We start from the raw sequence: 141,393 nt of genomic DNA on the forward strand, positions 1-141,393 counted from the left end.
CACCGTAACAGGGATGTTCATTTCTGATGCCATCTGCCCACTAATCCCACTATAATTCTGGTATTTTAAATTTCTCAAAGAAAATTTCTGGGAGAAGACTCAGAGCACTTGTTCATTGTTGGATCCATCCCAGAGGTTTAGAAATTACCCTCATAAAAGTGTCAGATTTCTTAAAATTTAAATAGATTGCTAATCCCTGGAAGTGCCTTCAGAAGCAGCATTTTATTCCCCTCCCAGCACTTCTTGTTCATGCTGGCCACTATTCAGAATCACCCTGGCACCAGAGTCCTGGCCATGCTGCAGTTTCAAATCACCTGGCACCAGCAGCCTGGAAAGTGTCCTTTGAGATAAATGACCACTGTGCAAAATAGCAGCATAAAACTGGACAATAAAATAGTTTCCTTTAGAGAAATAACTCTGATGCCATGAACTGTCACTGTTTCGCCCTGTCCCCTGCTGCAGGTTTCCTGCAACCTGTCCAAGCCCTTTTTCTCCTGGTGGGACTGACCCCTTCCAGTGCATGATGTCTCCATGACCTCAGGGCGAAAGATGCTTGAGCATCTCTGCTGATGTTCCTCTCCTGCAGGCTCCTGTACAATGGGGAAGACCTGTGGCTTGGTTTCAGAAGACCACAGAAGGACTGCACAGCCACCAGGCTCCCTGACATCCCTGAAAAATGCACCCAGCCGTTAGCTCCATCCCCCTGCCAGCCCCTGCAGCAAGGCACAACGCTCTCCTCATTTCAAGTTTTCAGTTGTTAGATTGTGGGCAAAATGTCATCCGCTAATGTTCACTAAGCCATCTTGCCTGTAGTTTCAAATTCTTTGGCTGCAATGAAAAGAAATATCACAGTTTTGTAATCCAACAGAATGAGCAGATGCCACAAAGATTAAGTGCATTAAGAAGCTGTTATGCAGGGGCCTGTTGCATTGGCTCATTTTCACTCTTTTTAAGATTGCAAGAAGACTGAACTTGCACTCAGTAGCTCTTTGGAAATCCACAAAAACCAGCCAGGAATTGAACAAAGACAACAAAGACACGTGTAGCAGGTTTGTCTGTTCTGAAGCACCACTACCGCCACTACTGACTGCTGATGCATTAACCAACTTTGGGCACTTGCAAGCTCTCTGTATAGCAGCCAGCACATTTTACACACAGGTCTCAAAGAAATTTTTTACAATAGGAGACAATGAATAACATCCTCATTCGGCAGGAACAGCCAACAAAAGCCAGATCTTCCATGTTTAACTCTTAGTGCAGGTATGGGTGCAGACCAGTAACCATTCCTGGCAGCTGTGAGCGCTCTGGGCTTCTGGACATGCAGCCCCTCAGGTACCTCCATGGCTATTTCATGATCTCCAGGCTGCAGCCCCACTCCACGGGCACAGCCATTACCAACCGAGTGCTGGCACAGTACTCAGGGCTCCCAGCTCAAGGTGGGATATGCGGGGCTTACTGCACTGCAGTGAGCTGCAGGGTCTGTCTGTCAGCCCACCCATGTGGCCAGAGTTAGCATGGTGGTGTTTATACAAAACACCTTTTGATTAACGGTTAGAGAAATGGAAACTTTAACATACATTGTTCTCCATAGAAAATCATTAGTCTGTCAGACCTACACTACATCTGGCTGGGAAGGAGGGGACAAGAATTCATTCCTCCTGCTACACTCCATCCTCTCCACATTTCACAGTCTGATCCATCTCTCATTTCACCTATAACACTCTCTGCCAGCTCCAAGAAGACACCAAAATGCAGTTGCCACATCCAACCCTGTCAGGACATCTGGGGAGCACTGGGACAGGGATGGGATGTCTATCTGTGGGCAGATGGAGCCTCCTGCATGCAAGGGACCAGAGGGAGCATCCCCAGGTCTCACACTGATCCACAGGAGAAGATCAGCTCCCGAGAGATTGTTATATCCAGAAGAAGATGACTAGAGACCTTCTCAACAATGAAGGTGGTTAAAACAGAAGGGCCCAGCACAGCAAAAATTGTGAGGAGCAGGAAAGAAAGCTCAGCATCTCCATGTTCATACTTGTTTCATGCACATCTTTTGCAGAAGCATTTTCACTGTGATACCAGCTCCTGTGGCATTCTCATAAGGGTATCTTTCCCTATAAAAGGTCTTGCACATTCAAAAGCCTATTTTTTTTTTTTTTTTCTTTTTACCCTCAAATAAATTAAGATGTCTAATAAGATATTGCCTCTCTCTGGAAACTTTATCTCAGTTATAAATAAGATCTTGGGCAGGATTCTCAGCTGGTATAAATTCTGGGCTGAATCAAAGCTCAGTGGAGTTGCAACGATCTGGCCTATTGTCTGTAATGCAGATTAATAGAGGGACAGGACTCTGAACCACCTATCTGCAGCCAAACTGCAATTTCAGGCACTTCCCTGCCAGCTCCTTGTGCCTGGAACCATAGATCACAGAAAGTCACAATACAGAACAGGACAAACTGTGAGTCTATGGACAGCCCAAGCATTTTAAATTTTGAACAAATCTTTATAAAAATGAACAGAAGCAGCAGCCTGAGGAGGAACAATGAAACTGTGAAATCCACCAGTACTAAAAAACTCAAATACGTAACAAAGTTAGGAGCAGAATGATCCCACGCGTTCCCCAGGGAAACATAATGTTTATCAGCAAACTACCAGACATGCTGCTTCAGAGATCTATGTGACCATTTTTCAGCAAGGGAGAAATCCCCTTAGATTTCATGGCCAAGCAGTATAGAAACAAAAGCTAGTGAAAATGATGGAACAGAAGTCAAATAGCAAACACACACATATTCAAGTTGTGGTCCAGAGAGAATCAAAAAAAGATCTATGCATTCTGCCAGGGCCCACTAGCACCTCATAACTGCAATGCAGCACCCACAGATAGAATTAAATTTTCATATAAAACTACACAAAAACCAACCTAAGCTTAACAAACCACCAAAAAGCAAATTAGAGTAGCTAGTAGAAATCAAACTCAATTTTTTTTTTTTTAAAAAAGAAAAAAGTAAAAAAAGAAAGGAGGTCAATCCAGAAAAACTGCTTGGTAGTCCGTGTTTCAGAGCTAAATATTAGTCTGGCTACTCAACTTAGATCTCTGCTGTTGTACAGGAAGGGCAACTTCCCATAGGAGGAAATCTGCCTGGGCCTGTATGCCATGTTGATTGTGGGACTGCACTAAGGGGAGAGACAAGGGGAGCAGACCTGGAACTACAGTGAAGCTCAAGGGCTCATAAGAAGTGTCACATCTTCCTCAGCTGGGACAGGGAAACAACGTAACATGCTGATCGATCTTCTGAAGAAAAGCTTTTTCCCTGAATGTTTTCTATGAGAATGATCTTTTCTGATGTTGCAGTTTTACATCTCATTATTGCAGCTCTAACTTTTACCCAGAGCAGAGCAAGTCCTGAACTGCACTATCTGTGCAGAGGTTTAAATGTCTCACAGCCTGGAATCCTTGGAGCAGATACCCTGACTCAATCCACGAGAGAGAAAGATAACTGTCAAAAAGGAAGCCAGTGAATTCAGGTTTATAGCAAACTGCCCTGTGCAGGCTGAATTCACATGAGTTGGTCGCAGACAGTTCATTACTCGTGGCTGGGCTAGGGGCCCACAAAACATTTGAGGAGTTGCTGGCCTTTAGTAAGGCCATTAAAAATGAACAGCATCAATAAATATTCTTCTTGTTATGCTTCCAGAGAGCCCACAGGTTAAATGAACTGGGAATCTTCCTTCTCTGATCAAGGATCCTCCAGATCACAACTGATACTATAAAAGAATCAACAGAAGGAGCTTGCCAAACCAGCCACTGCCTTTCTAGAAGGCACTGACAGCAGTAGCAACCAGTTTGCTCAGCTTTTCCTGTGAAATCTTAAGACTGTCAAAAAGTACACAAGCAAATGGGCTGTAACTTTGAAAGGCATTTACTCTAAAAATAAATTTTAAGAATCTTGTTAACTCTGAAAAACAAAGGTTTTAATCACACCATCTAAACTCAGAAATGAGGTAATACCAGACTGTTCCCGGCTGCATGGTGGCAATAGGAAACACATTTGAAGAACAGAGAAGTCCAGAAACTCTGAGGAAATACTCTATCATCCTGGATACTTTTTCTTTTTTTTTTTTTTCTCCCCTCGATATCATCTTAGCATTCAAACTTTCACTGTCTAGCTTTGAAGTGAGAGTTAACATTCAAGGTCTTCCAGCCAGAGTTAAATGAAGATTTACTGTATCCTCAGACCACTTTTGGCCAGTGCTACAGAGCACAGGAGACAGAGACCTCTTTATCTTGTACCTCAGTCCAGCGTGGCTGAGGGGAGACAGCTGTATTTGTCAGTGAGGGCTCAGACCAAATGCTAGGAAATGGGGTTGCTCTGCCAGTGAGCATATAGATAGCTCCCACTGTAGCTCCAAATTATAAAAAGGTATTTCTGAAAAGGGCTCAGGATGGACGCAGGCCAACCTGCAGACACATGAAGCACTTAGAGTAACAGACACGCCTGGAAAAGGGGCCAGAAACATCCACTTCAGACCACTGTGGCCAATTAGAAAATAATGATACAGGCACACGAAGCAGAGGGGACCAAGATGTTCATATGCTACTCTGAACGCCAATTCATTGATTTATAAGCTGACCTCTGGTGCAGCCACTGCTTACTGTCTTGATTCAACATAGGCCCACGTCTTGTTGCATCTCTTTTCTTTTTTCCTGTCTGTTCTTTCCCCTTTCTTTGTTTTAAGGGAAGGAAAGAGGTAAAAAATAAAATAGAGATAAGACTATAAGCACCGCTAGTCATTTCACAACAGAGTTGTATCACCTAACACAGTTCGCATCATTTTTCTTTCTGAGCTTTGATCTGCCCTCCTCAAGGAAAGCAGTCATTTGCAAAGCAGTTAATCTTTATCACACTCATTGCTGTGCATACATTTTAATATCTGATTTTAAAAAAGTCAATTACAGATATCCCATGGGCAGGAATATGTTAGGCAATTTGTGCACATCGCTTTACAAGCTTATTTGCAGGTCTAAATTAAAATAAACAAGGTGGGGGGAAGGGGAAGGTTGTTATTCTTAGAATTGTGTTGGTTTATGAAAAAGTCATCCCAGATATAAATCAGATATGGGGGTATCAGAACTAAAATGCAAAGAAGATCTGGGGAGCTGAGATACACCTCCTCAGGAGTGCACTGCTAAGAGGAGCAAAGCTCATTTCACATACAAGTTCAGCTCTGGATCAGCACATCTTATGTTTCCCAGTGCTACGATGACTGCTTTCTTACCATGAATCCCAGCCAGTACTCCTGCAGCTTTTCCAGGCTTATTCAGGATGAAGCATTCTCTCTTATTTTAGACATTTACACATCACTGATTCGCTGGGGTGGGAGACCAAGTTCATGGAAAAAAGAGAGTGTATTTAAACTGCATATTAAAGTACCATCAATTTGTCATCTAGAGGAACAAAAAATAGAAAAACCAGTGCTGTCCAACTTCAGTACTTCACCAGTCATTGTAGCAATGGGGCAGAGCGCCAGGGGCCCTTTCTCAGAGCCACTGAGATCTGTTACCATATGGAAACTCATCGGCTATTTAGCATAGTCTATGAGAAAAAGGCAGTCATGCATTGCAAGGCAAGATACATGCCTGTATGGCAATTAGTACCACAAATACACCCTAGTGTAAAATTTGCCAATTCTACACAACTTTTTCTTATGAACTACAACCTTGACACAAAGCTGCTCTTCCTTGATAGCACTCACCAAGTGCTTCGCTTTACGAATATGCGTATGTGTAGGTGAGTGTGTTAGTGCAACATCCCCGAATCCTGCCCTGCTTTGCCACCTCAAACCCTCACCAGCCTTGTCACTGTGTTCACTGGGCCAGGCTCAGCATCAGGTGGCCAAAGAGGCACTGCTGGGTCAGCAGGTGCTGTAGGGATGAGGCTTGGGTGTTCGCCAAGGGTGGTAAATCTCAGTGCCAAATTTCTGCAGTACTAGAGCTACCAGCCTGGATCGTGTTAGCAGAAAACAAAAATCATGACAGAGCTCTGATCCAAAACTAATCTGTGCCTAAGAAATATATATGCATGCAACTAAAACTGGTTGTTTCTGGCAAACAGCATGGACTCTGCAAATACTGTATTAGGCAGAGAATTTGCCCTACACACATTTCTAGGCATTTACACATCCTGGATATAGCCATTTTAAATGCTCAAACACCTAACTGTACCTACACTCGCATCCACCTGGGTTTACATGCTTGGTTTGCAAGTGCCCCTGTTGTTTTGGCAAACAAAACCTTGTTCTGACAGCTGCTACTGTATCAGGTACATCAGAGCCATCTTTAGGAACATAACTGCACAGACAGAAATAGCCCAATTTCAAGCTTAGTTGCATTCCTAAACTGCATATTCTGATCCAAATTCCTATCTAATATACATTTGCACCATTTTTCCTTCAGCTATTGCTAGGGTTTGCCAAGTCTGTAGCAAACCCTTCCTGGTCTTCAAAGAGAAATAAGTACATATTGCAACAGACACTGATGAGCTTAAATTGGATTCGGCAAGTTTAAATTTGGGATAATTGTGTTTCCTTTGTTGTTTTGTTTTGCTGGTTTGTTTTTTTTTTCCTATGCAAAGTGATTAGTATGGATGTTGGCATCTGTCGCTACTTTTAATCTGTTTAAAACTTTATTGGCACATTCATATAAGGTAAGTAAATACTTTTTTCATGAGCCTATAAAACATCATTAGTTTATTTTTTCATCGTGTCAGCTTGGATAAGTATCGCTTGGTGCCTGTACATCTTCATGAGGATTTTATTATTTATTTTGATTTAAACTAAACTAAAACCAAGACCTGTCCCAAAGCCCCGAGCTTCTCTGACAGTCTTTAAAATATACAGCAATAAAAGTGAATTAAACAGGCTCTTGGTGACTTCCAGATGGCAATACACTGGTAACAAATCCACCAGTTTCACCCACTCCATTCAGCACTGCAGTGGATACGTTGCCTGCATCTCTTCCCCCCTCAAAGCTGAATGGCACGGGGCAGGCAGGAATGGCCTCCCCCCTCTTGTCAGAACAGCAATCCCATCCGTGCCCAAATGCCAGAAGGAAACACCAGCTTTGCAGACTACTACTCAAGTGTGCAGTTTTTGAGAAACAATAGCTCCAGGACATTTAATTTAGCATTTTAACCACACAGAGGCATGTTAAAATGGAGAATGAGTCAGGAAAAACGATTGCATTTCTCTAGCTGAAGTCCATTAATTCTCGCTGTGGACTACACTGATATGGATTAAAACCACCAAGTTTGCAGCTCATCATGAATTTAAGGAGAGAACATTCTACCCCAGAAAAATCAGGAAACACAAGCACAGATCTGCCACAGGTTTGTTTTCTGGCTGATGAACTGTGAGTGCTCTACAGTGGACAGACTTGACTCAGAGCATTTGATTAGAAATCATCTTCCATTCAGCTGAAATAATCATAACCATTCCCCTTGAGCTTTGAAAACTAGGCAAAGTGGATGAATTATTTTCTTTAAATTAATCAGATCCCAAGAGGAGCAGTGATAGAGGAAAATGTCCTGCGTGAGGAATTCTGCACACCTTTGCCAGCACAAACTAATTAACGTCCCCATCGTTCAAAAAGAAAGCTGACAACAGAAGCACTTTTTTAAAAAAAATTTTTTTTTACTACTTGCAGAACCTGCATACGTAACTCAAAAGAATGCACTATCGTATCCACATGGTGCAAAGCCTACCCTGATGCCTATGGTGTGCTGCATCTGCAGTCCAAGACCAACGCAAACACGTGAACATTTTACGTCTGTGCTTGAAAGCAACTGCAGCACGAGTAAAAGAAGTGACTAATTCTTTCATCCACCTGTAGGTGGCACTACTATGGAGGCAGGGCAGCATTTTGGACTGACAGTGAGACCTTGCTTGATTTATAACAATTGGCACATCTTGAAAGACAATGGCAACTGAAATTAGGATCTGCAGGACTGAAATCACAGGTCTGCAAACAAATGGGATGGAAAGATCGAGCAAACAATGGGATTAGAGCAAAGTACATTTTCTAAAGTCAGGTTTCTGCTCCACCCACACAATTCTTCCTTTTGCATCCATGGCAAACACAACAACCCTTTTGGATACAAGATGCAAATCACTTGTTTAAACACCTGTTCCTCCACTGCCTCCCACACTCCTTCCTCAAACAGCACACAGGAAAATGTGCTTTCAGCATGTTCTGCTTTTTCAATGCAAGGAAAAATCATTCAGAAGTTTGAAAGAAATACAGTTCTCCCTCATCACCCCCTTAAGCCCCGAAGCCAGATGGAAGACCTTTTATTCTACTTTCAGTGGAGTCAAACAATACACATCAAGGATATAAGCAGCACACTGATGTCAAAATGATCCATAAGTTTCACTCTTACTACCATTGTTACTGAAGTACAGAGAAACTAAGCATTAGACATTGAACCTGCCTAGCTTTTCATGTTCTTCTTCAGAAAATTGAGATTCTTTAGGGAGGAAAATCTTCCTAAATTACCCCTTCTTCACCTTCCCTGTCTGCAAGCGTGACTGGCCAATGCCCCAAATCCAAAGCTACGGATTAAGCCCATTCCCCCCAGCAGCTACAGACAGCAACTTCATCCAGGTTCCTCCCTTATTCCTCCTGCACCCCAGCTGCCTGGTGCTGATTAGAACACACCACAGGTGTGAGAACCCATATGGCCACAGAGCAGGGGTGGGGGATTTGCTGTGGGGGTGGCGTCCATTTTGGTGCATTGAGGGCTAAAGCTTTCTCTCCTGCGGTAGGACAAGAAAACCTCTGAGCAGCCCCACATGGTGCTGATGCCAGATACTGGTGAACCTTGGAGCTGTATCCAGCTCTGCAGCTTGCTTTTGCCACTCTATTCCCCCTAGTTTCTCAGCATCCCAAAAACTAAGAGCTTCAAATGCACAAGCCACTCTTGCAGTTGGAAAAAGCACAAGTATGCAACTTAAGTAAATACAATTCAGTTGTTCCAATAAAACCGAAAACAGAAAAATGACTTAAAAGAACGTACATTATTTTAAATTGCAATTTCTTTTTATACATTCACTTTTATTGCCTTACTCTGTAAAATAAATCCAGGACCTGATTTACTTTAATAAAAGTTTAATTTCCCATCTTGGTTTCAGTTCTGTACTCTTAATCTATCCTACAACCAGCCTTCCGACAGGAAAGGAACGTGTGCAGCTGGGAATTTTTACAGGCATGTTCTACCCAGGTCACAGCAATACAGTGGTTAAGAAAAAATTCAATTGCAATATTTGAAAATATGAAAAAATTCCACCATATAGAATTTTTGTTTAGTGCATGTTGTTTTTTCTCTTCCACACATATCATTTCCACAAAGCAGCAAAGACTGAAATGGAGCAGATCATCAGATCCAAAAGCTGAGCACATGCATCAATATTTCACCACCACCTATTTCCAAATTGAGAAAAATGAGACACAAAAGAGAAAAATATTGAAACCAAACCAGAAGTATGTCACACACAGACAACACAGCATTGCAGGCAGGAGCCTCCTGCTCTCTGAGGTCTCAGCAGGTCAGGCAAAACTTAGACCCTACTTCCAAAAATCATGAAACAACTCAGAGCACAAACAGCAATTTCTGCTGGGCAAGCACAACCCATGTACCTAAATACATGTTTTTTCTCACACGTTTTTTCCCTGCCTTGAGAGGAAAGCTGCTTCCACCTGCCCAGAACAGGTGCTGCTTGGCCCCCTGCAAGCCCGCTCCCCTCAGGACGCCATGGCAGCCATTACACACGTCCTTCCCTGTGCCTCCTTCTCTCCGCTAGGCACTCACTCCAAACCCTCGGCTTAACAGCAGCACGTTTTCAGAAAGATAAAATAACTTGTGTCTCTTACCTTGAGGAGCTCACCTCTCCAGCCTCTGCCCACCTCCCTGGGCTGCACGGTTCTGGAGGGCAGCTGCTCGGGCCCAGCCCACCCACAGCCCTGGCACCTGGCGCTGATGAGGCCCTGTGGCACAGGTGTGCAGGGCCAGGCCTGCGGCTTCCCCCCACCCTGTGGGGACGGCAGGGCGGGAAGCCTTGTGAGGGGTGAAGAGCCAAAACCCACCTTTTGAGCAAAGAGCACACTTGGAATGAAGTGACAGTCATTTGCAACTATGGGGAGAGATAAAAGTAGCCGTGAGAGGTCTCACTAAGTTCTCCACTGCTCAGAACTGTCTCACATTTGCTGTGTGCTGCCCAGCCTGCAAATGTAGCCTATCAGCATGTAGCCTTAAAAGAAACAGAAGAACGTAGAACAACATAAAGCAAAGCTTTTGCTCTTCTATCTTTTGAAGGAGCAGATAAAAATTAGCTTACCCTTTCTGCAACAGCTGCAAGGATAGTTTTGGCCATAGCAAAGGAAAACAATGGGTTAGAAGGACCCAAAGCAGCATAGTATGGCTGAGCTGGGAGATCTACAAACCCAGACACATAAGAGAGACTTACAAGAGCTACCAGAAAGAATAGGAAATAATGTCACATTTTTATGCATGTCTGCAGAGCTGCACACAGCCATATGAATGAAGAGACAGTGATTTCCACTCATCAGCCTCAAAAATGTACTATGTTGTAACTAAATCAGCAGATTTGTTACCATCCTAAATTTATTGTTGCTCCACAGCAGCATAGTCCCTTCTGCTTGGCTGCTGCTGCCAGATGTTCATTTCAGGGTAATTTAGACACAGACACAAGACACTGGCTTGCACTGCCCTTGCTCTGTTTTCCGTTAGTAATTCTCTTTGCTTCCTGGTCGCTATTTCATTAGCAATAAGTCATGCAACAGATAGGTAAAGCAATACAAAGAAATTTTTATTACACGTGCTGATGGATTGTGCTGTCTGCTGAAATTTTGCAGATTGAAAGCCCCAATGCTCCAGGTTGCAATGCTAACCTTCATACCACACAAGAGCTCTAAAAAGCCTTTCTTTCTCTACCTCCTCTGGTGCAGCAGTCACTCAACCCCTCAATCTAAAACCATAATTCCTGCTTCCTTAACTACATGCCAGCAATAACATGGAAGGACTCCACACCTCTGAAGTTAGACCAACTCGTCATTGGGAGAACAGCTAACATGCATACTCTTACTAACATGCATACAGATCCAGCTCACTGCTCTCTTCTCCAGTGTCTTTTCTCTCTCTGCAACTTTTTTTCACAGCTTGTTCTTGTTCCCTGCAGTCTGCTTTAAAAGGATCTGTCCTCTCAAGGAAGCCAGCAGCTTCTTTTATTTATTTGTGTTTCTGTGATAAAATATGCTAAACAGAAAATGAGGTCTTGGTCATAGCAAAGTCAAAAACATTAACAAAGAATGGCAAAACCAATGGCAACTTATTATCTTGTTACAGAAAAAAACAAACAAACCAAACAACCTAACTAGTAGAACAGTGCTGTCTTGTATTTCCAGAAGCAGCAGTACTGAATAGATCAGTTTGATTTGTGGCTGACCCACTCATTGAAGTTTTTAAAGGTTCAAGAAGAACTGCAAGGCAGAACACACCAACCATCTGGCATCTCAGTTCTCTCTTTCTTGCTATCAAAAAGGTAGGGTATTTCTCTCTCACTCACACACACACACAAAGCCCAAACAACTAACCAAAAACTGTAGAAACTTGATTTGTTGAGACTTCTACCTTGTTCAAGCTTTGCTGAAGAATTCCATGAAGCTCAAAAGCTTTGGTGATAACAACAGGAGGACAAATGAGCAAAATGAGCAGTGAAGAGATCTGTTTCCTTTTTCTTTTCTTTTCTTTTTAAAGGAATCTTGACCAAGTACAAAATTCTGTCACAAGAAAGTCAAGGAAAAATTTTGTACATATCTAGGGCTATGCACTAAGCCTAACGTGGTCAGTATCATATCCAAGTCTTGTGAACAAATATCATTCTAAATCCAAATTTTATTTTCCAGTGTTCAGCTCACCCATGTCTTCCTCACATTTGCTTTCTAACGTTAGCCAGATTTACTTCCTGTAATGGCTGGGTTTTATTGCCTCATCTCCACATGTATTTACCCAGCTGCTATGTATTTGCTAGGTGAACATGTTTCAAAAGGGCTTTTAACCCTTGCCTCTGGGCAGTCAGGATTTCCTGTTCAGCAGCAGTAATAGAGTGAAACAGGAAACAGTGATGGCTGCTACCACTGGGTGGAAGGAAAAAAGGTCAACTGCTGCATTTGTACCTTCTCATTACTCCCATACCCTCAGACTTGTGGCTATCAGGATTGCTGTACAACCATTTATCATTGCCACAATTAATAATCAATCTATGAGTAATTAAATTAGTCAAATTGTCCTGCCTGCACATAGATCTATCCAAATCAACCTTTTATGTTTTCAGTATTTGCCGACCTTCACTTGAGCACATAACATCAATACCATTCAATCAAACTCAGCTTTGAACACTTACTTTACTGAACTAGCACTGATTGGTGCAATAGCAATGCCAGATGTCCATATGCTTAGCATTAGTGTTATGCATGGGAACAGAGCCCAGCCCTTCTAGTAGCCTGAAACAGAAATACTTTTAATAAGGCCTTGTTGTGAGACTGTCAATTTTATATTTTATTCTGTAGTGTTGAGATGTGATATTGAACCAAACTGCAAAGTTTTGGAAGTCATTTGGCATTCTGTATCATTAGGAAAAATGTTAACTTTAAACTAATTTTAAGAAAAAAGTCTAATTTGATGTGAAGCTCAAAAAACAGCAGCACATTGTACTTTACATTACTAGGTGCACAGTGTTTTGCCTGTCATCTCCTTGGCTATACATGCCCTCATTGCTGTGACCAGCTCTTCCATTTTATGCTTTAGAAGGCTATAGCACTACACTAAGTGCATTCATTTGAAGCTGTTATGTCTCCCATTTTCACCATGAAAGCAGAGATGGACTGAATGCTCCTCAAACAGGAATATCATACTGGAGTTTCTGAACTGTCAATTGAAACAAATTTAGTTTTATTCTGAATCCAAATGAAACGTACATAAAGTATCCCATATAAAAGTTCCATGCTTTGTTTTTCCCAAAGTCCCCAACCCCCAAATTCATAAGAGAAACATTTCACAGCATTTCAGTAGATGTATGTATTATTGCAACTAACACTGGTGATTACCACAAGATTTTAAAAAACTGTATCTCAAATATTTTTGAAACCAAGTCGTTAACTTCACATTGACAGCACTGGTGTTTTTCAGATACACTATGTCAAACATTTGAAAATTATCTTCAACTATCTCTATATTTGAGCACCACGTCAGACCTTAAAGCCGAATACGAACAAGGCAATCTTCTGCCAATCCCTTTCTGCAGGAAGCAGCTATCAGAAACCAATGGTTTTTCCTAAAGGTAATACAAACTGAGAATCAGCAGAGGGACTGCAAAACCATAAACAGTGAGCCTTTAATATCCACACAGCTAGCAAGTCAGGTCCCATTTATTTATTTTAAAGAACAGCAATAGGATCTGGCTATCATTCTGAGACAAGTATATCATTATCTAAGACCTCCTTCATATTAAGTCTATCTAGATCTAAGTAGAAATTACTGTGTTTTTATGCCTTTAATAGTAGAGAAACATTCAAATAAAATGTTTCCTGTGAGCAAAGACACATGAAATTTTGTATAATATTGAGAAACATGCAATTAAAACTCTTGTTCCCTGCATACTTTGGCTCTTGCAGGCTTTTTTTAATAATATGCATTGAAGAATTTACATTAGTACAAGACAACTCAACAAATTACAGAATTGTTTGAGTTGCTAGGGACTCTTAAAGGCCATCTAGTCTAATTCCCCTTCAATGAACAGGAACACCTACAGCTCCATCAGGTTGCTCGGAGGCCCCATCCAGCCTGTCCTTGAATGTCTCCAGGACAGGACATTACCACCTCTCTGGGCAACCTGTTCCAATGCCTCACCACCCTTACTGAAAAATCTCCCTTCCTTTAGTTTGAAACCATTTCCCCTTGTGCTATCACAGCAGGCCCTGCTAAAGAGTCTGTCCCATTCCTTCTTATAGTCCCTCTTTAGATACTGAAAGGTCGCTCTCAGGTCACCCTGGAGCCTTCTCCGGGCTGAAGAGCCCCAGCTCTCACAGTCTGACTTCTTAGGAGAGGAGTTCCATCCCTGAGATCATTTCTGTGGTACTCCCCTGGATGTGCTCCAACAGGTCCCTGCCTCTCCTGCACAGAGGGCACCACATCTGGACAAGCAAGATGTAATTCCAGTCATTCTAGTTTAAAGGGCATAAAAGCATTAGAGCGACTATGCAGCTAACATATCTTCTGCTCACATATGCTTCATAAATACAGTTCTTTCAATCATATTCTAAGACTGCTACCAAGTAGGTTTTAAATCAGATGCGCACATATTAGCAGAAAGGTATCTACTACAATAGTTTAAGCACAAAAGATAGGGTAAGACATGATATGCTCCTGCATTACATTGACAGAGCAGCAGAAGGTGGCTTTGTTGTTCAAATCAGAAAAATGAGGAAGAGAAATTTCTGAGCTATGTAGCCTTAATGTTTTCAAGTGCTTTGCATTGCATGGGAGAAAAAAGCAGAACTTCTATTAGCATACATTCACAAATTCAACTTATTTCTCTTCACTAGTGCTCAAACCTTCCTATGACCATACCTTGGGTCAGTTTGCCATCAAACTAAAATCAATCAAAAATGACAAGTTTAGAGAATGTATTTTCTTAGCTTCAGCACAGAAACACATACTGGTTTAGGCCCATTTTGCTTTTATTAATAATATAAGGTTCTATTATCTCTTAACATTACAACTGAAAGTTTTACAGTTAATCTCACACTAAAATGACAAACACTGTTTGGCTTTATTTGCAAAAGTTGAATTACAACTTTGATGAACACACATTTCCAAGATTTGAGAAATGACTTGTGTTTTCTGGATTTCAGTGCTAATGTATCCCTGCCTTTGAAATTGGTTTAAGTTAATTAACATTGCTATGGAAGAACTATTTCGCCTGATCTTTGTTCATAGCTGTAAGGCAAAGATGACATCTTAATGTAACTACTGTATTGTGAGTGAAGTCAAGAAGAGACATTTTTTTCTTCAAATAAGATGTAGAGCCTGTGGCAATTTTCATTTTTTCTTTTATAACATTCTCTTCCAAATTTTCATAAAGCTCTAACCCAATGTAAATAGATCTCGTAGTCATGCCATACTCACTCAGCACCTTTCTTCCTTCCAAGAGAACCAAAGCTGTGTAACAATATGTCACGACAATCTTAAGTAAAACTGTTTGTAACCTACATATAGCCAAAATAGTTAACCAAATGAAAAAAGTTATGTGGTATACCAAGATACACTTTTGATCTACATGGATTGTAGGAGGCAATGCAACAATGGATCAAGCTTCCTCTCCAAATAGGCTGCAGCTAGTGGAAAGTCTTTCTCAAGAAAGTAAGAGAATAAAGAAGGAAAAGAGTGGTGGAAGACGTAATACTAAAAGGGAAAATTTCTTTTAAATGGGCTCCTGAACTTGTACAATGCTTCACTATCTTCATTAGGAATTTAGATGTGAAATAATTAAAGACATCGGTACTATATTGTTTCAACTATAATTTCACTGAGTTCAAGTCAGTTTTTAAGATAGAAAAAATATTTAGGAAGACAGCAATCAGGTGGTCATTAGCAAAAACATCCATTATAGTTGTAGTTCATCTTCTCCTCGGTGTTATGCAACAATATAACTTTGGGACTCCTATAACATGTTATTTCACCTTCCCATAGGACAACTGATACGCAGTAAAAATCTTTACTGCATTTTAAATAAGTTCAACAGCCATTGGCTACTTGAAGATTAGAAATAGAAAGCATACATAAGTTTTACCTGTGAAACTTCAATAAAGCAAGGATTGGGAAAGCCATAGCCAGAAAGTTAAGAGTCAGGGCTGAGTAGTACTTCAAGCCAAAATCTTAAGACAGGTGTTACTGAATCATGAAACTTGTTCTATGTTTGTGCCATCATTTTACAAAAAGCCTTCACACACTTTCCTCCAAAACTGATTATTCATAGCTAGACAAATAATTTTACTGAGGGACAGATGAAAACACCCTTCATATTTACCAACTCCTAGAAAGGTGCCTATGTTAGTGATAGTAGTCACCGGCAAGATTCCAGCGGTGGTCAAGCAGCCACTATTGTGCAGTATGTGAGATGAGGAATTCCCCTGCATAAACATGGACAGATTCACTTTGCTGAGACATCACTGAGTACATATAAATGAAGGAATACTTAATCACACTGTGAAAAGTCAGTTTCCTAAAACAAACTCTACCTGTTATTTTGTTTGCTGAAATACAAACTCTGGGCCAAGAACAAAAAAAAGAGAAGAGTAGACCATATCAAACTGTCATGAAATAGACCACCAGAAATAAGCCTAGCTGCATTACAAATATTGTGTTAACCACCTATTTCATGTCCTGCAGATTACGAAAAGTTTTCCTTTAGTATTTCGACAGCATGCATTTTGCAGTGATTTTTAACTATTCTTTGGGTTTTCATCATTTCAACTACAGAATTGAAATTAATTTTTACACAAGTTCAAGGTTTTGTCTGATATGCAGTTTCTTGAGCATTTTCTATTCTTTTCATTGTACTACCAAAACTAAGAGCTAATTAAACAGTACTCTAAAATAGTTTAAAAACAATACTTTTTTTTTCATCTCATTAAGGGCAATACTAATAAAAAAAGGTGTCCAAACTGACACTACAGCGTTGTGAAGCAGTTGGCTAGAGAGACTGTGTCCTCAAAGGCCAGTTCATGGGTTTTTTTTTCTTCTTATGCAATCATATACATTAATTATCAAAAAGGTTAATAACATGCTTTAAGAAAATAACCACCCTACAATTGTGTCATGAGTACTGACAAATACTTTTAGTTTGTTTTACTGATCAAGATTCAAGTTTCAATGTAAAAATGCTTACTCACATACCATACTGATCAAGAAAATATTTCATTTTCTTAAAGTTAAATGGATAATTAAAGTTGCGGCTACTAGTGAAGTAGATAAATGATTCATCAAGGCCATAGGAAACTGTACAAAACTAAAAAGGGAAACCTCACTTTCAGAATGATAGTATGTCCACTTCAGTTTTATTAAACCATTGAGACTGTTTCAAAAGACAGCGCTGGGCAGTTTCACTTGAATAGCCAAAATTTGTTTTTCTTTTACTGAAAAAGATATTTTGCATTTCTGCAAAATAAACAAAAACAGGAGCAAAACCATACACACTAGGACTGCAGTACAGATGAAGGCAAAGTTTTGTTACAAACCTGTTATTAACATACAGTGAGAAATGTCGATTGTACAAAACTTACAGTGACTGACCTATGATTAATTTAAGATAATCCCAGCAATGCAAATACAACTCAGAACAGCTCAATTGTTTACAATTTTACAATTGTTATTAAGGTGGGAGACTGAGTTTTTTAGAAACAGTTTAGCTTGCATCGTCTTTTTTGATTAAAGCCTATATTTGTGCTTTAAGTATTCGCTGGTTACAAATCTGTTACATACCCAATTCTTCAGCACAGAGAAGTACTCCTTGGTGTAATCTCATCTGTCTCCTAGCAGCTTTCCTTTAGCAAGAGGCTGGGTTGAGCAGCTGCTTCTGCAGAAAACACTGTTGTCAGTCTTTGTTCTCCTTGCAGGGGGATGCTTTAGTAAGAAACAGCTGGCTGTATCCAGCATTGAAAATATTGTCAGCTGTGTTGCCTAGCCAAACTTGGGAAATCAAATTAGCATTTCCTGGCTGGTAATGTACTTTATGCCCAGTGGGTTGTTTAAGAGCATTATAAGTAAAAATCCATAATCGTTAACAGCAATGTTTAAACTTTATTGGGGAGCAGGGGATGGCAAAAATCAATGTAAGATGCTAGTTTTAAAGTTTCGGCTATGTTATATTTGATTACTGGGATATCAGTACAATGAACATGGAAGAATTTCAACAGTAATTTTGAAGAAGTTTCAGTACACCACGTTGTGAAGGGCTTTATAAAAGATTTTTGTTTCCAAAGATGTTATTGGGGTCCACATATTCCTTAACAGATCTCAGCATTCCCAGGCCAACATCAGAGATACTCTCCTTCATCCAGCGCTTCCGCAATTTGCCTACTGCAAAAACAAAAACAAAGAGTTTCAATATACGGCAGGATTCTAGGAGCCAATCAATCTTGTGACCATGAATGAATAAACACTGTGTGATAAATGCTTTTATTCAAAAATGAGAAATGTTTTGCTTTATTTGATTTATTGAGCCCACCAGACTATCAAGCTCATTAAGCTCTGCATACTCCCAGAGGAAGACTGTGTTCCACACTGTCTACTTTCTTTAGAAACTATGAAATTTAGATGAAGCTTAGGCTGAAATCACCCATTCTACTGAAATAGTGCTTGGTAGTAAGTTTTCAAAAGATGAATTTGGTAGTTTTTTTAAGTAGAAAACCAAATAAGACATCACTAAAAAGTAGAACTCCACACCTCTTGATTGATTTAAAGAATGTGCTCAAGAATCAGAAGCAAACTTAAAACAGTATTGGTTTAAATAACAAAAAAATATTTTCTAAAGAGAAAGCTTGAAGACTAGTTATCAGACACCAGCACATCTCGTTTTATTTAAAAAGCTCTGCACAGGCTGGCACTTGCAGACACTATTACACAAAAGCTTATTTTCCATGTTAAAATGGATAGTCACAACGAACACCAAACACAAAGCAAAGCTGAAACACTAGCCATTTAAGAACTCCTTTCACTACATTCTCACAATGGTTCTGTTAAATGGCCAAGTATTCATACACTAATTAACCAAGTCATCAACTCTGATTTAACAGATCGTGCAAAATATTGGCCATTCTTTCATTAAACATAGCATAGCATTTACCTTGTCAGCCTTACCTTGTCACAACTCATCTGTTAGTATGAAGTGATATAGTAAAGATTTGAGAGGCAGATACTTTAAGAGTATCTGAACCTAAATTCAAGCCACCTTTTGTGCCCTGTTCTCAGGGTAACCATCAAACTGTCATCAGAATAATAAATTACAGAGACACCTCTGGAGAACAGAGTATATTTGTTTATACCTTAAGGAATGAGCTAGTTAGAAAGCCAACTGAAAAAGCAAACGTGAGAAAGAAGGAAATCTGCAGAAATAGAAAGCAACTATTACCAGTATTCATGTAAAGAGCAAAGATTGTAACTGAAGGACAAAAACATTTTTCATGCAGTAGGACTGTGGTAGCCGAGCTCAAAAAAAACCAAAACAAAAAAACACAACCAACCACTCAGGTGCAAACATACCACTGTTACAATTTGACTGAGCAAGTTGATGTAGCTGCCTTTTATCTGGGGGAACTTTAATACTACCACACACAAAAAAATAGGAAAGAGGCATGGATGTGGTTTGTCCATCACCTCAAGCCTCTCTCACTGGCTCATATACAAGCAGCTGAAGAACAGTCATTACCATTCTCAACTGTTATCTGTAATATAGTTTCAGTGAATGTGTCCTGTGGTTATGGATGTAATTGTCCTGAAAAGACTGCAAACAACTGCTCCAACAAGATGGAGCACATTAGAGTCACAGCAGGATGCCCAACAGCTAGCATGCCTGCCTCTTTTACACCTCCAGTAATAATGCAATTCCACAAGGAACTGAACTGCTGTCTGAGCAGCACCAAACAGTCATTGCATATTTAATGAAGTCGCTCACCAAGTGCTGGAAAACAGAAGGTGCGTGGAGTGCATCATTAGCTCTGTCAAAGTGATAATTTACACATCTATCTTGTCAAATTTTCTATGGTTTATACTTTTGCAATAATAAATCTAACATACATTTGATCAGTGAACTGTGAAGGAAAAAAAAGTCTGTACTAGTTACAGTGGTCCTTCACAAACATTCAATGAAAATGTTCATGAAAATAAGATATACATGGATTTTTCAGCTATAGACCATGAAAAGCTTTGTGCAGATGAGATCACTACACAGAAAAGCAATATAATTTGTTTCACTTCAGGTTAGTTCTGCCCTTTGAGTATTCTTTCTTCCTCTTCTTGTAGGGCAATACAATCAATATCAAGAACGAGAAAAGGAAGAAGAAAATACAGTACCATTAAAACATGTTCCCATGGATGTAAAATGACAACAAGTAGCAAAGTTACTTAATTCTGTTAAGCCTGGCCAGAGAGCAGCTTTGGGCTCAAGGAAGTCCTAACCACTAAAAGGTCTCAGTTGAGCCTGATCCTACCATGGAATAGAGAAAACAACCCTTCAGTTTCTAGCCTATGGAAGGTAGGCCATTTACCTTTAAAGCCAAGAGGATGTAATTTATTTAAAACTGACAAGAGATCAAATTAATCTCATTTTATATCCTACATAAAACTTCATTAATAAAGATTAATTATTTACTCAGCACAACACTGTCGACCACTACAAATTGGTCATATAAGTACTATCCACACCATTATAACCCCAGTCCCTGTGGAATCAGCTAGTAACAAATGCAACTTCTCATTCTCTCATCTTTTTCCTCTAAAGACACCTAATCTTGCATCTTTAATTCTTGAAAACGAATGATGAGTGTAAGTATTCAATTTATAAAAGTAGCAATTGCTCTACTCCTGACACGTGCTAGGACCATAAACATTCACTGCTAGGAAGCTGGAATGTTTGCCAAGCATGACCCAGCACTCAAGACCAGTCAAATTCAATTTGAAGCCCCGCTTACTACACACAGTACAAACACCCCAGCATGGCAAAGAGTCTGCTTCAAACAAATCACATACCTCAAACCAGAAAGCCAACAAGGTTGTGCAGTAGCAACTCAAAAAGACAGTCAAAAAGCTGATTTCATTATCATTTTTTGGTTTTATTACCATTATAGACCATGTGTTAAGGAAACACATAAGCTGGAAAAAATGCTTTTTTGCATTTCTGATACATTCTAGTCCATAGTCACAAAGGCTATGTTTGCTCATCTTTGAGGATGCAGATGGATGGCTGCTAAGAATCTAGCTATGAATGGAGCTAGCAAACAGCAGGCAGCAATCAGTTTTCTCACTTAGGAAAATCAAGTAGTTGAGCATACATGAACAGGCTTGTAAGGGAAGTTAGTGTAGCTGATGGATCCAGGAATAGCTCTACCCCCAGCGCAGAATAGATTTACAGCCGTGTGTGGTCCCAAGGGAAATAGGCTCCAGTGGCACTACACATGGCCCTAGACTTCCTCTGCTCCAGTCCTTTCAACGAGAAGAGGCAATTACTGCAGAGCAATAGCTCTAGTAATTTCTGGGAAGCAATAGCTCTGCAGAAGGAGAAACAGTAACATGGGTCATAAGAAGGATGAGGCTCTTCCAGCTGCAGAATGCTCTTCTTGTAGCTGATAGTCTCCTAAAGGAAGTGATGTTGCTCTCTTAGAAATTGCTTTCCAGAAATTACTCTTCCAGAGAGAGTTCTGAAATACACTGAGAAAAGTCAGTGCATTAATCTAATACTTCAATAGAAGTTGAGGACTCAGAAAGTCTTTCGTATTTATTTGGAGAAAAAAGACACCAAACATGGTGCTTCTGTTTTCATCATCAATAGACTAAGGAAGAAAAATACGACTAAGTGATTATTTCACATAATTACGGTTTCCTCATGTCTGAAAACTGTCAGAGTTTAAACTTCTCATTCTAATTAACAAGTAAGCTCTTAACTTATAAAATTAAGCATGGTCAGTCTCCAGTCCTTAACTTGAAGATAAGAGGATACTTTTCTTGTATAATGAAAAGTCCATGTGCAATTCTAACTCTACCACTCCCCTAAGGAAATAATTCTAGATATTGTAGTCTGCTTGGATTACTGCAAAGTGCATCTTAAGACATGGCTTCCTAATGATACCACAGAATTGCAGTGTCGAACATGAAACTGACTGCACATCAGTTTTGCTCATCCCTTTCTCTTTCTACTGAGCTTTTCTACATAGATTGCCAGGAAACTGATACAATAACTCACATTTTTATAGAGCCTGGGTTATACTAATCTTTATTTAGTCAATTTGTCTAGAACTAATTTTCTTCTGCTTTCTATGATGTTATGTGCCTAAATGAATGTATTCTGCTAAAACTCACATGCTGATAATTACTTTCTTAAGTAACAATTTGTTAGTTAGAATATCACCTGCAATGGAAAGAATCTATTTTTAGTTCTGCATGGGTGCATAATTTGACAATACAGAAGGGATCAAGGCCAAATCCAGCCTGCTCCCTTCTCATGCTGTACTCTAAAGCAAAAATACTGAGGAGTTTTAACACTGAAGAGCTTTAATCAGTGATATTTCCTAAGCGAATGTTATTTTATGTATACATAAAAGCATACATTTTATCAAATAGCAATTCAAGAAAAACAAGTCCAGATATTCCACTCCAAAATACAAGTCACTGTTATACTGAAAGTTCATTACACTGATGTATATGTCTGGCATTCCTACAGCTTCTTGTGTCCATGAGATGCTTGCTCTAAGAGCATGGATACACTTCCGCAATTCCTTTACTGGAAAGTTCCTGTACTTGTATAGCAAAGCTGTGAGCTGTAACCCATCAACAAAAAAACGTTATGCTTCTTTTAAGGTTTAAACCTCAAAAACTGCCATAGGATCAGGAAATACTCTCGCAACACTGCTAACTGACTGAAAGTTAGAATATTTTCATTAGTTTGAGAAAAGAGAGAATAGACATTGGGATTAAAAAGAACCTGAACTTAAGTCTTTCTGAAATTAGTCTTAATATAAAATAAGGAGTGTTACGATTTTAGTTCTCCTTGTGCGTGGTAGCTATGGGCAGACCTGCAGTTAGTATTTTTCCAGCTGTAAAGTAATTTAGAGCTTTGCACATCTCAAACTGTCATATATGACCACTTCTCCACTCAGAGTGGATGAAGATTGACTTAAGCAAGCTTTGTATTTCCTATAGCCTCAAGTCCCAGACTACATCTGTTTTCTTTGATACACAAAACCAGAGTTAAAATAGCTCCATTTATCACAGCATGATTGTAGGCAGACAAACCAGCCTGTCTGCTCCCAGATAGTGAAAACAACTGTTATTAATCACAATTACAAGACAAATACTAAAATAAACTGCACCAGTATTTTCTTTTACCACCCCCACCCCCACCAGACTGATTTTAGCAGAGCTAGGAATGACAGGGCCTGAAGGTCAGTAAATAAAATTGATATTATTACGCTAATTTTCAGCAGCACACCTACTATGAACAGAAAAAAAAAAAAATCTTGTCTTGCCAGACACAAAAAGACTTAAAGCAGAAAAGATTTAGGAACAAGAGAAGTGTAACAGAGATCCAGTTTTCTAAATCTATTAAGTCAGAAAGCTCAAGTATGCAAGGGTATCAAAATGGTATACAAGTAATTTTTTCTTTTCCTTGAAAGCAAAATTTCAGATGGTGAGGGCAAATGCACTCAATCATGACAAGCTACAGCTGCATTCCAGTTAATGGATGAAATGCTAGTCACAGTAAAATACAGTTGCCACAGCAGGAGAGAGCACAGTAGCAGATCAAGAGGGTAATTTCACATCCATGTTTTGAGAACTGACTGGCCCACTATAACACTATAGCAAAAATTAATCAGAAAACAATACATGCATATTAAAAATACTGAAACTGTTTTCACTTATGTTTTCAATATTTACACACCTTCCAATATTCTGATATTGCAATTTCCATCACAAAGATGCATGCCTGAAACAGCCCTAGATATAAGTTTCAAGCCCTGGAATTCACCAATGTGTTTTAAAACACTGTTTCTACACTTCAGTTTTTCCCCCCAGGGCGCTTTCTTAGAATTATATAATTTTTATTTCATTTTAAACCATTAGATTTCTTACTCTTTGCTCTTATTCCTGTTGCTGGGCAATGCTCCAAAAGAGTAGAGAAGAAATTTATTTTAAATCAGTTTAGAGAAGTTAGCTACACAAATCAAAAGGAATTCAGAACAAATCTTCCTGACATTTGAGTTTACAGCATTACGTAGTAGGAACAGCAAATTAATCAGGCTACCTGAATACGTGGGAAAAACATACGTAAGTTATCAGAGTAATATTCTACATTTAACTGATTCTAAACCGTACCATTAAAGCAGCTTGCAAAGAAACTAGTAACACATTAAAAATTATTTTCAAACCACAAGAGAGGAGACCGAATAATCAGATGTTAGCAGACAGAAATACAGTTAATATGCATAGTTCAGCTAAAGTGTCAAGCAATTTTATGCAGATATTATCACTAGGTGGTTTGGAATTAAGGGTAAACAGTATTCGCCTAACTGCAAGGGGCATTAAGTTGCTCTTCTTAGAGCTGTGAAACTTGTCTATGTAAATGAATATGCTCCTACACAAGGTTCAGTAGAAGCTGCTTATAACAAACTTACAAACTACCTTTTCAGCTTTTCAGATAGCCTACAGATCTACCAAAGGAATGTTTTGAGACTGCTATTCATAAATACATCATGCTGTGCAAGCAGACCAGGACTAGTGATGCTTCTGCTGAACATTTGGTAAAAGGGTGTTAAAGGTGGTAAAAAGGTAAAAGTTTCTTGAGAGACTGACAAAATATATTTGGAGTAATTTAAAAATATTTTGAATGCATTAAATGAAATGCTCTGTTTAAAACTATTTGATGTATTCATGTATACTTACTAGTTTAAAAAAGATTAACATATATGAGAATAATACCTCCATGGTGATGTGACAGACTTCCTCCATTGGCAAGTATTTCTTCTCGAGCAGCCCTCTAGATGGGAAAGATAAGACGTTTGACATTAAATGCACAAGATGTTTGGTTTTAGTCAAATGCTTGCTATAGTAAGCATTTTAACAGGTGTATGAAAAAAGTCAGAAACATGTAGGGTACACAATAAAAGTGAACATTTCATCTCAAGTCTGCAGATGAATTTAAGTAGAAATTTTCCAAATGAACCCTATAAAAGCCAAGATATTTCAAAGCACATCTGTTACAACAAAACTATTGTTCCAGAACAGAATATTCTGGATCACTTTCCACTTGCCAAAACTAAATTAGTCTATCGGCCTGGGGAGCTCATCTAGAGGATGGATAAATGCCTACTGAAAAGGAAACAAATTCCCCAGAGTGGCTGAAGTTACTCATTCAGAAAGGAATTTAGATTCAGATTTTTCAAGATTCTGGATGACAAAGTAAGATACTTTAGAAATGACTACTCTTTTGTGCATGAAGCTTGTGGCAAAAAAAAAAAAATATATATATATATATATATATATATATATGTATCATTTTTTTTTCCTATGTTGATGAAGAAATGTTTGAACACTTTCATGCTAAAATACTAACTTTGCACTGCTTGGTACCCTGTTTAAGGTCTACTTCTCCTAGCTGCTGATACCAAAGTTTTATAAGTAGATTATTACGATTTTTCCTACAAAACTCAGTTAGCTTGGCCAACAAGTTTGGCATACATTACAGAATATTAACTTCCTTAACTGGCACACTTATATACTTTACCTCAATTTCTTCATAGACATGAATAGGATCACTAATCCCTCTATAGTTAAAGGCAAAGTAGAAATAGACACATGCACCTGCATCGTAAGTTTGTGTCACCCTGCAGAAGAAAACTGCATTACAAACACAGCTTTATGGTGTGGTAAAATCAGCCATTATATCATGCTACACAACTCAAAGTTACTCACTTCATTTTTAAAGGGTAACTTAAAACAAAAAAAAGGTTTGGTTTTGCACGTACTTCATAAGAGTGAATCAGTGTAAATGATTTCCAGAGAGTTAAGGTTCTGAAATTAGCCTTATTTTGCTAGTATACACCAGAGAGTCAAAGACAAGCATCAAGACTAGTGATGTGCCACTAATCCCTTGAAATAATTACTATTACATGTAACCTACTTGGTCAAGATGAGTAGTGTTCGTTCTATCATTAATAGATGACTATCTACTAGGTAGCAAGTGTAGGGACCTCTTAATTGGGTTACTAATAACAGATTCTAGAAATGGAAATATTTGAGTCATTCCATGGCTTACCTGCAGGTGGAAAAGGGAGCAAATTGAACACCCTTTTCTTTGCATTCTCTCACTATCCTTTCCTTCACATTCCTACACAGGTCTAAAACCCTGTAACAGAAAACGTATTGAAATATCAAGTCTTAATAAGATTTTACACCATTTTATAGAAAAAAACAACCACAAACATGTAAGTGAATCTTCAGAACCTTTTTTTTTGGTAACATATATAATCCAAGATGACTGCCCTCTAAAACCAATTTCAACCACTTTAGATTTTATTCTGAGAATAAAACAGCCCTCCATTAAGACACAACAAGCATTGCTCTTTTCGTACATCTCCTGAATAGTAAATTTACCCTGAATTAGAGCACAGAATGAAAGCTCTTTTCCATACGGAATAGAAGTCAAAAGAATTCAACAGGAAACAGAGCTTACCACTTCTCTGTCTAAACCTAGTATCCTCAGCAAAAGAGCCTTAACTGTAGCTCACAAACACAACTCACAGAAAGCTAGAGAAGTGCAAGGCCTTGTACATTCTGGCATACCTTTGATAAGTTGCAAGGCAAGAACTAGAGACTGCACCTCTGTACTACTCCGCCAGCTTGAAATGTTATCAGTTTAATATGGCAGTGAGTTATTAAATCTTGCCATAAGCCGCATTTAATTCACTTTTAGAAATTCATCTTCCCTTCACACCCACCTCAGCAGACTCAGGCACATTCGAAGCATTAAAAAAAAAATTCAAGAACATATTTTTCAAATTATCATTTCTTTAATTATATATTCTCCCTCTAAGGTGTGCAGCACCATCCATGCTGTGTAACTTGATTTTTTAAAGCATTTTATACAGACATAAAGCTACTCTGCTTTCTGACATAAGTTATATACGAGAGAAAATAATCCACTCAATGGATTAGCAATAAAGTATCCTTTTCAAATATATTCAGTCAGGTACAGGTACCTGATTTGTGAAAAAACTGCATAGCTCTTATTATTCAAAGTATAAAAAGGTCTTGGAAGCATTCACCTTGGTAAGCACAACTTAAGAAAAATATTTGAAATTCTTACACAACAACTCATTCTTTCAGGTAGAACAAAAACAAACTCACGGCTAACAAGTGAGTGTACTTCAAGACCTATAAAGTTGAAGTAAAATAAACAACAGTTTTGCTTTAAAAATCACCCTTCTCAAGTTTCTCCCAGTCATTCCGACTCTCCCAGTCTTCAAAGCAGAGGCCAGATTTTACCACTACCACTAAATTTAGTAGCAAAGATACAAGGTTACCAGCTCACATCACAGTTTCCATAGTCTCCTCTTTGCATTAATGACAAGGTTGCATTAAAATCAGTTTAGATTCTGCTTTAAGAGGTTTCTGGCTTACCAAATGGCATGTTAACCTGAACAGAAATATTACTGAATACTTGCCTACACTGCATTTAGAAAATCCTGATACATAATTTACCAGCAACTTTAGCAAGAACACAGCTGTAAGATTTGAGGCACATCAGGGAGCCTCCAATACACATAAGGCTTAAATTAAATTAAGTTTCCTCTTGAGCAAGCACAAGTTAGGAATAATTTCAATGAAATCAGGTACAAGGTTTTAAGCAATACTGAAGAATAATCAGTTTACCTATCCCAAGGAACAGATGTCTCAAACGACTCTCCTATTACATAGTAATCCAGGCCCAGATCCTAATAAACAGAGAAAGGAAATTATCAGTAACATTGAGCACCAACATCTGGGATTCCAGTGTAGGATACACAGCTAGCAGCTGAGCAACTTTGGATTGCTTAAGAAAGAAAGTCTATTTTGCAAAAACAGCCATCTGTCCCAGTGACACTAGTTACTAGTTATAGAAGTGGTATAGCTCTCTTGAAACAGTTGACATTTTCATGTCACGGCTAAAAAACAGCTTGCCAGTGTCTGTATGCCACCACTAACAAATATTTGTACTGCTAGCACCAATCCAAAAGCTCCACTGTTCTAATCAGCACCATGTCTAATAGAATTAGTTATTTGAAACTGAAGTTCTATCCAGGATTTAAGTTCTACTTAGGAAGCGTAAAGACAAGAAACATTCAGCCCATTTTACCTACAGCCTGCTGAAATAAAATGAAATTCAGTCCCAAACTAGAGGGGCCAAACAAAATGCAGTGCTAAGGACACCCATAATATTCTTTAAAAAAAAATAAAAAATAAAAAAAAAATCATTTCAACCCATAAGATTCAGAAAAGCAGCTGCACCAAGTCAGACTGAAATTTGTTCACCCTGAAATTCTGGAATTCTCATTCAAACTATGGCTATAAGTGGATGTTCAGAGTAAGAGCTGAGCGATCACATATAAATTTTGAGTATTCTCCCAGCTCAGACTGATTTCAACCTGTGGATTGATAAGTCTGATCTGGTTTATTTAGCAACTGTCAGTGAATCCTCCAAGTTACTCCTTATAGGTAACTTTTTTTGTTGTTTAAACGTACAAATTTATGTTTATAAGGTATTTTGCAGAAAAGTTCCATGAGTAAACACTACAGAATTAGAGCTGGAATAGATACAATCCTCTAAGGAGAAGTTTAATTAAGACAACATCCAAGGCAACCTGCATTTTGAATTCAGGAAGCATCTTCAAAGATATCTTTCGGTTTTGTTTTATTAATTAACACAAGTTTCAGTTGGAGACAAGAGGTAACCTACCCGAAGGTAAGCAATGACAAATGTCAGCATATATCCTCTCTGTCCATTATCTTCTCCAGCTGCCAAGCCACTGCAATTAAGGAATTTAATTAACTTTCCAGCATAGTATTCAGAAGTTTCAAAAAATAACCAGAAAACCAACATTTTGATTCTGAAACATTTGTGCAAGTTTATCTGTCTCTAAGCTGTATCACATTAGCTGCAAACAGACTCTTTGTAAACACAGGTACATTTTCTGTCCTTTGAAATGCTCAGAGAGAAGGAAGTTGGGTACAAGAAAGAAAAAAAAATAATCAGGAAAAGCAGTCAATTTTTGTAAGACTAACTTTGTAGTGTAGTTATCATAATCAACATGCTTCACACTATTCCTTCATGAGATATCTGAAAGCAAGACTTTTCCTGTTTTGTTTGTAACTGCACTAAGCACTAGCTTAGCAACAGAGAAAAGAGCACTGTTTCCAAACAAATGGAAAAGCACTGTTGTTTGACCTTTGCTTTTATTAATTTCATGACCTAAAAAACATTAACAGCTCACAGTTCAGTACATTTACTGCAGATACAGTAAGATCACATACATAAGAACAAAACTTTCTCAAGGAGTGCTAAACGGCAGTCAGATGAAAATTGCATTAACAATCTGAGAACAAGGGCAGTATATCTTTAGCTTGTCTTCCTAGATGGTACTCTAAATCTGAGCAGGTTATGTGAGTGGAAAAAAAAAGATAACCTGGTTACCTTCCAGACATGAAACCAGAAAGTTAAAACATTAAACAGATAGCTAATATAGCCTGAACTGAGTAGCACAGACAGCGCTTCCTAACAGGCTACTAACACAGACCACTTCCCTCCCTCCATCCCCCATATTCACACCGTCCAGAAATAGAGAGGACCTGCAGATGAGACCTTTTGCTGCATACAACATTAAGCTGTAACACTCATAAAGATAAACGTAATTCTTATCACTGAAAGGTAGCAAGCTGCTCATGTGAAATCCCATTTTTGTAAATCATTTGAAGTGGTAGAATGAAAGAACAAGTTTCAGAAACGATGACCTTGAAATATAAGACATCTTGTATATGTTAATAGTTGAAACTAATACTGGCAAAAAATTTTCTTCAAAAAGTACATTCTTACAAATGAGACTTCTAGTTTTCAACACCATTATAATCAAAATAGAACTACATGATCATTACTCAGCCTACCACTGTAGTGAAGTATTTCCCGTTTCATTGGAAAGATAAAAATAAAAAGTCTGTAGGACAGAGAGATTCAGCACATTCTTCAAACTACACAAACTCCTCTTTTAAATAAGCTTTCTATATTTATTTGCTTATATCAATTCTGCAAAGAATATTAACCTTTGCAATTTTGTTTCTCTTCTTTATTCAGAATCTATAATTCAGTACTGCAAAGCAAGCAGCTTCCAGGCCTGTAAATAATTACAAGGGCTAGTTTCCATTCTAACAACACCAGTTCTAAGTCAAATACTTGTCTTGGTGCAGTGTACAGACAGCTGAAGTTTTTTCATAAAGCTACCTTTTAAGAATTAGCACAAGTCATGTTTTTCAAAGGGAACACTCAGTAGCTGATTGTTCCCACTTCAAACTTAAATTGAGAAGAGATTTACACGAAAATTGCAACGTAAATACAGTAATCTTGTTGCTTCTTGGATAGTTCCATTTGAAAAGTTTTTTGAAATCACATACCCAAACTTGGTGGCAATGTCATAGACTTGTTTTTCATGCTGAAGAACCTTCTCTCTGTCACCCTCAAAGAGCAAGGTAGCTACACATAGGATGTTGGGATCAAATCCTTTGAACTGCAGAGAGAAAATCCTTGCATTATGTCATCGCCTGTGTGGCAGAACACAAGCAACAAGTTTTTGCTTTTCATGTACACAGAATTCCCTCTGGTCTGTAAGCACTGTTTACTGTTGTTGCAAGTAAGAGAAAATATCAGGAAGATACACTTTTCAAAAAATTTATCCCAAAAAGAAAGTAAGATTTTTTCTTGACAGGACAAACAGTTACAGCTACTGAAATGATAGAGTTGGTGTGTCACCTCTTTTTCTCCTGTCCTAAATAAATAAATAAATATTTTCTATACACATGTTGATTATTAATTAGCTCCAGTAAACTACCACTACTGAGCAGGTTTCAGAAGGAAAGGAAATGAACAGGGACATTCAGGGTCAGGCTGGACAGAGCTCTGAGCAACCTTATGTAGCTCTAGATGTCCCTGCTCATTGCAGGGGAGCTGGACTAGATGAACTTCACAGGTTCATTCCAACTCAAACAAGTCTATGATTCTATAAATATAAAGCTGCAATAAAATTTTATTACCTTTTCACACTTACAGAGGGTTTAAAAAAAATCAGGAACAAAGTACTCTTAGTATATATACTAAGAAATGATTTTTTCAACTATTATTTTGTAAAAGCCCCTTCCCCTTTCCAGTGGTGTTCATTGCTCCCAGTCTCCATTCTGTTTGTGGTAATTTGTTATTTAAGCACCAAACCAGATCGTAAGAAGAAACATTAACAGCCAAGAGAGTTAAATTCATCCTTTGTGTCCAACAGTCAAGTCAACATCAGTTACTTGCTATTCCACTTAGCATTTCCTTAACTGAATACATTATCCATGCTGCAACTTAACCAGAGGTAACAGGAGGGCCCAATAAAGCAGCAAGGAGGCAGAGCGTCTTAAGGTGGCTCATTCCTTCAGTGAATGACCTCAGATCCATATGGTGATGTCAGCCTGAAATTTCCAAATCAGAATTTCTGAAGAGGATATTGCATCCTACCACCCCAAAAGAGCACCATGAGAACTGTAATTTGAAAGGCTATACCCTCATAGGCAACGAATCTCTCACTCATTAAAACAGCAAAAGCAGCAGAGACAACTTAAATAAATAGAATTACTACAGTGATAAATTCTAACCATGGGAATAAAGGTCTATTAGAATGCCATTTTATAATCCCTTCTCATTCTAGAGCTATTTGCATTTCGTCTAGTATGAATCCTTTCTTCTGTTCTGCTGTCTTGACTGTCATGCTCAGGAAGCACTTTACAATCTTCTGGAAGACTCATGGGAGGAACTAGCTACAGTGTGACCTGGTAGACACAAACGATACCTAGAGCACTTCTTATTAGTAAACAGTCCCAAACCATAGGAAGTATAAACCAGAAAGATTTTGTGCCTATTCTTTTAAGCAATAACTTTCACAGGACTGCCTCATTCGGTAAAAAGAACAGAAGTGAGCCTGACGTGTTCTGATGTTTGCTTTTTTAAAAGAGCTTAAAGTAAAATATTATAGCCAGTGTATTACAGCCAATCAATGGCATACTTAAGAAAGAAACTAAGTCACACAATGGAAGTCTTCATACAGCAAGAGACCACAAAGTTTATCACTAACTGTAAAGAGCACAACATGATTTACAGGGCCAATCTGTAGATAAAGTAAATATGATATGAACTCAAGATCATTAAAACTGTTTTCTCTACTCCAGATGTGTTAACAACAGAGCTTGAGTTTGTTTCTTTTCTCAAAGCGTTCCTTCCCTCTTGCAGAGCTGGAAGGATTGGAATTGACACAGAAATCCCTTGGTAAGCAGTGGTGCTTGTTGCCAACAAAGAAGTAGGTTTGACTATGACTGTTTCAAACTGACAGCAATTCTATTGCCAAAACCTTTATACCTGCACTACAGAAGCTTAGGGAGGAGATGCAAAATAATTTTGGGGTTGTTTCTGAAAACAATAGATAATCCTTTGCAAAAGGAAGTCACCAAAAGATTCGTGGCATTCTTTACTTCAGCAGTACAAGAAAAAGGAGCAGAAACTGCTCAAGATCATCAACACAAGCCACTGGCTTTCAAGAAAGGCCACTGCTTGAAAACATTCAATATTATCAGGTCAGAATTCAATGTACACCTCTTCTCTCTACCTGAAAGTTATTTAAATCCAAGACAACACCATTTGAATATGCATATTTGCAGGAACTCCCTAGTTGATCTTGAAAAAAATAACATGAAATTTTAGGTAAAATCATCCTGGACTAAAAAGTGGTATTCATCGGGATGAATTTCAGGAAGATGGGAACCATATTTGTATGGCAGTTCAAATACTGTGGGGCTCTTCCAAAATTCTAGTCTAGCATGATAATTAAGCAGATCACACCTTCAAAAAAATCTGAGAAGAAATTGAAATACTAGCCTCAATCCATCAGGACTAACTGATGATCATTTAGTCCTTGCTCTGTCACCTGTTCACTGTTAGAGAAGATACTTTAATTTAGGGATACAATTGGTGAAAACATCTGTGAGAACATCTCTCATGGAGTAACTCCTCAAGCAGATCATCTCATTTTGGATTAAACTACTTGAGATTCTCTAGCTGATTCTACATCATTATACAGAAACTCAGAGCTGCATTAGAGACAGTATACAGCAGTCTCAAATTCTAGGGATAGCATGCAAAGTTCTAAGCAATATTAAACCCTCAAATACTTACCTTTGTGATGTAGAACTTTTTCAGTCCATCCAAAAATGATGTAAAAATGGAAGCAACTTGTGGTTTAAGAGCGTGACCTTTGGAAAAAAGCAGAAAAAAGCATGTTAAAGCACTCCATATTCTTTACAATTGTTACTTCAAAAGGGCAAAAAAATAGCTTGGAACATAAAGTTGTAAGAATCATTTGGAGCACTTTGATTATCATAATCAAAGGAACCTTTCACAACTAATTTAGGAGAAACTTTAAGAAAAGGTTTTTATTAATTTTTTAAGAGGCATACATGCAACTGTGCACAAATATTCCATTTGACACTTAATTAAAGCTGTCCTAGTTTAGATCTTCACAAGTATTCTGCATATGGAAAATTTAGAAAGAGCACTTCATTAGTTTCATGCTATAAAACTAAGCAAAACCACTGACCTTTTTCGTAAAGTTATGCCAAAACCATTGAAACCAATTGCAAAAAAAACGGTACAAGTTGGGAGTTAAGCAATTTTTTCCTTAATGGTTATGTCATTGTGCAAAATTTTCTACATAAAGTTAGTAATTGCTTCCTTAATCACATATGGAGAACTAAAATTACCAGGGTACATAAATGGTGTCTTGGAGTCTGTTAAATTAACATCTCTGCCTCAGGACTAAGTTAAATTGAGATGAAAGCCTTTTACTGTTTGTTCCATTGTTTTCAGTCACAAGCAACTTCTGAACTCCCATTACTGCTTCATTTTAACAATCTCGCATCTGGTCTACACGCTGTGAGCCCAATTCATAAAAAAAGTTATGCACCATTTACATGATACTTCCTTCTAAAATACTTCACAAAGTATTTCCCCCTGAATAAAGCATGAACTTCAGTACTTCATTAGTCTCCTTTCCTCTTCAGTAAAGAGAGCTCTCACTGAAGATGAGTGAAGCCCAAGAAGTATGCCTCTAAGCACACTAAAGTGAAGACACAAAAAAGCAGCAGATAAGAAAAGGGCGTTAATTTATTAAACCACAATCCATAAAAACTGATGATAATTCTACCTAATAAAACCACAAGAAAAATTCAGAGGCACCTTGGGCATCTTTTACTGCAAAAATCGCAACCCCAGGTCAAAGCCAAATCCAGTGTTGGATTTGAAGCTTATAACTGGTCAAACGTTTTCCCAATTGAAAAAAAGGCATCCACTTTCTATTATAAATGTTTGTGAGAATGAGTACAACAGAAAAAGATGACCAAATCAAGCAGCAGTGCTTACTAGGCTCTCAGGTTTACAGATATGTCTATTTCCATTTGAAACAAAGTTCAGCTTTCTCATCATCAGATTAATGCCAGTTAAACTCAATATTTGTTACAGAGGATTCTGTCCGAAACAGATTTCAGAAACTCTGTCTTGTTTTAATAATATTAACAGAAGATTTTAAGGTCAGGCTCCACATTGTAATCTGTGCACAATCAAAATTGTATGGCCTCAGCAAGTGCTTCAAGTTCCATTACCAGTAGCTTTCCGGGTAGTAGAACTTCAGAGGTTCTCAACAGTGTCTTCAACCAGAAGATATCTTTTAACGAAGCTTCTACTGTTGAAAATGACAGTTTCCCTTAAGAAGGGCTCAAAAATGACTGCTCTGCATGTCTGACCTTGTCCAAATTATTTCTCTGGATTTTGTAATATTCTAGTAGCTTCACTGACTTTAACCTTGTATGGGAACTGCTGAATCACAGCCTGAACCTCTGACTGACCACCTGAGGCGAGCCATGAGCAGCCATGGGAGCAGGGGTGAAGGCAATTCAGCTGTGCTGCCGGAAGGGGTGGAGCCTGGCTGCACCTCTCCTAGACCCATTTAAAAGCTCATTACCAGTGAGAAAGGATCTCTTCTAGAGATCCACTCTGCTGGAGTTTTCTATGTGAGCCCAGGGTACGGGTGAGTGTACCTATCATTTCTGTCTCCTGCTTTAGCACAACAACTACGTAGCCAAGCTCTCTGCTATACCATAACATCTGTATATTCATTAATTGTACAACCCTATAGCTTAGTTCTGTTTGCACACATCTAAACACAAAAAAAACCCACCACCAGCAAAATAAGCCCTCATTTTTGACAAGTTCCATTGCTCCTCCTCCCCTTCAACTCCCCCCCAAACAACCACTGCCATATTGGAGAATTTTCAAAATAAACCGCTACTTCTCAGGAACACAGCCAGTGATGCTATTGGGAAATGCAGACCAACCTATTTCAACCAACTAACTTAACTGCAAAATAAGATGCCTGCCTTCTGAATCTCACCCTACTCTGATACCTGACCTGTCATTAATATTCTTCACAACAAAATGTTTCAAGAAGTATACTACAAAACTATCAATTCTACTCCTTCAGAGTAAAATAGAAACAGTATCTCCAGAATTTTAACCTTCTCAGTAGGCTATGCATTTTTAATGGAAGGATTGCAAAAAATCTTATGCATCCATATATGCAGCATGGCTTTCTATTATTGTCAGTAGCATTTTTCCAGAGACAGACAGACTTCCATTTCTGAAAGTACAAGTTATAACATTAGGAATTTCAATGTAGAGATCATCACCTTCTTTGTGTAGCTTTGAGGAAATTAATTCCCAAATAAGATGGACTTTTTAAACTTCTCTATAAAAAGAAAAAAAAAAAAAATCAAAGCCCTTGGAAAAGATATTCATCCGAGAAAATCTACTTACCAAATTGAAACTGTGCATTGTCAACAAGGCGAATTGATGCAGGAGCACATCTCTTGGGGGCAGTTGGGGAAAGAAGAAAAATAAAGGATAAATAGTCTATGAACAGATGTACTGAAACTCATGACAGTGACATTTTCATTTAAAAACAGCATACAAGAAATAAATTTGGTATCAGAGGTCCGTGGCCATTATCATCACTATAAAAACTGGTGATGATAAACTCGTTTTCATTTGAGAAGCAATTTCTATTAGGAATGTTTTGATATAATGCATTGAGAATATTCAGTTTAATGTCAAACCAACACGGACATAGTCCCAAGATCTTTGACTGTGATGCATAGAGTGCATTTCTAAATTGCCATCATGCACTAAAATATCATATTTGATTAGAGTATCAAGCTGATAGTGCTATGCAATCATAAATACATGTCATTACACATCACTGAAAAGTGTTTAATTGTTCCTAGTTAACTCCTGTAGATGGCTAAATAACACAGCTGCTCACTCGCTTTCCTCCAAAAAGATAGAAGCAAGAAAATGTGTGGGTTGAGATAAAGTAAAAGGGGGGAAAAAAACCAAACAAACCACCCCAAACAAGAAAGGAAAACAAGTGATGAAAAAGCAATTGCTCACCACCAGTCAATCAGTGACCAGACATTCTCCAAGCAACAGTAGCCCCTGAAAAACTTCCCACCAGTTTTATTGCTGACCTTGATGTTACGTGGTATGGAATAGCTGTTCCTTTGATTTGGGTCAACTGTTTCAATTGTGTTCCCTCCAAATTTTTTGCTCACCTACAAACTACTTGGAGAATAGCACGAGAAATGAGCCTTGTCAATGCATAAGCACTGTTTAACAACAGCTAAAACATCAGTGTGTCATCAACACTGTTTTGGTCACAAACCCAAAGAATATCACCATATGGGCTGCTATGAGGAAAAAACTTCATCCAACCCCACTACACTAATGTTCTGTGAACAGATAACAATGACAGTCTGTGTCTGGACTGCACTGCACAAAAATCTGGAGACCAGTAAGAGTAGTTGCCTTCAACTAACATCCTTCTGGGTGATATGTATATGTCCACAGCCTGTAACTTGAGATGGCAGTGTCCAATCATGCAGTATGTGGCCATAGAAATACAACAAAGTCTGAATTTTAGGCTAGCCTTCATCTAATCACGTGGATATAAAAGTATTCCCCTATCACTTAATTTGATATGTTCACTCTGTATCATATTGTTAAAGCATACTTTGTCACACAACTGCAAAAGAGAGCAGAAGGAAGAAATAAAAAAATCTTACCTGGCAGGCTGATAAAAAAAAAAAAAAAGGCTGGATGAGAGGTTTTATTGACCCTCACCTAGCCTACAACCTTCAGGTTGGTTATTCTTATGTTAAAAACTAACAAAGAAAAAAAAAACAAACCAGTTTTTCAGTAGGACATCATTGTAATTGCTACAAGAAGACGCCACAAGAAAGGAGTAAGTAGTTCAGGCTTAAATAAGCAGTAAAACAGTAGCAGCAACAAAAGCTTAGTAACTGAGCAACCTAAGTGGCTAACACTGTTTTTTGTTTTTTTTTTTTTTTATTTCTAACCCCTTTCTTGAGGGAAAAAATGCTAGGCTCCTTTATTGACTTAAAATGTTGATCGATTGTACAATTAAGCATTCCTAGGTTGCTTAGATGCCTGTAATAGAAAGAACAAGCACCAGCAGTAAAAGCATGTGACAGAAGAACCGTGCTGATAACTAGCATATACATGTCAGTCACATACCAGTTTGAACAACTGGCTTGGAACATTAAATCATTAATTTTGACCCATCAGTGGAAATACATAAAGCTTTATTTAGTTTGGCATTACCTAAAACATTTCTGATATTACTTCCAAAATTCAGGATATATATTCCTCCATTCACTGAAGTGATTTAGTACATTTTGCACAGTGCCAAGGAAAGTTAGTCTGGAATCGTAAAAGAGGCTAGCCAGTGCAAGACTTGCCTGGAAGCACAGGTGTTGAGAAAAGCATTACATAATTTGGATACCAATGTCCAAGTTTTGCTATCTGAAACCCACTTCTCTATTGTCTGACCATGCTGTTCAGAAGGCTCTCCTTAAACGCTCAAGTCTAAGTACAGTTCTGCCTCAGAATATCCAGCTCACTTGAACACAGTGCTGCACTTCAAGAAGCATTGTCTGCACCCTGCATGACTGTTGTTCCTTTATCAGTTTGGAATCAGAAATCAACTGCTCTTGACTTGTCTGCTGCAACTTAATTTCTTTAAATACTGGTCGCTTTTACATACTTGTGAGTAAATCTCCAGATAAAGCTCCCACTGAAGGAGATAAAAAGCCAATCCTTTACCGCATCATTGCCAAAAGCCTCAGAGGCCATATATATTCAAATCATTCATATTATCTCAACTCCTTTCCAGTAATCAATAATCAAGATTAGAGCATCAGCACACTCCTAGTCCTAGGCCCTGGACAAGGTTAGAACTAGTGTACTTGCATGGATTCAACTTGAAGCTTCTCCTTACCTGCTTTGCCACTTCCCTTAGGCAGGCCACCCCTCGTTCAAAGTTGGGGAAGACCACAGAGCCATATTTCTGGTATTCAGGAAGAGGCCGAATCTTTACCGTAACTTCAGTAACCACTCCCAGAGTTCCTTCAGGAAAAAAAAAGAAAAGCTCACTTGTAAAGTAATACAAGATGCAATTCTTGCAAATCACCCAACAACTGGTTAGCAGGATGTTCTCAGTTAACACCAGTTACAAGTGCCAAAAATTCAGTACTGCAGTAAAAGAGAAACTTATTTCTGATAATTTACACAGTGAATTCCTACAAGCAGCCTTTAAGTCATGATGTTTGTTACTAGATGCATATAATCACTCCACAGATCTGTTTTAAGCACTGTTCAGTTGCATAACTTCAGTCCTAAAAAAAAAAAAGAAAAAAAAAAGCCTCACTGTTGGGATAATTCCCAACACTCACAGAAAAAAATAATGCCTGCAGAACACCACCCATAGACACACTGGAAGCCACAGCATTAAAAGATGCTCAAATGAGCAAGACATTACAGAAGCTGAATTAAGCGCAGTTACATGAAATTACCTTCAGATCCCATAATGAAGTGATGGATATCAGGTCCTGTTGACATGCGAGGTACTTGACAGTTTTTTTCAACTATTCCTCTGGGAGTTACCATTTTTATATGAATCACCTGTTTAAACAATAAACAATGACTATACATACCAGCATTAACCATAGATCTTTTTGTATGACATTTATTTTCTTCAAGATGCATGTTACGCTTGATGCAGTTCAGCGCTGCAGACTTTATACATTCTGTAGGCAGTCCCAGAAACTTTTGGGATAACCTGAGGACCATTACCAACAGTTGTTGTTAATACAGCATGGTTTGCCCACACAACAGATTGCTCCAAATTCTATGCCAAATCAAATCAATTGTTGGCCGTATGCAGACAGTACCAACTAAAACTGCTTTTTTTTTTTCCTTAGCATGGGCAGTGCTCTCCTTGAACACCAGCATTTAAATTCAGAACATGTGATACTTCAGAAGGAAAAAGAAAAAAAAAAAGGACTTGCAGCAGAAGAATGTTCTTTCTCACTTAAGTTTTCCATTAGAACTGCTACTTGATGAAGCTAATCTAATTCAGAAATCAGCTGTGACAGAAATACTTCTAATAGGAAGAAGAAAATCTTTGTGAAACACACTGTCAATATTATGTCTTCCATAAGAATGATACATACGTAAGCTATTTTCCCCCCATACTATTCAATTCTTTCTTTAAAAAAAAAAAAAAAAAAGCAACAAAAATCCTTCCTTGGTGTAAGTGAACCTTTCAAATATAGACAAATCAGTGGGATTTCAACTACTGCCTTTAAAACATTCAGGTAACGGAGTAATTTTCATTCTGTTCGAGAACTGCATTATACACATTTTATAAACTGTTGATTCTGCAACAAGTGGATTTTAGGGAGCATACCTAACATTGTTTCTAGATATAAAAATTTCTCAGATGGTAAACACTTGCCCAGAAACTTTCTCACTGTTACATCAGGAAGCTCATAAACTGCTCTGAATCAGCTTTGAAACCAGTTTTCTCCTAATGAAAATTTCAGAAGCTGTATTTTAGCCTCAAGTTTTGCTCCCACGACAGAAAAGCCTTCTGTACTTCATATCTTTCTGCACAAGCAGAACTATACCACACTGTAATGCTTCAGGCAGTAGGGTACAGATGATACTTCATTAGTGCTAGCAGTTTCAACAAGACATACTGAATAAAAACTATATTTTCCGCCAAGTTAATTCACTGATAGTAAAGTGTCATGTCAGTCCACAGAACAAAAGTGTTTCTGAATATAATGTGATGAAAAAGCCTCAGGTGATAGGAGATGCACTACAAAATGTATGTTGCAAAAAAAAAGAAGGGAAAAAAAAAAAAAAACAAGTAAAAAAGGGCTACCATGAGGAATAAGTTGAAGTTCAAATCAAAGAAGCAGAAAAATCTGAACAGTGATGATTTCATTTCAATATATTCACTGTAACAGAAAAAGTAGACTTAATTTAAAAAATGTTTTAGAAATAAAATTTATTAGCATTAATATAGAGATGAGCCATTTTAATGCTTCAAACAATTAAGAGTGTAATACTGCCATTCCTGATCCCTTGCTTCCTTCCTCATTGCCTCACTGCTCTGATATACCATGCAATAGGATTACAGTTCACTCTAGTTTGCACACAGGGTCAATTAGGCTAGTCTACTGATTTGAAAAAAGCCTACTTAGATTAGGGAAGTGAGATGGTAGAAAGAACTAATCATTGGCTGTCAGTGTGAACTGATTTCAGTGGACAACTTTAAGAATAGTAGGAAACAGCATGCAAAAACCCTACAAATTTAACAGGATTATTACACTGAGATTAGCAGAGAGTGTGAACAGTGGAAGAAAGCAACAGGGTAAGATAAATCAACACAATTCCTTAAGCTATCTAGTAAATATCAAACTGAAACTTTCAGATTAACAGTAATATTTACTAGTAATAATACCAAAAACAAGCAAACAACAAATCTCAGTCAAAATTTGATGCCAAAACTGTATCACTGATTAACAGAACTGCAGTTTCCTCTCCCTACTCCCTCTCACGAGTCATTACAAGAGTTAAGCCTCCTATCAGAAGAATAATTAATTAGAACAAATATTGGAGATATTTACCAGATCTTCAATGTTTCCATAGATGTTTTTCTTCATGCCTGATGCTCGTGTTGCCACCCATCCTCCTAGTGAGCTGAACTCCATGGAGTCTGGTTCATGTCCTGTACAGAAGCCACTTTCAGAAAGCTAAAGAAAAAAAAAAAACCACATTTTACACAGTCTGCACTTGCTTAGCATTTCAAAATCTCAGTATTTTAGGTTTGCTCATTTTAAAAAGTAGGGCTGGAAGTCTGGGTAAGTACAGGCTGTCAGCCTGACCTCCAGATCTGCCTGTTTCCCGCAGTATTTTCTTGAAGTAGCTGGTAGCACATAGCTTAGACCTCTTAGCTGGATAAAAAATTGGACAGTCAGGACCAGAGAGTGGTGGTGAATGAAGTTAAATCCAGCTGGCAACCAGTCACAAGTGGTGTTCCCCATGGGTCAGTATTGGGACCCTTCTTGTTTAATATCTTTATTGATAATTTGGAGGAGGGGATTGTGTGCACCCTCAGTAAGTTTGAAGATAACACCAAGGTGGGAGGAAGTGCTAAACTGAGCGTAGGAAGGCTCTACAGAGGGATCTGGACAAGTTGGAATGATGAGGTTAATTATGTGAACTTTAACAAGACAAAGTGCTGGTTTCTGCCCTTTGATCACAATGACCCCACGCAATGCCACAGACCTGGCACAGAACAGCTGGAATGCTGCATGAAGGAAAAAGATCTAGGAGCATTAGTCAACAGCCAGCTGAACAGTAGTGTGCCCAAGTATCCAAGAAGGCCAACAGCATCCTGGCTTGTATCAGAAACAGCACAATCAGCAGGACTAGGGAGGTGACCATCCCTTCATACTCAGCTCTGGCAAAGCCACATATTGAGTACTGTGTTTAGTTTTCGGGCCCCTCACAACATGAAAGACATCAAATTCCTGGAGAATGTCCAGAGGAGGGCAATGAAGCAGGTGAAGAGTCTGGATTACAGGTCTTATGAGGAACAGCTGAGGGAACTGGGCTTGTTTAGTCTGGAGAAAGGAGGCTTCAGAGAAGATTTTGTCACTTTCTACAATGACCTGAAAAGAGGTTGTGGCACAGTGGGGGGGTCAGCCTCTTCTCCCATCTAACTAGTGTAGTGTAACTGTTGAAGCATCACCTTCCCTGCTGCAACTTAAGGCCTTTACGTCATAAAGAGAGGTAAAGGCCTTAAGTTGCAGCAGGGATGGTGATGCTTCAACAGCTGGACTTGACAATCTTAGAAATGGAATATCCTGATGATTCACTCAATTATTCAGGCACAAATTTTGTCTTTGATACATAAGTGAAATGCAAATTAATTCTGCTCCTACTGTGCATGGGCTTTGCTACACATCAACCTGTAATACTCCTCCTCCATACTTTAAAACTAAGACCTCTGTTGTTTGTAAGAAGGTGAGAATTCAAATACATATGGAAAAAAATTATAACTAAGTAACTGCCAACTTTGCACAAATGCTGCCAATAAATAAGGCATTTAATCTCTTGTTCTTTCCATTCTAATGTGATATGCAGCAGGTCTGCAGAAAATGTGAGCAAATTGCCTGTACTTAATTCTCTCAAGGAATGATGTGTTTTAATATACAACCATCTGGTTGGGCTTCCTGTACGCAAAGCTGTCAACTACTTGTGATGCAGATCATGCATTCCTGTACATTAAGTAGTCACTTGTTTCTCATTTTTCTGTATTAGCTTGGCTTTGCCATCTGCACAGCACCTGAGGTTGATTGGATGCCCTTAGAATTCCAACACCAAAGCTGTCAGGCAGAAAGAATTAAAGACCCAGAACTCACACTGATAACTGTGTTAGTGTTTGAGACTATCAATTTGCACTGGGCAACTGAAAAATCTACGTCCAACTAGACTGTTGTAAGCACAACATTTAATGTGGGTCATTAACTACATTCTGTAGTACAAAGTGATTCTAACTTCAGTGATTGAAAGTTATTTCTGCGTAACACTAACAGTGATTTATTGAGCCCATGGTCTTTTCTCTTACTGGAAGAACTTGTGGCTTTAGATGTTTACTGATCACACCAGGGAAGGGCTCCTGAACTCTCCTTATTCTGCAAGAGAACAAGAAGTTTGGTTCAGTCACAGCTTACCTACTTCTACAATGCACATAAACACAAGCACAGCAAAGGACAGTGCTTTTGAATACTTGTAAGTGACTGGGCATGCACAAAGCAGCAGATTCAAACTCTTGGAACACCACTGCATAAATGGTATGTGCTAAGGATACTTACAGAGTAGGGGAAAAAGAGACTGTGCTATGTACTTTCCAGATGGGATGGCCAACATGGCCTTCTCATCCAAAACAGGAATATGTACTGGCTTTTCTACAAAAAAAAATCATAATTTGCTTGATAATAGTAAAATTAGTATAAAAAAAAAAAAACTAACAAAAAAAAAACTGTTCCAGCTTTATAACTCTTCCTCACCTCTGATTCACTTCTGTTGACTATTAATCCACATTCTTTCCTGATAAAAGCAAGCAACTTGAGGCTCTTCTATAGAGCACACTATAACACATGAATTTATGAAGATATCTTCTCTTCTTACAGAAAAGTGTCTTAATTAAGCTACAATCACACATACTTGTGAAATTCATATTTATTTTTAATGTGCCATTCAAAAACGCCTTTTTTGTACAATATTTGGTTTTCTATATCTTTTACTTATTTAGAATTCAGCACTTGATGTTAGCTACAGTTGTAAAGTTCATAATAACTGTGAGCGTGCTAAACTTCTAAGTAAGGTCAGCACTCAAAAAATCAGACAGAGTAAGAGGCATCACACCTTTCCACAGTTTCTAGATAATGCTGGTAACGTCAAACTCCTTTGAAACTCCTGTGAACATCCAAGGAGAAAGAAAATCCATGTCAGCACTACCTCGTAGCATGTTTGCAGGAACAGAATATAAAATCCTTTACTTCTACTGCTAATACAGTCCAGCCTTCAAGTAAAATTCATTTTACTCTTGCACTTCCTGATTACTGCTGCAACAACACAGTTTCTCTGAGAAAAAAAGCCTTTTCCACTCTAGCTTTTACTGCCACTCCAGCAGGCACTCTGGTCAATCACATATTCCACCCCCCCGCCACAACTCAATTTCCTCCCTTCAAGCCCTGCCCATTTCATTTAGCTGTACTTGCCACATGTGCACAGTATTCACCTTTACTCCAGATTTTGAGGGCTTGTTTTTCATCCTGCTCATCTCTATTTTGCACATGGTGCTGCAATACGAAAATCCCTCCACGCTCCTGAGATCCTTCAATCCAAAGCTTAATACTAGCTAGCTGCAAACCCAGCAGTCTTTCAAAGCAATTCCCTTTGCTGCACCATCCAAAAATACATAGGTCACACCGATCATAACGCCTCCTATTTATTTCCATGGAAACTACGACAGATACAAAGAGCACAACAACACTGTTTGATAGAGAAGATTCTCAGCTACAGAACACTATTTTTCAACAGTCACTGCCACCACTATGCATTTGCACTAGCAATGAACAAAAGTCTGCAAGTCATGCTCACAAAAATCTGCATGGCTGTCTGGAATATGGCCTGTTTTTCACATCTGTCACCACTGTTGACACGCACAACTCAACATCCCACTGTGCTCATGTCCACTGCTTGGTTTCCATAAGTGTTCAGCAAGCGCCAGTCAATGTCAGTGGGTGCAATTCAGTCTGCATAGAAGAATTCAGTGACACATCTTTGCTTCACATGCACTTCCAACTCAGACACCACTTTATCAGACTGCCCCTCTGCTGCCATCTGACACACGGCACCAAAGGGTAACAACAGTGATAAGAAGGTTCAACTTCTACCGCTGTACCACCACCATCTGCCTCTGCCATTATGGGCCAACATAACAAAACAGAAAACATTACTATCAGAGCAACTCTTGTATAACTGCATTCTATCTGTATTTTAGTGGACGCTTGCATTGACATTAATCACAATTGTGCTTGTTTTAGGTGGCCTGATTTGAGCCTAACCTGGAGCCTTCATTTTAATCACATTCCACTGAGTAGTTCTTTACTTCCAATTTGTAAAATAAGAGTCTTCAAAATATAAACACACATGCACACACACACACACAAAGTAGGTGATCTGATTTGATAGTCTTTGCTCACTGAGAGAGTCGCACAGAAATTCTGAATGTATTAATAGTTGTTCCACACATTGTAACTTTTGAAAGAACACTAGTCCATTTTCCAGTGCAGAACCAATGAACAATCAGTACTCTTTTCATAGTCCAGAACCCAAATGAAAGATTCTAAGCTTTCTGACCAAAAGGATTCAAAGAGAACTACAATAGCAGTATTCTAACCCATGCAAAGGGAATACTGTTCTTTACTCTGAGCAAAGAGAAAATTAGTAGCATTTAAAGGACAGAATAGTAACAAAATATCACAAACTACCACTCTACGAAAACAAATAAAAAGATCTTTTACAGAGAGAACATACTCCATTTTCATTTTAGTTCAAGCTTAAGTAGTAAAAGAACTGGAAAGGTTAAAATATTACATTAAATGATATAAAGGAACAAAACAACAACAACAACAAGAGTTAGTTTATTATCTTTCTCATAATAAACTGCTCTACCATTAAAACAATTTTTTTTTTTCCCCAAAAATCATCTAGAAAAAAGTTGTTCAAATTAAAAGCAGCCTTCAAATCTCTGCATACTTGTAAAGTGCCCTTAGGTACTAAGTTTAGACAGCAATTAGTTATCAAAATACTTGAGTCTTGGAAGATAAGTAAGCACAATTGCACATCCCGAAGAATAGTCAATAAATACCTACAACGTCCCTGATTATCAAGGAGCACTGAGAAAGACCCTGAGAGGGTGCTCTGACTCATCTGACAGACTGCAGTTGGAGGTCACTAGAGATCACTCAGAAGTAAAGGTGATGTAATTTTTCACTGGACCTTTATTTTAGTCCATTCTCCTTCCTTTATGCTACTTTTTCATAGCCAGTCTTAAGCAGCAGCAACAGTAGCAAGTCTGTTATAAGCTTTACCCCTTCTGAAATAACTACCTCTGTCCCAAATAACTACACCACGCTCAACAGAATGAATCTAAAAACTTCTGTTGGTATTTTGTACCAAGTGTCACATCTTACAACACAACGGCATATCTGAGGCCTGAAATAGAAAGCACAGTGTTATATCCTACAAATTATTAACTTACTGGTGTACAAGCATTTTGGATCTACAGCTAAAAGAAAAAGTAATTTAAAAATGTGCATCAAATACAGCTTCCCATGTGATGTGATTCATAACCAAGAATAAAATAACCACAGACTGCGTGAAAACACAAGAACTAGAATTCAGTGGCCTAGACAAGACATGAGGAACAGCATGGAATAACATGGAGAAATACTAGATATCTCAGAACAAAAAATACCTGTTTTTCCAAATCTTGTCCAATAATGCCAGCTTCCACACATGCTGTTAAATTCTTCTCATCTATCCAGAGAATCCGATTCTGTTCAGAAGTGAATCAAAACCAATAATCAGTGTTTATTTCCTTCTCTAATGCTATACGGTCAACAATATCTGGACATACAAGATAACATTAACACAACTCAAGTTATTACAGCAGGGGCAGCTGAGCTTCCCCACTCCAACAGTTAGACAACAGGTTGTAGTCTATACAGCCTCTGCCATAAGTAACATTATTAATCAGCTCATACTGGAAACATTCAAAGAAGCAAAGCAGAAAGAACAGAAAAAAAATTAAGACAAAAGTACTACAGAAATTAAAATACAGTATTTTTCAAAATGAGTGCAATTTAAGGTGCTGGAGTCTGAATATCTGGACATAAGGCATACTCCAAGAAAAGTACTCTTGAATAAACTCCCTAGGTTGAACAGATGGCACTGAAGTACCCCAGCTCAGCTCTGGGATTTTGACATACTAGATTAGAAGTAAAATATGGTATAAGATGTCAAAGTATGGAAGTACTTAAGAAATTTAAGGTACTGAGAAGAATTACACCTTTTCACAGGATGGGAAACTCACTGACCCATCAGGATATTCTATGAAACAGGAAAAGAAGCACTAAGCATAATTATTAACAAGGACAATCCATGAAGAAGAAACTAACAAATCTGGGTTTAGCTCTGTTTACAGAGAAAATTCCACAGAGGCTTCAACTTCAGTTGGTCCCTGATAAGTGATTATAGAGTTATTTACTGGGATTGATAGTTCAGAAAAAAAAAAAACAAACCCAAAAACAGCATGATGAAGACTATTTAGATTCATCAGTAGAAAAAGCAACATGCAAAACCCTTTACTTTCCAAGTTCTGGAACAAAGACAACAGTGTAAAAAGCAGTTTTTACATTGCTTAATATGACACTATTTACATTTCTGTGATTCATGTGCCAAGTTCTGTCTTCCCTAAATAAGGTAGTATCACTCATTTTCAACGAGAATCGCTATCTGAAGGAGTTAAGAGATGTACTGTTTTATATAGAAATCTTTTATTTCTTCAGTGAAGGCTGATAGATATAATTTATTATTATTATTGCTATTATTTTAAAGTCTGCAAAACACAATAAAATTTACAAGAACAAGACTTCCTACTGGCCTTTCACTTAACTCAGACAATTCCTATATACAAGAATGGTAACTTCCTCTGATTTTCTCTTATGTAAAACTGTACAAAGACTCAGCATTAGGATTTTTTTTTTTTTGTAAGTACATAGGTCATATTTAGTACAGGACTAACTTCAACAAAAATATCATTTGAACTGAAGTACTAATTTAATTATTATAGTACAATTTAATACTTCCATCTTTTCTTGTTTTTGTAACAAAGAAGGAAATGTCATTCTCCAGTGATTCCTTCCTCTAAAGTAACACAAGACAATCTAAATTTCAACATATTTTTTTCCTAGAAAAAATACATACCATTTGTGATGTATCCAGAGAGACAATTGTTCTTTTCTCTTCTTCAGGGCATTCAAGGGCACTAGAGACACTTGTTCCTCCTGAAAATAAGGGATAACTATTGTGATTAAAAATCTCAGGCGAGTTCTCCCCCACCTTCCATATACAGATCCTTCTCTCTCTCTCTCCTTTCGAATACTGAACTTATTAAAGATCACTTTTTGAAGCTAATGGTTAGTATTCTTAGACTGTCCCTGCTCCCAGATTGGGAGTTGCACACAATCAGGACAACAATGGAACAGACAAAAGGCTTTAACAGCACTTGATAACAAATCACGAAATTCTGACCATCTCATCTGCCATCATAAAGCCTGGAATGTAACTTCAAAATGGGAAAGGATAAGAAATCAAGTCATTCAAGAAACAGAGACAGCTGTGGTTTCTATATACTCTACTGAGAGCACTAGAAAGGACGCTACACTTCTACCTAGCAAATGGGCTGAAGAGATCTACATCATACAGGAATGCAATACTTACCTGAAAGCAAGTAAGAAACTGAAAAAGGTATAACTATAAAAATGGATGAATAAAAACAAATATCAAACTTCTCTGGAGGTTGCTAGTGTATCTTTATAGCATGTTAGATAACAGTCTCCAAGAAGTTCTTGGCTTCTCAAAGACAACAAAAGCCATAGGAAGAAAAGAAAAAGACTAGAATGCTACAGAAATTCTCACCAAGCTACATGTAAAGTGCCAGTGCCAGCTAGTAAAACACCAATGCTCTTCAAGAGCAGAACACCTGCCACTTTTGTTTCCAGTGATAGGAAAGGAGGCATTTTCATTTAATATTAACTCTTAAAACAACTTAAAGAGTTGACCCATAGTTTAATACAACAGAAAATCTAAAGATCTTGTATTGCAGTCAATGAATAAGAACTAATCCATGCTGTTCTTCTCTACAGTCATACTGCATCTGGGAAGCACTTTTGGGAGAAACAAACTTTGTTAGTTTGATACAGTGTTTAAGAGACATGTTTATATTATCAACAGTAAACATCCTTCCTACAGGGGCTACATGCTTACAGCACAATTACCCAGGCATCACCTTACAGCACAGAATTAAGAGTTCCTGACAAAACACTTATCACAGAAAGAAGCTTATGAAAGTCAATATCTCACGTCACTTGATGTTGAAGTCAAAAACAGATACTTCACCTTACAAGATTAAGAGGAAAAAGTATGTATAATTAATAACCCGAAGCCTCTTAAAGTTGAGGCTAAGAAGGACTCAGAACCTACAAGAGTTCAAAGGCAAATAGGTAGATTTCAACTTCACATACACGCTTCTCTTGCACTCCTAATATTCAAAGTGTTTTTACATCTGCTGACTTTTGCTCAGCTGAGTACAGCAACTTTCAATATTCCAAGATCACAGAAAATAGACAGTATTTAAAATTCAAGGGTCACTCCAAAAGTAATGCCTCCTACTGTATTACTAAAACCACAGACTTAAATTCACGCAGAATAATTTTGCACTAGAAATGTTAAACAAATTTGATATTTAACACTACTTACCGCCAAACGGTATTATGCACAGATTATGTTTGCAGGCTAATTCCACAATTTTAACTACATCTTCGTGGCAAACTGAAAAAGTTAAACAGGATTGGAGCTTGTTACTGTTGTTTAAATATCACAGTCTGAATACTCAGCAGCTCCTTTTCTGACATCAGCAAGGAAGACGTTTCAAAGAGTTAGGCACTAAAGAGCTGGACTCATAGTAAAAAAGAATTCCAAAGGTACATTTTAGATATAAAACAATTCCACTTTTAAAGAACTTACTACATAGCCTTGGTCTCCTGCTCACAGATTGAGACTTACTGGGAATTCTCAGGGTAAGATGGACTAACAAATGGGTTAGAATTGAGCTAGGTATCCAGGAGAACAAATTAAGATTGAATCTTTATTGAAAACAGATTTTCAAATCCATTTCAAGCTGAATTAATCTCTTCTGACAGTTGAAAAACAATTTTTATCTTCCCAGATAACATCCAGCATCAGAAGAAGGGCTGCTGGTCAAATTTACTTTTTTAGAATGCACTATGAATCTGATCAAAGATGAATCAGAAATGCTTGTGCAATAGCAAGGAAAAGTACCACCATATAAAGACCACATATACTTGTACCTGAGTTTGTGCAAACAGAGAATGAACAGGAATGAAAAAAGATAGGCTTACAAACTCTGGCTATTTTGCTCTTGCAATAGAGAGCAGCTTTAGATCAATGTAGTCAATCATTTTACTTCAGTTGCTCTCAGAGCTGCACAAGAAGTGGTGATTAAGTCCTGTCCATGACCACCACAGCTGTCGTATCAGTAACTGTCCTCACATATTCAGATGCATCTTACACTGTCTTGTTAGGCTACCCACGTCATTTTTTTCCCCAGATGAAGTAAGAAAACAGAGCTGAGAGTAATCTTGGGGTTTCTAATACAGCATAGCTATTCAAAGCATCAGAAAGTTATAAAAACAGCTGGATTCATACAACCTCAGTGCAAGATGATTTTTTTCACTAGCTATTGAAGAACAGCACATGGAAAGTAGATCCTAGTGACCTGGGAAACCCAACTCAATTAGAAAATTCACACAGATGAGCAGATGAAGTTTTACCAGTTAAAGTTTTCACACTCTTCTACTTGATAAAAACAAGCATTATTTTCTGCTACATTTTGAACTACAACATTAGTGATTATTCTACCTCAAATGGGTCTATCCTGCACCACCATTTCTTCAAGTCAATCACCCTTCATAAGGTGCTTTGATTGGAGTTAACAGGTGTTACGCCTTTAAAATATTATTTCAGTACAGTATGGCATAAGACCAAATTTTTGAACGCAAACATTTAATCACCTTTCTACCATCTCATACTTGTTAAAAAAAAAACAAACAGCAAGATTTAGTCTGCCATTTAGGCAGCTGTTCACGGCGCATATACATGTTCACATTATACTGGGCTTACTGAAGTCACAAATTCAGCTGTCATCTGAAATTTCACTTGTATTTAACAATAAATTTTACTTCCCTATTAAGTAATGGGACTTAATGTTACAAAATCATGATTACCACACCCCCCAAAAATCCGTTAGGGTCTCTAAAGAAGAGTGAGGTTGTCCAGACAGCTTCACAATAACAAGAGAGCACAGGAATTTAGTAAACAGATCAGAAGGAAGCAGGAGTAAAACATTAAGCTTACCAGGCCATACAACTATATCAGGAATTCGCTTAAACATTCCTTCCCTGAGTACAAATATCTCATGTAGGCAGTGACCTGAAAAACAAATGATAAGTAATCACGTTCAAAGAGGAAGCATCTGAAGTACAGTTATATAAATGAACTTGTCTTACCATGAGCTCTGAATACCCTATCTTCTGCATCCTGTGAATATGAGATATTAGTGGCTCTAAGATCCTGAAGAAATTCTTCATTTACAATAGATGGAGGTACATCATTAACATTTAAAGATGCCTACAATACAAGAAAATATTTCCATTAAAGATAAGCTCCCTCTTACAGCCTTTCTTTACAGTTAAAAAAAGTTTACCATTAGCTTAATATCAAAACACAGCTATTTAAGATTAGAAACACAGACCTTATTTGTCTTATCTTCAGCCATTGATCCATTTGCCTTGCCTAGTAACCATCTGACTAGATGCACATACAGTTTTATTCCATAGCACATTTTGATTCTTTTTCCCTGACAAATCTGGAAAAGTGAACAAGCTTATAAATGCATACTAGGTAAAATACTTGTCTTAAGGAATTCAAGATCTAAGAGAAAGAATTGCCTGAACACTACTGAAGACCCTCGAGTAGGTAAAGTTCAAAATTTTTCATACAATACAAGAAACACATACATATGCCATTTAGTTCACTTTGTGAACATAAGTGTAATGCTTGTAATTACTTTGAATGTTGAATGGTGAGATCTGAAGAATCATAAAATGCTGTGGGTTGAAAAGGACCTCAAAGATCATCTATTTCCAACCCCCCCTGCTGTGGACAGGGTCACCAACCACTAGACCATGCTGCCCAGAGTCACATCCAGCCTGGAAGAAGAAAGGAGGAGTTCACTTTCAACAAGAAAGTATTCAGGTGATTACCAAGATCTACGGCATACTTCGAAGAAACTACATGAGGTTACATAGAAATGAACAGGACTTACAGGATAATTTAGTAAAGAATATTTGCTTTAGGTAGGTTCATAGCTGATAGCTCACAAAAACTCAGAGGCTCAAGAGAATAGCTAATTATTTGCTTTTTCTCTTCATGTAAGACATTCAACCTTATGAAAATACAGTTTTAATAATGGTTTACTTCTGAAAAAACATGTGCTACTTGGACTTGTTTTTTAGGGATGATGCCATATTTGAAATAAGGTGTTAGACATTGGAGAAAAAGGTTTTTCCCTCCAGCATATTCACAGTGTCACCTACAGACACAGAAACTGGAGATTAAGGTGAGATCAGGCAAGAGGCATAGTGCTACTAAGAGATCCTGATTTTAGAGGCCAGTCACAATAAGCTGAGTGCTACTGCTCTTAGCTCTTGCTAGTCTGCTATTAACATACATTCATAGAGTGTATTTGGATTAACTCAAGAGCAGAATTCAAACCTGGAAAACGTAAGGAAAAACAAATATACGAAGTAACCAAGTAGTTAAAGATCTCTGTTCAAAGACAATTCCTGTTAGCTCGCCTCATATTTTCTATTTCAAACTTGTTTCTTCATGGATTTTTGTAGATAAACGCATTTTGGTTCATTTCAAACTGGACACCAAATGCTTGATGATCTTGGTTCTCTATAAGATGAAGACAAACTACCTAGAACTATAAGGATTCCTTTCAGATAACTATATTGGGGATTTTTGTGTTCTGCAAGAATTTATTTACATTTTGAAGATGAAAAATAAAGTGCACATTCCTCTATATAAGTCTTATGTAGCATGCCACACCAAAATATCTTCTTCTTATGGGACTGAGATATTTTAGAAGTTGTACACTGGAAGGTTGGACAGGAAACATACATGAACTAGGTTTAAACTGCTGCCTTTTCTAAGTCTAGACTGAAAACGGAGAAAAGTCATCAGGCCTCAAGCAGCAGAAAAGTGGGTACATTTACTGTGGTAAGTTACAACAGAAAGACTGCACATGACAGAGAACCCTTCAGTCCTATAGAACAAAAGCAAGAAGAGATAAAGACAAATAGACCAAGACATTCTTTCCATACTGTTGTTCCTATGTTTGAGTTCCTTCACGCTCTGATGATAACAGACAGTGAAAACCAATACAGTGCGAAAACCTGCAATCTAAATCAGGAACTGTAAGATAAATGTGAAAACAGAGAACCTCTGGTAACTATGAAAAGTACAGAAACACACTGGAAACTCCAAAGAGCCCTATTCTGCATCTAGAAAGTCAGCATGGTTCAGACCACAACAACAGAGGTGTACGACATAACAAAAAACCAACACTGCCGGCAGATATTTTGCACCTAGTTCTTCAGGACACGCTGTGAAATCAAAGTGCCATTTGATAATCTGCCCTTGTCCTTCAATTCTGTTTTATTCTCTATATTCTATACACACAACACTACTGGTCATGATGAATTAAAGCAATTTTGCTGTGAGCAGCTGCCAGTTATGACAAAGGAAAGCATATAAGGAAAAATACATACTGACACATGGAGAAACTAAGTCAGCAGATGAAAGAATGAACTGGCTAGCATAAGACTGAAGTGCTTGAGTTTTTCAAGCCCAATGAGATTACCTGCTTCAGAGAAAACACAATGTTGAACTCACTGAGGAAATGGGTAAATAAAACTGCTACCCAAAACAGTGTCACTACAGTAACTGTACAAGAACAACCTTCTTCCAGCTCTGCTTTGCTAGCTATCTAGTCAGGAACCTCAAATGAATTCTTCTTAAATGAGGTGGGTCAATCTTGAGATATTCTGCTTGAAAAGCAAAATATGTACGTTTCACGAAACCAGAACATTCTGAACGTGCTTGTTTTTTTTTTTCCTGAAAACATTCAGCACAATCTTGAGTATTCTGATAGCCAGTTTTCAGCATGTGAAAAATATTGCTGTCAAATTAGAACTTGGATAACATGAAATACACTGAAAACACAACACAATTTAGTGTCACCTTATCTTCTGTATTTATTTTCACAAACAATCGTTACAGTTTCATGAATAATAATTCTCTGTAGGCTAGCAGTTTCCACAATCTTGAAAAACAGCCTACAAACAAGGACTAAAATTTCCCTTTGTGGGAAATACTTAATCCAATTAATGCACTACCAATTGACCTAGAACTACAAGTTGTGCTAAGTCACTGGAAGTTTTATACAGTAGTTCTACACCAGATATAAACTCTCAGGTGTTAATACACTATGGTTAAACCAATTACATGCAAGGTGACCTTCAGAACAGCTGAATCACCTTTAAAAATCCAGTCTTGATCATCACCAAGACTAACATTTAAAGGAACTGGTTTGGCTATTTACTTACTCTAGAGGTAGTTTTGTGCTCCAGACTTGCTCCAAAGGTTTTTTCTATCCATTCTTTAAAAGTTGGTAATACCATACCACCTAATCTGTACCTGGAAAGTCAATATTACACAGTGTCATTTTAAATTAAAAGAATATATGTCAGATACACTTCTTTTGATTCTGCATAAGTACCAATAGTAAGTTTTAAATTCAGTTCTCACCTAAAAGGCTGCAAAGTTCTGCCCATTCAGTTTTCATGAAACTACACAGTTTCATTGCATTTAAGTATTCTGTACTTAACACAAAAACAAAGCAGATGTCAGTACCTCAGACGTTATTTTCCTTTATGACTGTTGGGAACTGAGGCATAAGGATTATCAGATATCCCACCCCCCACTTTCATTTTTAAGTGATGGAGAAAGCAGTGTCATAGTTTACATGCTCATTACAGAAGGAGAGCATGTATGTACAGACACACTGCACTGTAAACTAAAGCAGTCTCAAACACACAAACCCAGCTCAACACACATCACAGTCTCAAGAAAACCAGAGCTAAAGGTTCCTCTCATCCTCAGGATGCATTCAAACCCATCAAGCGATGTGATTATCACAAACCTGTTGGCAAGAGTTATGACAGATGGAAGCTGCAAAGCAAGTGGCAAAGAAGCTGGTCATGGTTCTGGCATGTGGCATGCACCACAAGCGAGGCAGGGCAACGCTTAAACATTGATGAGGTGGAAACTTGTAAATTGCGTACATTTACACACTTCATACATGTTTACAATATATGCACAAGCATACTCCAAGATGAAAACAAAAGAGCTTTCAGCAGTTGAAAATAAATCTTATAGCTCGTATGTAGATTGATACATTAGGCCCCACAAATCTTTCTTCTACGACAATTTAATTATTACACCTAACCATGACCCTGTGCTTTACAGCTACTATTAAGGCACCTACTATGCAATTCATTTTGTTTCCTTATCTTAACTACTTTCTAGTTCTCTCACTGATAAAACAATCAAAAACCTAGAGACAAAAGGGTACAAACACACTGCAACTCAGCTAGAAAGGCTATGTTCAGTGATCCCTTCTGTGACAGCTATTATTGTATTAAGTATATTCATACAGAACAGAAGGAGTTCTGTAGAAAGGCAAGTACAAAAAGCAACAAAAGTTTAAGGTACAAGTCTAACGTAAATTAGGAATCTGCAAAGGTGCAGAATATCTTGGTTCAGCTTGGTTCTTTTTCCTCTCCAGACACACCTTCTGGTATTGCCCACCTATTGCTACGGCTTTCTCAAAGTAAAGCCGACAGAAATCTAACAACTAACTCGGGGCAAACAAAAGTCCCAACAGAGAGGAAATTGGTGAGTGTACAGAATGCAATTATGACCAGTTACTCAAGGGTAAGCTTTGTACATAGGATGACGGTAGAAGAAGTCCCTGAAAAAAAATAAAATAAGAACTGTCCTCCCTGGAAAAACAGGTTTATTTGCTCACTCAAGCAAGTACCTTCTACTTCTGGTGTGATGGTATAGTTGGTAATGAAAAAAGGATAATTTGACAAGTAGAAAAGCACAGTCTGTTGGGACAGTCAGTGCAACTTCCATAAAGAGAATTCCTGTTTCACTGTCCCTTGGAGTTCTATGAGAGTGTGAAAATAAAGTAAACAAGGAGACTGCAGTGAACATTATATTCTACGTCCCTCTCTATTTCCACAGAGGTTCTACCTTAGCAGCCATTAAAGAAAATATGTTGCTACAGTACTGATGGGAAGGTTCTTCTTGAGGCTTAAAGATAAGAAAAATAAGTCTGTCCAAAACAGGAGTGCAAACTGCCACGTTGCTACTGGGTCCAGTTTTACATAAAGTCTTCATCAGCGATCAGGGCTTAACAGTGGACTCTCCAATCAGGTGAATGATAAAACATCATTCCCATCTCTTCTAGAACAGGGAATAGTACTCATCAGTTCAACAGCAGCCTCAGTGCTTCCTCCAGGGAAAAAAAAAAAAAAAAAAAAAGTACTATGCTTTTGCCCCTTTCAAAGTACCCTGCACAAATTCCTTATGCAGATAAAGGTATCAGATGAAAAAATGAGTGACAAAGCAACAAGGGTTGGAATCGTAGCAAAAGATCACCAAGATCTCCCTACACAGTATACAATAAACTCATAAGCCTAAGACAGTGCTTTGCATTTTAACCTGGGACTGAAAATTAAAAGATTAAATGACTTGTGTTCAGTACTTGAGAGAGACTTTTTTTGCAGGTTTGACTCAAAATAGCTCATAGCAGCTGTGCAGAAACTCAAAGAACATGAGTTCTTCTTCAGTACAGTGTCCCAGCAAATTCATTTCTCTTTCCTATTATTATCATTATTTTTCTCTTAACAAAAGGATATTATTTTTAAAACTAAGAAGACTGTAAGACTCTTTTTATTTCAGGTATAAAGGAGCAGTAAGATATCGAATGACAGGCTTGAAACTCACTGAAGAAAGAAAAAAGATCCTGAAGAATTAAACTTGTATTTGCTGAAAAACTATAGATACATTTTTCAGAAAAACAAATTTGCTGTGTAAAGGGCTAGAAGACAACAGATCAGAGCTGTCTGTTGCCACAAAGCATACAACTGTTCATTCATTTTGGTTTTAAGCTAAGAACATACAGAAACTCCAAGTATAACAGTTAAGAAACCTAAAACACAATTTCAATGACTCAATGAATTGAATAAAGCAACTTGCTGATGCTCACGAGATTTTCAAAACTGGAACCACTCCATGGAACTGCTCCATGTTTTCTAAGGTTTAGAAGAATGTACAGATTCTCATTCTACACTCCAGGGGAAGTTTCACTACTACATACAGAATTCAGTAAACCCACACAGAACTAATGACCTGCTCTACGAGATAAAGGAGCTTTCTGCTGCTTTCAGCTTAGCTGAACACTCCAGTTTTAAAACTCTTTTACAATAAATTACTAATAAAATACTTTACTTCAGTAACATGATTTGCCAGCTTACCTCTTTCCTGTGAATTCTGCTTGACCCTTCTTATTGAATATGAATTTAGAGTCATTATATCCCCATCCATTCCACTTCAGAATTTCTTGTCTAGAAAGGGGAAAACATACATGATTGAAAATGTTAGCACACTGTAAGGCCAAAATGTTTGTATGATTTATGATTTCATAGCTTTGAAAACATAGCAACTTAAGAAGGCAAATATATATCAAAAGTACAGAACCTAATACACGTAAAAATCATTTGCAATCATAACCATTATTCCTTCAGACTGCATCCTAAGGTTTGAAGGACAAGATGCTTTGTGAACCACCAGCTGAAGTCAATAAACTGTACAACGAATATTTTTGAATCAGCACAGACTCCATTTGAAAGATGTTCATCTTCAAACCTCTACATCACTACTAGAAGTAGCAGTACTACAAACAGGTAGTAGCAGCTGAAGAATGAAAAAAATGCAGTAGCTCTAGAATGAAGAAATGCATTAAACTTCAGTTAAACCTCACATCATTACTGCAACCCCATTACATTCCCAGCGTTGATTCAGTGAGGCACTGAGAGACATTCCCATTAAAAATATACTTTGAAAAGCTGAAAAAACATAGCAGAGGGAATAATATACCAAACAGTGTGAATTAACTCAATGTAATGAGACCATAAGAAAGGTAATATGAAAAAAACACAATTGTCAAAATATTATCCAAAACATTGAAGTGTCTAAACACAACCACTCCAAAACAACCACAATAAAAAACATCAGTAATGTATCAGTGTAAACACATTGAAGATGCAAAGAAACAAGAGAAAAAAGAGTAATTACATATCAATTCAATTTTGCTTTAAAAAAAAAACTATTCATTTAAATTAGAAATGAAGTGCTAATGTAAACATTGAAATAACAAAAATGCATCTTAAAGAAGAACAGATGATACATCTCACTCTGCTACACACAGTAAACATAGATCTTGCTCTTTGACTGTATCTTAGAAGAGCAAGACAACGATCAGTGATCATTTTGAGAAGGCTTCACATATTGAAGTCACTGCCTGAAAACAGCTGTAACTCCAGCAGTACATGCAAGGTAGCTGGGTGCTGCTGGACTACCAAAGGCCTTTCTAACAGAGAAAACAGAAGCGAGCTCCTGAGACACCACCACTGCTGTACTCAGTCAAAGTTCAGTTTCTTCCAACTGCCTGTCCACAAGGCTTCAAGTAATCGAATGGAAAAAATGGGGACTTCTACTACAAATGTTTGACACAGTCATTTCAACAAACCTTTGATAAGATTAGCATTTCCTAGGCAAGCTTTATAGGAACTTCAAGCATTTAGCAACTGATGCATTTGCGATGCTTCTGCACCCTGAAGAACTGACTGTAACACTGCCACCAAATTAAGCTGTTTCCTGAACAATTGTCTAAGACTGCAGTCCTCCTCAAGGCGAACTACATGGAGTACTCCTGTACATTCAGACTCAGTTTGTCTAATCATGTGAAGTCAGAACAGACATGATATTAATCAACCAAATTTGAGGAAGGCTTAAGCAGGTCCTCTTTTCAAGGCAGTATCAAAAAATACTGCTAAGTGTGATGTGTGGAACAGGGCAGAGAAAGCAGCAGCAAGGCTGGAGAAGATCAGCCTGAATGGGACGCAAAGGGGCAGGCTCCAAAAGAGCCAATGATTCTGGGTAACCAAGCGAGCGCTTCTCTGGGACACTCAACCACCCTGATGTCCACTCGGATAGATGAGACCTCCAAAGCCCAGAGCGTAGCCACTGAGTGGAGACCCAGCAAGGGGTTCTTTCTGCTAAGCCACCTGCACTACCAGTTCCTGGCCCTTCCTGCAGGCCTGCTTTCCTAGGCTGGTGCTTTCTTCAGGCTTTAAAACACTAAACAGAGGGGAAGAAGCCAAATTTCCTGAGAGCTTTCAGGATTAACTATTTCTGAATGAAATAAGTAAGTAATGGTTATGGTTCGCTCTGAAAGATAACACAGCTCTTATTATTGCTGAGGTGAGAGTAATTAATTTAAACGCCAATACAACAGTTCATGTTTGCAGAAGAACAGCAGGTTCTGAAACATCTCAACCACTGCATAACACAAAGTCAGGCAAATCACCCTTTGCCTAAAAGATGGTTTTGTGACTTGTGACATGCAGACACAACAAGAAGTTAACTACAAACATCTAATTTCTATATTCAAAGCTACCCCAAGCAATTCTGAGGTTTCTGTTTGGAGACAGAAAGGACTGTTTTGTAAGAAGCCACTGACATTTATTCTTTCCTTTGTTCCACCACAGCAGGGAGTACTGCCAGCTTTGGGACTGCTATCTGATTTACTTACAGTGGCTCCTAGCACTTCTCGCCTACACAGTAGCAAGTTGGAGGAAATACTGCACACGGCTTCCTAACAAGCAGCCTAAAAAACATCCAGAATATAAAATAAAATGACAGATTATCTAGCTCTGAGTGACAAGGCCAACATTTGCTGTTTTACTTGTTTTGAGCTCAAAGCTGTTAAGTTTTGTGTTGTATCTATGCTACCTCATTTAAAGATGATGGCTTTTCTATTCGGGTACAGTGACCCAAACAGAATATCAAGCTCATTAGCCCTACCTTCGTATTAAATATTAGCAATTGATCAGTTCTTCCTTGCTTCCTAACTTTAAAGCCAGAAAATCAGTACTGAAATGAAATGATAAACGTAAAAACGTTAAAAGCAAGCTTTGCTTAACTTTTTTTTTTTTTTAAATATATTACATACATACATATACACACCATATACATGTAAAATAAGTAATGATATTGCCTGAAGGGAAAAACCTGCAAGAAAACAAGTTACCATGGAAACACTGACAATAGGAGCAAGTGTTGTGAAAATAGTGTGCTAAGGTTAATCGAATTCAAACCTCTCCTTACAATGCTCTGTGCTGAAACAGTTTCACTTGATGCAACAAGAATTACTCTATTTTTACAGCAAGAACTCTTGAACAAACTCTCTTCGCTTTTCTGAAGAGCTGGCTACAAGATGCTGCGCAGATCACAGTACAAGATAGATAACGGACCTAAAATAAGCACGCTGAAGCCTCCAGTGAAGGTATTTAGGATGGCAGGGCAGCCCACGAGGGCACAGGCCGACCTCCCAGCACCCAGACACTGCCCACACTCCCACGGCCCATGGCTCTGTGACAGGCTGCCAACTGCTTTCCTTTCCCTAGAAAACCCAAGCAGCAGCACAGGCCCTTCTGCAGGTATTGGAGTTGAACATCCAGAAGTTCAATCCCCATAGGAATTACATCACACATGCTATTTTCCAGTAGTTTAAAATGAATGGCACAGTTATACACCAAATCATCACACACATCACATAGAACTGCCAGGTAAAAAGAGATTTTTTTAAAAGAAAATTTTCTCCAGCAGTCACAGCCTTTTATCTTCCAGGGCAGATTGATATTACAAAACCAGAAGCACACCGTTTTTTCACTTCCAATAAAGTTACAAGACCACATTCAGAGAAATATAGAAAGTCGATGAATGAATTGTAGCTCAGTAGCAATAATTACTTGCATCAGTACAGGGACACCCATCCAAGCACAACGATCTCAATACAACTTCTCCCTCACTTCTACAAAACCGCGTGAAATGCAGCACATCATACAAACGGAAGCAAACAAGCTACTTCACTAAAATGGGCAATGGCCATTTCCTGCATTTTCTTCAGAGAAGCAGCCCTAAGTCTGTGCCATTCAACCAACTGCACCAACGGGATCCAGCTATAGCAGAGCCAAAATGCTCACGGCAATGTTCTCACAATAACCACCAGTGCTTTCAATTCAATCATCAGCTGGTGCTTAGCCTGCAAACATCACACACACAAAATAAACAGACACTCCTGTTCTGCCACACAAGAACAGCACATTCTTGGAAATGACATATAAGTGGCAGTTTCAATAGCTAGCACATTGGCAAGCCACCACTGTTTGTCTAATGGAGCAATGCAGACAAGTCTTACAGGCTGTGAAGTTCTTCCAAGACCTGGAGCAGGCACGCAGTAAGATTCAGGTAGCATTATGGTGCTAAGGATTTGCACCAGGTTATCATCTATACAGTAACTCCTCAAAGCCCACTCTAACTGGACTTCTGGCCACTCCATTCCTGTGCTGCAGCAGTCCCTGCATGGGCTACACAGTCCCATCATTCCAGCATCAGTTAAGAAAGCTTCTGGAGCCAGCAGTAAATTAGAATTAGGTCCCTGGAAATTCGGAAAAGGAACATAGCCCAAAGAATCCCTTCAAGAACTGCTTTGTGAAAGCATAATTTATCTGGAGAATGACATGCTGCAGGCAGGGAATATCTGCTATGTTTGTCACTCTCACGTCTTCTCTCGCAGGGAGCCTTCTCTGCAGCAAACCAAACCTGAGCGCAATAGCTTCTGAAGGCCAATAAGAGGCCTGTTTTAGGAAACTTAGACACATTCCAGTTCTGCAGCCTGTGTTTTCCATAAACCTCTGCAGCTGCACACACATCTACTACAGCTGTTGTTCTGTTTGCCAAGTATCTGCGACAGCAACATGAACCTTGGTTCATATTTACAGTTTAAATCCACGGAAAGCTGCAAGCATAGACAAAATTTAAGGCATGGAAGACTTGACAGGACCAGAGCAGAGTATGGCATGGCTCTTTTTTGTTTGGTTTGCTTTTGTTTTTATCAGAACAGTTTAAAAAACAAACATTAACTCTTCTTACATAATGCCAACGTTGACTACTTCATTACATTTTAATAATAAAGCCCCAAGGAACAAGGAAATCGGTGCTTCTCCAGCGTTCTCTTGTAGAAAGCTTAAGTAATTTGGCAGATTAAATGAATTAAAGATGAAACACTGTATAAAGAAAGCCAAGATACTATACGTACACTTCTGATGCTATTGGCCAGATGATTCTCATGCAAGGGACTACTTAACAAAAAGCTATTTCTATTCCATCTACTACTTCCACTGGTATCAGTTTCTATCTTTGAAGTGACAGCTCTGCTGCAAAAATGCATGCATGTGGCTACTTCCAGGCAGTCAGGGAACAGGCATTCAACACTTTTCAAGCACTAGAGATCAATCACGTTAGAAATATTTCTGAGAAGCTTGCAAAGTCAGGAAGTCTGCTTCACTGTCTTCAAAAATCCCATTTAACAAAGGAATCAGTAGTAGGAATCAGTGTATTTTCTCAAGCAAAATATGCTCAGCTTCTGGACAAGATCTTTACCTATTGCATTGAGGACTTTCCAAAGCAAATACATCAGATAATTACTGAAGAACATCTTGTGGCTTCTACTATCAACACAGAAAGCTTGTATACAACAGCTACTTCTGCATGTTACACACACTACAGATGTTTGTGGTTGACTTCCCGGAAGCCATTCTGGCCTGGACTAAAAGTAATTATTGTAGTTTTTTGGATTAGCAAAGTTTGTTCTATTCAACTTAAGTAAATCTTGAGTTTAAATAAATAAATATGTATACATTCAATTTCTTGTGTGTAAGAGTTCAGATCTTAGCAGATATCACGGAACTGATCTAAAAATTCAGTTTTTCACATTAACTACTTTTCATGTAGTACTCTATATTGTAATTCACATGTTAAGCATAGTTTAACTTGTATCCAGGTTTAATTTTTTTTTTCTAATAAAATGTAACCAATGGATATATTCACCTTATTCACCTTGGTGTACTCAACATGAAAAAGACCTAATAGGAAACTCATGTTTATTTAAATGAATTAAACTCCGACATTTCTTCCATACCATCTGACTGATGAGTTAACTGCTTACAGTGTGGTAATAGATATGAATTGCTGTTGCAAATGAAGTCACATTTGCCTTCAAATTATGGCACTTTCTTTTATCACATTACTATTTACATGTGAGAATCTTATCTGCTTGTATACGTCAAGAAATAACCTTGAGAAACAATTATCTGCTTTGATGCAATCATAAAAGCCTCCTGTGAACTGCCACACCTTCCTCAATGCAACATGCTCTTGCTCTTGTGATTTGTTAAGATTCTTTCCTTCTACGCCCAGTGTTTCCACTACCTTAAGCTCAGAAGTCAGCTATGTCAGGATTTAGTTCAGCATCAACTTTTGCTTGAAAACATCATTGTTTAAAGAGTTAGTGCCATCAAACACTTGACAAGCCATATATGGAATCTAACCTTTCCAAGTTCTAAGTTTAGTGAGAAACATCAAGATATATACAGAAGAAAAGCTAACTTCTGAGCACAGTTTCTTGCAACAGGATTTTTCAGTGAGTAATTGCATTCCTCTCCTCACTGATGAGGGTGTTACCTCACCTTGGCTGGCTCTTACTTTGCTCACCCATGGTGGCAAAGGCCACCAACTCGTGCAGCCATCCTGGTGGGAGAGCAGTCTGTGGTTGTGGCACTGAGGGACGTGGTTAGCGGGCATGGTGGGTGTGGGGTGATGGCTGGCCTTCATGACCTTGGAGGTCTTCTCCAGCCTTTGTGATTCTATGGATTTAACTCTGAAAAACACTCCCTGTGCCCCCCAGACCTTCTTCATCCTCTGGTGCTTACCTTAAGCTTCAGTGTTACCAGTCTCCAACCTAAACAGATCCTGAATTCACTTGAGAACAGAGTAATACCAAAAGTCTTTAAAATACCAAAGGTTTTAAAGTAATCAAGCAAGCATAGAGGCATAGCCATCACTTAAATTTACATGATATAAATCTTTACTGCAATGAAGCGTTTTTAAATTAGTGGTATGATAGGATGCCTTTGACTTTATCTGTTACGTTCAAGTAGCATCTCTAGGCACCAACTCACGCTTTGCTTGACCTGAAGCTAGATATTAACAAGTTACCTTGAGCAACCTGGGTTTGAACTTGCTAAAGAGTCGGGGACTGGCTATGCACTCATCCTGTGGCTTACACTGGATAACACTGTGCCCATAATAACTAGAAGAAAGCCACAAACACCTTTTCATCCAATAGGGAAAAAAAGAAAAAACTTCCCCACAAAAAGACAGGAAAGTGAGGAACTGTACTCTGCTTTTTCTTTGCTCCAGGACACAAAAAGATAAGCTTATCAGATGATAGATGAACATTTTATTACATTCAATCAACACTTCCTTTTAAACATTGAAGAACTTTGGTCCTTGTTAAGTTATAACACAATCTACTACAGCTAGATTCATTCTAGTGCTCAATCTCTGAGGCACTCCTATTTTCTGGCATACATAGAAGTGATTCCAGAATAACTGTCCTGAAGAATTGCAGCACTTTATTGTTTTCAAAGTGATATAGTACAAGTTGTACACTTCGTATAGTTAATCTTCAGAACAACTGTATGTAAAGTTTTTATCTTAAGCCCCACCAGTAAAATGAGTTTAATAATAACCAGCCACCAAAAGCCAACAGAAAAACGTTAAGTTTTGAAAAAACACTTGCAAGGAAGAATTACTTTCCAATTCAAGCTTTTAGTAAGTTTTTCAGGAGGCACGTCATTTTTTTAAGGCTTGAAGACGCAGATGTTTCTATAACTATGACCTTCATCTTTCACTTCAGCACTGAATTAAAACCTACAAACCAAAACAGAAATGTTGTGCCCATAAGTAATGCCTCTCTACTCTTACAGTACATACGACTCACCACTCATAAAGTACACTCTTACAGTGCATCCTCCCCTAAAGAGAATGCTGCCCTAAGCACAAGATAACTTATCTTTTCTGATAAGCATTTCCTCTTTTTTTTTTTTTTTTTTTTTTTCCTGAAAATGACTTATCAAAAGAAGAAAAACCAGGAATCCCACTGCAATCTTTAAACACATCCACATGCAAATATATTGGCTAGCCTTCAGAGAAATTCTGAAACGGGGACAGCTTGATGAATACCCAAGGAGCTCTGTACATTTCACATATTCCCCTTCCTCTCCTCACTGATGACGAAAAACGGCTGGATAAGATCATTACTAGTGTGGTCTTCAGACTGTCAACAAGAAAGCAACATCTCTGCAGGTCAGTGTCCAGTGACTACTACATAAGCATTAAGACATTTTTTTGGTCACAACAAATCACCTACTTTGCAGAAGAAATACTACACAAAGAATGCAGCTAGAAGTGGTAGAATTGCCTGTCAGATGCTTTGACTATTTCAGACACTACAGGAAAGATGCAAGAGGCCTAACAAAGACAGAAATTTTTGAATAAAGTACTTGAGCTACAGCTTTGCCAGCAAAAAATTAAATTAATAACTCAAAAGAGGCAGAAAAGCTGAATCGTCATAAACAGATTTAATAGGAGACTGAAAGAAGGAAGCCATTTGGGTTTGAACTGTTCTAATATTGATGGAAAAAACACACAGTATCATTGTATAATCTATAAATCAGTTATTCTCACTATATATATATATATATATATATTTTTTTTTTTTTTTAAATCAAGCTGGTTAGCAATATATAAAAACACGATCTTCGTGATCTTCCCAAAATAGAAAGTCACATTAGCTTTCAAAATCCACGCTCCTCTTTCCTTGGTAAGCAGGAAAAATGGCTGCCAAGTCTAGTAGTTCATCTCTCAAGATGCAGTTACACAAAGATATGTGGGAAAGCACTACCAAATTGGATAGACTAAACAATTTAACTTGCTATTAACACAAAATTTAGTACAGATTGATTCGTTTCAAGCACAGAGCTTGTTACAATGGGAAGTGTGAATATCTATACAGATAAAAGAAGTTACCAGAAACACAAGTTTTATTTTAAGCAGTTTCAAGACCTTGTAACCTACTCCAAGATCTAAGTTGAAAGTGCTCCAGCGTCTTCCACTCTTCGATTGCTCAGCTTTACTGGGGTCAGACACCCTTAAACTGAAATAAAGAAGCATTGCCAGAGTAGGTCAAGTACTCAACATGGAATAATCCTCTGTCAGCAAAAGATATTTAACCAGCTGAGTTACTAAGCAAAGAACCAAACCTCCTTAGACTCACTTTTACACTTTAAAAACCTATTGTATTTAACCAGCTCATCTCCTTTATGCCTCATTGCTCAGTAATCACAGTCTGAAATGCAAGTTCAACTATTATTTTTTACATCTAATACATTTACTACAACCTTGAAACACTTGAACAAGCTCTTTTAGATACCTGAAGTTTCCTTATAACTGATTATTGCCTCAAAATCCTTGCAGGAATTCTAGACTCAGCCTCTTACACCCAATATATGACCACGGACAATGGTGTTTGGTTTTGCTTAGGGGCTTACCAAATGAAGGAAAGCATATATTTAAACAGTGACTTTTAATTACACAACTGCCTAAGAATTCTGGTCACGCCTAAAGCAAAGAACTCTATTAAAATGTCCACTGCATTCTTAGCCTCACACAAGTGTCTTTGTACTACCCAAGCAAAACCACCACGCAGATGAACGAAAGTAAGTTTAACTAAATGCTGAGTATCCAGCATTAAACCTATCATCCATGTGAACCTAGCTGCAAAGTTAAGAAGTCGACTTCCCAAAACTCCTTGTTTTTGGCAAGCCTCAGATAACTGTTACAGTCACTGTGCAGCATTCTTCAAATTCATCTCAAGAACCTCTTTCCCTTCTCATTCAAGCAAAAGCACCTTTGATAAAATCTAATAATATCTGAAGTTGTTCACTTTAAAACGCCCTTTTCTTTCCCCAATATAGTTAAATTTTCTCTTCATCTCAAAATCTTAATCTAACTCTCCTAAATTCTCTCTAGACTTCTCTACTACTCTTGAACTTTTCTTTATTTGCCTCACAGAAGGCAACAACCTCTACAGCTGTGGTATTCCTGGGGTTGACCTTCTCCACCTTCACTAAGTAATCTCAGCCACCCGGACTCACCTATGGTGGCATGAATCTTTCTGCCCAACGCTTTCTAAATCTTATGAAAGGGTCAGCCAGCTCCGAATTCGCTGGAAGTCACTAGAACAGAACTCAGGCATTTATTATTTGCAAGTTGTAAATCACAATTGTTAACAGCGCTTTTATTTCCATACACACAAAAATATTGAGCTCTAAGTACACCAAGACAGCTGTACCAATGATGTGGAACACATTCCAGTAGCTCCCTTACACTATCACAGAATAATGTCCCATAGTCGTATCTCTTTGACGTTAAGATCCCTGAAGCAATGTAATTTACTCTTCATCCAGAACAAGTTAATCAAAATAATAGCAATTATGCTCCTATAGTGAATACTAATAGTGCAGAACAATGTTATTAACCCATTGAACAGCAAGTATTAAGTTCACCACACCCATGGTTTCTACAGTAGAAGTGGCTACCCTCAGGTCAATATGCACCTTCATATAACTACGTTTCTGTTGCTCTTCAATGGGAACCTGCTCCAGAAATTACATAAAAATCAATGTCAAGTAAATGCACGACAAGCAGCTAAATCAGTATTTTTCAGAAACAATGATTTCTTCCTGAACTCAAATACAAGAAAAACACAGTATGGAAGCCAACACTTCTGGGAAAACCCACTTCTGTCAGTGAGCTGCTTGTTGCATCCCCTCACTAAGGGCTAAATGCTCTGTTTGTAACATTTGGCTTTACGTCTATAACATCCCAGTCCCCTCAAAGCAGCCAAACTCAGCTCAAGCCACAAATAGTCTGTTAGAGTAACTCAGACCGTTCCTTTTATCTCACATGGCTGTCTGAGAAAACGTTGAGAGCAAGCCACCAGCTGAATGGGTTTTCCACACAGGAGCAATGAGTCACACCTGCTGCTTGTCCTGCCAGCTTCTTGGCTGCCTCCATATAGCCACATATCACACCAGTGCCTGGCACTGCTCTATGGAGAGTGGTGGGTTGTTCGTAACCTAAGCCATGAGATGCTCTTACAGAACAGCAAGGCAACGTGCACACAGCAAATTAGCATCAGAAAATGGGGACATCACACAGAATCACAGAATGGCCAGGGTTGGAAGGGACCTCACAGACCATGAATCTCCAATCCCCCTGCCACATGCAGGGCCACCAAACTCCCCATTTAATACTATACCAGGCTGCCCAGGACCCCATCCAATCTGGCCTTGAACACCTCCAGGGATGGGGCATCACAACATACATGCAAGTCCATTCCTCCAGAAAGTGAACCTGACAGCAATAAGTTATTTGAAATCATACCTACGTACTGTAACTATAGCATTTAATCCACCAGATAAATAAATCCAAGAGCTGGTGAGCGAATTTATTGCTCGGTAATTCTACTGTTTGTCTTCCGTTGGTCTCACGTGAAAAGAGATGCCTTGCTTACAGAAAGAGCATAAGATATACTTCCATCCACTCACCTCCAATAAATTCAAGACAGCCCAACCTACAAGAGCATTTTAGTAGCACCCACGAGGCCTCACATATCCGCGAGCCCAGGAGCACAGAAAGCCTGCACACAACCTCCCCTCTTTATGAGCTGCTCTTTTCATCACCAAGCTTCTCCTCCAGCTCCGAGGAGGACAGCGAGCGGCTCCCCACGCTAACACACCGCTCAATCCCAGAAGCCAAGGACCGCTCTCCCCGGACTTCCACGGCGCCTCCCGGCCCCACCGGGCCCGCAGCCCACTCCCGGCCGCCCGCCCCGTCCCGCTGAGGCCGGCTCCCCGCGGGGCCCCCGCCCGCACCCACCGCTTCTTGGGGATGGAGCCGGCGACCGGCCCGGCGGAGCCGCCCCGCGCCTTGCAGGGGCTCGGGGAGAGCGCCTCCCTCCCCGCAGCACGCGGCGAGCCCCGCAGGTGCCCGGAGATGATGCGCAGCCGCCGCCGGGCGGAGGCCGGGGACCCACCGCCGCTTCCCGCCGCCTCCTCCGCCGCCGCCGCCATGGCACTTCCGTGTTGTGCCGCGGAGCGCTGCCGGGTGAGGGGTCAGGCGGGCGGAAGGCGCGGCCCCGCGCTGCCCGAGCCCTGCCCGGGGCCTGCCCTGCGGGCGGCCGGCGGCAGACAGCGGGCCCTTCCCGGCGGTAGCCGTCGCCGCTGGGGGCTGTGAGCAGCCGGGAAAGCACGGGCCTCACGGGAGACGTTTCGTCGTTTGGGCTTTGATTGTCGAGAGCCTATCTGAGAGAGAGATGCTTCTATAAAGCTGAGGGTTGCCTAAGTTAATTATGAAACGCTCATTAATGGCATTAGCGTGGGTGACACATTTAAGAAATAGGTTGGTGAGGTGACACAGTGGCTTACAGGTGTTACAGATGTTATCATGAGTGTTGATAAGTGCAGCGGTGTCCTAATGTGAGAGCAGAGGCTGCTGCTGCTCCAGGCACTTTTGCTGAAATACAGAGGTAACCTGTACTGTAGTACTGATCACATTTACCTGCAGTGAATGAATACAACAGTAGTAATGAGCCTGCAGGTCTCAGTGCTGTGGCAGATTTGTGGTTCAAAAAAATCCATCCAACAGAGCCGTTCTATGTGTGAGCACCTGAGCACCTCAGACCCCACAAACACACCCAGCACCAACTTGCTGGCCCCGTGCACACAACCCTTAATAATACCAACGTGCCTTGCTTACGTCCAAGCTTGACACAACTCTACCTCCCACTCATGCCTCTGTTTCAGGCTCTCTGACAATACTCACACCTCTGACACCTGCTCAGAGATCTTCAAATATGTAAAAGACTGCTATTGAAGTAAAAGGCAGCAATCAATCTGCTCTTCCTGTCCGTGCTGTCAGCGAGAAATAATGAGCACAAATTTCAAGATGCAACTTCAGTATTTATACCAGGCTACTTTTCAGCGGCAGTGAAAATGAGAAACTGTTGTTTGCCTAAGAACAGAATGAAGTCACCTCCGTTATCTTCAAGAACAGACTGCACACCATCTATCAGTCAAACTAGTTCTGCTCAGAGCTAGATGATCATATAGACGACCTCCTCAGATAAATTCCAACATTTCTCTATAAGCTGAATTGCCTCACACAGATTAAGTCCAGTCTGTTATCAGGCAGAACCTACTTTGTGATTACCTTTTGCAGTTTGATGGCACCAGCCAGCTTTATGGAAATCTTGAAGAGGAGTGCAGGTATCTATGTGATTATTAACACTTTCATAATGATATTTTACCTATCACTGCTAATTTCTATGTCCATTCCATCCTCATTCACCCTATGCTTATTCTGTCTTACATATAAAAGGAAATTACATGAAAATTCATAAAACTCTTGCCTCATCCTCTTTCAAATCCCTTTCAAGGACCTATTTCTCCCATGATACTTCAGTGTGATACCTTCCCATTAGTTAAGCAACTAGCAGAAACTTCTCTAGGGAGCACCAACTAGCAGGAAGTTCTCCAGGGAGCAGTATGTGGAGGACAAGCAGGGAGACTTTGGTTCAATTCCCTACTTCACATGTAATACCGATGCCTCTTTGAGTGATAGCTCCTCATATAGAAGCAGGGATAACAGGATCTCCCTGCAGAGACTGGTTGGAAGAGAAATACCCTGAGAACTGTATGACAATATTGGATCAAACATTTCAAGACTACTGGTTGAAAGCAGTGCATAAAAGCCAGGTATTACTGCTGTCTGTTTTGCTTTGATCCTCACCATGATTAATCTGATGCCCTGAATGTACTTTGACTACAAAATACTCTACAATTTTCCTGGGTTTGGTTGTTGAGTTAAATTCCATCTTCCCCCCCCCCGCCCCCGGTCAAGTAATTTATATGCTACTTTCTGGATTAACTCATGTAATATCTGCATTCAACTATCTGCTGCTGGGGAGGCAGTCTTTAGGGAACAAACACAGATCTTTTGACAGAGTTCTCCATTCACACTGTTTACTGAAGTACTGGATATAGTTGGAAGGTTTTTAAGTCACTGTTATCTAAACCATTCCACACGGCTGAAGGTTTGGAGAGAGATAACAGGTTCATTGTAGGCTTCAGATTTTGCCAGAATGTTTCTCTGCACTATACTTACTAGTAAGGAACAGTAATTTGTAATGGGCTCATTTATTTGATTCTAAGGGTCCAAGTTAAAAATAGAATCTAACTAATATCTGATGAGCAACATTTATGACTACCTCAGAACTTAACTGTTTAAAAAGTTCCCAATTACTTTTCAAGAGTGTGCATCTAAAGATTTAACTGGGGGTGGTAGAGCATGGTGGTACTTAAATGAGTGTGAACCTTTATCTTACAGGGAATGGAAGTGCTGCTTATGGAAACCTCAGTCCTTTCTGTGGCAGCACTCTGAATGTGTTCCTCAGCTCCTTTGGAAGGATGGCAATATTCATGAATGGGAGTAGGAACATTATGGACTGGCAGATTGTGAAGTTGATGTTTCTCATCATTTGCCTGACACTGTGAACCACTGACATTTTTTTTTTAAATGTCTAATCAATTCACATAAAATCTAACTGATAAATAGAAGGGTTAAAAAGAAAATTTAGCAAACACAACTATTTTGAAAGTAATGTAATTGCGACAAGAAAGGGAAGTACAATTTCAGCAGAAATTCCAGCAGATCTACAAAGTGGTAGTTTAAAGCAGGCTAACAGTTGCCAAGCCAAAGCAGCAGCATTTGCTTGAGATCACAAAGTCATAGAATGGTTTGGGTTGGAAGGGACCTTTAAGATCTCCTAGTTCCAACTCCTGGCTATAGGCAGTGACACCTCCCTCTAGACCAGGTTGTTCAAAACCCATCCAGTCTAGCCCTGAATGCTTCCAGGGAGGGGGCATTCACAGCCTCAGTGGGCAAACTGTTCCAATGTCTTACTCCCCTCACAGTAAAGAAGTTCTTCCTAATATCTAGTCTAAATCTATTCTCTTCCAGTTTAAAGCCATTTCTCCTTGTCCTGTCGCTACATGGCTGTATAAAAAGTAAGAGACGTAAGTATTAGATAAGGAAAGCTAATTGAGCTAATTGATAGGATACACATCTAACCTCAAGTGAGATGCTGAAACAGCAGCTGCACACACATCTTGAAGAGAAGGCAGAGGACTATATTGAACCAAAAATGCAAAAGGAATTTTGAAAAATTTCAAATAAATTATTGAAATCCCTGAAAGTTCCTGGCCTCTTGAAACTAACAGGAACTGCTATTGCCATAGTAGAAACCTGTGTGTTTCTTTGTGGACTAGATAGCAGACTAGATTTATTAGTCTTAATTCATCTCACTGCTTCTGAGCACAATAACATTATCGTAATAGTAAGCAGTGAGAAAATCAAAATCCTCTGCTTTATACAAGGACAGGAAAAGTTGGCTTTCGATAAAAATATTTTTTTCTTACACTGGTAAAAAAAAAAAAAAATCAGAGGCAGAAGAGTTAAGTAAAATATGCTGAGCTTTAACTCTAAATTGCCAAGATTTTAGCAGATGATGTGCAAAAAGCATGGAGCAACAAAAACATTGAGTCCTTTGGTAGGACTCAATTCAGTTCCAAAATGGCTGAAAAAAGTGATGCAGATATATTTTCAGGTATTATCTATTGTATTCTGTATAACAATAACCTGCAATCTCCTGCACCTTACACTGAACTGTTCTTCCCAAAATAAAGTTTTTTTACATGTTAGGTGTTATATATTCTCTCAGTAGCAGTAACTATGGCAAGCAGACAGTGTAACTTCCAACAGAAACAGAAAAATAGTTCAGTTTACAAATGGGCAAACTTTAATTCTAAGAACTTGAACAACTAAGAGAAATGTTATAATGTTGATAATGTTTATTATAGTGTAACTTCCTCACACAAGAAAATGGTTATGTGAGTACAAGGAATGTCACCAGGGCCCAGGAGGCGCTAGCTCACCTCACTGGCCCTGATCAGTCTCACCTTACTGTAGCAATTTTAGGAAAATCTCTGAACTGAAAATGGTTAGAGAATGGCAGAATATTAGGGGGAAATATCACATATGCTTTATTGGTTCTGATTCTTCCAGATGTCTGTTTGAGATTCACTTGAGCTCATGATTGTAGCCTGCACCACAGACAGAACACTGCAGGATGGATGTTGGTCTGAAGCAGCACGGGGATTCTTTGGTCTTTAATCCTGACAGAGATTTTTTAATGTTAGCTTAAACAATTCATGCGTTAGTAAAAGACTTTTTTTTATCCTAGATACACTACCTGAAAAACACCATTGTGAAACAGCTTCCAAAGGAGCACAGCTACCTTTTACTGTAATTTGGGAAAACTATATCTTAATTAAAATGTATTTCCTCAGCAAAAGGAAAGGATTTCTTTAAAACAGATAAGCAGAATATGAGCAGGGTAAAAGAACTATTTTTTTTTCAAGAGTCTTCCTTTCATTGAACTACTTGCAAAGTTAAAACAGAAGGAAATGCTGCTTGAATGAGGTGTATTTCAGATCTTGCTTCCTTGAGGTCCAATTCAGATGTGATTGACACTAATGTACTATGAACACCTTTTTGTTCTGCACTTCTGTAACCCTGCAGAAAAAGCCACCACCTACAGAAGAGGTGGGGTTTTGGCTCTCTTAAGAACAGGATGGGTGTGGGACATCCACAGCTGAATCATGAGCTCAGAAGAAACTTATGGGGCAACAGATGGGCAAAAAGGACATAAGCCCTCAAGCTCACCTAGGTATTACTCACTTTGATCACCAGTGTGGAAAGCTTACACCCTTTGATGAATCCATCATTCAACACCAACTAATTGATTCACTGGGAGGAGTTCCGTTATTATTTGAATAGATCAGTAAGTTTTCCTGAAACAATTTCTTCTACTTAGCCTTTGTGTCATTTTTATAGAGTAAGCAGAGACCCTGAGGGAAAGGCAACGCATCCATCCATCCATCAACTACCAGCTTATGGCAATAGGAGACTTAAGATACAGGATTCAATACTACAGTCTGAGAAAGGCCCAGGTCTCAAAGGTCACAGCTAGGGAGAAGCCTGCAGGACTTCAAGCCATTGACAAAGGTCAGGATATGGAAAGCTTACACAAGGACAGGAGGAACTGAAACTAGGATAAAACAGATAAAAATCTACAGAGCTTGGACCATGAATGAAACCTCTTATCTAGAGGTCTCCAACTAGCAGCTGACTTTCCTATATAGAAAAGGTTAGTGGGCAGTATGTTATCTCTTTAACATGTAAAAAATGCAGACTTTTTTTGTACACAGCAGTTAGCTCTCTCTCGTTACATTTTCAACTATTTCAGCTTTCAATCAACAAGATGGTCAGAACAGCCTAGATGTCTATACCTGAACAAGAGCTGATCGCTGAGAAGCAAGTGCTGAACCCTTGTCAATGACATATTAAAAAAATGTATATTGACTCCACTGCGAAATGGTTACAACTTCTCCATGCCTTCCACTGGTGTCCCAGGGCAGTTAGAAGTAGTATACTACTATTATCCATGTCAGACCTATTTTACCTATTCCATCTTTTGCTTGCAAGAAATGTATCTGATAAATAGTTAGATATATGTGTGGGTGCGTTTCTACATCTATCAATTCAAAGCAGATCTTTGCAAACTGAATGAAACAAATTTCTATTTGTTTATTCTGTTTACTTCTGGTAGTAAATCCATTTAAACTCCATCACTGGTAACAAGAGTGGCAGATAAGTTTATAGCATATGTGCTTTGCAAGTTCTCAATGAATTCTTATTTTACTTTCTTTAATCTATTCTAACAATGGTCCTGTTGCATCCAGATGAAGGGAAGAAAGCACTGTGAGGAGGTGTACATCCTTGCCATCTTTCAACCCTTCCATAATGTATGTCAAAAGCCTGTCAAGAGATACAGTTTCTGCATTTGTTTACCGAGGCAATTCAGTAAAACCGAATAAACTTACCACATATGGCTTCCTGTGGCTCTGTTGGTGGAAGTAAGCATAATTTGACATTTACAGACAGTTAGCTCTCAAGGTGTTACCCAAAGGAGCTCAAGTGTGGTTTCCACGCTCCTGTTTATTGCCCCAAGAATTTCTCTCCTTCCCCTTCTTTAACAGAGCTGTCAATTAAAGTGAAATACAATTGCCCAGCATGACAAGGGAGCCTCTATGGAAACTATTTGCCTCCTGAATGCTTTCTTGCCTGCTGTAGCTCCTGTACACCTGCATTTTATCTTGATGACTTACTCTCGTAAGTCAGAGATGCTCAGTTCTCTTCATTTACTTCGAGAACTTTCATTTTTCATTCCAGTTTTATGCCCTTCTTTGGAAGAGTCTGATGGTAAGCATTGCAACAGTGAAAATCCACTTTGGAGAATGACCACTTTCAGTTCAGTTTATGAGTTCATCCTGACTAGAACTTGTAGTTTCTTTTTGAGACATTTAATTCATAAAATGATGATTCTTTCTTCATTTGTGTAGGTTATGTGCGTTTGGAAAGGAAAGATGCCTTCTTTCCCGAAATGTATTGCTTTGGTAGTCAGCAGACAACAGAGAAGAGTTCCATGATTCAAAAGAATCTGGTTGTAGTAAACACTAATCATATTCAACAATTTCCTCTGGCAGTGCTATATCCTGGCACTCTCCTGTCACCTGTGTTCCAATGTGTATGAATTTTGAGATCAACTCAGGATACAACTAGGATCTCAACATATATCACATCACATCATCAGGGGAAATACTGGAAGCAAGACTGAATTATAGCACTTTGTTAAATAATCTAAGTATGCAGTTTGATGCACTAAAATTCTCCCAATCTGCCACAATTTCCAGAATTTCAAAGAAATTACCAATGAAAGCACATGCTTAATTCTATATTTCCCTTACTTATGTCCCTGTACATAGTATTGGAGTAAATAACTCTTGTCGTATCTCTTCCAGTAATATAACATACACACTGTATTGCGGAAAAGAATGTTTCTTATATTTTAGTTAGAAACCCAAAACTTCCAATAAAGTTAAAAGATTTTTTAAAAACTTTCAAAAACTCAAGTCCTTTCAATATCCAAAGGGGAGCTATAGAGAAGAGGACAAACTCTTTAGCAGGGTCTGGGGCAACAGAACAAGGGGAAATTGTTTCAAGCTTAAAGAGGGTAGATATAAGGAAAAGGTCTTTTACAGTGAGGGTGGTGAGGCACTAGCACAGACTGCCCAGAGATGTGGTGAATGCCCCATCCCTCCAGACTTCCAAGGCAAGGCTGGATCAGACCCTAGGCAACCTGATCGAGCTGTAGGTATGCCTGTTCTATTGCAGGGGAGTTTAGCTAGATGGCTTTTAAAGGTCACTTCCAACTCCAAGGATTCTATGGTTCTCTCTCTCGCATCTTCTTGAGAAGCCTGTAGGAGTGACAAGAGCTCTGCATTGTCAGGATGAGAAATAACATCTCAGAAAGAGGAGAAATACAATGGAATGGAGAGGACTAGAGGTGATGGAATGCAATTTAAGTCTGTTGGATTTTCACTTGTGTAATTAAAATATGAAAAAGGTATTGAAAAGCTTAGTGTATCTGTGCAGTTCTCAACTGAATCTTATTACAGAATTCTTTAATGTGGAAAATGGACATCTACCAGATAACCAAGTTTAACATTTCACTTAAAGGTAGAGCACTTGATTATTGTAGCTAGCTCAAAAGAAAACAAACAAACAACAACAAAAAGACCCACTCAAACAAACAGCAACAACAAAAGCAACAAAAAAGCTTCCTGAATCAGATAGCAAGGCAGCTTAACAAACAAATCCAAACTCAGCATTTAATGAGAAGGAACTTTATCTCCTAGTGTCTATTACATTTTAAGACAATTACCTGAGTGTGCTTTAGGGAATACCAAGGTATGCAACATCAGACACACAATTAAGCAATTGTGTAAACACCATATCTGGGACAAGGGGAGTGTTTGAATATACCATACAAAAACTGCTCTCAAATTGAGTAATCTTGTGATTCTTTAAAATGAAAAAAAAACCAGAAAACAAAAAACCACACTTTAAATGTGAGCTGTATTTGAATTAAGCGTTGGATTTTATTGAGGCTTCTGTCACATAATTCCATTGCTTTCGTCATTTTCCTCTTCTTATTTGTGACAACTGGCATTTTTTCCCTTTGCTTAAAACCCAAGTTTTTTTCATTATCTTTATGGAAATAGATATCAAAGAAGAATTAAGCATCTGCAGCTTAGAATAAGAAAAAACTGACAACGTTTTCTCAATAATATCTATATCATTCTCTTGTATGCTCTTATATTACCCCATAATTCCTCCCACACGGTAGCACAATTATCCTATAAAGGTAATTACTAATGGAAAGTTGATGAGAATAGATTAAGCAAGTCAGGAAGTGTGTAGACAGAAACAGGTGGGGGAACTGAGCATCTAATGCTCTCTCTTGATCTGCTGTCTCAAGAGTGGATCAGAAGGAAGCGGAGGCACGGAACTATGAACAGGGAGCCATGTCTGGTTAGCAGAGCACACCACATGGTGCTGCATGCACGTGGCTAACCACAGCCGAGATGGGATTTCCTGGTTTGCCATCAGTGTCATTATCATTATACCAGGCCTGCATACATTATCATTACACTGCACATCACTGTAACATTTGCCTTTTGTTTTGGGCTGAAGTGCGCAACTACCACACCTTAGTTCATCCTCCTTTTTCAACACTTGGGTCTAAGCTCTTTAGTTTTGCTCTGAGAAACAAGAACAAGAAGTAGGAGACAATGTAAAGCAGCAGTAATGAGATCAAGAAGTAAATAAGTTCCTTCTGTGAAACAAAACCAACATCGATTCAATTACAGATTAGGCCAAGAGCGAAGGGCAGCTGAACTGAGTATTTGTGTGAGTGACAGCAACATTTCTGCTCAGATGCAGATAAGTTACAGTTATTAAAACACAGTTTTAACATGAGAGATGCTACTGAAAGGGGGTGATTTACAGAATTTTGCAAATTACAAGGAATGAAAAGGAATGAGTGGTAATTTCCCTGAATATTCGAGGCCATAAATAAACTATTAAATAAGGCCTTTTTGGAGAAGGGCAGGGTGGACAGCCATAGGCAGGAGCTATTAAAAAGCATCATTAGATATAAGTAAGCAACCACTGCTAAAGCAGACAAACCATGAGTGGCTAAGGCAGTCTGTAAGGCTGCCTTCCTTTCACTTCTGAAATTACTGGTCATTTGTGGGTTTTACCCTTTTAAATTTTTGCTTCCTTCCTTACAATGATGTGATTTGAATTCTTCTGCATAGTGGGGAAGTTTAATTAAGTACATAAAATTAAAGCTCATACTGCTGAATTTGCACCCTAAATGGTCTTACTGCTGTGCTGCACCAGACCTGAGGACTCCAGTTTCAGGCACTGTCAAGCCAGTGCTGTTCACCAGTGCTTTGTTTCAATAGAGAAATGTGGTGCATACAAGGGATAACAAAGGCAGCTCCTTTTCTGAAGAACAGAAAATAGATTAAGCTGGTCTCAGCTGAAAAGGATGCCATCAATTTAGACAGCAGCATGTTCTTTCAGCTGAAAACATGGGAAATGGAGCAGCACAAATGGGTGAACTGCTTGATTCCCCAAAATATTTGTGAGATAATTAATCTCTACAGCTTTCTTTGTGTGATAGGGGACCAGCTTACTGCTCCATTACATGCAATGATATCACTGAAGAAGGTAGATATTTTCAAACGTGTGAGAGAAAAACAGAATTCATTTTCTCTTTAACACAACATGCTTTGTATGTTGAGAAGTTAAAAAACAAACTGCCCTTGTATGCATGGCTCCTCAGCACTGAAGCACGGGAAGTTTAGGAGCAGGGAAACAATCGCAAAACAGAAAGTGGGGGAAAAGAAAGCAGTGCCAAACTTCGAGGAAGAAAGTAATACTGTAAATATACCAAGTGACTAGGCATAAAAAGCACTGAGTGACTTCTCGTGTTCTTGTGAGCTGGAAGCAGTTTGATGAGAAACCTCAGGGCAATCATTCCCAAGCTTGCTGGAACAGGGCCGGTTAAGACTCAGGGATAATAGCGTTGGCAGCCCTGCTAGAGCACTCCCTCCTGGCCAACGTATGGATTAGTCTGAGAAGGGCAGCTAAGGATGACAGTACAACCTTGTGACTGAAGGAAGAATAAATCACTACAATAAATTTAGCAGAGGGAGAGACAAAATTGAGACATTTATCAAGATGTTGTCTTGCTGTGACAACAGTAGCACTTGCCATGGACATCAGGGTACAAAGAAGCTCAGGCCAAGACTGCCCTACTCCTATTTAAATACCAAATTTTTACTGCCATGTAGAGGGTAATGCTTCTGACACACAGGAGATCAAGACACTGCTGATATGCCTATTTTTGAGTCACTAACCTGAATTTTTCTTGTGTTTGTTTTTTTTTTTTTCTTTAAAAGGTAAGGGACCATTTCTGCATTATTCCTCCAATGAGATGTTTACATTTCCTTATGTACTGCTCAATATGTCATTCAAACTCTCTAACAAAAGGATCAGTGCTGCAAGCACTGCATTGTCAATGAAGAGCTCTCTGGTCACAGAGAACACAGAGACATAGCACATATGTTCCATAAAGACTTCTAGCAATTATGTTAGTTAAGTTAGCTGAAGTGCACATTTGTTTATTAGGAAAGAATTTTAAAACACTTCTGTTATATTGTGTAAATATATTGTATCACAGCTTCTAACCAGTTTCTAACACTGTAAAAAAATGTAAAGAGGAAAATTAAGAGCCTCAGATTTCTCTTACTGGTGATACTACATATCCCACAATTCCTAAGCCTTCCTGAGCACAAACATCTCTAGATTTATGGAGCACTGAGCTTGTTTGAATCAATGCCTCTGCTGTGAACTTGTCATCCCTCTCCACAGCTCTATCAATCCCTGCAGCAGGTTCAGTGGTTCTGCTGCCTTCAAACCCAGTACCAGAGCACTCTCTGAGGACAGAGGTTTATCTGCAGAAGTGCCTGCTGATGTGCTGTCAGCCACATGCACTAGCAGCAAGCTTTATCTACTGGAGGCTTTGTGAGCAGTCCCAGCCCAGGATCTGGGAACTCCAGCTAGCATGGCATCCTCGTTTCCTGTGCTGCCATCAAGCCTGAAGCTGTAGCCCAAGACCTCATCTCTGACCACAACTGGGGACAGCAAAATAGACAATATATCCACATGAACAACATCTGAAACTGCGTAATACAGGATTCTGACCTGAGGAGAGCTGGTAAACCAAGCAAGGAGGGTTAACAAGACACTGTTTGGTCAGACACAACCCAAACGTATCATTCACAAGGACTCGGGTGTGGTATTCCTAACCTTTGCTTCCAAATACAACAAAACACAACTTTCCTTTCACCCAGCAAATGGCCAGCTGCTCTTGGTAACAAAATACAAGCTAAGCAGAGGCTTTTCCACTGACATTTACAGTCCTACAGATGGGCACTTTAAAGGAAAGGCAGTTTTGTCAGTAAATAAAAAAATGGTAACTTTAAATTCAAGGCCTAATTATGTTGTGCTCTGTCACAGATCTCTCTTCAAACAACTTTTTCCTCAATAGTAAAATTGGCTTTGTGCCACTGGAAAAACTTAGAAATGTTAAGCTTAATTACAGGAGAAAAAAAAAAACCAAATAAATGCCTGAAGTTTTGCTTAGTGAAACTCCATCTACTGTTCTCTGACCTCGTTCTTTCTCTAACCATTCTGAAATCTTCAGAGCACTGAAAACTTGGATAGTCACAGCTGCATTTGGCATTTGCAGTTCTGTACAATGACTGTGACTTGAAGTCACAGGGTGTTCCTAAAAGGGATCATGGAAGTCTACACTGGAAACGTTTTCTCTGAAATATAGTTTCTGGATAAAGCCCAGAGGTGGTACTGCAGTGTACAAAAAGCTTTAACTCCAAACTTACTGAAACAGGATTATGCAATCACAACTACATGCTGCCTTTTGAAGGCAAGCACGAAAGGAAGTAAAGTATGATGAAAGTATTGTCACAGGCACAAAAGCTCTTTAGAAACATTCTAACTGCTCCTTTCACAAGAGACAGAAGTTGTTTAAATTCAGTTATTACACATTTAAGCCATAAAAAGAAATCTTGGGAGACAGAATTGCATGCACAAGTCATATCAGATGCCATAACCATTTGCCTTTCAGAAGTGGAAATTCATATTGGATGTTAAATGAAAGCATGCATAAACTAAGAGCTAAGGAATGCCAAATGGGTGAAATAGAAGGTATCAAGAAAGCAGCAAACCCAATCAGAACTAATGCACAAGTAAGGCCAAGAGTCGTTCTCTGCTGGGCCTCCTGCCACTGTTTTCTGCCATTCTACCTTTCTACCACGACATCTGCTGCTATGATATGCTTGTAGTATTCCTTGCCCTGCCCCAGTCTCCAAGCTTAGTTAAAAATTTTTGGCTCCACTTTTTTTGCTTGTGTTCATTTCAGGCAACATTATCTGGATTTTATAAAACCTTTGTTGATGAGCATCTACATGAAGAAACTGGAATTAATAAAAAAAAAATGAGGCAGAGCAAAATATACATATGTGTTTGGGTTTTTTTTGTTTACAGTGAAAGGAATTGGAAGTACGCACGTACAACTCCACTTCTCTGATAAGCACAGAATTATTTTTACTGGAAGAGCAAGCAGTACTTATTTCATCCACCAAGATCTGTCACTTTTTTGTTTTGAATCTGTTTTGAATAAACAGTACAGGGCAGAGATGTTAGATTCTTTTTCTTCATTTTTTAAGTAAGTGTCAATGTAGGTCCTCGTTCAGGCTAATTAGCCAGTACTCTGGTGCATACTGGCACTGCCTTAGGGATGATCCAGTTAGATTCTGAAGACAACTGCTCCAAAGAGAAACAGATATTCCAGCTAAGAATACAAGTCTACCCTTTTTTCTATCACACACCCCTTCTGCAGAAAAAAAGCATTTGGCAGACAGCTAGTCTGGGAACACTACACCAGTTCAGAGCCTGCCTTACAACAGACCTATTCCTTGGAGCCCATGTTGAACCTCATTGCTGGAAAGGAGAATGCAGAATGGCTTGGCTGCAGCAAAATTTTCAACTTCAGGTTTTTGGGTTTTTTTTTTTTTTCTGTTTTGTCCAAGATGCCCATAAATCATTAATTAAAAGAAATGGATCCTTCAAACTGACAAGTTCAGATTTATCAGTGATATTTGTATTTTACTAGAAAGACAACAAATATCTTGCATATTCCACTAATATAGCCAGTACCTATTTTGCGAAAGGCTACAGTGTATACTGCACATTTTTATATTCACTAGAACTTCAGAACACAAGATGGCAGTGTACACTGCACTGAATTCAGGCATCTAGCTGCTTCTGTTACTCAAACAGAGCATATATCTTACTCAGTCATGTATTATCATGTAACTGCAGCATTAGAAATAAACTTACAAGTATGTATCAATAGCAGAAACAAATGCAATTTGCCAATAAATGAATACTGCATGAACAAATGTTAGTTGGAGCCTAATGCAAGCTTTTAATGTACATAACTCCCTGGAGACATGAAAAGCCTCTTACAGAATTCCTCAATTGCAATAACAAGAGAGTATCCCTTTATGAAAGGAATGAAAGTTGGCTCAGTCATAAGAGCTTCAGAACAAAATTGGCTGTTTGGAAAAAGAAAAAAAAAAGAGAGCTGGCAACCTCAAATATGAAGAAGGCTCAAGGCTCTCTGAGGAGGAGTGCAGACCAGTGGAACAGACTGAAAAGTATCTGAAATTGAACAGGTGCCTTCCTATGAAAAAACTAAAGTGGACAACCATTTGGCATGGTAATTCAGAAAAAAAAAATCCACTGAGAAACATCAAATTAGAGAATAGGTCTCTGGCTAAGGACAAAATTACATAAACAGATACAAGGAGTCAGACCTGTCTATGACTTCAGTATTCAAAGTCTCCCTTGGTACAAGCAGCCAAACAGAACAACAAAACCAAGCTTTTTAAGTAACTACTCCTGAGCCACTTCTCCTAGCTTGAGTTGAATGTTGGAGTGAGTAGGTACAGCTAAAAAGTTGTCTTGCTGATGTCCTGAACTAGCAAATGGCAAACAAACATGACTTTATTAGCAAGGCTTGCTACATAGTAACAAAAACTCTAAGAAAAAGAGTAGTATTTCAGAACACAAAATCATCCTAGAAAACGTTACCCCTGTGGGATGAATAACACTGATTAAATTCTAGGCAGCCCAGATTTCTGCCAAGTTAACTTTCCTACATCTGAACTCATGGCACTAATGGACAAAACTGAAACTGAGCCAGAAGATCAAAATTCAACACAAAGGTGCAGCATTTCTGGATACATTTCTTAGCACAGTTATTTTGAGTTAGAAAATGTATGATTTCTTTCAGACACGTGTGATACAATTACTTCAGACTTTTCTCTCCAGAATGAGAATATTTGTCATCTTATATTTTACTGGACAATAGAGAACAATGTAGTGGAGCATGGCACACAGAGCCTGGCCAGAATTTTTGATAGTAGATGGAACTGGGAATGAAGGTCCTCAACTTTGTATCAAAACATCACCAAGTTCCCAATCCCACAATCACAACAGCACAAAAAAAAAATATATATATATGTCATATTTTTCATTGTGATCCACAACTGTTACTTCAATTGCTGCTTATATTCCTAACACATAAATCACTGGTTTTATTCCAATACTTTTTTTTTCCTCTCTGAGACCACATAAGATTGAATTTGGCATTAATTCAAGTCAAATAATTCAAAAGTCATTTTTACTTGGTATTTAAACTTCAGCTGGGTGTGGGCTCATGACTAAAATAAAGTGTCTTACCTAGTAGTTTCAGTCAATTGGTCTGTTTGTCACAGTAGATTACAGAAAGTGGGGCATGCACAGAATTATGCATGTACTCTTCAGCCATTTAAAATGGAGGATAAATTGAACATGTCATGTTTTTAGGGCAATAATTTATACTGAGTACAGGCTAGGAATGGAGTTGAGCCAAAATCTCAGATCTAAATTACCTTGAGCTGCAGGGAAATTTTAAACTGGATAATATAACAACTGTTCATTATATTAGTTAAGTGAACCAACAGAAGACGATTTTTCAGCACTCCCAAACTGAAACATTTACATTCAGATTTTAACTTTGTGGCTTTATCCGCGGATATCCTACTCACAGAAGTTCTTTTACGTTAGTATTGCCTCTCAGATCCTGCCCTCTAACACAATCACTCTGAATGTCTGTTGGCTCTGAGTACATCCCCATTCAGCTTAATGCCATTTCATCACTGACTTGATGTTATGAAGACACAAACTTAAGGATTTTCATACACGGACTACTTGAGTCTGTCTCATGGCCTCTTTTCATTTCAGGTACTAATTCAAGGTTTGATTTTCAAGGGTACACCTTTCTATTGTCAACCTCACCTTTCAGGTTACTATAATTGTAGACACTGTTGGTAACACTCACTTTTGCTAGAATAAAGTAAAGCAATTTATGTTGTTTCTTTCCTACGATCTACAGTATTGTGAATATACAATAGTCTTCCCTACAGACTGTCCCATCTTCCTTCACTTCTAGTCAAAACCTGTCCACTTTCTGTGATTTTGCATTGGGCAATCATCCACAGCATGAGGTTCAAAAAACGAAAATGCTGAGTGCTGCACCAGGGACACAGCAATGCCTAATACAGGCAGAGATGGAGATGAGTGTCAGGAGAACATCTCTGCAGAAAGTGACCTGGGTGTGCTGGTAACAGCAGGCTCAACATGAGCCAGCAGCCTGCCCTGGCAGTCAAGAGGCAAAAGGCATTTTGGGATGCATTAGACACAGACAAAGTCAAAAGAGACGAGTCTCCCTCTATATCTAATTTTGGGGTGATCTCAGCTTGAAGACAGTTCATACAGTTGCACGCAGTTCCAGCCTCCACAATATAGAAAGGATATTAAGGTCCATGAAAGTGTCCAGAGGAGGGCAGCAAAGCTAGCAAAAGGAGAGGCTGAGGTTACTTGAGTGGTCCAGTCTGCAGGAGGCCAAGGTGTGATCTCACTGCTCTCTGCAGCTCTCAAAGCAGGGCAAGTGCAGAAGGAGATGCCACTCTTGTTGGCATCCAAACATTCCCCAAGCAAGCACTGATTGCAGTAATAAAAGTAAAAGGCAATATATTTAAAATTGGCATAAGTTCACTGCACATGAAATATGCTGCAAATGGTATCATTGATGCCAAGTGCTTAGCAGGATTTAGTAAAAGGTTATACATACATATTCATACATTTATGTGGGGAATTAGATTGGACCCGATAAAAATTCATAATGGATATAAATGTTCTCAGTTCAGGGCATAAATCAGCCACCAGCCTGAGGGTAAAAAATAACTTCCCCTGTAGTCAGGTTGTTATATAATTATCCATTATACTGGTGGAGGTGGGAAAGGAGGTTGAAGAATAGGGCAATTTCCTCAGAGACATCTGGGAATTACCACTGTCAGGCAACTAATTTAGATTTGATCTGGTCTGGAAGTTCTTATTACATCAAATAATGCAATTTAGAATTAAAGAATGATTTATTTTGTATTTCTTACTCTTTATGTAACCAAGTTCATGCCTGAGGGCATCTGCAAGTCTTCCCCATATAAGCAGGCTAAAGTTAGCAAAACTAATTCTTCTGTGTTTTCTCACAGAACCTCCTTAAAAGCAGCTTCAGTTTTTCCAAGGAAATCAGGCAGAGCACCAGGAATTTAGTTTGCTGAAATGCTAGCCAGCTCATATAGCCAGTAAGTTGGCTATATTAGAAGAGAAAAAGTTCTGTGCATGAGCAACAGTAAAAATCTCACTTCCAGAAAAGCTCTTATTCTTGTTAAATTTGCAAAGTGACAAAGACTTGCAGAGCTCCTAAACATCACAAGTTATATTAGTCCAGTGCATGCCTGAATTTTCTGCTTTATTTGGCTCATCTAAGAAAATCATCCATGTTGCCATTGACTTGTTTTCATCTGACAATGCCTCTCCAGCTCTCTTGTTGCACTTACAAGCTGTGTGAAAGCTAATATAACACACACACTATATTCTTTCAGAAACAGCCTTTGTGAGCTTGAAAACAAGTCATTTGGCTGAAAATGGTTGGATTGAATATCAATAAATGAATACAAGAAATCATCTACGATCAATGCAGGGTCAAGGAGTAATGGTTGCATTCTGCCATACTTTTTTAGAATTATGGTGATACACTTATTGTAATTATAGCACAAATTATCATCACAATGTGTGACGACACGCGTGGAACTCAGGAACATTTGTTAAAAAAGCACCTCGCCAGCTTTCAAAAGAAAAAACAAAGTATATCTGTGGCATCAATCTCTCATAAGTATGATTTCTGTTCCGAGTGAATAATACTAGAAATTTGCATAGCAACCACTCAGCATCTGGAAGGTTTAGGACCACAAGCAACAAATATTTTGACTGCTTATGCTGTGCAAACTTGAGTGATCTGTTCAGACAAATTCTGAAAAGGAATGGCTGAAGAGAAACAGCAGATGTAAAAAGAAAATCTACATCATGATTACATGTTCCATTTTTCACGAAAATCTTACCTAAAAACTCAGACTGGCTTTGATAAGCAAGCCATAACTTCTCTTGCTTTATGGACCACCTGTCCCCTGAATGCAGGCAGCCACCTCTCTCAGCCACCAGTGCCAAACATGAGACTCCACAGGCTTCTGTTACCAGGGTGTCCTCGTTTAACACACAGGGGCTGCAAAAGTAGTGCGACTGCTTTATGGCTTTCTGGGAACAAGTAGGGCAACTCCCTTAAGCGCAATTAACCGCAATTAACTCTTAACAGTGTCAAAGTCACCAGCCCTGCAGCTGAAAATCAAATGAGGATAGAATCAAGTGGGCCTTGGGACTCTTAGACACTACTCTTCTGCCAGTCACATATGCAGTTTTGTTGCGTCTCCTGCCTCCTTATGTCATCCTGCTGCCACTAATGACATCCTGCCAGCAGCAAGCTATTTGCCTGAGAAGCTCCCAGGCTGCTCACAGGCCAGCTGCCTCATCCTGCCAACTACTAAACTGCTGCTCCTGTTCTCCTATAGGGTTCTCCAGAACATGGCTCACTGTACATTGTCATATATTGGGAATATCAATGCTGTGTTGCAAAGACGTGTCACACATTGAACTGTGAGGATATGATAGATATTTAGAGTATGACAGGTAAGGGTATAGTTGTTCAGACTCATTTTTACTTATTTTCCCAATGAATACATTAAACTTCAGCATATTCCTGACATGTACAATTGTACTTTGCAAAAACCTTCTGATAGCAGTGAAGAGAGAATTAAAGATGATGTATAAAGAAGTTAAGCACCCCAGAAGTAGTGGTTTTGATCTAGAATCAAGCAAATTGATAAAGATTGCATGAGTAATACAAGCAGCTTCTCAGCGAGAGAGATAGCCTGCAATAATTGGAAAATAAAGCGGTGGGAAACTCTCCTACCTCTCCCCAGCCACTAGAAATGAGTTTGCACAGGATACGGCAAGGCAAAAGAACAGTAATTTTGAGTTCCATGCAAGAATCTAGAACAGCAGGAGGTTAAGTCATTTTCTTTATGATTTCGGCCTTTAATATTAATTTCCACCCACAGCACTATCAAAAAGACAAAGATAAATGAGAAAGTTCTGAAAAAATCCAGGAAAATAATCAGTGGCTGGAGGGCCACATTTATTCAGAAATACACACATTTAACTTGTCCCAAACCTTAAGGGTGATTAAGGGGAACTCATAATGGACAACTTCTGGAAGAGAATACTTATTGCAAGTAAAAAAAAAAAAAACAAAAAAAAAAAAACAAAAAACAACAGGTCACAGGCTACCAGAGATCCTTCTGCAGCCACCAAATCACCCTTGTAACAAATCCTAAAATAATGCATAAAAATAAGAGTTGCACTTACATTCTAAGAATCAAGCTTGGTTCTCATTTCCTCAGAAACTCTTTCAAATGTTAACCTCCCTATCTCTACCATATACTTAAGTAAAAGGTAGGGATGGGCGCGCACACACACACACGCGTGCGCGAACTGCTGAGGACCACACTGACTACTCAGTATTAGTTACCAAAACATCCTTCATTCATACCCAGATCCATTTGTTACACTCTCCATATAGCACACTAACAGGCAAGATTAGGAATGAGGCTCATGGGTGGGCACACTGTGTACATAATGGTATGTTTTGAACAGGACAAAAATACGCAACTTAAATTAAACAAAAGCTAAAAGAAAAAACAACTGCTCCATGATTTGAGTTTATACCTTTCTTTGGGAAAGAAGCAGAATGTTTTCAACCTTTCCAAGTTTCTGAGATACCCTATTGCTGCTAATTATTTAGACTGACACAAATAAACACTAGAAGTTCAGAGTCCACAGTGAGAGAACCAAGCAAGAAGAACCAGATGAATTACAATTGACCAAGGAAGAGGAGTAGGCACCAACAGCATTTCAAGAAAGCAGGAATTTGGGGCAGACAACACAAAGCTTTAGTATCATGATTGAGCTCCCCTACCCATTCAGAGGAACGACCCTATTTGCTGCTTGTTACTTCTTTTGGAAAGACACAGTTTTGAAAGGTTATAGAAAGAAGGGCCACAGACTATGCACTCTGCCACACTGGACCTTGTAGGATATCATCAATACTTTGTTTTTCTTCCCTTAATAATACAATGTTCAGTTTCAGATTAAGAAGGCCACGTGGCTCCTGAATTTTCCCCAGTCTGTAGGGGACTTTGCAATGTAAGACAGTTGTTAGCACAGACGACTAAACAACTTTCAGCCTGACAAGGAATACAGAATTATCATAGAAAGTACACTAGAAAAAAATTGTTTAATTGACCTTTCCAAAAAGTCAACGTATTAACTGCATGAAAGGCATGACAAGTTCAACAACTACAAAAAGTTCTTTTTCTTTAAAAAAAAAAAAAAAACCAAGCTAACTTGGTTACTGTCAAACATCAGTGAAGTGGGCACTCAGAACTGCATGTTCATCAGTGTTACAAAAAATTCTTCTGACAATTTTTATCTGATGATTAGATCAGTCTACTGCTGCAAAATTAAGTACAACACTTGGACTAGTGGTCTTCTACAACTTAATGATTCTATAACCCTACACAGTGGGTTAATACCATCACAAAAGCAGTCCATCTCCGCTGCGAATGGAAAAAAGGAGTTCTACAGAGTTCCCCTTAAAGGCTTCCAAAATACTACCACAAAGTGGCTAAATTGTCTTTACAACCTCTTTTACCTGTTTTAAACACATTGTTTTCAAGAATTTATCAACTTGAAAAGAAATTAGTTTCTACATTTAAGAATGTTTAATTGTTCATGCTATACAATAGGACAAACTCTGATAGTCACGCATTCAAAGCATCAGTTTATTCTACAGGCTGAGACAAGTACCAGTAGAAGTTAAACATTTCTGACTCCTTGGAGCCAAGTTTAATGTTGAGCTTTCCTGGGGAAGAACAAATAAAGATCTACACCCTAGCTATTCATATTTATGAACAAAATCCTATCACTTCTCTTATTACCATAGTTCCAGGGAATGAGATCGTAATCAATACTTAAAGATTGGGACACAGAAAAATGTAAAAGGTATTTGGATGCTATTCCAGCAGTATTATTGAGATAGGATTTTCTTTAAGAAGTGAAGAAAGAGCCAACTACAGCACTTTAAGCTGTACATTAACTTCATCTAACTTATATATTGTAAGAGTTAGGGAAGATGAATTCCAGCCACCGTGGCTGAGGACATACCAACTTCTCCAACAACCAAGCGGCAATCCGTGGTCCATCATACAGCTTCACAAAGTAAGAAGGGAATGGAGTGTGTGCCACATATGCTGATTCCAGGGTTCTTCATTTATATCTCCTTAAGGCCTCTCTGTAAAACAGAGGACATTTCCTTGTTAAAAATTAAAAATTTAAGTTAAAAATGAATTTTGTTTCATTGAATCTTTCATCAGTGTTTTCTAATATTATCAGAGGGACTCATTTTAAAATAAGGCTTTGTTAAAAAACATAACACAAACAAAAGTTCTATATAGCACAAAACCCCAGATCCTGAGAGTCATTTCTCATTATAACCTCAGTAAAAACCCATGAGTTGATTCTAAACTTAGAAGTTCAGCGTTACTTAAATTCACTCAGCAAATCAGGATGCGTTTCCGACATTTTTCAGATGTTTGAAACATTACGTGCCAACACTATTTTTCTTTGTTGCTCAAACTAGTCAGGTCTTAAAATACACATTTTCAGCAGTAGGTGGCACTGTGAAGTTTCTGGCTTCATAATTATTCTAATGCAAGATAATATAAAATGTTATGCAGAGACATTAGAAATAACTTCATCAAAATGTTAATAGATCATTAACTAAAAACATAGCCTAATCTCTCCTTTTCCCTATCATTTTAAAAGGAGCATAAAAACACTGGTCTGCCTGAGCTCAAGGTGTGAAGATAAGGAGAAAAGAAATTAAGTAAGGAACACAAATGAAATATATAGTCAACACTCTTTATCTAGCCTGGCCAGAAAGTGCCCTTTTTCTTTCTCCACCCCAGGCTCTAATCAAGCTGGTTACCTTCACACAGAATTTCTGCTCTATGATACAATCCACACCAATACCTAAGATTCCCGTGTGCTTTTATTTTCCTTTCTATTAAATAAAACATAGAGAAAATACACCTTCATAGTTTCAGGGCAATTTTTCAGGGACTGACATTGTGCATTACTCATTTTGTGCTAATGTGTTCTATCTTTCGCTTTCTATTTCTTTTATAGTATTAAAAAAAAAATAAATCAAAAAAACATCACTAGCATGGGGTCTTGAGCTGGGAGCAGCTCTACTCAAAAGAGTTTTAAACTGTGACACCAATTTCTGCTGTAGAGCTCAGATCCTCCAGAGACCGCAAGATACAACTGAAGTACTACAAAGCACACCAAAATACAGCTTTGACTCTGGTTTTCCACTGGAGATTGTTTATCATCACCTTGTGTTACCCCTCCCTGGAACTGTAGACATGGTATTGCGAGAGCTACTTCAAAACAGCTTGTTCATTCACACATGCAGTATGTGTTCTGCTTAGATGCCCTCAGTATATTTAGTGGCTCCATGGATGCATTTTAACTTCCACTGCAAGTCAAGTGCTTCCACTGTACCTCATAGAGTTACTAAACATGCATATCATCAGCCTACTTAGATTACAGGTTCTTTCTTCAAATGGATTTCACGTAACTAAAGCAAGCACATTCTACATTTTTGGGTAGACGCCCACTTGCAACAGGTGGATGCAAATAAGTCAGTCATGCCCTTGCACCTTGTGAGGCAATTGCAAAAAGCAAAACAACCACTGCTGTACATTGCAAGTTGAACTAGCACAGCACAAGCACTGTGAACACTCTATGCAGGCATACTACATCACTCTGGAGAGGACCTACAGCAACACCTCAGCCTCAAACCACATGAGCTAAGCAATTGCCTACAATTGAAAACTTCGATTTTCTGTTAAAAACAGTGTCTTAACCTCGCATTACTTGGTTATATTACAAAGGAGCTTTAAAAACGGGCACAAAGGGTAACCAAAGGATCAATCGAAACTTTGAAGTGTGAAACTTTATTAAGAACATGCTTCATTCCAAAAAACACTTTTAGAATTTAGAATTACTGATACTTATCACATCACTCCCACATTAATGCTTCCTTAGAAAATACCCCCTAGGCAATCTGCTCAGGATGTCCCTACCTGAGCAAGGGGTTGGCTCAGATAACCTCCAGAGGTCCTTCCCACTTCAGCCATTCTGTGGCTGAAACACACTGCCAGGCAGGCTATAGACAGGATGACAGCAGTGATATCTTTTCAGACCTATATTCAGCAGACTGAAGTGATCAAATATTTTTCTTCTACTTGAATTGCAAGTGGAACCCAGCTTACTTTCTGATACAAGTAATTTATTGAATAGCTATAAGTGAATTAAGACATTACAATAATTTGATGACTATGACATAGCAGGAATACAGGCCTTTGGCCCATCAGCTCTGAAGCATTGTCCAACTTCTCAGTGTGGTATGTGTGAGCTATTACTCCTAAGGAACACAATACATTATTAAGCACATATTAAACAGCTATAAAATCAAATCTTCATCATTACCTATTTAAGAAAGGTATTATCAAGACATCACTGAACAGACAAAGCATAAAGAACTATATCCAAAACAATTTGTGCGCATCAAGCTCCTTATCTATTTTGAAAGGTTGGTCACTTCCACAGCTACAATAATGAAACAGATCAATACAATATGAAAGCATTACAACAAAAGCACACTGACGGATGAATCAACACGATAGAAAGAAGCTATAAAGAAAAGGAAAAAGATTGCTCACCCATTTCAGAAGATTCTAGGTTTATAAAGAAAAGCATCACCAAGGAAAAACCTCCAGAAAAACATCCTTCCCTAATAGCAGTCAGCCCTTAAATGAGATCTCAGAGAGGTGCAGCCAGGCTATGACCTTCTGGTCGCACAGCTGAATTGCCTTCACCTGTGCTCCCAGAGCTGACCGGGTCCTTTCCCCAGATGATCAATCAGTGTTTCAGGTAATGACTTGTACAATCAACGGATATTAAAAATGCATAACCAATGGATACTAAGATGTTATAATCACAAAAAAAAACAAGAGTTAGGCAAAGTAGACTAAGATAATACGAGAGAATAAATGGAAGGCTTACCCCTATGCCAGGCTCACCTACAAAAAAAAACACCAGAAGAGGAGATCTCTAGACAAGACCCTTCCCCACTCGTAGCCAGCTCTTAAATAGGTCTAGGAGGGGTGCAGCCTGGCTCCACCCCTTCCGGCAGCACAGGTGAATTGCCTTCAGCTGTGCTCCTCTGGCTGACTCATGGCTCCCCTCAGGTGATCAATCAGAGTTCAGCAGTTCCCATACAATGGCATTCCTCTGTCCTGAAGAAGAAAGCTGACAAACACACAGGTCTGTAATGCTGTGACAGTGTTGTTCCACCTTCCTGCTATTTGTGATACATCTCCACACCACTAAATGTCTGTACAGTAGGTTGTGTCCAGATTCCACACGGTTTTCTTGTGATTTCCATCTTTTTTTGTGTCAGGGCTGAATTCATTGTTTGACTAGATGTAGATGACACCCAGCAAACACTGCATGAAATACATCTGGATGATATTCAGATAGGCAGCTGTGCTAAATCACAGGCAAGAACCAGGGAATGTAAGACTGAAGAGAATCATGCAGCCATATAATGCCTTAAGTTGGAAAGTTTCTTCCAAATCACCCTGCTCTAACCCCCTGCCATGGGTTGGGTTGCCAACCACCAGATCAGGGCCCAGGGCCCCATCCAAGGCATCCAGTGAATGCCTCCAGGGGAGGGGGAATCTACAGCTCCCTGGGCAGCTGTGCCAATGCCTCACTGCCTTCTGAGTAAAGAATTTCCTCCTAACAGCTAACCAAAATCTCTCCTTTCCTAATTTAAAGACATTCCCTCTTGTTTTTATCGCTATCAGATCATGTTAAAGGTCGGTCCCTCTCATGCTTTTGAGTTCGCTTTAAGTGCTGGAAAGCCCCTAGGGATCGAGTTTTCTTCTAACCCGGTGCCGTGCCAGTGGAACATCTGACGGAGGAACGCTGACATCCGATAGGATGGGCATTTCCACCGCATCTCTCTAGAAAGCATCACGTGGGAGACTGGGGTCTGTAAGTCAGCCGGCTGAGCCATGCACGCCAACGGTTTCAACACCCGTAGTATGAGCGGGGATTACAGTACAAGAAACCACAGATACCAGGGAATTACAGTACTTTGGGATGAGACCGTGACGTATTAGGAAAGCACGTGCGGAGGGCACGATCAGAAACAGTCCGGAAAGGTGTCTGTCAACGTAGCAGACTGCCCACGGCTCGCAGCCGTGGTTTGGGACGGGCTTGTTAGGCAGAACAAGAAAAGAAGGGGAAACCACACACCTGGGGAACGCACCGCCGCTGCGCCCGCGCTGAGGCACGGACGGGGCTGGCCGGAGCGCCGCGCGCTCTCCTCACACAAAATCCCGCCGCCCGGGCCGGCACCGGGGGAGGGCCGCGTTCCCAGCACCTCCGCTGCCGCCGGGAAAGGAGCCGCCTCCGCGGGCACCGCTGAGTGGCTGCACCGAGGCGGGGCGGAGCGCGGCGGTCGCCGCTGGCTCGGCCCGACCCGGGCCGTTCCCGTCTCAAACAGCGTCGGAACGAGAGCTCAGGCGGTGCCGGCAGAGCCACGACAGCTCCGCGCCGCCGTTCCCGCGTCCGCGCCGCCGTTCCCGCGCCATGGAGATCGAGCTGCCCCCCGCCGCGCAGGTGAGAGCGCAGCCGCCACGGGGCGGGCGGGAACAGGGGGCGCCCGCGCCCCCGCTTCCCCCTCCCTTCCTCGCGGCCCGGCGGTTGGGGAGGGGCGGACCGGGCGGTCACGCGGCCGGCGGAGCACGTGGTGCCGCCCCGCCCCGGGGGCAGCGCTGAGTCACGGCGGGGGCCGGGCCCCGCCCCTCCGGTACTTTCCTCCCCGCCCCCCTCGCGGGCCGGGGTCTTGCTCTGCTCGCTCCGCAGTTCGGGGCCAGGTCAGTCCGTGGCGAGGGGTGAGCTCGGCCCCGCCCCGCCCGCTTGTCCGGTTCCTTCTTGCGGGCCTCTCGCCGTTACGCGGCCCTCAGTAGGGGCAGTTGCACAACCGCGTGTCTCCCGTCTCGGGTTGGCCCTGGGGTGCGGGGTGATAAGGGCGCGGGAAGGGCCGCGGCAGCGCTGTGAGGGGCGGTGGGGCCGCGGAGGAACGGGCCCCGCGCCTCTCTGGTGTCTGCGCCGCCCTCTTCTGTGCGGGCCGGGCGGCTCTTGCGGCATCTATTGCGGAGCCGTCTGACTGCGTGCTGCTGCTTCGGCCCTACTGCCGCGGTTTCTCTCAGATCTGTTGTGGAAAGGTGCTGTATTTCTGGATAGCTAATGGGTTATCTATTGGTTAAATGGTGTGCTGGATGGGATTCGTTCGGGATGTTGTCTATTACTAATGACACAGGTGTCAAAACACTTGATAAAAGCACTCTGGAGCAAGAGTCAAGTTCATGAAAGTGTTATGTTCTCATGGTTGTTTCCTTCTTCAGTGAGCTTGAAGGTACTGAAATGACTGAGCCTAGTGCTTCTAGCCTTGTAAGACAGCACGACAAGCTTATCAACTCTCAATAAATGCTGAGCTTTGTAAGGTGAGCAGAAAGTAATCCTGCTCACCTTCTCGTGTAAAAAATGAGGCCGTGTGTTGTACTTGCAGTTAATGCGAAATGTGAAGGCTGGTGTAACCAAGTACTTGAGTACCTGCTTCAATGTATATAAGGGTTGGGTTTTTTTTGTTTTTTGTTTTTTTTTTTTTACCTAGAAAGGAGTCTCTAGCTCCATTAAAAGCATCTCTTTGGTCTGTAGGGCTTTATGCAGGTATTACATATCTGGTTCTGTGACACTGTGTTAGGTTGTCTAGTGAATGGATTGATTTTCTGTTCCCTAATAGTTTGTCCTTTCCACATGATACTGATTATGCAGGAAGTAACAAATGAATACACCACTCAGGCCTGGCAACAGGCCTTTGATTTTTTTTTTTCCTCAGTAACTCTGTTAAACAGAAATGCCTGTTGATAGATTAAGTTATCTTTATAAATAGCTATTTGTCCATCTACGTATGCAGATGCTCTTCAGTGTAGGAAAACATCTACATTTTTCACTGTTGTCTCAGAAGAAACTGAAGGCTGAAGGAGCTGGGTGGTTCGGTCTGAGAAGAGGAGGCTGAGGGGAGGTCTCACAGCTCCATGCAACTGCCTGAAAGGAGGTTGCAGCAATAAGGATGCTGGTTTCCTCTCTTGGGTGATGAGAGATTGAATGCGAGGAAACTGCCTCAAGTGGTACTGGGGGAGGCTTAGGTTGAGTATCAGGAGCCCCGTGGAAGGGGTGGTTAGGCATTGGAACAGCCTGGCTGGGGAGGTGGTAGAGTTGCTGTTGCTGGAGGTATTTAACAGACCTGTAGATGTGGTTTAGTGATGCGATGTTAGATGGATGGTTGGATTTGGTCTTAGAACTCTTTTGCAATCTAAATGATTCTGTCATTCCTAAAATGGCAGATAAGTGTCATGGAAGAAATAGATGAAAATATTACAAGTTCTGTCTTAAGTAGAAATGCATTTTGGTAGACTCTCTTAATTCTGGTGTGCTTACCCTGATACCATGCTGTGCTGAAAAATCTTCATTCAAAACTTCAGAATATCTTTCAGTTAAACCAGTTGAATACAATACAGTGCAGTACCTGGAACTGAAAGGAATGTTGAATAATGAAAGATGACCATGAGAATCCTTTTGATGGAACATCTAATTGGATATCTTATTACTGTACATGTCTATCATACGGACACTGTTCTGTATGTTTTGTCTTTAAAATGTGCTGAGAACTTACACTGCATTGGAAACTGGTTGAAATACAAGGAGTTAGTTGCATTTGAAAATGGGACTTGAAGAAGCTTGTGGTTAGAACCCAAAGTAGGGAAACAATTTGGCTTTGGGAGTTTTATTGAAAAACATGTGAAAGAGACCAAACTGGAATGAAAAAGAACATTAAGTATAAGCAGAGAGCAGCTGGATGATCTCATGTGCTTTAAAGAACTTGAGACATTTTTATAGGAGTGTGTGGGTGGTTGGGAAGCTTTGTGTACGTTTCCCACTAGCGTTCATGGGCAAGAATAAATTTTGGCGCTCTGTCCGTTACTTTTTTCTTTTTATTTTTTAAACTGAAAAAAGCAGAGAGTATAACATTTATCCTAAATAAGAATACTGAAGGTTATGTATCATTCTGACAGCCAAAGCAGTGTTAAAATTGTCAGATTATTATTAGCTATTGTTACCCCTGAATGCTCTTGAGTTCTTGTGTTTTTTTTTCCTCTTTGTCTTGAATTTGCAGAGCAAAATCCTGTCTGCTGCTCTTGTGATCCTGACTGAAATTAATGTAGCAATGGCACATTGAGCCTTCTTTAATGTTGAAAAGCCACTGATATCTCTGTGCAATATGCTGGACTTTGTGAGATCACCAGAAGTGGAAGGAGCTAAATAAGATGTTCGTTCTTTCATTTCCTCAGTCAAGCCTTTCATGTCATTTTTCCTTCTGCTAGTTGTCAATTTTTGGTAGATTTGGTCCTCCAGAAGAAACAGCAAACTCCAAAACAGCAAAACTTGCCACAGTTTGTCTCTGAGAAATGTCTAGGATGCGTTGGGTTTTTCTAAAGGAGGGTGAAAAAAATTGACTGCACATCCAGGAAAAGGTCCGTTTGGAGGAGGCAGAAGGACAGAATATAGACTTTCTATTTTTTGTAGACTTTCTATACAAAATCCACATGAGAAGAGTAGACGGACACCAGCTGAGCCCATGCTTTTAACACCAGGTGTGTCCTTCATTGAAAAGAAGGAATCTGATTTTTATTTTTTTCTATCTAGAACATTGCTTATTTCTTTTTTTCTTGGAAATTAATGAAGACAAGTTCTAAGATGACTAAACTGTTCATGAAAATTAGGCCTATTTGTGGAAGTGTGATGTATTTGCAGTAATTGTGCTGGCTGTGGTTAATGCAGAACAAGTCCAGGCAGGAACCTGTTGGCATGAATTAAATATTAATCCTCTGCTACTGTGTTTGAATTCCAGCCAGGCAAAAAGCCCTCTAGAGTCCCCAGGTTAATCACCTAGTTAAAGTTTGTTTTGGCTTCCACCTCATTCCAACCCTAAGTAATCCATTATTCTAATAAAATACATTCCTAGTGAACTTAAAGCAGTTTCAAGTCTGTTCAGTTTTCTGCCATGGGGCATTATATCCAAATAGGACTTTGTGCCATGGAATTCAATCTCAGGTGAAAGGAAGAGAATACAACACAAGGGTCAGTTAAGTTCTTTTCTGCAATAATCTAGCTTAACTGGTTTTAGAAACAATTCATCTGCCATTACGCAAGTCGTCTTATGTAAAGCAATGAAAAGTCTGGTAGGAGTAGTTGAAAGTCATGACTTCAAGGCTGTTTTGTCCAAAGATGACTGATATACAGCAGTAAACTGAAATTCAGTTCAGGGTTGCTCAACAGTAATAGCTTTATGGTGCATTTGTTCATTAATGTGAACTATTAAAGCATCCAATAAGAAATGAAGACGGCAAAATTATCACTATTATATTTGTGATAAAACATGAAAGGTTTATTTTAAACAGATGCAGGTGAACCATAGGATCATGGAATGGTTTGGGTCAGATGGGAACTTCAGTTCATCCAGTTCCAGCCCCCTTCCATGGGCAGGGACACCTCCCACCAGCCCAGGCAGCCCAAAGCTCCAGCCCTCTTGGCCTTGAGCACTGCCAGGGATGGGGCATCCACAGCTCCTCTGGGTGTGTAATTCAGGTAAAGATAGGCTTTGTGTGCTTCTGACTTTGCTGCCTGGTTCCTGTTGACTGTATATGAATAGCAGTAAACGTACTAGTCAGCTAATAGTGCTCAAGGTTCTCTTAAGTGTGAGGGCAGTATTATTATTCTACAGCACTTCCAGTAATGAAGGAAGAGCAGGGACAGTTCTTGAGGTTTCTTTGCATTAGAGGCTTTTGAGTATACTTTTTTTAACCATTATTAAAAGCAGCAAAGCATGCCATTTTAATATTAGTTTAATTTTGCCACAGTATACATAGCCCTGCAGTGCTTGTTTCAAATAGAAGCAGAGTCTCTCAGAATCAGAATTGGCACCATTAATCAAATTAATATTTAATTTATCCGAGGAATGTGTAAGACATGTAGTAAGGATAAAAAAAAATTATTTGAATCCTTGAAAAGGATTATTTGAAAAGAGGATTTCTCTTCATCTTGTGGAGCCCCTTCTGTTTCCCATCTTCAGCCTTTTTGATAAAATACTTGCTCAGTCCTCTCTGGCCGATGCTGACTTCTGCACGGATATGCTATGTATTTGTATGTGGGCTTTGTGTCTGACTCCTAATTTCTACTGTAATGTTCATTTTAAAAGAGTTACTTCAAAGTATTTTGATATGCTGATCATGGAGATGTTGGAAAGCTTGTAGGGGTTAATAACAGTGTTAATAACTCATAGTATATGGTAAAGTTAGTGCTTTTTTGTCAGCTATATTGGTAATCCCCACTGCAAGTACTGCTTGGCAAGACTGTAATAAGATGGGTTTAAGTTAAAATGTACCCACTTAAGTTTTGTGGTTTTTTAAATATACTACAGATCTGGTTGAATTGTTTCATTAGCTCAGTTTGGATTTCTGATCTTGGCTTGATTACCTGCAGCTTTGATACTGAAAAGAAGGAATATAAAATAACGTTTATTTTTAGCTAAGTAATCATAAAAGCACTCTGACTATAAATGTTTCCTATCTTCCCAGTTAAAGTAAATCATTTCAAGAACTTTGTTTTTGTTGTTGATGCTGCTATAGTACTGAGACAGTTGAGACCTCCCACCCTTATACTTGTCTTTTGGAATATTAAGGCTTTTAATCTAAGTTCTGTGGTATTATTATGAGCAGTGAAATTAACAAAGTGGAGAAAGGAGGAGAAACTTGTTTTAAGTTTGGTGTTGCTGCAGCAAGTTATGTAAGATCAGTTTGAGACGGTCACTTTCAAACCTTTTAAGGAAGTATCCTCTGCATGGCTATGGAATGTCAAGATATCAATTTTTCCTCCCTTGCCCTCACCTCTGCCTTGCAGTATCCAAGTTTTATTGTTGTTTGCTGTAATGGTATTACATGCTGTCTTTGAGTATGAAAAAATCCACTTCCAGAGGCTGCTTGCAAAACAAAGTTTGCATGTTTGGCAAATTGGCTCAGAAGAAGCTTAGTCGATAGTTTGCCTTTAAGTAGAAGTTTGTTTTACGATTAAGGGTGTGCCTGTTTGCTGTGTTGGAAGTTCAGGCCCACAAAATGTTGAAGCAGCTACTTTTCTTTAACAGAGCTTTATGAAAAGTTGCTCTGACTTTGATTTGCTTCCTGCTCAGATCATCATGGCTGTTTAGCCATAAGGAGCTAAGACAAAGGTCCAGGAGGGGAGTTTTGCTTGTTTGAACCCTGGGAGTAGTATTGGTACCTCCCATCTTTATTGTTAAGAGTGGAGCAATTCCTGCATTGCTTTGGCTGTCTGAAGGTTGACCAGCAGCATGTGGCTGGTGGTGGTGGTGCTGGCTGGTCCCGATGAAATGGCCGGTCTTTGTCTGCTCCACAGCCATTGTTTGCTTCATTGTCACCTGGGTGCTTGGTCACTTCTTTCTGTCTTCAGGAGTTGTTTCCTTGAGTTATGTTGGGTAAGAAAGCTGAGCTCTGTCCTAAAGCAGGGTATTTCCAGTTTGATTGCCTGCACTGTGCTACCAGATGCATGCTTTGCAATCAGTTGGGCAATAAAGTGGTGGGTGAAAGACGGTGGTGGGACTGGGTAAAGCAGCTTTAGAATCTGGAGCAGCTCAGCTGGGTAGCAGCTTTTCAGGAGCTTCATTACTGGGAAGAGAATGCAGACCTTCATGGTAGAGGTCAGTCAAGGTATCTGGGTGCAGCATTGCATCCCAGCTCATTGTACTAGCACTTGTCTTCACCAGTGTTGCAGAAGCAGTGATGGATACGCGCCAGTGCAGATGATGTAGTCATTAAACGGCCTTGGAACAAGTGTGCTGTAGATCCTGGTGCAGTCTTCTGTGATTTATTTGACGTGAGGTACATGGACATATTTTCTCAAAGCTGTCGTACAGCGCATTCTTTCTTTTCCTAGTGTAGATGGGCCTTGAGCAGGTCTGTGTCAGCTGAGGAATTTCTGGGACATTGTCCCCCTGATCCTTAAAAAAATAAGTAAAACTTGAGACTTTTCAAGTAAGCAGAATTGAAGATGAAAGTAACATGCAGTAATAAAAATGGTAATAGCAAAATAATGTACCAACTGCTGACAGCTGGTCTTCCAGATTGTTTATACTGAACTCTTTGTCTGTGGAAGTGCACATCATGTTCAGGTGTCTCATACCTATGGATGCTGAACCACAGCAACTTCTGATACTCTGCTTTATAATTTGTAATTTGTTTTGGGCAGTTGAACTAGAATATGATAGTTACTAGTTAATCAACAAGTATAAATAGTTGTGACCCAATGGGTTTTTGCAACTCTTTGGAATATTCTCCAGCAAGACTTGTAATCCTTAGTTGTCTCTCACTTTAAGTTTGTAGTCAGCGTGTTCCGCTTGGAAATCCTTGTCATGCAGTAACTGCTGTGAGCATCTCTAGGTATCACACAATCCCTCTGTTTCTTTTTGCTGGGAAAATGAAGAACAGGAACTTCTTAAATAATTAAACTTTAATGGGTTTGTAACAAATTGCAGAAATATTTTAAGCTCTGAAAATTTTAAATTGAGTTTTTCTACCACTAAGGCCAGAGCAGTATAATAATTTAGATTTCAAACTTAAGCTTGGGATGGGAGGTTTTGATGAATTGTGCATGTATGTAGCAGGGATGATGAATAAGGCCTTACAAAACGTGAATAGTAATGGAAGAATAAACCCCTGTGAGTAGTGATTTACCTTAATGAGATATCAGCGTCTCATTGTCTAAATTAATTGAAGTCTAGAGAAATTGTAGTCTTGAAGTTTTTACTTGCATTTTGCTGTAATCTAGCTATCCAAGTATTTACTGAGGCATGAGGAACTGTTTTGGGCAAAGACCAAAAACAACTCAAGACCAAACCTGAAGCTTACTTTTGCATTCCGTATTTTTTTTTTTTTCCCCCAAATGATCAGCAATTTATTTTATTTTTTTACTTTTGCTTAACAAATCGGTTAAGCAATTATAAAATATTATAATTATGGTTATATCTGGAAAGCATTTCCATTTTCTATAAGGTCTTGTGGTGACTGGAGAAAGTCACCTACAAATGCTGGTTTTAATAAGAGTCTGCTTTAAAAAAAAAAAAAAAAAAAAAAAAAAAGCCCCACAACTTATTTTGCCTAACTGGGGCATTTGGCACACAAACTTCAATTTGGCAGCAGATATGCAGGGCAGTTGCACTTATGTTCTGCACTGTCCTTCCGCTGCTGATAGACAGCCTGCAGTGTGCTGGGATGTTTCACCCTGCCCTTAGAGATTAGGCGCTTTCTTCAGAGGCAGCAAGGTAAGTCTGTTTCTTCTCAACCCTTTCTGCCCTCAAATTGGGAACACTGCAAATAATTTCCCTTTCAATTTGTTATGCCAGTTAGTCTGACTTTTACAACAAAACCCACCTGTTACTTAAATGACAGTTAGTGTAGTTCTTCCCCGAACTCGGTCTCTCTCCCAGGTACAAACGGCGTGCAGAAAGAGACGAAGGGTAAGCTACCTCCTTGCAACCCCAGGTATGAGGAAGAAGGTGCTTTTTGCAGAGCCAACAAAACAGAAGGAACAAATGGAATGAATTACGAATTTTGAACATTGTCATTGAGTTAATCTACCTTGGGAAGAGCTCTGCCTTGCCCCGTCACCACCTCTTCTGCACTGAGCTGGGAATAACATGGTGGCAGAGAAGAAGAACAGAGAGCAGAGAAAAGGTATAAAGATATCTTTGGCACACGTTACAGGAGGCATGGCAGGACCTGTGCGGGTGTTTAATCTGTCCTTCAAAAAAAATGTTTGTGATTATACAGGTGCAAGGGAAAGGGCACATAGTTTGGAGTAAGACTTTTAAGCTGAGGGTATGAGAACAATTTGTTTTCAGGTATTTTCTTTTACTGCACGGTAAAAGGCAACTTACTATGCTACTTCACTGGATGTAGAATAATTAAACTTGCAGTACTTTTTTGAAGGAAAAAGGAAGTTTAGCTCTCTTCCTTATTCCCTTGGCAACCTGTTGTCTTTATCAGTGTTCAACATTTCCCTTTCAGAAGCTGCAGTGGAGTACCTTATCAAGCTTCTCCTTGTGGTCATGGGAGATAAAATGTTGCAGCTCTAGAAAATGTCTGAAGTGCTCTGTTGTTTTCTTGCAAGTTGAATACCCTTGTCCCGTGTCTTCTTTCCCCCCAAATATTTAATGCTTGTTTGCTTATGGGTAGAAGAGATGTATCGATGAGTTTATTATTTGTGGCAAACAATCTTGTTTTGGTCATGGCTGCTGATAGAGTATACAAGGAAAAATGTGTGATTGCCTGTACCTTGTTATTTAGGTACATTTGTCCATTTCATCATGAGGCTGAAGGAGGCAGCCCTATTATAACCATCTGTACAGGCTGTGAGCCAGAGAGCTGTTGATCTGGGTGGAAGGACAGAATTATCAGTGGAGTTTGGAGATGGTAGTGTTCTTTTAAGGGCACAAAGAATTATTGTGTTTATAGGATTTGGTAAGAGTTGTAAAGCCATTTACCTACTCTGGTTCATGTCTTGGGAGATGAATTGGCTCATTTTGCTCACAGAGTTCATAATTTGAGTACTACACATAACTTCAAAAAGTGAGTGGTAGATTGCACAATGCACATGGCTTCACTTTCTTATATGGTGGTGTTCCTTGGTGGATTTACTTTTCTCAGTGGAAGCTGTTGTGTCCATATAAATGATAAATTGGCACACAGACACCTGACATGTTGTCCCTTCTTGACCCTTCTTGTTTCAGTTGCTTAACTGTTTAGGACTGACAAGTTGAAGAGTTTCCTGAAGCATTCTTGGGCATTAATGATTTTTAGAGGATTGCTTTTTGCTGATAAGTTTGTGAATTATAGTACTTAAGAAAATGAACAAATAAAATCTATCTTTGCCTCAAACTACTGAACAACAGCTTCCATCATGTGTCTGTGTGGCTGAAGGAAGGAGAAAAGCTGTACAAACTCCCTTTATGGAAAGGTAACAATGATTTCTATGATGCTTGATGTAAATATGGAGAGTGTATTTTTGGTCATCAGTGCACAGTTGAGCTGTATTGTTATTTACTGAATTTTTTCTTTAGTATGTCATTAGTGAAGGTTGTACGTTGTGTTAAATAAACCATGTAACCATGAATTATTTCTTTGGAAGGAAAATGTGCTATGCTAAGCATGCATCCTCGAGTATGTTAAGATCTTGTGTCCACTGATGAGCACTTGGATAGCAGTATATTTGGGCCTTTTCTGTTGTGGTGGATTTTTTTTAATTCCCTTGTAGACACACTCAAAAAGAAGGGGGGAGGAGGGGCAGAAGGAAAATGAGCTATGGTGGACTTTTCTCTCTCTTCATAATTTGCTGAAGGGAAATTGGAAATACATGGTTGTCATCTAATTTCTCTAATACACTGTAATGTTGAACAGTGTACTCACAGCATGGACTGATGCTAAATAACCAGCATTCGTTATCTATGTAAATTATGTATGTGAGAAGTGCACGTAAATTGCAAGACTCTGGTCCACAAAGGTATTTAACACCTGTGCCCCACTGAGGTCAGTGGGAAGTAGGCAGTGTAACTGCTGGTTGTGAGCTGCAGCACACAACATGGCACAGCTGGCCTCCTCTAGGGCAAGGCTTGCATTCCCCAAAATGTAGCGGTGTAGTTGTGGACTGTGCACTACTGTGTGTTGATGGGCACATTTTCTGGAATTGAAGTTTGATTATAAAAAGAAAGAAGCAGCAAGAGGACAAGGAAAATGTCAGACTAAGTTGGGGAGAAATGTAGAGTGTGGGTCTGATACGACTTCAGTGCTGTTGGGGAGCACTATCATACAAATTGTATCTGAGGTCATGGAAGCCTTTTCACCTGAGAGTCAGAAGTACTCTGTGGAGCAGTGGCAGTTCTCCCCTGGAGTCCAGGCTGCTCCTGCAGACTGTTTGGCAGATGATATCCATTTCTGCCTCAGAAGCAGAGCACTGAAGTCTTGTCAGATGGCACGATTTTCTTTCTGTTCGCTGAGTGTTTTTGTTGTTTAATTCTTAAGAGCATACAGTGCCTCATTTCTGACATTACAGACTAAAACAGAGAATTTTCTTATTCTCAGGCGATTCTTTTAAATCGATAAGCTGCTTGGTGAGTTCTCGGGGTCTGAAAGCATCCTAGCTCTTTGTCTCAGCTTCGTTAGTAAGCACGCAGGAAGTGTTGTGGTGCAGCCTTATGGAGTAGCTGTCTGTGTTGGTGAAGGAGGGCTGATAGATGTGTGTTGGCACTGCAGTTAGTAAACCTCTGTGCTTTTCTAGCCCACGCAGACGTTGCAAGTGCTTGCTCTTGTAGTTTGGCCCACGAAAAACAAAAGAGCTGCTTGTGAGATCAGTGGATGGAAGCTTGATGAGACATACTTCTTGTAACACCAGAGCGTGCAGTTTCTATATGCAGGCTGTCATGTAGCTGTAGTAACCCATCTGGTGCCTGTCCCTATAGCTTGGCCAGCCGTCATCAAAATGACAGCTAAATGGAGGCCTACCAGTAACATCTCATTGGAGTGAAAACTTACAGCTCAAGAGTATAAATAATCACTGAGAGTATTTTGATCCAGAACAGATGCACTCTGTTCTCGTGTTTGGCTTGAAAATACTTTTTAGCAAAGTGTAATCCTAGTGAAGTCAAAATAGTGGCTAATAGGTTATAACCCAAGGTTAACACAACCTAATAAATGTTATTTACAGTTTTATTATGTTCTTTACTCTGTGTGCATCTTTTCTTCCTGATTTGTTTCATTGGTCATAAGAGTGTGCTATAATTTGTCTGGATCATGGTTCCCAGATGACTGAGCCATTATTATAAACAATCCTCTCCTAGATAAACTAATGAGTAGTCTGTGGCAGTGTCCACACATGGTACATGCCTGGCTGGGTACAGCAGGATAGCCTGAAGATCATCGTTTAACAGGTAACTGTTTCCCAACTACTGTAGGTTCACAATATAAAATGAACTGAGAAACAAAGGCTTCAGTGTTCCTCTGACTGAGAGATCAGCAGTATTTTCAGATAGAAATTACAACTTTTGTATTGTTACTTAACTGTAGGTCAAGGATTTTTTTTGTTGCTGTTGTATACATTACAAAATTCAACAAATGCTAATTTTTTTACAATGAAGTTTTAAATTGAGAGGGGAAAAGAGCAAAGCTCTTACTGAGACCAGCATTTCCTGAAATGAAATAGACTTCTGGCTGCTGTTTGAATGCCTTTCAAAATGGAATAACACAGTGCAACACATGGGGATTAGACAGCAGCCAGAAATAAAGGCACAACAGAATCACTCAGTTTACTTGCTGGGGCAGCAGGGCAGAGTTTTATTGATGGATCAAACATGTAAAAACAAATACACTGCCTAACCCACTCTTTTATAAAACAATCCCATGTTTTTTTGCCAGCCTTCCAATTTCATTGTGCAACTTGTGCAATGGATTGTAATTTGTATACATACTCACTTAGTGTTCTTATTGACTTAATCGTTTTGTAATGCTGCTGATGAAAGAGTAAAGAAATAGCAAGTAAATGACTCTATTAAACTGAAAGAGGAATTCAGAATTTGAACGGAGGGGACTGCAACACTCATACACCAGCCAACTATGCTGTGGAAAAGTGATGTTGAGATTAACGTAATGTAATTATGATCTAAAGGGGAAAAGGGAAGAATAGAAGCCTCCAAACTAAAATAACACTGCAATTAAAACATCTAAGATTCATTGTTCTTGACAGTGATGTTCCGGTAAGCAGTCTGGGACTCCAAGAGATTTAGGATCAAGTTCAAATAAGTTTTTGGCTTTTGCATAGCAGCTGGGTTAGTGCTTAGAAATGTGGGCATCATTAGGTTTGTAAAGCAAAGCTCACTGTTATTGGCTTACAGCGTTCGACTTCACTTTGTCTTTTCATTTAGGCGAAGGCAGAAATAGGGGATAGAATACAAGACACGTTTGGCCACAGGTGCAGAGAATAACATTGAAAACTAAAATACCATACAAAGACAAAGTAGTGATGTCAGGTTTAAAACTGTTTGCGTACTGTAAGCCATGCAAATGAGACACTGCATTTGTGCTTTTTTTTAACTGAATTTTTTAAAATGTTGAGGCACAATTTCGCCCCTGGAAACCATGTACTATATATTAAACTCAATGTATAGCTGCTTTCCAAAAATCAATTAAACAAATTAGAAGAACACAGCTGCTTCTGAAGCATGTGAGAAAGTGCCTGAGAGTGTTCTGCAAAGGTGCTGCAGCACTGAGGAAGAATTGCCTCTGTTGTATCAGAAATGGATACTTCACGATGCACGTGTGCCTTGCTGACTGCAGAGCCAGCAGCAGGACATCATTCCTGGTGCTGCATCCTGAGCTAGAAGGGACTGCTCTGAGGCTTCTGTGCACAATCTGTGCTGTGAGTGGCATGGAGGTGGAGAAGGATTGATTTTTGCAGAACAAGAGAAAGCTGTTGTCAAAGAAAAGCAGTTATCTGCCAATTATGTACCTTCTTTTCCTTCTCCTTGCTTTCTGTGATTGATTATTTTTTCTTCACTCACAATGGTCTTGATATAGCGCTGGCACTAGGAGTTTGCAGCTTTAGGGGTTGGAATGGAGGTAGGCCTGCACATGCATGACCACGAACATCCTAAAACATCTGTTCTTTACTGCAGTTACATTCTTGCTCGTTTTATACTCTTCAGGCTTGAAGAAAGCTGTTTTTTCACTCCTGGAGAATGTGTGAGGTGTATCTTGTTCCTAACGGTTTGGAAAACTTGCTTACCATAGCATTTATCTCATGGGAAAACCATTGGAGAAAAAACAGATCTTGCAATCATAGCCCTTCCTAGAAAGTGCCAATTCAGGTGAAATACGTGAATTGATTGCTTCTCAGGGGAGTTCCTTTGTTCTGGTAGGGGCAGTGCGATGGGCCGTGTCCTGGATTGCACTTGCAGAGGAAGGCTGTCATTGCAGCCAGCCACTGTTTGTCCCACTCCTTGTTAGAAGAATCACAACATTCTCGGAAACTTTCTTAAGAATGCTAGACAATGCAGCCAAGTAGTTTTTCAACTGATTTGATTTATAAGAGTAGATTCTGACAATTTGGCATGAATTAGGAGTGCCTGCTGGAATACAGTGGGAGCTACGGTCTGAAATATGAGATGTATGTTAGAAGAAGACAGAGGCTAAACACTTGTAGCTAATGAAATACCAGAGCTTCACTTCCTGTCCTGGCAAAACATTCTAGAGCTTTCTTTCTTAAGTAAGAAGATGAAATTTGCTTACAAATATTTATGTTTCGGGGACTGAGCTTATTTCATTTGTCTCTGTTGGGGCAGAAGAATGTCCTGAGAAACATGGCCAGCATTTTTTTAGCTGGCTTATTTATATAGATAAGGAGTGGAAATTCTCTCACAGCATTTGTTCTGTAAAGTTTTATCTTTTGAAGTCTTTTTTTTTTCTTTTTTTTTTTTTTCTTTTTTTTTCAGGTAAGCTAGCCTTCTGGGTCTTAAAAAGAGGCTGCTGACCAAGATATCAGGTAGCCAAAGATTATTTAGGACAAGGAAGAGCAAACAGGCATCATGAAGCTGAAGCAGACAGCGTCCAAGCTGTTTTGATGTTTGATGTTTGTCCCTGCACTGCACTGCTTGGAGGAAGGTCTTGGCGAAGACTCAGACAGCAGGCAGCTCCACAGGTGGTTGGGGCCTTGACCGTGAGGATTCATGAATCACAGGTTGCTGTCTTATGGCTTTGTTTGGGAGCTGCCTGTTCCATCGCATTTCCAAATCCTAAATCCAGACATCTAAAATTGAAATTGAGCCTCTCTGCCTTCCAGCATAAATAGCATATGACATTCTCTTTTCCCTGTTCTTAAGTGCTGCTCTTCTCCGTTTGTTCACTTCTCAAATTAAATTCTGTTCTTCGTATTTCCAGTTGTAAGGCACTGAAAATTGTGGCCAAGCTTTCAAATCTCATTGTATGTTTGTAAACAGTAGTGGCGGTGGGATAATTTTATCTGCTTTCTGTGCTTTCACTGAAGCAAAGGACTTAGGTGTCTGTGATTGCAAGTCAATTACAGAGCAAAAACAACTAGCTAAGTAGCTTACTTCGATAGAGAATTGCCAGTATGGAAGATCTGGAATACAGAAAACAAATCATTAGTTACAGTGATTTCAGAAATCATATGAAAAAATCAAATAGTTTATAAATCATGCTTGAATAAAATCATTTCCTCTTGGGGATGATGAGGGAAGGATGTTCAGCTGTTGTTCCCACTGCTTTTCTTAAGTGGTAAGAATGTTTCCAGTTCCTCTTAGTCTTGCTTTATTATTTAGTCTCCTACCTTTCATTCTAGTCTAGGAGTATTTCCAGACTTTGGTCTTCACTTCCTGTGTGGTATATTGAATACAGCAGAAATCTAAGGTGCTTTTTGTTCATTCCTTTCTCTTCCTGGGACACAAATGGAAAGTGAGCGGTACTTTTCCAAGTTCTTTCTGTGAATAAGCTACAGACAGGAATGCTTTCTTATCTCTTGTGGGGTTGTCTTCTGTCCTCTCCACTGGATGTATTCACCCTGGTGTGTGGAATATTCTCTCTTCTTTAAGTTAAATTCTAATGGATCATGGGAAACCAAAGAGGCATGACGTGGAAGGATGAGCATTTTGTGAAAACTAGGAAAAGGAAAACTAGGGAAGATTTCATTCTGTGAAATAACACAAAACCAGGGTCTCTTTCCTTTGTTTACCCAACTGCAAGTGTGTTTGCTTAGGAGCCATAAGAGTTAATTGTCAAACTTTACAATGTAGTGGGGGATTTTCTCATAAAATGTATAACAGACTCTGCCCAGATGGCAAATGCTGATATGTAAATTTAAAACATGAAAATTTCCATTGGGGGCCAGATGGTGGCTTAATGTGAATTGTTTAACATTTATGTGTATCTTATCAAAACTGCCTTTATATGCCCAAACTAGGCTGTTGGTATGGTGGGGAGGGCATATCACTAAATAAACAGAAAAGCAAATGGTAATGCAAGGCACCTCTTGCTAATATGAACAGTGGGAAAGCAAAGCTTGTCCTTCTCTGCTGAGGGATGCCCTGTTCCTGGGGATGAGGCATTCAAAGATGAGTTGGAAGGGACCCGGGCAGCTTTGTGTAGTGGTTGGCAACCCTGCCCATGGCAGGAGGTTGAGGCGCAATGGTCTCTAAGATTCCTTCCATCCTAAGCCATTCTGGGATTATGTGGTTGTCTTTTGTTTACAAAATTGTGAAGAAAATGGGAGAAATAAAACCGCTGTTCATTTTCAGAGGAAAAATACTAAAATCGTGTTATTCTCCCCAAAGTCGTAATTACTACTGTCCAATATTTCTAATAAGTACCTTAACGTATTGGTGTATTTCCTCTCAAAATGGCCGCTGGGGTTCAGAGGGGAAGAGCCAAGCCCAGAGCAGGGGGAAGTGCTGCCCATGAAATGCCTCCTGACGGCAGCTGTGTCCTCGTGCCGGGCAGGGCTGGCTGCTCCGGCCTCTCTCGCTCCTGCCAAGGCGGCCACTTCCTCTGATGCAATCCAAGAAATTACACAAGGGAGAAAGGAACAAACGGATGCTTGTGGACTCAGTCACGAGGGCCCCTTGAAGTGCTTACAGTTAGCAGGCCTGGTGCTGTGGGAGGCGGGGACCGAGCTGTGCAAAGCAATGCCTGACTGTTGCTGGCCAAGCTACCACCAGGCTCCTGCTGCACGCCATGCACTGAGTGCAGATCCCTGCTGCTGCCTCCCTCCTAACCAGCCTTCTCCACCCAGCAGTTTGTGTTGAGTCACCTTAAAAATTAGAGGGTGGCTGTTTCACAGGCAAAAAATGAAATGCCTTTTAGTGGCTTTGGAAACATTGATTGCCAAGTGTATGGTCACTGTGTGGTGCTTTCATGGTGAAAGGTAAAAATGCTTCAGTGATAGACCTAAGAAAGAGTGCCTGCACTCACCTGTGGGTGCATGCATTTGTGTGTGTCGGTGTCAACAAGGCTGTGAAGTAATTGGAAGTGGGAGGCTGAAAGAGCAAAATTGCAACATATTTCAGTAGACTGCAATTTCTTTTTTAGTCCTTTGCTGTCCCTCATGCTGGGGCTGTGAGTCACCCCCCTGTGAGTCACTGGTCAATGGTGGCTCCATTAAGTTTGACCTGGGGCCTTGGCCTAATGCCCAGCACTTCTTATTTTCTTGACAAGGGCAGTATCACTGAAATCATTGGCTGAGATTATAGATAAATGTTAAATGGCAGGTTATATTTAAATCAACATGCTGTTTGATGATTTTAAATATTAGCTTACTGAACAGGAGAACGCTTCCTCCATGTAACCCATTCATGAAGAGTAATTACTTACTAGTATTTAAGACTATAATATTACTCTGTTCGTATAGAATTTTTCCAAGCTGAAAATAGCAGTAATCTTTCCCAGTTAAGTGGTGATCATTAAAAGCAAACAAATCTTTTTAGCTTAAAGTGCCACAAGATAAATACATTTAGAAGTTAAAATAAAAAAATAAAAAATAAAAAATAAATAAAATAAAAAAAAAAAAAGCTCCTGACAGGCATCTTTGTCCTGAGCAGAGGTGCAGCACTGCTTAACAAAGCCAGAGATAAGATACAGGGCTTGACGTGGGCCCTTAGAAGCAGTGACATTAAGTCAATGCTGTGCTATTCCTCAGGCAACAGCCCACGCATCAGGCGTGTTACAGTTTGTTCCAGTTCCACAAGCAGTGCTGTGCTGCCAGAGCAGGGTGCAGCTGCAGTGGTGCCTGCCATGCACAGCACCCAAAGCTCCTCAGGCTGTACCTCAGGCGGTTTCACCCGAGGCAGCATGTTTTTCTGGCTAAGGAAAATGTGTTCTGCCTTCCGTACCTCTTTTTGGATCGCTTTCGTATTTTGTGATTTAAACAGAAACCACGCAGCAGTTCTGCTATTTTGTGCAGTAGTCTGCTGCAACTGAGTGAGAGAAATAGCTCTGCTAATTCACAACCTTGTGCATTATACACACGCACAAATCTTTTTAGTAGCATTTGTAGCAGTGCCTGGTAGATGAATAATTCAGAAGTGAGCCCTAAAATCCAGATCCTGCAGTTTTATCCAGAGCATATTGCAAATGCTCCGAGACTAGGAAACAGTTTAGAATCTGCTGCAGAAGGAGACAGTGAGCAGCTGGTAAACTACTGGCCCTTAATGAAGCTATATCATACTGCAGCATCTCCAATTACTGCAGGACTTAATTAGTTCATTTTACCCTCCAATCTGGAGAGACCAAACATTGTCTTGGGCAACCACTGCAATTATTTCAGCTTCTTCATTGCTGGCCATTAAAGCTGAGTTTGGTGTCTCCCAGCAAGATGTATTAAATATGCCTTAGATGTCAGAATGCCTGTGTTGTGTTAAATGGGTATTTCATGTAACTGCCCAATGGTAGAAGTAGTTTTTTTAGCAACCAGTTGAAGTACATCATGTAATGTGTGTGTATGAGCATGAATGGTATTGAATTGTTAATGAAGAGATTATGGTCTGCTCTCATATGGACTCCCACTAACGCCATCGCTGTTGTATGGAAGCAGTCATTTTGAATGGCAGTGTGACGTGGCATTTAGGTTAATTCGTTTCTGTGCTGGAAAATAGTCTTAACAGGGAAGGAAGTGTTTAATTTGATATGGTGGAAAACTTAATGTACCTTGGGTGTAACTGCTCACTGAATCAGTGAAGTCCTGTTTATGTGAAATATGATGTTTATATACTTGTAGTTGCAGTGAGCTTTTGGACTCCTTTCTTAGCCAGTGTGATAGGATGCAAGAAAACAGCTCTGGCAAGTTGTGCCAGTGGAGGTTTGGGTCATGCATTAGGAAGAATTTATTCATGGAGAGGGCAGTCAGGCACTGGAATGGGCTGCTGTCATGGCTTTGGCAGGAGCGGAGTTGATTGTTGATTGATGATTTCTATGTGGTGCACTTTTCTTACAGAAGAAAGCAGTCCAAACTTCAGCACTGAGAAACAGTTTTAACAGCATAAAAATATGAAAAGTTAATCAGAGCCCAATTGATTAACAGAGTTTGACACTTCTTGATATGTGGCTTATACTCAACTGCAAACCAGTCACACTTACGTCAACTGAAATTAAGCTTTGAATTACAAATTTTTAGTGATAGTCTTAATAATTTTAACTAAAAAATAAAAAAATAAAAAGTACTCCTGTGATGTTGTGTTAGGTGGGCACTGGGAACCAGGTTATCCTCCAGCTTTGTAGCACTGTTCTGCTGATATTACGATTCGTGCTTGATACCAGGATGGACCATAAACATTTGAAAACACATTTTGAGTGTGGTTATTGTAGTGACTCAGACAACTCCTTGTGATGTTTTTAGCCAGTTTTTACAATTTCGTAAGATCATAGTGAAAAAAGAATTACATGAGTAGACTTATTAATTTCTGTCTTTCTCTTTTATATAGTTTTTTTTTGTTGTTTTTTTTTTTTTTTTACTTAGGTGATATTATTCACTCTATTGCTTCATGTATTCTATGAGATAATGTAGGAAAGAATACTAACTGTCTAGTTTGTGTGTTGCCTTACCAACTGCAACTGCTTAGTTTCCATGACCCAATGTGTGGGCTGTAGCAACCAAGCCTTCATATGGAGATATATTTCATTTAGATAATTTTGTAGGATTAAGAGAATGAATCTCACTTACATGAGTCTACCTGTTTAATGCAGAATTAAAAAGCCTTCTTATTGTTTTAAACCAGTTCTACTGGGGAGGAGGCTTGCTTCAAAACAGCGTTTCTATTACAGGACATGAACTTGATTGACATCCTTTGGAGGCAAGATATAGACCTTGGGGCAAGGCGTGAAGTTTTTGATTTTAGTCAACGACAGAAGGAGTATGAACTCGAGAAACAGAAGAAACTTGAAAAGGAAAGACAAGAGCAGCTCCAGAAAGAGCGGGAGAAAGCCTTGCTGGCTCAGCTGGTGTTAGACGAGGAGACAGGTGAATTTGTTCCAGCTCAGCCAGCTCAGCACATTCAGTCAGAAAACACTGAACCACCGATCAGTTTTTCACAGGTAAATTCTGTGTTTGTGTGTTTAAACCTTTTTTCCATCCACAGGAAGGTGTAATGCTAGTGGTTGCCTAAAATGAATTTGCGTTTGTTGCTGTAATGGAAGATTGTTCAGTTATTCAGAGATGCAATAACATTTTTTTCATGACTTTCCTATTTAGAGCACAGATACTTCAAAACCAGAAGAGGCCTTGTCCTTTGATGACTGCATGCAGCTCTTGGCAGAAGCATTCCCATTCATAGACGACAATGAGGTAAACGCTCAGTGCAGCAGTTCCGTGGGTGGTGTGCCAGGGGATCAGTTTCGTATTTTCTCATACCAGCATTTGTCTGCACTGTAATATTCATTTGTGATATGAGTTGAGTGCTGTCCCCAAGCCATCTGTAACTGGAATAAAGCCATGTTGTGGGCCTGAACTTGGGCTGTATCAGGAGCAGGTGGTGTGCCATGGTGCTCTTGTATTCCTTGTGCTTACTGAGTCCTGCAGGACATTTTGCTGGCCTGGCTGCCATCAGCCAGTGTTACTGCAAATAGCAGAGTGTTACAGTTTGTTGCGATGAGCTTAGTTCAGCTCTCTGGAATTGGTGTATTTGGACTGCTTTACTTTGATGCACAGATCCAGACTGGTAAGTAGAAATAAGCCTTTCATCATTCAGTTCGTGCTTCTTCCTGTTTCTGTCCTTAATGTGAAAACTCCTTTCAGGGGAATACTTTTATATTATTTCATTATGTTCAGTAAATGCTTTTGTTAAGAAATGCCTATTTATTCTGCAGAAAAGGTGAAACAGCAAGAGGAGACTTTTTGCTTTGGAAGATTCTAAGTGTATGTTTGTTTGTTCAACGCTCCAGGCTTCTCCAGCTGCATTTCAATCACTGGTTCCTGATCAGATTGATAGTGACCCAGTCTTCATTTCTTCTAATCAAACTCAGCCACCCAACTCACCTGGTATAGTTCCACTTACTGATGCAGAGAATATGCAGAACATAGAGCAAGTTTGGGAAGAGTTATTGTCCCTTCCAGAGTTACAGGTAAAAGTTTTGTATAATAATCATATGGGGGAAAAAAAAAAAAAAAAAAAAAAAATAGCAAGGTATGGGATACAACAGCATCTCAACCAATGGCAATTATGACTAACTTGTTGCATTTTACGATGTAGACATAATAGGTCTGTAACTCAGTATGAACTTTACTTTTTAAAAAGTAATATATTGAAGAATGTATAACAGGAAGGAAACAGTTCTTTATCAGGGTGCCTTAATAAGACAATCTGTCTTCCATATCAGAACTTCTTCATGTTTGACAAATGATTGTTTGCATCTGTATGCAACCTGTTACAGCACAATCATGATGGAAATATGAGCTGATTAAAAATAGATGCTTCTGAATTATGGAACTGCAGCATAAATTGTTTCTGCAGGCATTATTATGAATGAGGTTTTTTTCCTAGTATTTAAGCATTTTGAGTGCAAAAGTAATCATTATTATTTACATAAATTTTACCTAAGAAAAGGGTTTGTATAAATAATAGTAGAACGTAAGGTAGATATCTAGCTACACTTGGCTCTTCTGCTTATCTCTTGTTTAACAACTTAAGTATGTATTTGTTGGTAGAAACTACTTATATAATGTACGTGAACTGAGTATTTCAAGGGAACAAAGACAGCTAAAAGTCACTGATGTATTACTAAGTTGTATATTGTAGAGTGCATCTAGTTAGGTTTTTTTTTTTTTTTTTTAATCTTTTACTTCCTTTATCTATTTTTTAATATTAAAAAAGGAGAAAAAAAAAAAAAAAAAAAACAACAACAGTGGGAACCTTTTATTTCCTGCCATTCTACTTTTTCTCTTGTTCTTTCTCTATATTTCAAATTTTTCCTAGTCTTTACTACTGTGGTATGCCTAAAAGCCACCACATAGGTAACAAGGAGGACTAGCTTTGAAAAGGCAGCTGAAAAGATATTAAGAAACCAAGCCAAAATTATTAATCCTGTATATTAATTGAATAATCTTCTGATTGAGATAATTAAATTGAGGCTATTGCTATCTGTGAACTATGTTTGAAAGGGAATTCAAGAGCTCTCAAATTTGAAGCCTTAGCTTAAGTTTTGCATGCTCTCTGGTTGAATAGTCAGCGTGTGGTCCCTCCTTAAGAGAAACAGGAACATTGTGGTAGTTGCCTAATTCTTTGTGGAAAGCAGGGACACTTACTTCAGTTTCAGTTAAGAAACTGCCACTCTGTTGGAAAGAGAGTTGGTTTTGTAGCCAATGAAACCAATGTAATCATCTTATACACACACTAATGTTAGCCAGCTTTCCTAGAAGCATGTGGGATGAGTTAACGTTAATAAGGGCTCACAGGTTTTCTTTTTCACTTTCCGGAGAATTACATTTCTCTGTAATTCACTGCTTCATTCAGTGAACCCTGAAACAATCTTGTCTTTCAAGGAAAAGAAATCATCACATAAAATTGAAGATGGCTAAAAATAGTTTGCTATGAGTGCTCAGTAAGCCTCATTCAGTATTCTTAAATTTACTGAAGTGAGGCCATTACTAGCAGTGATGCCTGTGAGAATTTCGGACCTGACAGCTCCAGAATCCCCCCCTGCGATTTGGCAGAGCAGGAGTGCAGTTTCCATGTATCAGTGTGTTGGGATGGATCTCTTCTTCAGCACCTTGTTATGAATTTGAGGGGCTCCACAGTCTTTTTCCAAATAGCTTTGTCCAGGATAAGTTGCTTCATATTTTGCTTGGGTGTCTATTCTTCCTAGATTGTCTCCCCATGGTGCAATTATGTTGTAGTCATCTAGGTTACAGCAGTGTTACAATACCCATGTACGTGTTAATGACTAAAATAATTAATAGTTGTGGATTCTATAAAAATATTTCATGATCAATTAGTCTTGTGTTGTTCAACTCCTCTCTTACACTTCCCATGTAGTGTCTAAACATTGAAAATGACAACCTGTCTGAAGTAAGCACAATCACAAGCCCTGAAACCAAGCCAGCGGAGATGCACAACAGCTATAATTACTACAATTCATTACCCATCGTGAAAAAAGATGTTAACTGTGGTCCAGATTTCCTGGAGAATATCGAGGGCCCTTTCTCCAGCATTTTGCAGCCAGAAAACAGCAGCCAGCTGAACGTGAACTCTTTAAATAACACACTGACTTCGAGCTCTGATTTCTGTGAGGATTTCTATACCAGTTTTATTTGTGCAAAGGGGGACAGTGACACAGTAACAACAAACGCTATCAGTCAGTCACTTGCAGATATTTTAAGTGAACCTATTGATCTTTCTGATTTCCCACTGTGGAGAGCTTTTAACGATGACCACTCAGGAACTGTGCCAGAGTGTAATGATTCTGACTCTGGTATTTCACTGAATGCAAATTCTAGTGTAGCATCACCCGAACACTCTGTTGAATCATCTACCTGTGGAGATAAGACTTCTGGTTGTAGCGATTCTGAAATGGAAGACGTGGACAGTTCTCCTGGAAGTGTGCCACAGAGCAATGCTAGCATGTACTCACTGCAGTTCCCTGATCAAATGCTTCCTTCTGTGGAGCCAGGCACTCAAAAAGGCAGCTTGCAACATATGGACACACCAAAGAAAGACCCTCCTGCTGCCCCAGGCCACCCCAAAGCTCCGTTCACAAAAGATAAACCTTCGGGCCGTCTTGAAGCTCATCTCACAAGAGATGAGCAAAGAGCAAAAGCTCTGCAGATCCCTTTTCCGGTAGAAAAAATCATCAATCTCCCTGTTGATGACTTCAATGAAATGATGTCTAAGGAGCAGTTCAGCGAAGCCCAGCTTGCACTTATTCGAGATATACGCAGGAGAGGCAAGAATAAAGTGGCCGCTCAGAACTGCCGTAAGAGAAAACTGGAAAACATAGTGGAACTGGAGCACGATTTGAGTCACCTGAAAGATGAGAGAGAGAAATTGCTTAAAGAAAAAGGAGAGAATGACAAAAGCCTTCGTCAAATGAAAAAGCAATTAACCACCTTATATGTTGAGGTCTTCAGCATGCTACGTGATGAAGATGGAAAGTCTTACTCTCCTAGTGAATACTCACTGCAGCAAACTAGAGATGGCAATATCTTCCTTGTTCCTAAAAGCAGAAAGGCAGAGACTAAACTTTGAAGAGCAGCATGGCTGGCTGGTGTTCCCCGAGTTACTATTTTTGTATCGTTAATAGCTTTTACTGTGAGGTGGAATGCAGAATTAGGTAATATTTTTCAAGTAATTCTATGCAATGATGATTTGAAAATTAATATTTAAGTTTATGAAAGGTGCAAGTTCAAAACTAATTGTGTAATGCAGATGTATGTATGCAAAATTTGTAATCTCACTTTTATAACAGGCATTTCCTTCTTTTAGCACCATTTTAACTAGTTTCCATACATGTAAATATTTAAAGATACCGTATTTATATACTGTTCTTATCTCCTGTTATATTCATAGATTTGATAGAGAAGAATAATTCTAGCCTCCTAAATCTAATTTCTTGCAAGATAAACAGTATGGCTTCTTACTTTTTTTGTAAAAGAAAAAAATGCAATAGCGTTTGTTTCCAATTTTTATAAATGCTTTATATTTAATGTATGGTTTTAATTTAGTGTCGAGCTGATACTCATTGTTTGATTTTGATTCATCTTACCATTTCATTAAACTTTTTATTGTTGTTGTTGTTATTATTTTTCATGCCGTAGGCATTTATTTCCCTACAGTAGGTTAAGTGCCGATTCAGATATCCTCACTGGTTTTCCAAGATAAGTCTTCATGCAACAAATACGCTTAACGAGCAGAGATGTATTGCACAGCACTGTCAGCATTATTCATGTTCCCCGTAACTTTAACTACCATGTGGAAGGATTGTGTAACAAATTTGTTTCAAGCCTATGCTAAGTTTATATAATTTGTTTTGCTCTCAGAACACTATTTATAAGCTCATGATGAGATCTCCTCCAAAGGCATTAGAATCTGTTAATTAAAAAGTGTCAGCATTATGTATTTTTCCAACTAATAAATTCTGTATACCTTTCAGTAATTTTTCTAGAAATTCATTATGCTAGAATTTTCTAGAAATTCATTATCTCTGACTGATCAGCAGGCATCATTTGTCGCTGCTGTGCTGTTTGAAGTCGTGGAAAAAGATATCCCAAGGGCTGAGCAATGCACTCTTTGGAACCTGTGCTCAGTTTGTTGAAAAAATGTTGTGATGTTTGAAGTTATGAGTTACAAGAGATGAAAAATGGGGCAAATAAACCACAGTGTTTCACTTACTCCTCCACTGGACTCATTGTACTTGATCATTGTGGATCTTTCTAAATACTGAAAAGGCATAATTTGAAATAGATGTTGAAATGAATGTTAAAAGCTGTATCACCTTCCCTGTGGAACTTCTAAAAGGAACGTTTGAAATGTTTTTTCTGCCACTGGGGCTGTTTCAAGATTAGTTTAGGTATATTTTGTTACCATGCATACATTTGTTTAGTACGCTAAGCATTGAGCCATTCTGCAAGTTTTGCTAGACCTATTGAACATGTCTCTAAAAAGAAACTAATTTTTAAGTTGAAGAGCTTTTGGCAATCAGCCTTGTTTCCCACGTGAAAGTGTTGTGAAACTGCAACTGCAGTGGGCAGGGCTCGTGTTCCAAAAGAGGAAGGGTAGGGGGCTAGGACAGAAAGCCCTGGTTTTGATTAGTGCTTCTCTATCAGGGGATGCTGTGGAGCTTCTCCTTTCTTCCACTTGTTCTCCACTGTTCTCACACAACTCCGGAGGCTCTGTAAGCTCCCTTTCCTGAATATTAATAACTAGTTTAGGACCGACTGTGGTGTAGCTGTCTGTTTGGCTTTTCCTTGAATGCACTAAATTTAACAAGCGTTTTGTTGTCCAGTTAGTCACAGTAATAATAGCAGAGTAATCCTTTGTTATCAGCTTTTGTTTTCATTACTCCCCAAAATTTTGTATCTACGCTTTGTGAGCCGGTCATTCACCCTCTGTTATCTTATTTACAGATTCTGCATAGCAGAGGCCTTTCTGCTACCTGGTGCCAACATGCACACAGTCTCTATTGCGCTTCAGCTGAAGTGTGACGTTAGCTAACCAGAGAAGAGCCAGGAGTAGGAAAGCAGATCTGTTCCAACAGCTTTACCAAGAAGGTAGTTGTATCCCAGGGCTGGATGATGCTAGGAACCCTGCTCCTATTGATTATATCCTATTGGAAAGAGTGCAGCCAAGTACCAGTACCAGGAGACAGTCTCCAGCTGACAGAGACTCCAGGTGCCTACCCATAAAGAACTAGAGCACAGGTAATGGTTTCACACAACTTCTCATGCTTGTTACTTACTTTCCAAAGTTTGGTCCTGCCCTACAGGTGTTTGTATCTGAGGCAGCAGATGCAGTGAAGTCAGCAGGAGTCAATAAGTACAGGCCAATAAGTACAAGACAATTTCAATTTCAACTTATTTCTTACAATTTTTTTTTTTTTTTTTTTTGAGTCAGGATATTCACCTTAATGCTGTGAAAACTGTTTCTGCTTTTAGAACCACATTAAATGCATTTCATATAGCTAAATAAGTCTAAATGTTATGCTAGGAAACAAGGATTGCACTTGTGCTGGTAAAAATCTGAACCATCATATCTGCAGTCAGTAGGAAGAGTAGCCCTTGAGCAAGAATGGTAGTTTCCACTCTTACAATTATTCTTCCCTTTTCTATAAATAACGCATTCTCAAAAGCAGCTATGAGCAGGTCAGTATCTGATGCTGGAAAAATACTATCCTAACTTTCAATCTTATCTAACACAGCTGAAGAGTAACAGAGATTATCCCCACAGGCACGTCTCTTTTTTTCTTCTGACAGAATACAAGCTATTAAGCCTTGAGAAACTGTACCAAGAGAATCCTGCTGGCAAGGTGCTCTCATTTGCACTATTAGTCCTCACACTAAGGTAAATCTGGAGAGGCCTGGCTGCACTTTGATGTGGCCCAACCACAGATTTCTTGTGGCCATTTCCTGTAGTGATGCAGATCCTTAAAACAGCCTGGGCTGATTTGTCAGCTCACTGCTACCAAAAGTGGAAGGACTGTCAAAAGTTTCCCTCTCCGTCTTCTCCACTGTCTGCACATGGCTGCTTGTTCCCAACCACACCCTGAACTGTTACACAGCAATTTGGGTCTTTCACTCTTCAGAAAACTGGTGCAACAAAGCAGCCAATTCTTGCACATAAGCACTGCAACAATTGCAGCTCACACAAGGAGACAGGAGGGAAAAAAAGGAAAGACATTCTAAGCTCAGCTGCTCCCAAGATCTGTGAGAGTCTTGGAAACACTAGGAATACTGCCCTTCACATTGAGTAGAGATGTTTGTTTCTGCAGAGGGTATTCGTTGGTGAATAGAAATCCAGGTGACTTGACTTGCACTTACCTTGTTTACCAAATTTTATGTTAATAGCACATGAGTCCATCCCCCTGCAGAGTCCTTGACTTACTCTGAAGGCAAGAGGACATCACTTTGTTGAGCAAATTGTCAATACCAATGGCTCAAAACCTGAAAGCCAGGATTGACAGATTAAGCAGGTTTATTTGCTCTAGATAGAGCGGTCAGTCACCAGGTAAACTAAACCAAAGATATCACAGGAGCACGGGCTATTTTTCTTGCGACTGCTGTTCAGTATGCCTGTATTGAATTTAATGCAGTACTGCCAAGGAAGGAAAACTTCCGTAGGAGTCATCGAAGCTGTCTGAAACACTAGAGGAACGAGAGACTTTGGAACCATTTAAAGCAAGGTGATCTAAAGCATTACTGAGAATGGCGATTTTAAAGTACAAGCACTAGTAAAAAGATCATACTAAGCTATGGCCCTGAGCTGTCATTCAACAGCGATACACAGTAGCTCTAATACAGGTACATCTAACAGTACAGTACAGCAGAGTACAGTAAGATGCTTGCCTCCCCTTTCCTCTCTCCTACCCCCCTCCCATTATCTAGGTTATCAAGGGCTTGAAAAGAAAACATTCTCTCTAGATGAAACACTGGTATTTTAATCACAATTTGGGTATAAAGCAGTCCATGATAAGCCCCTGCCCTGCATTTTAATTTGGTACTTATTTAGTACTAATGCTAAAGTCTAAGACAAACATTCTTACAGCCTCTGCAGGGTCTGCTGTGATACAGGCTTGCTCACTCCATTACCAAGATAAAAAATATGATGAAGCGCAATAAAAAGAACACAGTTAACGTAGAAACCTCGTTTGAATTCCGCTGGCAAAAAGTCAGTCTGAAGTAACTCAGACCACAACATGCATTCAGTACAAAGCCGAACTTTCCCCATCACGATCACAATGGCATTTGTGCTTACAACTAACAACATTAAGGGAGAAATGTTCTGCATTAGATCATTCAAGTCTACGTGAAAATATTAGGTCGCAAATCTTTCATTTTATGGTCATAACCAAGGTACAGGATGTGCTCCCAAACCTGGGAACGACCAGTGGCGCTGCCACATCATGTAAATTCTCATGCATCGCAATTCTGACCTCACACGCTGACAAGCCTCCACATGGAGACCTTTTGTTTCTTGATCAAATCATTCCATTGCAAAGCCATTATAGCTAAAGCTCAGGAGCTGAGTTGAATCTAAGTGAATTAACTTCTGACTTGCAGACTCTGGTTTGAACAATGATCCCACCACTGCATTGCAGTACATTAAGTTTACTTCGTACTCCTCTCAGCACTAAACAAAAGTGAGGGCAACACATTTAAGATTGTGAGTCATTTGACAACATACACTTTATTTTGATACAAAAATGAAGTATTTTAACATTTCAATCCATTATGGACTATGCTGAAATTTTTTCACTTCCATACTTTTTGAACTTGTTTAACCACAAGGATCAGATATCACCATACTAGCACCATTGCTCTTGAAGTCTTTGCCAGTTATTTTAATATATTATTCTGTCTCCAATCTTCCAGTATTGTCTTCTACATGAAGGTCATTTTTCTTCTACGGAGATAGTTGGATTTTTAGATGAGGAAAAAGCTAATCTTAGACAGAGATGTCAACCTGTAGCACCCACAGCAGAAAAAGAATCCATCCATCAGATATCTGCATTTTAGTGATACTCAAGATCTTTCATGCTTCACACAAGATACAAATATTTGTCAGAGATCACAGACTGATATGTGAATGCTCCGTTGTAATGCAGACAGTCTGTGAATAAAAGTTAATGGCTTAAATACAGGAAGCAAAACCAGTATGTCAGTACATCACACAAGCAACACTTGGAAGAGGAGGAGCATTCCCATTCCCATAGTAAAATATTCAAAGGATATCAAAGTTAAGATGCCATGGTGTTTCGGTATTGTCTAATAACAAACAATTTATCGCATCTGCATCAGCCTGGGCTCATTCTGGGCAAATACGTTTACTACCTGGAAGGACAAATGGCTTTCAAGTTAACATACAGTTTTAGGTATTTAATAAGTTTCTACAGAACTGCAATACTTCGCAACTTTATTTTCACATCCTTACATCTCCATTTACAGCTGCTAGAGAAAAATAATGTCCTTAACTCTTGGAAGTGTGTCTCTTGGGCAAAAAAATGCTTGATCAAATATGCCTTAAGGATTTCATCATCTTTGAGAAGTTTTATTTCTGAAAGAAAAGCAAAACAAACAAAAAAACAACCAATGAGGTATGCGTAACTGAAGCCAATCAACCTAATAGGAGTGCTACAAAACCAACTGCAAAAATAGCTCAAGGAATATCTCTGCACACGCTTGGTGCAAAAAAACCTAAAGACCACAGTATGGAGGGGTAAGGCTTTACTAGGCTGCTGTACTGAGCACTGGAATGCAAGCTAGAAATTTTTGTTCAGTAGAACTTACCCATTTTTCCAAGATCTTTCCTTTTAAAAAATTGCCACCTTCCCCCAATGGACAAATACCTTCATACAAACTGAGCACATGAATGCTTTCCCTGGTGACTTGTGGCATTGAGTGACTGCATCAGCTCACAAGGACAACACTGCATAGCAGAGAGAAAACTAAGGTGCTTTTCACCTCCAGGTAAGATAGCAAGCAAGTCACCTACAACAAGCTACCTAGTGTGCTATACTAAGGAGCCTGTGATCTCACTGCAGCAGGTTTAATTCTGGCTCAGCCCTAAGTAAAAATTTGTCAACACTGTATTTAAGTATATACTCACTATGAGATTTCCATTCACTAAGTATCTCCTGATTATATGAAAATTGCACATTACCATTGTAAAAATACTTCAAGTTAACCTCTGATTGTATGTGTTCCAACATGAAGTTTGTTTTCTAGCTGTTCAGACAGCTGCTAGCAAGTTCAGCTACTGGAATCAGTCTGCAATATGGCCAAGTCCTGAACTGCATGTATTCCATTTGTCTTGTTCTGAGTAAGTTAAGCACAAAAACAGAAACAGACTTTTCAAAAATACTGCAAAGATGCAAAGAGGTATTGAGAAGTTCAAACAGTTAACTACTATCCAAAGGACTTTTTAAATTATAGACTCTTACAGGTACGGGATAGTCCTGGGATACAGCAGAATAGGAAATACACATTCCAAGAGTTAAGAACCCACATGCAAAAGAAAAAAAACCACCATAAATAAATAAAATCCATGAATTAATTTCATTGCTATTCATCCATATAGAGCGGTGCTTTCAGCTGGGTATCGCTTTAAAATATTAGCCTCCACAAACCTACCCTGAAAGAACCAAAACATTTGAAAGGGAACTCTGTGTTTAAGTACAACCTGCTTGGTATGGCAAGGCATTTATTAGGAAGGAAAATCATTGATCACATAAACGCAGAATGTCTTAATGTCAATTAGAGCTACAGAACTACTTTGGACTGTGAGGAACAGCTTACATATCCGAGCCCTTCTATGTCACCTGAGTTTCAAGAACATGTTCTCAAAAAAAAGGAAGTGCACTCCTAACGGTAATCAGAGCACATATTTATAACCATTTATCATCGCTATTTTGTTGATCTCTGACATAGCATTATTGTACCTGCCAGGAATGGAAGATTCTTGAACAGCAATTATGTCAGCCAACACCCCTAATCCAGAACAAGAAACAGTGGACGGCATTCTTTGGAACACTTGCTCCTTTATACTTAAAGCTTTCCCTGCTATCAAAAGGCTGGTCAGGGAAAGCCTAGAAGGAAATAAGCAAAAAACACATTTTACTATGCACTACAATCTTACCCAGTCAGAAACCTTCAATGGAAGAGGATGTGCAAGACATTCCCCATTTTGTCAAGCAGCAGCTTCTCATTCAACCTGAAAATTAAAGAAATTACTCTTACCTTGTTTTCAAAACCTCCAACTACTCTTTAATTCATGAAAAATGTTAAAGGCAAACCTTACCTATGCTCATTGCCCTTCCTTTCAGGTCTAAATGCTAGACCTATTGATTTTGAGTCAACTCAAGTAGCTATCACTCAAGGAGGTTCCAAAAGGTGAAGAACTCTTGCTAGACTTTCTTCGATATTTCAGCTGTGACAAGCAGATTTAACTAGACTTTGGAAAGCTGCTCACTATCAGCACAGTATCTTATGCCTTCACTTTTCTGGAAGTTGAAGCTGTCGCTCCTGCTGCCTTGTCATTCTTTAATTATGCTGACTTCTCCATACTCAAAAGGCTGCTGAAGTCCTTCCTGTCTTATGGGTCTCCTCAACACAGTACGGATCAAAGAAGTACATCCTAGGTTCTTTAAAACCGGTTAATCACTGTCCTCACAGCTCACACTTTTCCACATCACAAACAACAGCTAAGCTACCCCACCCACCTACAAAGCGGTCACTTACACACTCCATCTCTTAAAAGGTTGCATACAGATCTTGTTCATAAAGTTTATTATGACACTATTTTTCAAAGTTAACATTGTTGTCACAGTACAGCTACAAGAGGGCCTGTTAAAAAGAACACTGTCAATACATTCTAAAACTTTTAGAAATACCATATCCATTTTCAGAAGGGACATCAACCCATTCTCCAGTTGTCCCTGCAACCAGATGCAGGCCCCAGTTACAAATCTACACATCTTCTAGGTGTAGCAACGTACAAAGCAAGTCAGCAGTTGGGTGGCTCACTCCCTAGTGAGATGTTTGAGTTTTTAATGTGTTTTCAAACTCCAAGTGGGTTGTTTAAAAAAATGCCTTTATTGAAATACAACCTTCCCCCACCCGCCCTCCCCACAAGCCCAAATTACGTACAACAACAGAATGTTCACTGCATCAGCAATTCTCGCTTTTAAGTTAGTTTAAAACTCCACAGAAAAGAATAAGCAGACTTTGAAATCCAGTTTGGAGGCTAACATCTTGACAGTGGTTCCTTGTTTTAGTGTACTGCAGTCTAAATACACTCAGTAACAGTGTTCAAATAACATTGTTTAATTTTTTTTTTCCAAGCAACACACTCATTTTTCTAATAACTTCTTAAAATTATATTAATATGACTGATTATGCCTTGAGCCATTTCATACATCTTTGCAGATTCATTCCTACACTGGAATTGCATTTACCTTATACTGCACATTGACCCAGAAGTGAAACAGGTGTAATTTCCAATATCACATATTGTCAAGTGTCTGAACATTTCTTCTATTGACTGTATCCCTACTCTTCTGAGTCTCAATTGTCAGAAAGCACTGTCCTGGCAATAGTTGAGAGAGAAGTGACATCAGCTGAGAAAAGCAGAGACTGTAGTGCCTTAATTTGGAGTTCAGTAATGAGAATTGAGTACAATTTCTAGCCAGATGTGCTGATAAGATTTTGCTACTCCAGTGCATCAAATCAACTGTATAAAACACTATCGTTCTACCTCTGGAAATTTAAAACTGCACCATTCTATGCTGTGGGAAGCATTACTGGTCAGTAAAATATAACCAGATCGTGTTTTGGTTCATCCTCAAGCTCTTACCTGAGCTTAGATATTCATAAGGGAAAAAGCTTGAAAACTATGCTACTTATAGCCCCTCGTGAATGGGCTTTTGGAACGCCATTACCTGGGACTGTCAGTGATTACACCTGTGCTACCCTTGGCTCCCAGTCAGATGAATGTGTCCAGAAAATTGCCTAGGGTGCATGCAAGAAAGTATATAGCCATTAAGTTATTTAGGAACATACCTATTACTCTCACTATGATGCCTCATTTAATTGAAACAGCACAGTCCGGTGTGAGGGAGCGGGGAAAGGGGAGAAAGGAAGGGGATGAAAATTCCAAGCCACCCTCCCAAAGTATAGTTTTATTGAAACAGAATCATTGTATATCCCAAGGAAACAGGCACTTGATTCCCACCCCACCTTGACTTCTCGGGAATTACAATAAATAAAAAGGTAAAAAGCAAGTTTCTTTTTCTCTTCACCCAGAACTTCAGCAACTGCAGTTATCCCTTATACATCTCAAATGAGACTGGAGACAGCTTGAATGTGACTAAAGTTGGTCTTGTTAAAATATTTATCATGCCTTATTTTCTTGAAGCGCTACTACTAATACAGAACTACAAATTAAAAAAATATGCACAAACCAAAAAGTAATTTGAAATTTTCATTTGAAGGTAAAGCTTAGTTCTATAATTCACAAACACTAATTTGAATAACTCAATCCTAGTTATACATCTAAACAAACTATAATGCAACATACAGATGTTCTCCCTCTGTATGCCTATGTAACTCTTATCAATGACAGTTACATATATACACTGAGACTAGACCCCTTAAGACTGCAAATCAATAGGTGTTTCTATTGTTAACTTTAAATTAATACAAAATAGTAATTGAGAAATGCATTAATCTTCTCTACTAACAAGGAAACACCCTAAACTACATTTTATTTCTGTTATAGAGTTCTCTGTACCAAATGTGGAAGAACTGAACTACACAAATATTGAAAAGTTAAAAATTCCTTAATTTGTTTATTCCTGGTACCACTACCACAATTTACAGGGCAATATACCTGATGTAATGGGAAAATAAAAAGAAAAAAGAAAGACAAAGCTACAACAGATAAAGACCTCAGGAATGTACATCTAATCGACACTACATTGCATTAATCAATAGCTGCACTTTTTGCAAACTGTGGCTATGACAGTCCTGAACAAGAAGGGTTTCCTGTTTAAGCTGCAGTAACTTTTCTGACTATGGATCATCGTTCCTTCTGTGGCAGATTTTACAGTTCCTCTAATGCATTTGGGACGACTGTCTCAAAGTAACCTGCAGCTTTCCTGACAACTCCTCGCTCTCTCTCCTGCTAAGAACTGTAGCCTGTTGAATACAGGATAAGAAAATTATTACTCTCAGTGAACAGTTGTACATTATTCATCATCATTATAAATATGCATTACACCTACCCTTTTTCTGGTAGCATTTTTAGAATCTTCTACCACCATAGCCCCCACTTCCACTTCCAGATCCATAACCACCTGCACAAAAAACAAAACCCAGTCCATATTGAAACGTAAGAAATACCAAGCAAGCTTAAACAAAGGGTGTTTTGTGCAGAAATATATTTACCACCATAGGGACTGCCTGAACTTCTACCACCAAAGCTGCCACCACCTTTCATGGGACCGTAATTGGACTGCTGCTGTCCACTGTAGTTACCAAAGTCATTGTAGTTTCCACTGCCACCATAATTACCTGAAATAAATTCATGAAGTTTGTGAAACTGTGATGTTCAGCATAAATTGCAACAGCTATTTAAAACAATTTAAAATAGACTTGCGAGCATTGCGCATGCTACTTCTACCTGCAATGCACAAATGACAGCAAAAGCTTTAGCATTCCAAAGATTAGAAGTTGTTCCATCACTGAAGATAAAAAATAGCACAGTCTATCTTATAAAGTTCAAACAGATTTGAGTAGCAATTTGAAATTAACACAGAAGGCCAAAGTTAATGCCTCCCAACTCAGAAAAACACCTGGTTTCACCATCATTCTTCCACTGTTCAGTGCTCTGTAGGTGACAATCACATCAACTACAAGCCAAGAGTAATTTTTATTTGCTGTAAGAAGTGATAAAACTGTAATGGGCACCTATATACACCAGAAGGTATTAATAAGTGTGCAGTAGATTTTGCAGCTTAACCCCCTAAACTCGCACTAGGTCCTTGCACGCACTTACTGCTTCTTCCCCCCAAATTCTAGTAAAGAACCATGTATGCCTTAGTGTTTGTGGTATATCCTGGCAAGAAACATATCCTGAAAGGCCTCTACAGAAGTAATGATAAATTTAGAAGTTAGCCAGATCGTTTTGAAACTCCTGCAAAGATATTAACACTGAGAACACAGAATAAGAACATAGCTCAACTGATTTAACAGGACACAGCTAGACTTGTATTTACTGCCTTCCATGCCATTACGTACTCATCAAGGTTTCACACTTGCTAATGCTGTACAATAGCCATGTAATAACGTGGTTCCTGGTTACTTCAAAAGACAAAATAGGTAAAAGAACTGCTTTTATAAAAATAATTGAGGAACCTCATTTCACAACCAGACAATAAAGAAAGCTTCCATGAACTTAAGACATTTAGTCCCTACAAAGGAGGACAAGATCTACGTGGTACAAACTGATAAGCAACAGCATATTTCAAATGAATAACAACTGAAATTCTCCTACTCCACCACCACACATTCACAGCAGCTGCTTTTTGAAAAATAAGTTCCAAGCAAATTAGTGTTGCATAATTTAATCCAAGTGGATCCAGAAGGAAGAGAATTTTAATCGTGTAACACAGCAATTCTGCACTCTGCTACTCAGATCTGAATGAAAAAAGGGTCAGCTAATTTGAGCTAGCATCTTACCACCTCCAAAATTTCCTCCTTCATTGTAGCCATCGTATCCTCCTCCTCCACCTCCATATCCACCACCTGGGTTTCCATATCCTGGTCCTCCACCACCACCATAACCCCCTCTGCTGCCATAGCCAGGACCACCTCCATAGTTGCCACCTTTAAATACAAGAAGAGACAACCTAAGCACATCAAAGCAAAATCCTGTTAAGTCCGCTAAAGACAGCTGAAGTCACACAAACACACAAATCTCCCACGTTTCCCGCCACACTGTGTTCATCATCACTGTTGAATCATTTAACCAAACTATTTAATCTAAACAAAAAAAATCTTTTTTTTTTTTTTTTAATTCAGCTAACTTCCACTATCACACATCACATTCTTTGCATAAGCAGCCGTCGCTGCTGCCACTCTTTATTCCTCTGAGCTGAGACTACTCAGCAGACAAGAGCCATCAAAAGTTCACAGATTTTACCTAGATCATCGGTGTGCAACCACTTGGTTTGCCTGGGCTGCAGTGACTGATGAGTAACTGTCCAGGGTTGATGTTCTGGCTGTTGCTGAGTGATGAGTGTGCGCCCAAGGCCAGGGCAAACTACTGAGCAGCAAAGAGCTGCTGCCATGCTGGCACAGCAAGGGGCAGGGCTAATTCCTAGCTGTCCCTGGTCACGTGCAGCCTGCAGGCCACAGACATGCTTCATCTAGACACAGCTTTATTTAAACTTGTGTTAAAAGTTACTAGATGCCTTTAAAACAATAGTAATAATTCAAGTCACCAAGAGAGTATGAGAGACTTAATGTTCTCAGTCATACCAATGAAATTCATTGTGAACTGTGAAACTGGTCCAAAAGAAGTCAATATTATATCTGCTTGCGGAATCAAGATGCCATTAACTACGTGCTACTTCTCTCATTCCCTCCTCCCCCAGAAAAATGAGATTACCACAGCTGTTTGAAAACTTGCATAGTTTTCTTCAGGTGTATTTTGGATGCTCATACATCATGAAAAAGACAGTGATCAGCAAGTCTTACAGTTGACCAAAAAGTTGATGGTCACTGCTTTTAGTTATCTCAAGTGACACCAGAAACTTCTTTTTATTGTTCACAATCATGACTGATCATGAACTACAAGCTACTGCATGACCTCATGACATGAAAGTATTTTGTTTTCCCATCCGTTATCTTGGAGGGGACACAAATCTGAACTTTTCACAGCACTACAATGTACGAAACATGACCAAAGCAGAATTAACTTCCAAGGCAGACAGAAGTAAGACATAGCAGCCCAATTTTGGAAGGGGAAGGGGGGGAGGAGGGCATGGAGACGCAGCAATACACTTACCATCACCAAATCCATTGTATCCGTCACCACCCCCAAAGCTTCCTCTGCTCCCACCACCGCCACCACCACCCCCATAGCCTCCTGGAACACAAAACAGATGAAGTCGTTGGCTTAAATACTTAGCACGTGTTCAGGAAAACAGACACAACCACACCAGAAATCACACTCTAGAAACATCTCAATAATTTACCTCTCCCACCAAAGTTGCCTCCTCGGCCAAAGTTTCCTCCACCACCTCCAAAATTTCCACGACCCATGAAGTTGCCGGAACCACCCCCACGACCTGCAAAGTATTTTACTTTAATTACATTAATTGAAAACCAGTTAAGTACAATAACCCTGCATAACTCCAAACTTACCTCTCTGAGAGCTGGCAGTCTGCATCTCTTGTTTTGAGAGTGCTTTTTTCACTTCGCAGTTATGACCATTTATAGTATGGTATTTCTGAACTAGAGAAAAGCATGAAATGGGACAGTTAGAGTAATTCCACATAACTGAAAGCAGTGTGCAGTACAACTCACAGTAAGCTACTATAAGGCGCGAGCACACTTTTCAAAGGAATGTTAAGTCTACCTTGCTTCTTACTACAGTCCAAGTAGTTAATCATGCCAATATCTTATACTCCACGAACAGCTTTTTTGAGAGGTTAAGCTGCACTTCTATTCTCTAAGTCACTTCCCATTAAAGAACTACATACCAACAATTTTATCAACTGTATCATGATCATCAAAAGTTACAAAAGCGAAGCCTCTTTTCTTTCCACTTTGCCTGTCTTCCATGACTTCTATCGTTTCGATCTTGCCATATTTTTCAAAGTACTCCCTTAAATTATATTCTTCTGTGTCTTCTTTAATGCCACCAACAAATATTTTCTTTACTGTGAGATGCGCCCCAGGCTTTACAGAATCCTGCAACACCAAAAATTACATTGAGCCTCTTAAGTAGGTAGAGAGTATGACATATGTTCAACAAAAACCCTAACTTACCTCCCTTGAAACCGCTCTCTTTGGTTCAACCACACGTCCATCAACCTTATGTGGTCGAGCACTCATGGCCGCATCCACCTCTTCCACACAAGAGTAAGTAACAAAGCCAAAGCCTCTGGAACGTTTTGTTTGTGGGTCTCTCATCACCTAAAAACATAGGGGAGTGCTCTGCATTTCTGTACTAGATTAAGAACCTATGTCCTTTCAAAAGCACAAACTAATTTTGGACACTTTACCACACAGTCCGTGAGTGTGCCCCATTTTTCAAAGTGCTCTCTCAAGCTATCATCTGTTGTTTCAAAGCTCAGACCTCCAATGAACAGCTTTCTCAACTGCTCTGGCTCCTTAGGCTCATGGCCCTACAAAAATAAATACATAAAAAAAAAATACATATTTTGAATACAAGCAACAGAATTAAAATTTCACAGCATTACTAAAACTTATCTGTGCATGTAACTACAAATAGGTCGAACACATTAACATAATGTCTTCTAATGATTTTAGACAGCAGCAGTTAAGTTCAACACTTAATGAAGTGTGATTTTAATTAAAACGGCAGCTAACAGCTCAAGAATGCTCAAATGCAAACAACAGTAAAAGATCTCAATGCAGTAAGTAGCTTGCTTGCTTCTTTCCTTCCCCCATGGAAATGCATTCATTTTATGCCTATCCTGTACTGCAGTTGCATGTTGTTCTATAGGGATTAGCAATGAAGTACTGCTAGATAAAGGGAAGCTCTAACACTTCATGAAGCACAACTGCAAGCAGCTATCAAAGAATTAGAATCGCAGTATACAAATGTGATAAAAAAAGTTATCGTTCAAATTAAACATCTAGTGTTTTAGGAACATTTGTATTAAAACCCTTTTAAAACACACACATTTGAAAGAAGATTTGTCAACTCTTAATTCCTTAACATTTCAGATTTTGTTCTTCAGTAACTATTAGTTCAGCACATGACAGCAAAAAAGTAGAAGTACGTATGTGGCTTTCTTTTGTCTTACAGAAAAAAGAAAAATGAATAACCAAGAATGGGGAAAACAAGTCAAGTACGACTTGTACCATAGTGAAAGAAACTGAAGCTTTTGATGGTATCACCTACATGCCATCAGTCGCATTTTAATACATGCTGATTTTCAAGCCCAGTCTTCCAAAGACAAAATAAAGTGGGCTTGTAAATAAGTGCCTTCATGTTTCTGCTTTCTTTCAGTGTTACACAGTATTTTAGTTATGCAGGAAATAGCTCTGCACATCTGAAAGGAGTTTGTAAAAAATCATCTACAACTTTCCCTCATCCCAAGACAAAGGAGTATACTAACAAGTAATCACATCGAAGTCTTACTTTGCAATATGGTCTCTTTACAAGTGCAGGACACTTCACAGCAAGGTGCTGGGTGGCTATGCTGCTGGCAAGCTACACCAGCACACAACTTCAATTCTGCAGTAGTAATGCACAGTGGGCTTCACTGTTTTTGTTGCAGTGGTCTAAGCTGACTAGAAGCAGCACAATCCTCAGAGATGAACTACATAAAACTAGCCACAGACTTGTAATATTGAAGCAGCCTTGCTTCAAGCTTGTAAGTGAAGTGCTTTAGCTTCTGCCAGTTTAAATAAGAAGCGTGGTAGTGCAAGAGTTGGTCACAAAAACCTACACTCCTTTGAGTGCTACACAACCACTCTACAGAGCAATTCATACTATGAAGCAATACTTGGCAAAAGACAATTTCAGAATTATACGCTGCTTTAAAGGTCCGTTGTTTTCCAGGTGTTGGGCTGTACTGCAGGAAACTGCGCCTACGATTACGAGAAGCAACCTGGGACATAGATCCTTTAGAGCAAAAGCAGGCTCCAGCATTTTCATTAACAAGTTTTAGTCTAAGGCACCAACTTCATTACTACCGGAATATTATATAAAATAGCCAGCAGTCCATGGCCTCTTAGCTAAAGTTAAAGCTTCTTTTCTACTAAGTGGTCTAGCCTACAAAAGTACGATTTAAAAAACCTCCCTTTCAATTACAGGAAAACTTAAAATCTTGAAGGGTTAACATACTGCATACAGAAGGTGCTTTAGGGTAAGTGAAATACTGTTTTCTGTTCCTAACTGCATTTCTTTGTGCCTACTTAATTTTTAGCTGGTTATTTTAAAGCTGGAATTTTTATGTGCTTTGAACACTCGTAATACAAGTTCTCTTAAGTTTACTATTTTGATGAATTTAGACTTCTCCAAATCCAGAAACACAAAAACCAGACTTTTATTGTTCTCTAAGACTACTTAAAGCCATGTAGTTGCCAAATAGTAATTCAGATCTTTTCTACCTCAGAAGATCACAGAATTCCAGATCACTCCAGAAAGGAAAATCAAAGCCCTTTTTTGTTTATTTTTATCCCATGAAAATGAACAGTCGCTCTTATACATGGAAATAAAAAACCACTTGCAGTTCTCTCTTCCACCAGAGATTATTATCCTCAGAATATATCCATGTCAGAGGAATGCCCTACAGAAATGGAAGGCAGTACCTCACAGCTATGAGCTATTTTCCAGGCATTTTGTTCTCACAGGAGATAAGTATCTCTCGGGTTCGCAGCATTCTGTTCTGTCATGCATGACGCTATTTCTCAATCCTTCTGCTATGACCTAGCCACAATAGCAGTCTCTACGGGTAGGAAATGTGACACCCCTCCCCCTCAACACCGTGCTGCTCCCGCAGCTCCCTCCCACTCAGCACTGCAGACCCGCACGCCATTTTGCAGCTCCTTCAGGGAGGGGGTGGGGATGGCAGAGCCGAGTCTGCCTGCAGTTAGCAATCGGGAAAGAAACTTCATTTCTCCACCTAAGCAGTGTAAGGGCTTTCTCTAAGAAATTAATACGTTCTGAGGAGGAGGGGAGCCCTCTTTCCTGCCGTAACGACCTACTTTCTCCTCAAGCGCAAGCCCTACACGGCGCAGGCCGCCTCCATTTTGTGAGCGATCTGTCTCCTCCACTCAATATGGAGCCAGAGGGGCAGGGCCAAGGCACAGCAGGAGCACGCAGGCGTAGTCACGCCACCCGGCCACGTCCCAGCACTGCAGCAGCACGGGCACAAGCACCCAGACTGATGGTTGGGGGTTGGGCTGCCCTTGCAGGCAGACAGCAGTGAGAGGCCAGCTTTTTTCTTGAGGGGGGATGGGGGGCGGGAAGGCATCTGGATCTCTCCGCGCAGTTCTTTCATGATCAAAATCAAATTACACACTCTTACACCTCACATGAAATCATGACTACTTGGCTCAGTCTACCTGTACCTTTCCTGGATGAAAGAACGGTAACAAGCAGCACTCTGCGATTCCTGTAAAAATCCTAAGTTTTGCTAACATCCCACAGTATTGTTACCAATAGCACTGCAGATACATGACTATTTCTTCAGTTTACAGGAATCTCAGCTTCCACACAGCAGGTCTCTGCCCACTCAGTGCTCTGCAGCTGCGGTGGCTCTACAGGTTCTCTTTCACATGGCAACCGCCCCTGCACTGCACCTCTACATGGGAGCTAACATGAGCACCTACACCTGCACAATGCGACCGTCCCCAACCCTGGGCTGCCTTCTGGACCGAAAGCCTGCGGACAACTTCCTCAGCAAAACATTTTCTCTAGAAACTTAGTAGCCTGTAGGTGCATTCCTGCCTCATTGTAGGCAGCTGAGGACCTGAGATACATTCTATCTCAAGTCCAGAAACAGCAGACAGCTGTGAGGTTCTTTGCAGTAGGACTTCACGTGCTACTCTTCGATACAAAGTAACCACATGCTACTGGATAAATGTAACTGCGAAAAGGTTTTTTGTTTTCTTTTTTAAAAAGATGCACTGCCTCTCTCTCAGCGTGACAGCGGCATATCAGCACCAGAGAAACATGGGTTCAGCTAGCTAAACTATTCAGGCACCCTGGAAAAGTAATGTTAGAAGGCAAATACATGAAAATACACAACCAAAAATGTCTCAGTGATAAGCCATACAAGCATTATTTAACACCCTCATTGCTGATCTTAAATTATTCTGAAGGGTATCGAGAGTCACCCCCCTCCCATTTCCACACCCTGCCCCAACGTAACTAGCTCCCATCCTCCCAGAACAGACCCACCATCTTCTCTATACTACGCACCTTATTCAGTCTACGGTATTTCTGCTAGAAGCAAAAGAAAACAGTTATTTTTACTTAGTACAGCCTCACTTTCATTTGCAGTGACTAACAGGCAACCATTTTTATTTAAAAAAGAACCTGTTTTCATTCCCACTAAAAACAAGACTGTGAAGATAGGAAAGAATCAAGTTCCTCCTGTCAATATTCTGAGGATGCACGAGTTTCTTAAAAAAAAATAAATTACACCTTTAGCCGCAAGCATACATTAATCAGCTTTGTTATAACAGAAAACTAGAAAAGCAGAACTTCCCCACTGTACTTAAAATCCCACCCCTTAAAGCTCAAAGTAACACACAGCATTTTACAATTATTCTGCTACGAGGATGAAGAAGGTAGAAAAAGTTTTGAATTCATGCTCAGATAGAACCAGTTAAGTTCTACTTTTTCTAATTTTAAACCTCTCCCCCTTAAAGCTACTTTATTATAATTAAAAAAGTCAATGCTCTCACCTGTGATGATCGTCTTCCTTTTCTCTTGTAATCTTCCACCTCTCTCTCCTCCTTAATAGCAGCCATTTTGGAAGGGTACTCTAACTCGGCCTTTCTTTTAGATCTAGGAAACCTAGAAAACAGGTTGGATAAGTCAGTACTCACCCCAACTCCGATGAAGCAGGGCCTTCTCTGTCTGCAGTGCACAGGTTTGTCTTTACAGGAGAGGAAATGGAAAAGGGTAATTGTAGAAAAAATGCAATCATTTCAAAGGGTAAAAACCCTCAGTCTATGTCGCCTTGGAGTTGCTGCAAAAAGAACACGAGCTACCAGATGAAGGTGTTTTACAGCTGTTGGAATAATAGGTGCAATATAAAGCAAAATACGTGATTCTCTGCAGAGAATCACTCATTTCAAATGCTCTCTCTTACATAACTATCACGAACAGGTCTTGTTCTTAAACAATCAAACCCTGCAACTCCAGATTTTAAATCTGTCTTTTTTATTGTAAAAAACATATTGCAAATAATGCTTACTAAAATTATCTTATGCATAACCTACTCTGTCAATAATCCAGCGTCCTACAAACTGAAAAACTGAAAGATGCAAAATAGTTTCTGTGCTGAAAAATATTTTCCACTAACACCAGTGGAAGAATCCTTTAGTGATTCTATTCTTGCATAACCAGAAATTCCAACAGCTGATCCTCAGGAATCTGCAGCACTGGTCATCTGCATTACTTCCCTTGAAAACGATGTATTTCATTACAACTCTGCACTCTACACTTACGTGCCCAATGTGTATCAATGAATGTTAATGAAGTTATACATCATCACAAAAAGCACTTCAGTAGACAAACTCAGTGAGTGCATCTCTACATAAGCATTCAAAGAAACAAAAGATAATCACATTCCCCTTAACCTTTATAATCTCAAGTTTTCCCAAGATCGTTAAGTTACTCATGCTTTCTTACTATGCTTCTATCTTTAGCAGCAATTTATTACTACTTCAGATGTAACTTGAAACTCATTACAGTAGTTACCTAAATAATAAGCTACTGTAAAACCACACTTGTGCTGCTTCCAAGTAATCTACACCGTCAAGATTAGGTATATTGTTTGTAACTTTTCGAATGTTGGGTTTATCTGCTCTGTTTGTAAAGTGCTATTCCTGCAAATATTGCATAGGGAAAAGCAGGTCGGTCCTAATTAATGTTACACTACACTTAAATAATTTTCATTCTGACTATAATTCTACATTTAAATTCAAACTAAGCTTTAAGATCTTAATATTGAACCCAACTGTGAAATCATGAGTATCATGATTTAATGTCTTAACAACTTTAAAGTTCTAGGAAGTAAAATCAAGGCATGCGTATTAATTACAGTTAAACCTGTCTTGAAATCCTTCAAATTGGTCGATTTAGTTGAAATACTTAATACCCTAATGTCCTGAGCTATTCAACTTCTCAAATCCCAAATGCATGAAAAGCCTAGATACTTTCTCAAGTAACCTAAAGTATCAAATTTCTCTGATTTTGCCATCTGCTTTCTCCAGTGAGGCTCCAACTAACCAACATATCGCTCACAGTGATGATGGGCAGAAGAGAATTACTGCATTACTGATGAATACCATGAGCTGAAGCACAGCCTCAATCCTGCCAATTTACAGAAAGTTTAAGAAGCTGTGAATAGTAATTTTTATAATTAATATAAATGAAATATCAACAGTTTTAAAAAATTCAGAACATTGTTATCTACTGAATTTAACTGTTACTGAAGAGACAAGCAGTACTGTAGCAAGGGGAAACTGACGTTCTCAAGGTGGAAATTTCCTTGTCTATTCAGAAAACACTACAGAGATATATTGGCATTTATTTGCATATAGACAAATTTGGACCTAGTGTGCATGCCACATATCTTGCCAACTCTAAGACTTCAGTCAGCAAATTAAGAGATTTTCAGTTCTAAGCGTGTTGGTAGTTTTCCCAATGCCAACAGGCATGTTTGCTGGGAAAAAAACGCACAAGATTTTAGCAAACTTTACTGAAGCATGCTTTGAACTCATCATAGCTCCCTTTGACAACTGTTCAAGGGAATAAAACAATTGCCTACATGGAAAACAGTTATTTTTAGCCATTGTGTTTAGGGATCAGGTTTCTTTTCTGCTTTTAACACAGTAACACAAACTAGTGTGAGCTACTGGTTTCTCTGCTCTGAATCCTACAAAGGTTTCAGCTTGCCAGGAAGGGGGCACAATGCCCAGAGAGAATGCTGCACTTTTTTACTCATCATACTTTCAAACGCTTGAGCTAAAAATATATGCTCTGAGGGGAGAGGGGAAAGAAAAGCGGGAGAGGACATCAGTACACTGTTCTCTGGTCAGGGTGCAGATCATCGCCCTAGACTGGATCTGATCTTTACTTGAATGCAAGTTGGGAAAGTGTGGTGCACGGTTTGTGCAGAACCACTCCTTTGTGCTGCCCACCAGGATCATGGCGGGATGCCATGGATGTCGTGTGTTTACAGCCGGGGGCGTGGAGAAAGGGTAATGGCAGCGACCTGCTCCGCTGCTCTGCACTATGCCCCTTGTCCACAGAGCTCACTGCACGTGACAAACATCCACGGGATGGCAGGGCTGGCAAGGGAGAAGCGCAGCTCCGTGTACCATTACACCTCAGCCAGGAGCAGGACGGGACACCGAGCGGCCTCGCCGCTTCCAAAGGCTCCCGCCCAGAAGAAGAGCGATTGAAAAGCGCCGCAACGCCCATCTGCGGGTCTCAGCCACGCGGGAGAGCAGAACAACGGCTTTCACTTCTCGTCACCCTCGCCTCAGTTCAGCTCTAAGCTCTCGGCGCTCCCCGCGCACAGAATGGAGGCTGCGCTCCCCCCGCGCTCTGCAGCGCAGCGAAATGGCGGCCGAGCGCCGAGGGGCGGAAGCGCGGCCCGCCCGCAGCCTCCCGCTTCCTGCCCCCCGCCGCCATTGCGGCCGCCGTGCCACGACGCGGGGAAAGACGACCGCAAGGAACTCGAGAGGCAGCGTTACGCGCCCCGTGCTCGAGCGCGGCGTTCCCGCTCGCCCAGGCAGTTTTATGAGTCCCCCCGCTGCTCCGGGGAGGGGTAGATGGTGGCGGTTCCCTGCGCCCATCCAGCCGAACCGCCCCGCTCCCCCCGCGCGGCGGGTATCACCTCCATTTTGTGAGCCCGCCCGCCGCCCTCGCCCCACCAACATGGTGCCCGAAGAAAGGGGGGGTAAAGGTCACGTGGCGGGAAAGCGGGCCGGCAGCGTCGCGCGGCAGGAGCGCGCGGCAGCCGTAGGCGCTTTCTTCCCGCCGCCCTTCCCCCACCCGCGAGGCTGCTAGCCTCGGGCCGCGCGCGGTGCGGGCCTTTCCCGCCCGAACGGGGGACAGCGGGAGAGGAGCACGGATCGGCTGAAGAAGGAAGGCGGGGAGAGGGAAGAGAAGGCGATAAGAAAAGATATAACCGTGCCAGCGTTCAGCTCGGCGCCTTTCCGCCCCGCTCGGTCCCACGCCGGCGCTGGCCTGGCGCACTCACCGCCGCCCGCTGAGGGGTGGAGACGCGGCGCACAGCCGTTACTGGCAGCGTCGGGCAGGCGCCGCCTCTTCCTCTCACGTAAGGGCACACGGCAGCCCGCCCCTACCGGCTGCGCGGGGTGAGGGCTGTGCGGGGGAGGGGTGGCGGGAGCCGTCACGGGGCGGGTCGGCTTTCTCAGTAGGCGGCTGGGCGGGAGGGGTTGCGGTGGTTCGCGCTCTTTGTCAGCGCGTGCGCGAAGCGGCATGAAGCCTTCTGGGCGTTCCGAGCGAGGCGGTGCATTTCCGCGCGTCGTTCTTATCCCAGAGGTAACGCCTAAGGGCTGTGAGAAAGTCCTGCACCGTTGAGTTCTCACCCATGGCAAATGGGAGTGGGTTCAGGTTGAGTACCAAAGCACGTGCGG

The 141,393-nt window shown here is 39.6% G+C and overlaps 3 protein-coding genes and 1 long non-coding RNA gene across 26 annotated transcripts in view; 2 read left to right on the forward strand and 2 right to left on the reverse strand.

Moving 5' to 3' along the window:
• Positions 1–14,791: 14,791 nt before the first annotated feature.
• Positions 14,792–94,674, reverse strand: AGPS (alkylglycerone phosphate synthase). Of its 2 annotated transcripts, XM_042821996.1 has the most exons (21): positions 94,657–94,674; positions 90,430–90,556; positions 57,756–57,845; positions 54,756–54,846; positions 51,591–51,711; positions 51,439–51,513; positions 49,762–49,833; positions 48,208–48,287; positions 46,697–46,777; positions 41,271–41,396; positions 39,147–39,255; positions 38,573–38,700; positions 36,034–36,085; positions 33,343–33,419; positions 30,540–30,652; positions 28,834–28,903; positions 27,771–27,832; positions 26,155–26,244; positions 25,624–25,723; positions 24,819–24,876; positions 14,792–18,209 (listed from the first exon to the last, which is right to left on the reverse strand). In XM_042821996.1, the coding sequence occupies exons 4-21, from the start codon at positions 54,828–54,830 to the stop codon at positions 18,088–18,090; spliced, it is 1,611 nt and encodes a 536-aa protein (XP_042677930.1). In that variant the 5' UTR covers positions 54,831–54,846; positions 57,756–57,845; positions 90,430–90,556; positions 94,657–94,674; the 3' UTR covers positions 14,792–18,087. The 2 variants fall into 2 exon arrangements, with proteins under 2 accessions (XP_042677930.1, XP_042677928.1); XM_042821994.1 differs by lacking the exons at positions 90,430–90,556; positions 94,657–94,674 and adding an exon at positions 69,409–69,602.
• A 271-nt stretch (positions 94,675–94,945) lies between these two features.
• Positions 94,946–119,964, forward strand: NFE2L2 (nuclear factor, erythroid 2 like 2). 6 transcript variants are annotated; one of them, XM_042822280.1, is made up of 5 exons: positions 94,946–95,022; positions 114,408–114,677; positions 114,835–114,927; positions 115,524–115,703; positions 117,614–119,964. In XM_042822280.1, the coding sequence occupies exons 1-5, from the start codon at positions 94,993–94,995 to the stop codon at positions 118,820–118,822; spliced, it is 1,782 nt and encodes a 593-aa protein (XP_042678214.1). In that variant the 5' UTR covers positions 94,946–94,992; the 3' UTR covers positions 118,823–119,964. The 6 variants fall into 6 exon arrangements, with proteins under 6 accessions (XP_042678214.1, XP_042678215.1, XP_042678218.1 ...); XM_042822281.1 differs by lacking the exon at positions 94,946–95,022 and adding an exon at positions 95,200–95,279; XM_042822284.1 differs by lacking the exon at positions 94,946–95,022 and adding an exon at positions 95,526–95,630.
• Positions 119,965–123,442: 3,478 nt separating this feature from the next.
• HNRNPA3 (heterogeneous nuclear ribonucleoprotein A3) lies at positions 123,443–141,018 on the reverse strand. Of its 17 annotated transcripts, none has more exons than XM_042822293.1 (15): positions 140,928–141,007; positions 137,461–137,572; positions 136,973–136,996; positions 133,077–133,199; positions 132,841–132,987; positions 132,552–132,762; positions 132,214–132,303; positions 132,045–132,152; positions 131,855–131,935; positions 130,525–130,671; positions 129,232–129,357; positions 129,069–129,140; positions 127,242–128,982; positions 125,924–125,998; positions 123,443–124,119 (listed from the first exon to the last, which is right to left on the reverse strand). In XM_042822293.1, the coding sequence occupies exons 2-12, from the start codon at positions 137,524–137,526 to the stop codon at positions 129,088–129,090; spliced, it is 1,176 nt and encodes a 391-aa protein (XP_042678227.1). In that variant the 5' UTR covers positions 137,527–137,572; positions 140,928–141,007; the 3' UTR covers positions 123,443–124,119; positions 125,924–125,998; positions 127,242–128,982; positions 129,069–129,087. The 17 variants fall into 17 exon arrangements, with proteins under 17 accessions (XP_042678227.1, XP_042678225.1, XP_042678222.1 ...); XM_042822291.1 differs by having other exon boundaries at positions 123,443–124,342; XM_042822288.1 differs by having other exon boundaries at positions 123,443–125,103.
• Positions 141,019–141,217: 199 nt separating this feature from the next.
• LOC122162396 overlaps positions 141,218–141,393 on the forward strand; it is a 183,791-nt gene continuing 183,615 nt past the window's right edge. Inside the window, exon 1 of the long non-coding RNA XR_006169539.1 lies at positions 141,218–141,298. This is a non-coding gene — a long non-coding RNA (uncharacterized LOC122162396). The remainder of the gene's footprint in view (positions 141,299–141,393) is intronic.

Source organism: Centrocercus urophasianus, unplaced genomic scaffold (assembly GCF_019232065.1).
Source record: "Centrocercus urophasianus isolate 14NV4802_14NV808 unplaced genomic scaffold, USGS_Curo_1.0 seq_20, whole genome shotgun sequence".
Lineage (NCBI taxonomy): Eukaryota > Metazoa > Chordata > Aves > Galliformes > Phasianidae > Centrocercus > Centrocercus urophasianus.

Bases quoted from the DNA above. Each gene is read 5' to 3' on its own strand.
- AGPS (XM_042821994.1), bottom strand. From the start codon at position 69,602: ATGGCGGCGGCGGCGGAGGAGGCGGCGGGAAGCGGCGGTGGGTCCCCG. The intron at 54,847-57,755 runs GTAAGCTGGCAA...TTGACTTTCCAG, and splicing joins GCAGAATTCACAGGAAAGAG to GTACAGATTAGGTGGTATGG. The intron at 26,245-27,770 runs GTAAACTGATTA...TTTCTGTTACAG, and splicing joins ACATCTGTTCCTTGGGATAG to GGTTTTAGACCTGTGTAGGA.
- NFE2L2 (XM_042822278.1), top strand. From the start codon at position 109,201: ATGTTTGATGTTTGTCCCTGCACTGCACTGCTTGGAGGAAGGTCTTGG. The intron at 114,678-114,834 runs GTAAATTCTGTG...TTTCCTATTTAG, and splicing joins CACCGATCAGTTTTTCACAG to AGCACAGATACTTCAAAACC. The intron at 115,704-117,613 runs GTAAAAGTTTTG...CTTCCCATGTAG, and splicing joins TGTCCCTTCCAGAGTTACAG to TGTCTAAACATTGAAAATGA.
- HNRNPA3 (XM_042822287.1), bottom strand. From the start codon at position 137,526: ATGGCTGCTATTAAGGAGGAGAGAGAGGTGGAAGATTACAAGAGAAAA. The intron at 136,997-137,460 runs GTGAGAGCATTG...TTTTGCTTCTAG, and splicing joins AAGGAAGACGATCATCACAG to CAGAAATACCGTAGACTGAA. The intron at 131,936-132,044 runs GTAAATTATTGA...TTTGTGTTCCAG, and splicing joins AGGCAACTTTGGTGGGAGAG to GAGGCTATGGGGGTGGTGGT.